This window comes from Patiria miniata, unplaced genomic scaffold (assembly GCF_015706575.1).
Source record: "Patiria miniata isolate m_02_andy unplaced genomic scaffold, ASM1570657v1 HiC_scaffold_7, whole genome shotgun sequence".
NCBI lineage: Eukaryota > Metazoa > Echinodermata > Asteroidea > Valvatida > Asterinidae > Patiria > Patiria miniata.
This window is the reverse complement of record NW_024037074.1, coordinates 29,346,922-29,491,100: the sequence shown is the minus strand read 5'-3', so window position 1 is coordinate 29,491,100 and position 144,179 is coordinate 29,346,922. Positions and strand designations below refer to the sequence as shown.

General features: G+C 40.4%; 9 protein-coding genes across 9 annotated transcripts; all 9 read left to right on the top strand.

Moving 5' to 3' along the window:
* The first annotated feature begins 19,547 nt into the window (after positions 1-19,547).
* LOC119746263 (collagen alpha-1(X) chain-like) lies at positions 19,548-24,509 on the top strand. The gene is made up of 3 exons (XM_038223101.1): positions 19,548-19,580; positions 21,524-21,586; positions 22,950-24,509. The coding sequence occupies exon 3, from the start codon at positions 22,950-22,952 to the stop codon at positions 23,766-23,768; it is 819 nt and encodes a 272-aa protein (XP_038079029.1). The 5' UTR covers positions 19,548-19,580; positions 21,524-21,586; the 3' UTR covers positions 23,769-24,509.
* Positions 24,510-37,056: 12,547 nt separating this feature from the next.
* LOC119745098 (caprin-2-like) lies at positions 37,057-37,614 on the top strand. The gene is made up of 2 exons (XM_038221321.1): positions 37,057-37,116; positions 37,294-37,614. The coding sequence occupies exons 1-2, from the start codon at positions 37,057-37,059 to the stop codon at positions 37,612-37,614; spliced, it is 381 nt and encodes a 126-aa protein (XP_038077249.1).
* A 15,453-nt stretch (positions 37,615-53,067) lies between these two features.
* Positions 53,068-53,910, top strand: LOC119744364 (collagen alpha-1(X) chain-like). The gene has a single exon (XM_038220245.1). It carries the CDS (start codon positions 53,068-53,070, stop codon positions 53,908-53,910), a length of 843 nt encoding a protein of 280 aa, XP_038076173.1.
* Positions 53,911-70,505: 16,595 nt separating this feature from the next.
* On the top strand, positions 70,506-71,400 carry LOC119744553 (complement C1q subcomponent subunit B-like). Its single transcript, XM_038220529.1, has one exon. It carries the CDS (start codon positions 70,506-70,508, stop codon positions 71,319-71,321), a length of 816 nt encoding a protein of 271 aa, XP_038076457.1. The 3' UTR covers positions 71,322-71,400.
* Positions 71,401-83,243: 11,843 nt separating this feature from the next.
* LOC119745446 (collagen alpha-1(X) chain-like) lies at positions 83,244-84,071 on the top strand. The gene has a single exon (XM_038221795.1). The coding sequence runs from the start codon at positions 83,244-83,246 to the stop codon at positions 84,069-84,071; it is 828 nt and encodes a 275-aa protein (XP_038077723.1).
* A 13,794-nt stretch (positions 84,072-97,865) lies between these two features.
* Positions 97,866-98,696, top strand: LOC119745097 (collagen alpha-1(X) chain-like). The gene has a single exon (XM_038221320.1). It carries the CDS (start codon positions 97,866-97,868, stop codon positions 98,694-98,696), a length of 831 nt encoding a protein of 276 aa, XP_038077248.1.
* A 10,432-nt stretch (positions 98,697-109,128) lies between these two features.
* LOC119745096 (caprin-2-like) lies at positions 109,129-109,682 on the top strand. Its single transcript, XM_038221318.1, has 2 exons — positions 109,129-109,188; positions 109,365-109,682. Exons 1-2 carry the CDS (start codon positions 109,129-109,131, stop codon positions 109,680-109,682), a joined length of 378 nt encoding a protein of 125 aa, XP_038077246.1.
* A 9,383-nt stretch (positions 109,683-119,065) lies between these two features.
* On the top strand, positions 119,066-121,355 carry LOC119718815 (collagen alpha-1(X) chain-like). Its single transcript, XM_038188237.1, has 2 exons — positions 119,066-119,112; positions 120,430-121,355. The coding sequence occupies exon 2, from the start codon at positions 120,430-120,432 to the stop codon at positions 121,255-121,257; it is 828 nt and encodes a 275-aa protein (XP_038044165.1). The 5' UTR covers positions 119,066-119,112; the 3' UTR covers positions 121,258-121,355.
* Positions 121,356-124,890: 3,535 nt separating this feature from the next.
* LOC119745095 lies at positions 124,891-125,835 on the top strand. The gene is made up of 2 exons (XM_038221317.1): positions 124,891-125,108; positions 125,334-125,835. The coding sequence occupies exons 1-2, from the start codon at positions 124,891-124,893 to the stop codon at positions 125,833-125,835; spliced, it is 720 nt and encodes a 239-aa protein (XP_038077245.1).
* The last annotated feature ends 18,344 nt before the right edge of the window (positions 125,836-144,179 follow it).

Below are 144,179 nucleotides of genomic sequence, written 5' to 3'. Positions count from 1 at the left end.
GAAATTCGAAAAGAGGTGGGGGATGGACAGCAGGGGACACTAGGGGCGCTGTTGCAACCTCGTCCCCAGGGTGTCGAGCAGTACGCGCCCACCACACCTGCTCTCTCACCCTGGAACACGATCAATTGCATGTGCAAGATTTTTGAACACGTATGCACATGAGCAATAGTCTGGTGCCTGCCCTTGTGTACATTTGCGTTTGTTTTTGTATGCGGTGTCATATATTGCCAACAATATTGGAAAGGAAATGAGTATTTTCGAGAAGGCGTGGATGAATGATCGCGAAAACACATGCTGCAAGTACACGATAAAAATTTATTACTATCCAATAGCGGAATCGAATCATGATCGGGAAGAAAGTTTCCTATCCAGGGCTTACTATTGGAAACGAGGTTGGAAATAAAGTAAGCACTGGGGACGAGGTTGGCGCTGTTGGGGATAAAAATGCACGCGCAATGCAAAATTACGCGCTTACGTCCATTAACACATTATGCGTGTGTGTTGTTTGTTATTTTTTGTATTTACCTAAACTTATTAGTTTGATTTTTTTTATTCTCATCACAACACTCGTGGGGGGGGGGGGGATCCTATGGGCAATCATCTCCCTTATTAAAGAAAGTGTGGGGTAAATCCTTCCTAACGCCACTCCTGATTTACGTCCATATTAGTGGGAGTAGGTTGGTTGCTAGCTCTATTGTTGGTCGGGGTATAATGTGGGCAGTGGCGTATCCAGAAGGGTCCACTCGCCCACCAACGCTGCACCACAAGAACAGGTTGAGAAATTTTACGAGACCCTTACAGAAGCAGTAATGGGAGCGCCGGCTCCCAATTTCTTGACAATACTGGGCGACTTCAACGCTAGAATGGGCCCTGAAGATGCACCGTTCACTTATCATGATGCTACCAACAGAAAAGGAGCTCTGCTAGCCGATTTCATATCGGAAAAAGATGTGGACCTTCCAAGGCAGAGGCTTGGGGATGAGGCGTCAACTAGACTACGTCCTTCTAATGCGTAGCAAGTGGAGGAACATCATTCTGAATTCTGAACCGTGCTCGTCATTCAACTCCGTCGGCTCAGACCTCAGAGTAGTCTCCATGAGGGTGCGTCTAAGTCTCAGAGTACCAAAGCCGAGCAGTAGGACTAGGTATAACAGGAAGGAGTTCTCATCCCGCCCTGATATTCAAAAACGATACACGGTGGTGATGCACAACTACTACCAAAGGATAGGGGAGCAAGAGGACCCTACTGAGAGGTGCGGAAGGTTCAACAAAGCGAACGAGATAGTGTAGTGGTACCTAAAAAGGAGAGGGTAAAGAAATCTCTCCAGTCAAAGCACCCAGACAACGCAGCTGCGAGAGAGGCTGTCATACAGGCACGCCTGTCCTGCGACAGAGGCCACCATGAAGAGAACAAAAAACTCACAGGGTGGAAAAACAGCATTTGTTCTACACCTATGATCGACTGAAACGAAGAGGTCCTCAATGAAAACACTCAAATAATAGAGGCGTAACACGGTGGAGCACGCTACGGCGAGGGCTGAAAGGTCATCAACGAAATAACTGGACGCAGGAAAGCAAATGAAGGGCAGGTAGCAGGAGCTTTCCTCTCAGGAAAGAGTGGAAACACAGTAATGATACACCCATGTCAGCAACCTACTAAGCAGCGCACCAGAGGTCGAGGATTCGGATGAGTAGGGCAGCAGGGCTGGATGACATTCCACCAGAGGTGCTCAAGAACTGTGACCTTGACGCCATAGTGTTGGAGATGTGTTGCATGGCCCTAATGGATAATCAGAAGCCATTACAGTGGTTGCTCAACAAGATCATACCAGTGCCCAAGGCTGGTAACCTCTGATACCCTGACAACTACGGAGGTATCAGTTTCTCATGCATCATTGCAAAAATGTACCGTTTGATCCTGAATCGCATCAGAGGCGTCATTGATCCACTGTTCAGAAACAACCAAAACAGCTTCCGTTTGAAGCGCAAAACCATTGCCCACATCCTAGCTCTAAGACGCATTATCGACAAAGTGAAATTAAACAACCTAGCAGCAGTATTCACATGTTTATCGATTTCAAGAAGGCATTTGATCCATACATCGGGGAATCGTTAAGAATCTTAAAGGCCTATACGGAGTTCCACCCCTGTTACTCCGTGCCATAGAGTCAATGTACGCCAACACACTGGCTAAGGTGGTTACTCCGGATAGTGAGACTGACTGGTTTGACACCACAGCAGGGGTGCTCCAAGGCGACACCCTAGCACCCTTCCTCTTTATCATTGTTCTCGACTATGCCTTGGGTAGAGCCATAAATGGGAGGGAGACCGACCTCAGATTCACTGTCACTCAGAGAATATCGAAAAGGCAACCAGCGGTCACAGAAACGGATCTCGACTTTGCTGCTGACATCGCGTTGATGTCTGACCTCGTCGAGCAGGTGCAAGTACCTCCTACCCCTTGTAGAAGCAGAGTGCTTGAAGGTAAGGCTCAGGCTCAACACAAAGAAAACTGAGTGTTCAATCTACAACACGCCCGAACACATCCCACTGAAGACGCTGAAGGGTAGAGAGCTGAATGAGGCCCCTGACTTTAAGTACCTTGGCGCGTGGATCAACTCTAGTGACCAGGACATCAATATCAGGAATGTCATGGAGGGTACTGGCTGACACGAAGAAAGTGGGGAGTTCCACCATTAGCCGCAACGTAGAAATCTATTTCTTCTTGGCAACCATCGATCAGTGCTACTATATGGATGTGAAACATGGACTCTAACTCCTACGATGGAGTCGGAGACAAAATCGCAGCCCGTCGGATGCAGTTAGCAGGCCACTGTTACCGGCACTCGGAGCTGGAGGCACACAAAGTCATTCTCTGGCGAGGAAGACCGAAAATATCTTACACCGGGGTGTCGCAAAAGGACACCGGTGTAGAATCGACAGAAGAACTGTCCACCCTCATGCGGGACCGAATTAAGCGAAAAAGCTATACTCGAGCCCGCCTGTGGGCGAACGAGTTTTGACTTTTGGACATTTTTTGACAGAAATGTTATTGATGAATGGGAATAAATATGTGCTAGGTCGGTATTAAACACTATGTTTAAGACTGGTTGGAGTCTGGAATGCTGATAATTGCCCTCTGCTTCGTCTTGGGTAATTATCAGCATTCCAGACTCCAATCAGTCTTAAACATAGTGTTTAACACCTCGCAAGCACTCATTTATTCCCTTGTTATTCTTTATTTTCGTCATTGACTATTAACATTTGATTATCTGCACCTCTCATATTCACATTTAGTATTGCCAATACATCACCGTATTTATTGATAGTTTCTCTTATCTGACAACGATCAACATATTGTTTTGTTTATGTTTGCAATTTTGTATCAAATGTTCGTTTTGAAGTATTAACAATCAACGCACGCGTGTATGCTAGAACATTATATTCAAGAACAATGCCCTCAATAGCTACGTAGCGTCCATTTCCACTCGAAATCCTCTCCATCCCCAGATCTTCACCAGTTCCAAGTTGACGGTTCCCCAAATAATAACAAGGAATTAACTCTGCTGGTCAAAATAATGGCCTAACACTGCAGCCGTTTCACAAGGTCAACCAGACTCTCACCAGTATATAACCGAAAAGCGAAACAGCAAGGCGTTTTGATCGGAGACTATAATATAATGCACACGCTGAGAAAGTGACTTGCTGGGTTTTCCAAGTCCCGGCTTCATTCCATGTAGACAGCTGCAGCTCCATTGCAAAACCGCATGCCCGAGGCCGAAAACGGAACGAAGCCGCAGTTTGGGAAACACCTTACTACAGTAGGCCTTAGGCGTTTTGTAAGTTTAAGCTTTGTCTCCGGCTTCGGAACATGGCCATTAATGTTAAGCCCCCTTAACACATCAGTGGCTTTTTTTCACGGGGTTTGGAAGGAGGGGGAGGGGCTTGCGGTCGTTCAACGACCGCATCCCACACTAATATCGGCGCTACGCCATTGCTTAAGAGATTATTAAATGTCGAGATGATTAAACAAACAGAATGACACCTTCTGGTGTGATTAATTTGTCCGGATATCACCAAGGCTAAAGTTCAGGATGACTCGTTATGCGGAAGTCATTAAATAATAAACACAGGAAATCTGGTCATGCAAAACATGCCTATCTTGTTTATATGGGGGGATATTTATCTTAATGCATTTTACGTTCTATTGTTGAACTGTGTCATTAGTTTAACTAACTAATTGTGCTTTGTAGGTCCATCATAGCACATCATATATTCCTGCATTTCTGGGAAGGTTCATTCGGACTGGGGTTTACACAATTCTAAAAACGCACGTCCAACAATACAAGGCTGCCGAAATATGATACAAGGCTGACAGCAAAGTTCATAGAAGTTCACTTAACTTTCTTCCAACTTGCTTGTAATGCATCTTAGTCTTTAAAATCCCCAAGATTAAATAGCAATGCCTAACCCATGGCCACAACTGTAGACACGGGGTACATGGGCCCCCCCCCCCCCTTCCCCTTGCCCCTTTCACCCCCCTTGCCCCTTTTCACCCCTTGCCCTTCCCCCTTCTCCCCCTTCCCACCTCACTGCTACCCCCTCCCCCTTCCCGCCTCACTGCCTCCCCCCTGCCAGTGGAGGACCTTAGCCCCTCTCCTCTTCCCTTGTTCTCTAATTTGAGATCCTGACTGGAACAAAATGCACTCTTGTATAATAGTACGTTTCATTTAAGTTAAGTGCATCCATATTATGCACCCAGGTGCTCTCGGAATTAAGTTAAATCCTACTTTTGCCGCCGTCTTGACTACGATTTAATTCCTCATACATGCCTACATAAATCGACACAATTCAATGGACTGAATTGCCAACTGCACATTTAATGAATTCTCGGCCAGTGTACGTCAATTTTCAATCCACCAATCAAAGTAAAGCACCCAACAAGTCGTTGATCACCAGTGAGTGGTTTCTGATTGACAGGCTCTATGTGTCAATCACAAATCGTGTGTTTTAGATGTACGTGTCACCGACATCCATATCCACCAATAAGATGCGGCTATTTCAGTGTCGGTGACACAAGTTTTGATTCTGACTGTATAGCCGCAACCAAATTGACATCACTTCCTTCTTATTAACATGAAGCGAGTCGATGATGTCTGAGTGACAGCGAGCAGGGGCCAATCATAAACCGGGCCAGTCACTGCTCGGGAAATCTAAGGCAATATTTAAGCCACGAGCGGCCTCTTCACTCCTCACAAGACCGCAGCACCTCTTCACCCTCAGACGACAACCCGAGCGAACTGCTATATTGCAAGAACGAGATTTGCTTGGTGAGTGTTTGAAACAATTAATTGTTGTTTTTTTTTCAGAAACAAAAAAGTTGCCTTTTTTGCGCATAGTGTCATTTCAGTCAGTGTCGGATTCTTTTTAAGATTATTGCTGAGCGCGGTAGCCGTCTTGAAATTTCCCCTTTCTCTAACTGTACTTGCTTAAGGACTGAAAAACACGATTTTTCTGAACAAAACTTCAATTGAAACTGATATTGCGTGACTACCGATACACGAATGTCAACAGCCAAGCAAGCGCGCTAATATTCGATACGCGCCATTTTGTGTACATGATTTTTAAGTTACCTTCAAACATTGTTCACAACAGTGTGGCTAGTCGGAAACAAACGCTCTATGGTTTCACTATTAGAAGGCGCAAATATGAACGGACGGGATGATGATGCAAACAGTTTTATTCTAGTTCAAATTGGTTTAAATAACTGGATTTATTTCTGATCATGTTTAGAGTTGATATTTGTAAACATTATTCGGCCCTGCTGCATGCTCTGCTCTCAGCCTTAAAAGTTCGAAACACAAGATCTGGGATGAATTTAGTGATGTTTACATGTAAAGGGTTCCACTCAACATGCCACTACATGTATTAAGATTCTGTTGAATATTTTTTGAAACACCGATAGTGGTATTCACGAGTCGGCCATATTGTATTGAGAGTGAGGTAAAATCTTGATATCTGGAACTTTTGTAGAGAAATGAAAGCAAGTTGATTATTAATGAAGTCCATTCTGCTTCAGTGAATAATTACAAACTTGTTATTTAACGTTCCCTAATGTGTAAAGCCAGATTAAAACTGACAGTAAAGTAAGGCTGCATTATGCCTGCATAAAAAGTCTGGCGCCATCCCATTCAACAGTTAACAATTAATATAATACATTCAGGGATCTCGACAAAAATGGCCAACTCGTGAATAAGGCCCATTTGGCTTCATGCATGTATATGAACACTAAATTATTGTGCAGTAAATCTGACATATTTTCTGGGACATACTTTGTTGAGAAACAGATGGTGGCTGATGCTAATAGCCAATTCAGTGTTCTAATTTCCCAACCGGTTAAATAGTTCTTTTTGTAACGACTGTTAACTTGAATGCCACCTGTAATATTTTCGCCAGTACTTATTGGTATGAGATCAATTTCCGTTATTAATGCAGAAAATGTAAGCTCATGGTGATTCTCACAACCACAAATTCAAGCCCATTTTGAGCCAATGAATTAAAGAAACATAGGATCATCTACTTTTGGTGCATTTTATTTGTTAGAAGCAACATAATATCTTAATATCTTTAGTAAGGTCCTCAACATCTATTTAACCTGTTGAAGTTTCAGCTCAGTAGTTACGTACATTTTGAGGAACCTGTTGAAGATTCAGCTCAGATAGAAGATGTGTACATTTGAGGAAAATGTATGTGCAATGTTTTGATTCTAATTCCGTCTCCAACACCGTACAACAGCGTGACGTGAACGCGGGGTCACTTTTTAAACCAAATCTATACAAGGGTTTTCTATGGTGGCTTTAAAGGGACATCGCACATATATATTGACGCCAATATTGACGCCAATATTCACGACATGGCCCCCATGTCGCAAATATTGACGCCAATATTGACGCCAATATTCACGACATGGACCCAATTCGCAAATATTGACGCCAATATTGACGCCAATATTCACGACATGGTCTCCAAGTCGCAAATATTGACGCCAATATTCACGCCAATGTTCACGACATGTAGCCAAGTCGCAAATATTGACGCCAATATTGACGCCAATATTCACGACACGGTCTCCAAGTCGCAAATATTGACGCCAATATTGACGCCAATATTCACGACATAGCCTCCATGTCGCAACTTTTGACGCCAATATTGACGCCAATATTCACGACATTGCCCAAGTCGCAAACCCACTCAGGCGTGAATATTCTTCTTCTTTTTTAGCAACCTAGGTATGCAATTCAAGCAACTTGTCTGGCGCACCCCACTCTACAGCACACACGTTTTAATATTGTGTTTGTGTTGACGCAAACTTCCTTCGCTGCAAGGACACGGACGTCCAATCAGTGTGACCGTAAGGTCAGAGCCAAATTGTGCTAAATGCACATAAAAAATCTGTCAGATTTATCAAAAATTTGCCAAATTTCCCAGAAATACTCGAAATACACTATAAACACTTAAAATCACATGTAGATTGGTAGTATTACCTTAATTAAGGTTCAACTCACATTATAAACAATCTATAGTCACATAAAGATGTTATGAAATTATCCCGTAAATTTCGGGCAAAACGTGGATCCGGCCACGACGACGTTTCCAGTGAACTTCAGCACCTAGACCCAGAGTTGTAACGAGTCACTGATTGTTGTGACTCAAGTCAAGTCGAGTCATTTTAAAGAAGTGACTCGAGTCGAGTCGAGTCATTTTAAAGAAGTGACTCAAATCGAGTCGAGTCATTAGGTCAAAAGGTCGAGTCGAGTCGAGTCGAGTCAAATATTTAGCTCGAGTCAGTCCGAATCACGATTATTTGAACACTATGTATACCAAAATTTATAAAAGGAGGCCATAACTTTAGCGAGCGTTCAAATCCAAAAGTTGTATAAGAAATCGCCCAAAACCAACGATGAAACAGCGAATTAGTAAATGTGTTTAAAAATCTGGTTCCTGGATAGTATTTTGTGCATTCTAGAACCAAATTAGGTGGGAGTCTTTGACACTCGTATATTTGAACATGACTGCTATTCGCAAAGTAAAGTGAGCATACATTTTGCACCGTCATTGCAAATACTTTTCGCAAAGTTGCGCTTTTTATTTTAGGGACTCTATCGAGTCTTATTAGCCTTCGCTTGAGTCGAGTCGAGTCTTCTGATGACGGACTCGAGTCGACTCGAGTCATTTGCTCGCAGTGACTCGAGTCAAGTCAAGTCATTTACCCTTAGGGACTCGAGTCGAGTCGAATCACCCAAAATTGTGACTCGAGTCGGACTCGAGTCGAGTCATTGATCTCGAGATCAATGACTCGACTCGAGTCTGACTTGAGTCACAATTTTTGGTTACTCGACTCGAGTCACAATATTTGGTTACTCGACTCAATTCCCTAAAGGTAAATGACTCGACTCGACTTAAGTCACTGCGAGCAAATGACTCGACTCGACTCGAGTCACTGCGAGCAAATGACTCGACTCGACTCGAGTCCCTCTTCAGAAGACTCGACTCGACTCGAGCGAAGGCTAATAAGACTCGATCGAGTCCCAAAAATAAAAAGCGCAACTTTGCGACAAGTATTTGCATAGACCAGCCAACCTGTCCCATTATGCCAGGGTTTGTTTGAAAGGATTGAAGCTTTTTTAAACATATGTACCAAATTTTTTGTTCAAATTTGCTGTTCAAATTTGCTGTTAATTTTTTGTTCAAATTTGCTGTTCTCAGTCATCAAATCAAATTGACAACCATTTTTGCAGAATTGTGCCAGAAATCTGCCCCCCAAAAAATCCATTCTGTCAAATTTTCTGTCAAACTCTCGTTTTTTACAAAAATTCTGTCAAAGTTAGCCGAAAATCGGCTAAAACGGTCACCTTGCGTCCAATGTACATGTACATCCATGGTTCGCGCTGCGCCTCACGACGAACGTTCAGCCAGAGATAGGTGGGTCTGGGTGCCAGACTGTGTAGGTAACGGACACCCCAAGAAGCTGTGAAAAAAATTCACGCCTGAGTGGGTTTGCGACTTGGGCCATGTCGTGAATATTGGCGTCAATATTGGCGTCAATATTTGCGACTTGGGTTCATGTCGTGAATATTGGCGTCAATATTGGCGTCAATATTTGCGACTTGGAGACCATGTCGTGAATATTGGCGTCAATATTGGCGTCAATATTTGCGACTTGGAGACCATGTCGTGAATATTGGCGTCAATATTGGCGTCAATATTTGTGACTTGGGTTCACGTCGTGAATATTGGCGTCAATATTGGCGTCAATATTTGCGACATGGAGACCATGTCGTGAATATTGGCGTCAATATTGGCGTCAATATTTGTGACTTGGATCCATGTCGTGAATATTGGCGTCAATATTGGCGTCAATATATTTGCGACTTGGCTCCATGTCGTGAATATTGGCGTCAATATTGGCGTCAATATTTGCGACTTGGCTCCATGTCGTGAATATTGGCGTCAATATTGGCGTCAATATTTGCGACATGGGGGCCATGTCGTGAATATTGGCGTCAATATTGGCGTCAATATATATGTGCGATGTCCCTTTAAAGCCACCATAGTTTTCCGAACGATTTAAAGGGAATATACAACATTTGCAAACATCAAAAAATAAAACTACCAATTGTTACGAAATACATTACTAGGATGTTGGTAAATGACAGTCTAAAGCATCCTGTAAAATTATGGCAGTTGGTGTGAGGTCATTTTCAAGAAAATGATATTTTTGTAAAAATTTCCTACGGTGGTCGGCCGACCACCATTTGAAAAACCTAACTTTTTTTCAAATACTGCTCCAAATTTGGTCCAAATATTTTGTTTGCTATTGGTTACAGGTTCATGAACGGGTGCAGGCCAGCTAGACTGGTTCCATTACCTTACAATTTTCCGGCATCTGTAAATTGATCCATTTTATATTTAGTGGAGTCAGGGAACCAGACTATTTGAACATTTTTGTATTTCTTGGTTTTTCCAGCATTTTTGAACACAAAACTTCAAACATGTCAGTGTAACAATATTTGATCTATTATACTATCCCCTCAAATATTCCATTTTTGAAAATTACACCAAAAGCCAATGATGTATATTCCCTTTAAGGGAATTAGAAACAGGTCATATCTTCACTTATGACATTGCAAGGTTTCTGTCATGATATAGGTACTTGTCCGGACATTGCGATACGATCTCACGTGACTTAAACTTGATCTTGCTGACATATTTCGACAAAATTCTAATTTTGTGATTAATTCGTTCGATTCCAAACTAGTAAATCCTCAAACAAAGATGATTGTTGCTCAAACGTGAGCCCAGTCAGAGCCGTTGGAGAACACAATTCGCTTGAAATAAAAAATAAAATAAAATAAAAAAATAACTCAATCCACAATCACAGAGATTGGTTGCGGTGTTTTTGTGTGAAATTAAGCTATGCCTCCCCTACCAGTCCCCAAGTCATCTCCGAGTGAATTTTGAATGACTAATTTTTTTGGTATTATTTTTAGCTAGCAATCTGCTCGACTGTCGAGGATTTCTGTCCTGATAGAATTCCAAAACGTTACTTCAAGGTAAAGTGAATATTATTTGATAATTACCTCAATCAAGCATCACAATGGAGAGATGATTTGGTGGAAGAATTTTCTTTTCATATGCATTGATACATTTTGAGTCAAAGCTATAACAGATTGTGTTTAGTGTGTCATGTTGAATCAGTTGGAGAGCCCCTCGACAGAAACCATGTTTCTTTACGGTAATCCAGCGGAGCTGGTTAAATATTATATTGTGTATGTTTTGTGTAAAATGTTTATGTGTGTTTCTGAGTATTTAATTTTGTTGTTTGTTGTAATGAAATGTATCCCGAAAAATGAAATAAATGTAAATGTAAAAATGTAGAGAACTGGCCATCATCCTAAAGTCCTTTTAAATTTAAGAAATATCGATAATCACGTAAAATAAGAAGGTGGAACCATGGGCGGATTCAGGATTTTTGGTCGGGAGGGGGGTTCCATCAGCAAATCAACGCTAAAATGTAGACAGGTTTTATTTTGTCCAGACACTTGACTCCATAAAATCAAGGGGGGGGGGGGGGGCTCGTACCTTACTTCAATTGTTGGCGCCTTCAAATCCGACGATTATTAACATTATATTACAGAACAGTGTACAACCCCCTAACAACTGGCTCAGAAGCTGGCTCTGTACGTATTTTGTGCGCAGGCGGAGTTTTTCTTATTACCAGCATATGTTTGGGTGTCAGAGCTGGGAGGCCGGTTTTTGCATTATATTTAAGGAATGTCTGTAAAAAGAAAAAAAAAGAAAAAGACAGACCTGCGGGGGGGGGGGGGGTGTTTGACCCCCCCCCCCCCTCCCGATTCCGGCGACTGGGAACACAATGTTCACCCAGTGCAGTGCTGAGAAGACCAAAATACCCCCTCGTATGGACTGACAGGGTTAATTTCCGGCCGAATTCGTCCAAGTGATATTCATAAATCATGTTCCTCATAATTCATGATCAGAATAAAAGAAGTTTTGTTAATTATAGTCTCCCCAGCGGTCCGTTTTCAGATTAGTCAGATTTAGACTTCAATTTAGACAAAGAGCGGATTTTCGTCTTAAATAATTCGGCGATGTTCGCCAAACTGTTATCTTCATTTTCGTCTCCGGGAAATGAATTCCCTTTAAATGAGAAAGTTTAAAGAGAAACTTTTCGAACTTGATCAGTGATGTTTGAGAAAATCTTCACATTTTTCACATGTTAATAATGTATGAATTTATTTTTAATTTAAGCGACGCAAAGTTTCAAAAGTCTAACCCTTATTCAATTTCTCCAGTTTTCTCTGACCTCAATTTTGTTTATCTCATCTTTCCCTATTATTTTCCATATTTTTTTTGTATTTACTTTTTATTGTTTTTTTTTTTTTTAACAGATGAACAATTGCATGGCAACCATTATTTCAATCGCCCTCCTTCTGGGTATCTCTGTCAAGCTCCGAGCTTCCGTTACTGGGCCGGTTCCCTCGGACGGTAATGGTCCTGCGTCTCAGGTGTGTCAGCAGTGCTGCCAGGGACCTGCCGCCATACCCGGCATACCAGGTCTGCCTGGGCCAGCAGGACCGATGGGGCCGTACGGTCAGCCGGGGTCAAAGGGCGATGCGGGTCAGCAAGGTCAGAAGGGTGAGCCAGGACAAACAGCAGACGGCTCCAACCAGCGGGTAGCATTCACCGCGGTGAGGACGAGCGGCTCGGATACCTCTACGAGTCGCGACACCCGTTTGCCATTCCAGGAGACCGAGACGCTTTTGCCGGGTACCAGCTTCGATCTCGAAACTGGCACATTTACCTGTACAGTGCCGGGCACCTACGTGTTTACATTTTCTGTGCTTGAATATACTTCAAGTACTACCCTTTACATACATCTAAAGAAAAACAGCGACTGGGTTGTCACTGGATATAGCGGGGATTCAACTAATCAAGAGCAGGTGTCTGGGAGCGCGGTGCTGGTTCTGCACCGTGAAGACACGGTGTATCTTACCGTACACGGTAAGGCGGGTAGTGATTCATATCACTTCACCTCATTCAGTGGCTTTCTCCTTTACCCCGAATAGTAAAACACAATAACCACGCCCAGTATATACACGATCACGCGCATCGCCGAATTTTCAATCGCTCCACCGTCTATTCGAAACAGTGGCGTAGCCAGGAATTTTAGTTGGGGGGGGGGGGGGGGGGGGGGGGGGGGGCTGGAACATTTCATGGGGGGGGGGGCGTCATGTAGATCAATGATTTTTTAGAAACTCAATTTTTTTAGAAACTCAAAATCTCAGTGGGGGGGGGGGCGACTTGGGGGCGACAAGGTTTCATGGAGGGGGGGGGTGGGCTGTCGCCCCCACGCCCCCCGTGACTACGCCACTGATCCGAAACAATATCTAATTAATGAGTAAGTGTAAAATTAAACTTCTTTCAATTTTATCAAAATAATTCAGTTGAATACTGTGTTACATGTACTTTAATAAGTGCATACACGGAACAGTTTTACGGCATTGGATTAAAGTATGGTTTGGAGTGCTTAATAGTAACACCGTATGGTATCGTTTAAGTATCATTTAAAACAAATCTTGCAGCCTACTTAAAAAAAAATCGTATCGTATGTTTTTCCTTTTTTTCGAATAAGGTTAACATTACATTCACTGTCAAGCATACATTGTTATTTGAGATATACTCCTGTATATTCAAATGCATTTTTTGGTCATGGATTCGTTTTCTTTGTGTGAAATGAATTTAAAATCTGACTAGGCAGCCGACAATTAGTTTACCAAAGTTCAAATACAAAATAAATACCATCAATATATCTGTCACTTGTAATTACCATTCACCTGAAAACAAACGTACCGGTTGCCCTTTTGTCAAGATGCGCTGAGAGATTGCGTACGTTCTCTCAGGTTTCTGAGTTTTGTTGTTTGATCATGCATGCCTCAGACATCAGCACAAACTGATTTCCCAACAAACGTCTATCTAATCATCCAAACTTCAATTACTTGAAAGACGCAGATAAGGAGTTCGAGGCTCTTCCTTGGGCGGGCGCAGTGCAAAAAACTGTAGTGTTAAATTTACACCATTGGTATCTATATATGCCCACCTGGTGTTAAATTTTACTGGTGTTGTCCTATATAGATACCGAATGGTAATTAATTAACACCACAGTTTTTGCAGTGTGGGGACACGCCCCATTATCATTTATTAAACTTCACACGTTTTGGTGTTTTTAATAAGCTTGCAGTTGAATTGCACAATATGACCCGAAACATTCTTTTCAAGTTTCATCATTTATTTTATTGTTTTCCTCCCGTGATTTGTTTAACTGCAGCTATAGTATTGAGTGTGGGAATTCATATCAAATAATTGTTTATGATTTATTGCAATGTTTGTTTTTACACTATCACAGAAAAAACCAATTGTTGTCTAACGCTTGTCAGGAAGGGCCTATAACACAGCAACATTTTATAATTGGTCCTCAGAAAAGTGTTTCTTAATTTGTTTAGTACATTTTGATTATGATAGCTCTGTTTGGCAGTTTCAATAAATTACAACACAAAGTAATTATAATAATGCGATACGTATCGAATACAACTACTCAGAAAATGTAAATAATTAATAAAACTCCAGCTTTTGATAATGTGTAAAGCTACATGCCGCGTTTTTAAAGCTCCTTCGGCTGGACTTCATTGGTACCTAAAACCACGCTCGTTTTACACTCCATGTTTTGAAGAATTCAATCGAATTCATGGAAAAGTAGAAAGACTTTTCAAACATTGCACTTGGATTGAAATCGATTGTTACAGTAATAAATGATGAGATACTAATCTGGCTCTTGCGAACACATTTTTTTTTGAAGTAATGTTTAATCGGTTTTGCTTCATCAATATAGCTTTGCTATTAAAAGTATTGCAGACAAAGTCCAGTTGTTCATTGTGTATGTTTTGAAGTTTGAACTTTTTGCTGGTCAGGATGATTCAATTTGGGGCTGGGGTTAAAAATCAGATGCAGATTGGGCTTAGGGTGGTTGGGGGTACAGTTAGGGTCGGTGGGCAGAGGCATAAATCCGCATAAGCGAGTGGGGGGGGGGGGTTTCGGTGATAACACAGCGCCTACTTGCCAGCAATCCGTGGAAATTCGAAAATAGGTGGGGGTGGACAGCATGAGACACTAGGGGCGCTGTTGAGCATAAAATGCGCTTACGTCCATTAACACATTAGGCGTGTGTATTGTTTGTTCTTTTTTGTATTTACCTAAGCTTATTTGTTTGATTATTTTTTTACTTTCATCACAACACTCGGGGGGGGGGGGTTTTGATCCAATGGCCAATCATCCCTCTTATTAAAATAAAGTGTGGGGATAAATCCTTCCTAACACTACTCCCTGATCTACGCCCATATTGGTGGGAGTAGGTGGGTTGCTAGCTCTATTGTTGGTGGGGGTATAATGTGGGCAGTGGCATATCCAGAAGGGTCCACTCGCCCAACAACGCTGCACCACAAGAACAGGTTGAGAAACTTTACGAGACCCTTACAGAAGCAGTAATGGGAGCGCCGGCTCACAATTTCTTGACGATACTGGGCGACTTCAACGCTAGAATGGGCCCTGAAGATGCACCGTTCACTTATCATGATGCTACCAACAGAAAAGGAGCATTGCTAGCCGAGTTCATATCGGGAAAGATGTGGACCTTCCAAGACAGAGGCTTGGGGATGAGGCGTCACTAGACTACGTCCTTCTAATGCGGAGCAAGTGGAGGACCAGCATTCTGAATTCTGAACCGTGCTCGTCATTCAGGTGCGTCTAAGTCTCAGAGTACCAAAGCCGAGCAGTAGGACTAGGTATAACGGAAAGGAGTTCTCATCCCGCCCTGATATTCAAAAACGCTACACGGTGGTGATGCGCAACTACTACCAGTTGATGGAGGAGCAAGAGGACCCTACTGAGAGGTGCGGAAGGTTCATCAAAGCGAACGAGATAGTGGAGTGGTACATAAGAAGAAGAGGGTAAAGAAATCTCTTTAGTCGAAGCACCCAGACATCGCAGCTATGACAGAGGCTGTCATATAGGGACGCCTGTCCTGCGACAGAGGCCACAATGAAGAAAACAAGCAAGCTCATAGGGTGGAAAAACAACATTTGTTCTACACCTATGATAGACTAAAACGAAGAGGTCCTCAATGAAAACACTCAAACAATTGAGGCGTAGCACGGTGGAGCACGCTATGGCGAGGGCTGGAAGGTCATCAACGAAATAACTGGACGCAGGAAAGCAAAGGAAGGGCAGGTAGCAGGAGCTTCCCCTCAGGAAAGAGTGGAAACACAGTTATGGTACACCCATGTCAGCAACCTACTAAGCAGCGCACCCCAGAGGTCGAGGATTCGGATGAGTAGGGCAGCAGGGCCGGATGACATTCCACCAGAGGTGCTCAAGAACTGTGACCTTGACGCCATAGTGTTGGAGATGTGTTGCATGGCCCTAATGGATAATCAGAAGCCATTACAGTGGTCGCTCAACAAGATCATACCAGTGCCCAAGACTGGTAACCTCTCATACCCTGACAACTACGGAGGTATCAGTTTCTCATGCATCATTGCAAAAAAATGTACCGTTTGATCCTGAATCGCATCAGAGGCGTCATTGATCCACTGTTCAGAAACAACCAAAACGGCTTCCATTTGAAGTGCAAAACCATTGCCCAATTCCTAGCTCTAAGACGCATTATCGAGAAAGTGAAATTTAAGGCATTTGATTCCATACATCGGGGAATAACGTTAAGAATCTTAAAGGCCTACGGAGTTCCACCCCAGTTACTCCGTACCATAGAGTCAATGTACGCCAACACACTGGCTAAAAAGGTGGCTACTCCGGAAGGTGAGACTGACTGGTTTGACTCCACAGCAGGAGTGCTCCAAGGCGACACCCTAGCACCCTTCCTCTTTATCATTGTTCTCGACTATGCCTTAGGTAGGGCCATCAATGAGAGGGAGACCGACCTCAGATTCACTGTCACTCCGATCAGATTGAAAAGGCAACTAGCGGTCACAGAAACGGATCTCGACTTTGCTGATGACATCGCGTTGATGTATGATCTAGTCGAGCAGGCGCAAGTACTCCTACACCTTGTAGAAGCAGAGTGCCGGAAGGTAGGGCTCAGGCTCAACACAAAGAAAACTGAGCGTTCCATCTACAACACGGCGCCCGAACACATCCCACTGTAGACGCTGAATGGTAGTGAGCTGATAATGAGGTCCCTGACTTTAAGTACCTTGACGCGTGGATCAACTCTAGTGACCAGGACATCAATATCAGGAATGTCATGGAGGGCACTGGCTGACACGAAAAAAGTGTGGAGTTCCACGATTAGCCGCAACGTAGAAATCTATTTCTTCTTGGCAACCATCGATCAGTGCTACTATATGGATGTAAAACATGGACTCAAACTCCTACGATGGAGTCGGAGACAAAATCGCAGCCCGTCGGATGCAGTTAGCAGGCCACTGTTACCGGCCCTCGGAGCTGGAGGCACACAAAGTCATTCTCTGGAAACCAACCCACGGATACAGGAGGCGAGGAAGACAGAAAATATCTTACACCGGGGTGTTGCAAAAGGACACCGGTGTAGAATCGACAGACGAACTGGCCATCCTCGTGCAGGACCGAATTAAGTGAAAAAGCCATACTCGAGCCAGCCTGTGGGAGAACGAGTTTTGACATTTGACATTTTTTTGACCGATAGTTATTTATTAATGGGAATAAATATGTGCTAGGTCGGTATTAAACACTATGCTTAAGACTGGTTGGAGTCTGGAAAGCTGATAATTTCACTCTGCTTCGCGTTGGGTAATTATCAGCATTCCAGACTCCAATAAGTCTTAAACATAGTGTTTAACACCTCGCAAGCACACATTTATTCCCTTATTATTCTATTTCTTCGTCATTGACTATTAACATTTTATTTTCTGCACCTCTCATATTCACATTTAGTATTGTCTATTTAATACATTACCGTATTTATTGACTGTTTCTCTTATCTGACAGCCATAAACAAATTGTTTTGTTTATGTTTGCATTCCAAGAGTTTTAGTTTCAATTTTGTGTGTATTTCATTAACTTCTTTTTAAAGTATTAACAATCAACGCACGCGTGTATGCTAAAACTTTATATTCTAGAACAATGCCCTCAATAGCTACGTAGCGTCCATTTCCACTCAACATCCTCTCCATCCGCAGATCTTCACCGGTTCCAAGTTGACGGTTCTCCAATAACAAGGAATTAACTCTGCTGGTCAAAATAATGGCCTAACTGTAGCCTTTTCACTCGGTCAACCTGACTCTCACCGGTATATGACCGAGTGGCTAAACAGCAAGGCGTTTTGATCGGAGACTATATATTACACACGCCAAGAAAGTGACTTGCACGTTTTTCCAAGTCCCGGCTTCATTCCATATATACAGCTGCAGCTCCATTGCAAAACCGCATGCCCGAAGCCAAAAACGGAACGAAGCCGCAGCTTGAGAAACGCCCTACAAGGCCTTAATTTGACCTCGGGCGTTTTGTAAGCTTAGGCTTCGTCTCTGGCTTCGGAACATGGCCATCAATGTTAAGCCCCTAAACACATCAGTGGCTTTTTTCACCGGTTTGGGAGGAGGGGGAGGGGCTTGTGGTCGTTCAACGACCACACCCTACACTTATATCGGCGCTACGCCATTGCTTAAGAGATTATTAATTGTCGAGATGATTAAACAAACAGAATGACACCTTCTGGCGTGATTAATTTGTCCGGATATCACCAAGGCAAAAGTTCAGGATGACTCGTTATGCGGAAGTCATTAAATAACAAACACAGGAAATCTGGTCATGCAAAACATGCCTACCTTATTTATATGGGGGATATTTATCTTAATTTATTTTACGTTCTATTGTTGAATTGTGTCATTAGTTTAGCTAATTAATTGTGCTTTGTAGGTCCATCATAGCACTTCATACAGTCCTGCATTTCTGGGAATGTTCATTCGGACTGGGTTTTACACAATTCTAAAAACGCACGTCCAACAATACGAGGCTGCCGAAATATGATACAAGGCAAGGTTCATAGAAAGTCACTTAACTTTCTTCCAACTTGTATGTAATGTATCTTATTCTTTAAAATCCCCAATAATAAATAGCATTGCTTTACCCATGGCCACAACTATAGACACGGGGTACATGAGCCGCCCCCCCTCCCCTTCCCCCTTTCATCCCCCTTCCCCTTCCCCCTTCCCACCTCACTACTTCCCCCTTCCTCTCACCCCCCCCCTTCCCCCTCACTGCCTCCCCCCCCCCCTCTGCCTCGTCTGCTTTAATTTGAGATCCTGACTTGAACAAAATGCACTGTTGTATAACAGCAGTACGTTTCATCTAAGTAAAGTGCATCCATAATTATAATGCACCCAGGCGCTCCCAGATTTTAGTTAAATCTACTTTGGCCGCCATCTTGATTACGATTTAATTCCTCGTGCAATCCTAAATAAATCGAAACAATTCACTGGACTGAAGTGCCAACTGCACATTTAATGAATCACGGCCAGTGTACGTCAATTTTCTATCCACCAATCAAAGTAAATCACCCAACAAGTCGGTGATCACCAGTGAGTGGTTTGTGATTGACAGGTTGTATGTGTCAATCACAAATCGTGTGTTTTTGATGTACGTGTCACCGACATCCATATCCACCAATAAGATGCGGCTATTTCAGTGTCGGTGACACAAGTTTTGATTCTGACTGTATATAGCATCAACCACATTGACATCACTTCCGTCGCATTATTGAAGCGAGTCGGTGATGTCTGAGTGACAGCGACTAGGGGCAAATCACAAACCTGTCCAGTCACTGCTCGGGAAATCTAAGGCAATATTCAATATTTAAGCCACGAGCGGCCTCTTCACTCCTCACAAGACCGCAGCTCCTCTTCATCCTTAGATGACAACCCGAGCGAACTGATTGCAAGAACGAGATTTGCTTGGTGAGTGTTTGAAACAATTATTGTTTAGGTTTTTTCAGAAATTGTTTTTTTTTTTGCCTTTCAGTTGCACATAGTGTTTCAATCAGCGTGAAATTTAGATTCTGAAGATTATTGATTATCGTTTTGAAATTTCCCCTTCTTTACCTTGCTTGAGGACTGAAACAACACGATTTTTCTGAACAAAACTTCCATTGAAAACTGATATTGCGTGACTACTGATACACGAATGTTAACAGCCAAGCAAGCGCGCTAATATTCGATCCGCGCCATTCGATCCGCGCCAATGATTTATAATTACATTCAAACATTGCTAATAACAGTGTGGCTAGTCGGAAACAAACGCTCTATGGTTTCACTATTAGAAGGCGCAAATATGAACGGATCGGATGATTATGCAAACAGTTTTATTCTAGTTCAAATTGCTTTAACTAACTGGATTCATTTCTGATCATGTTTAGAGTTGATATTTGTAGACATTATTCGGCCCTGCTGCATGCTCTGCTCTCAGCCTTAAAAGTTCGAAACACAAGATCTGGGATGAATTTAGTGATGTTTGCATGTAAAGGGTTCCACTCAACATGCCACTATTAAGATGTTGTTGAATATTGTTTTGAAACACCGATAGTAGTATGGGCCTTATTCATGAGTCGGCCATATTGTATTGAGAGTGAGGTAAAATTTTGATTTCTGGAACTTGTGTAGAGAAATGAAAGCAAGTTAATTACTAAATAATTCCAGTCTGCTTCAGTGAATAATTTCAAACTTGTAATTAAACGATCCCTAATGTGTAAAGCCAGATTAAAAAAAAACTGACAGTAAAATAAGGCTGCATTGTGCCTGCATAAAAAGTCAGGCGCCATCCCATTCAACAGTTAACAAATAATGAAATACAGTCAGGGAACTCGACAAAAATGGCCAACTCGTGAATAAGGCCCATTTGGCTTCATGCATGTATATGAACACTAAATTATTGTGCAGTAAATCTGACATATTTTCTGGGACATACTTTGTTGAGAAACAGATGGTGGCTGATGCTAATAGCCAATCCGGTGTTCTAATTTCCCACCCGGTAAAGTTCTTTTTTTATATCGACAGTTAACTTGAATGCTACCTGTAATATTTTTGCCACTACTTCCTAGGTATGAGATCAATTTCCGTTATTAGTGCAGAAAATGTAAGCTCATTGTGATTCTCACAACCACAAATTCGAGCACATTTTGAGCCACATAGGATGAGAAACATATGATCATCTACTTTTGGTGCATTTTGTTTGTTAGAAGCAACATAATTTCTAAATGTCTTTAGTAAGGTCCCCAACATCTATTTAACCTTTCGAAGATTCAGCTCAGTGGATACGTACATTTTGAGGAACCTGTTGAAGTTTCAGCTCAGTAGATACGTACATTTTGAGGAAAATGTATGCAAAATGTTTGGATTCTCGTAATGGAATTCCGTCTCCAACAACGTACAACAGCGTGACGTGAACGTGGGGTCACTTTTTAAACCAAATCTGTACAAGGGTTTTCCGAACGATTTAAGGGAATTAGAAACCGGTCATAGTTATCTTCACTTTAATATGACATTGCAAAGTTTCTGTCATGACATAGGTACTTGTCCGGACATTGCCATATGATCTCACGTGACTTAAACTTGATTTTGGTGACATATTTCGACAAAATTCTCTTTTTGTGATTAATTCGTTCGATTCCATTATAGTAAGTCCTCAAACAAAGATGATTGTTGCTCAAACGTGAGTCCAGTCAGAGCCGTTGGAGAACACAATTCGCTTGAAATAAAAAAAGAAAAGAAAAAATAACTCAATCCGCAATCACAGAGATTTGTTGCGGTGTTTTCATGTGAAATTAAGCTATGCCTCCCCTACCAGTCCCCAAATCATCTCCGAGTGAATTTTGAATGACTAAATTTTTTGGTATTATTTTTAGCTAGCAATCTGCTCGAGTGTCGAGGATCCCTGTCCTGATAGAATTCCAAAACGTTACTTCAAGGTAAGTGAATATTATTTAATAATTACCTCAATCAAGCATCTCAATAGAGAGATGATTTGGTGGAAGAATTATCTTTTCATATGCATTGATACATTTTGAGTCAAGACTATAACAGATTGTGTTTAGTGTGTCATATTTAATCAGTTGGAGAGCCCCTCGACAGAAACCATATTTCTTTAAGGTAATCCAGCGGGAGCATGGTTAAACATTATACTGTGTATGTTTTGTCTAAAATGTTTATGTGTGTTTCTGAGTATTTAATTTTGTTGTTTATTGTAACGAAATGTATCCCGAAAAATGAAATAAATGTAAATGTAAAAATGTAGAGAACTGGCCATTATCCTCAAGTCCTTTTAAATGTAAGGAATATCGATCATCACGTAAAATAGGAATGAGGAACCAGGGGCGGATTCAGGATTTTAGGCCGGGAGGGGGGTTCCATCAGCAAATCAACGCTGAAATGCAGACAGGTTTTATTTTGTTCAGACACTCGACTCCATAAAATCAAAGGGGGGGGGGGGGGGCTCGTACCTTACTTCTATTGTGTGCGCCTTCAAATCCGACGATCATTAACAGTATGTTATAGAATAGTGAACAAATACCCCCTAACAACTGGCTCAGAAGCTGGCTCTGTACGTATATATTTTGTGCACAGGCGTATTTTTTTTTATTTCCATGCAGCATATGTTTGGGTGTGAGAGCTGGGAGGCCGGTTTTCGCATTTTTTAAGGAATTTCTGTAACAAGAAAAAAGAAAAAAAAAACAGACCTGCGGGAGGGGGGGGGGGTGTTTGACTCCCCCCCCCCCCTCCCGATCCCGGCGACTGGGAACACAATGTTCACCCAGTGCAGCGCTAAGAAGACCAAAATACCTCCTCGTATGGACTGACAGGGTTAATTTTCGGCCGAATTCGTCCAAGTGATATTTATAAATCATGTTCCTCCTAATTCATGATCAGAATAAAAGAAGTTTTGTTAATTATAGTCTCCCCAGCGGTCCGTTTTCAGATTAGTCAGATTTAGACTTCAATTTAGACAAAGAGCAGATTTTCGTCTTAAATAATTCGGCGATGCTCGCCAAACTGTTACCTTCATTTTCGTCTCTGGGAAATGAATTCCCTTTAATGAGAATGTTTAAAGAGAAGCTTTGATCAGTGATGTTTGAGAAAATCTTTTCACATTTTTCACGTTAATAATGTATGAATTTATTTTTGATTTAAACGACGGCAAAGTTTCCAAGGTCTTACTTTAATATAATTTCTCCAGTTTTCTCTGACCTCAATTTTGTTTATCACATCTTTCCCTATTATTTTCCATATTTTTTTGTATTTTTGTATTTTTGTATTTTTTTAATTTTTTTACAGATGAACAATTGCATGGCAACCATTATTTCAATCGCCCTTCTTCTGGGTAACTCTGTCAAGCTCCGAGCTTCCGTTACTGGGCCGGTTCCCTCGGACGGTGATGGTCCTGCGTCTCAGGTGTGTCAGCAGTGCTGCCAGGGACCTGCTGCAATACCCGGCATACCAGGTCTGCCTGGACCAGCAGGACCGATGGGGCCGTACGGTCAGCCGGGGTCAAAGGGCGATGCGGGTCAGCAAGGTGAGATTGGCCCTATTGGACCTATGGGTGAGCGGGGAGCACCTGGGAACACTGGGTCTAAAGGTGATGATGGGATTGGCCTGCCTGGCAAGATAGGTCCCAGAGGTATACCAGGTATCGTTGGAAGAATCGGAGAAACTGGTGTCAAAGGTCAGAAGGGTGAGCCAGGACAAACACCAGACGACTCCAACCAGCGGGTAGCATTTACCGTGGTGAGGACGAGTACCTCGGATACCTCTACGAGTCACGACACCCGTTTGCCATTCCAGGAGACCGAGACGCTTTTGCCGGGTACCAGCTTCGATCTTGAGACTGGCACATTTACCTGTACAGTGCCGGGCACCTACGTGTTTACATTTTCTGTGCTTTCACACAGTATCCTGTACATGCATCTGAAGAAAAACAACGACTGGGTTGTCACTGGATTTAGCGGGGATTCAACTAATCAAGAGCAGGTGTCGGGAAGCGCGGTGCTGGTGCTGCATCGTGAAGACACGGTGTATCTTACCATACGCGGTCGGGCGGGTAGTAACTCATATCACTACATCTCATTCAGTGGCTTCCTCCTTTACCCCGAATAGACAAACATGATAACCACGCCTAGTATATGCACGATCACACACATTGCCGAATTTTCAATCGCTCCACCGTCTATCCGAAACAACATCTAATTAATGAGTAAGTGTAAAATTAAATTTCCTTCAATTTTATCTAAATAATTCAGTTGAATACTCTGTTACATGTACTTTAATAAGTGCATACGCAGAACAGTTTTACGGCATTGGATTAACACATGGTTTTGAATGCTTAATAGTAGCACCGTATGGTATCGTTTAAGTAACATTTAAAACAAATCTTACAGCCTACTTAAAAGTACTGAAATTATATTATCCTGATTGAAACGTTTGTATGTGTGTCTAATAATGTAGAAATAGAAGAGTTGTCATTAAAAAAAAATCGTATAGTATGTTTTTCCTTTTTTTTCTCGAATAAGGTAAACATTACATTCACTGTCAAGCATACATTGTTATTTGAGAGATACTCCTGTATATTCAAATGCATTTTGGTCATGGATTTTTTTCTTTATAGGAAATGAATTTAAAATCCGACTAAGCAGGCGACGATTAGTTTACCAAAGTTCAAATTCAAAATAAATACAAATCAATAAATCTGTCACTTGTAATTACCATTCACCTGAAAACAAACGTACCGTTTGCCCTTTTGACAAGATGCGCTGAGAGATTGCGAACGTTCACTCAGGTTTCTGAGTTTTGTTGTTTGATCATGCATGCCTCAGACATCAGCACAAAACTGATTTCCCAGTAACTTCTCTCTGATCATCCGAACTTCACTTACCAGATAAAGAGCTCAAGGCTCTTCCTTGGGCGGGCGTGGACACGCCCCATTATCATTTTTAAAATTCACAAGTTTTAATGTTTTTAATAAGCTTACATTTTAATTGCACAATATGACCCATAACATTCTCAAGTGTCATCATTTATTGTATTATTTTCCTCCCGTGATTTGTTTAACTGCAGCTATAGTATTGACTGTGGGAATTCGTATCAAATAATTGTTTTTGATTTATTGCAATGTTTGTTTTTAAATGTAACACTATTACAGAAAAAAAAACAATTGGTGTCTAACGCTTGTCAGGAAGGGCCTTTAACACAGCAACATGCAGTTTATAATTGGTCCTCAAAAAGTGTTTCTTAATTTGTTTAGTACATTTTGATTATTATAGCTCCGTTTGGCAGTTTCAATAAATTACAACACAAAGTAAAAATAATAATGCGATACGTATCGAATACAACTACTCAGAAAATTTAAATAATTAATAAAACTCCAGCTTTTGATAATGTGGAAAACTACATGCACGCGTTTTTAAAGCTCCTTCGGCTGGACTTCATTGGTACCAAAAACCACGCTTGTTTTACACTCCATGTTTTGAAGAATTCAATCGAATTAACGGAAAGTACAAAGACTTTTCAAACATGGCACTTGGATTAAAACGATTGTTACAGTAAAAAATGATGAGATATACTAATCTGACTCTCGCGAACACATTTTTTAGAAGTAATGTTTGATCTGTAATTGATTTATCAATAAAGCTTTACTATTAAAAGTATTGCAGACAAAGTCCAGTTGTTTATTGTGTATGTTTTTGAGGTTTGAACTTTTTGCAAGTCAGGATGATTAAATTTGGGGCTGGGGTTAAAGATCTGATGCAGAGGTTGGGTTGAGGGTGGGTGGGGGTACAGTTAGGGTCGGTGGGCAGAGGCGTAAATATGTATAAGCGAGTGGGGGGGGGGGCTAATGCTATTGCCAGCAAACCGTGGAAATTCGATAATCGGTGGAGGATGGACAGCAGGCGACACTAGGGGGCGCTGTTGAGGATAAAAATGCACGCGCAGTGCACACAATACGCGCTTACGTCCATTAACATAATGGCGTGTGTATTGTTTGTTCTTTTTTGTATTTACCTAAACGTATTTGTTTGATTATTTTTGTTATTCTCATCACAACACTCGGGGGGGGGGTTGATCCAATGGCTAATCATCCCCCTTATTAAGATAAAGTGTGGGGATAAATCCTTCCTAACACTACTCCCTGATTTACGCCCATATTGGTGGGAGTGTATGGGTTGCTAGCTCTATTGTTGGTGGGGGTATAATGTGGGCAGTGGCGTATCTAGAAGGGTCCACTCGCCCACCAACGCTGCAGCACAAGAACAGGTTGAGAAAATTTACGAGTCCCTTACAGAAGCAGTAATGGGAGTGCCGGCTCACATTTTCTTGATGATACTGGGCGACTTCAACGCTAGAATGGGCCCTGAAGATGCACCGTTCACTTATAATGATGCTACGAACAGAAAAGGAGCACTGCTAGCCGAGTTCATATCGGGAAAGATGTGGACCTCCCAAGACAGAGGCATGGGGATGAGGCGTCAACTAGACTACGTCCTTCTAATGCGGAGCAAGTGCAGGAACATCATTCTGAATTCTGAATCGTGCTCGTCATTCAAATCCGTCGGCTCAGACCTCAGAGTAGTCTCCAAGAGGGTGCGTCTAAGTCTCAGAGTACCAAAGCCGAGCAGTAGGACTAGGTATAACGGGAAGGAGTTATCATCCTGCCCTGATATTAAAAAACGCTACACGGTGGTGATGCGCAACTACTACCAGTTGATAGAGGAGCAAGAGGACACTACTGAGAGGACGAGATAGTGGAGTGGTACCTAAGAAGGAGAGGGTAAAGAAATCTCTTCTGTCTTAGCACCCAGACATATCGCAGCTGCGAGAGAGGCTGTCATATAGGCACGCCTGTCCTGCGACAGAGGCCACAATGAAGAGAACAAGCAAGCTAATAGGGTGGAAAAACAACATTTGTTCTACACCTATGATCGACTAAAACAAAGAGGTCCTCAATGCAAACACTCAAATAATAGAGGCGTAGCACGGTGGAACACGCTACGGCGAGGGCTGGAAGGTCATCAACGAAATAACTGGACAAAGGAAAGCAAAGGAAGGACAGGTAGCAGGAGCTTCCCCTCAGGAAAGAGTGGAAACACAGTTATGGTACACCCATGTCAGCAACCTACTAAGCAGCGCACCAAAGGTCGAGGATTCGGATGAGTAGGGCAGCAGGGCCGGATGACATTCCACCAGAGGTGCTCAAGAACTGTGACCTTGACGCAATAGTGTTGGAGATGTGTTGCATGGCCCTAATGGATAATCAGAAGCCATTACAGTGGTCGCTCAACAAGATCATACCAGTGCCCAAGGCTGGTTACCTCTCATACCCTGACAACTACGGAGGTATCAGTTTCTCATGCATCATTGCAAAAATGTACCGTTTGATGCTGAATCGCATCAGAGGCGTCATTGATCCACTGTTCAGAAAAAAACAAAACGGCTTCCGTTTGAAGCGCAAAACCATTGCCCAAATCATATAGCTCTAAGACGCATTATCGAGAAAGTGAAATTTAACAACCTAGCAGCAGTATTCACATTTTTATCGATTTCAAGAAGGCATTTGATTCCATACATCGGGTAATAACGTTAAGAATCTTAAAGGCCTATACGGAGTTCCACCCCTGTTACTCCGTGCCATAGAGTCAATGTACGCCAACACACTGGCTAAGGTGGTTACTCCGGATGGTGAGACTGACTGGTATGACACTACAGCAGGAGTGCTCCAAGGCGACACCCTAGCACCCTTCCTCTTTATCATTGTTCTCGACTATGCCTTGGGTAAAGCCATCAATGGGAGGGAGACCGACCTCAGATTCACTGTCACTCCGAGAACTGGCGACCAGCGATCACAGAAACGGATCTCGACTTTGCTGATGACATCGCGTTGATGTCTGATCTAGTCGAGCAGGCGCAAGCACTCCTATACACCTTGTAGAAGCAGAGTGCTTGAAGGTAGGGCTCAGGCTCAACACAAAGCAACCTGAGTGTTCCATCTACAACACGCCCGAACACATCCCACTGAAGACGCTGAAGGGTAGAGAGCTGAATGAGGTCCCTGACTTTAAGTACTTCGGCGCGTGGATCAACTCTAGTGACCAGGACATCAATATCAGGAATGTCATGGAGGGCACTGGCTGACATGAAGAAAGTGTGGAGTTCCACCATTAGCCGCAACGTAGAAATCTATTTCTTCTTGGCAACCATCGATCAGTGCTACTATATGGATGTGAAACATGGACTCTAACTCCTACGATGGAGTCGGAGACGAAATCGCAGCCCGTCGGATGCAGTAAGCAGTCTTTTTAGGTGTGCAAAAGTTAGATAAAATGGGTTTGAAGGTACTGGTAATACTCCACACAATATTCTTTATCCCACTCATTTTGACACCCCAGTCCAGAGATGCAGCTTATTAAATGAAGGGACTTGAATTCCAAGTTGTGCGACTTTTCAGATTATCTGGTGTCTAATGAAAGACATCATTTTGATACGCCAAGAAGGTGTGTTGTCTCACATCAAAGGAAGATGTGTTGGATTACGTAAACAGTAGGAACAAAATGCAAGCTAATTCATGCCAATTCGACCAAACATTGATTAGTACTTCACAATTAGATTCAATTTCAGGTGTTACGCCTATGCAGTAAATCAATGCTTCTGCTACCAAAGATGGCTGGCCAAATTTGCGGCACAGGTTGCAGTGGATAAAGGGGTTCTTATGGTAGTTTGTTACTATAAAACTTAAAATATTGCAGAGACCTTCCGACAGTTTACAGAGTACCAAGCAGAACTACGAGTAGGAGTTATGTCGATAAATACTTGGGATATGGTACAATGTCTCAACAGGAGCCATGGAAACAGCGGCAGACTAAGAAGTGCAAGGACACAAGTTTGGTTTGTTGCGTCGAGCCCTTCAACTTGAAGCTGATCCAGTGGTGAGTGCGAGGCGCAAATGCGCTGCCTCAGGCCAAAAAAAACGTCTCTGGTTTCTGGTATGGAGCTTGCCCAAAAAGTGGTGCGGCGACGTGGCTTTTTTTTTTTACCTGATTGTGTTGCTTCAAATGTCGGCTGATGACTGCAAATGGTGCCCGACTAAACTTAGTGCAAATATATGGGAGTCCAGAGAGGCCACATAAAGCTTATTTTTGACCATAACCCAATCTAAAAACATGTTAAAATTGTGCAGCAGCAGGATTCCAGTCAAACTAGTGAGTTTGGCGGTTTTGAGACATCATCTTTCATTGAAAAAAAAAACGTTTTCATTTTGCCGACGCGCATGGCTACGACGATGCGCGCGCATACCAGAAACCGGAGACTTTTGCTTGGGCCTAATATCAGCTCAGTGACCTTTACCGGATTTCAAGACTGGATTTGGCACCTTAAGTCATGCAGGAGTGCTCTCCACAAAGAAGAATATTTGAAAAAGAATGCCGTATTGTCAATGGCTATTAACAAATCGCACAGACAGATTCCTTTGGGACATCGTGGGAATGAGGCTACATATTCCAATAGAGGGAAACGTAAACACACACACAATGTCAGGAGATATGTTTAAATGAACAACCCACCAAGGGACTTCACATTATGACATTCCCGACAACCTAAGGAAACACTTGTTGTTTGGGCAGGTATCCTGGGCAATGGATCCATCATTGGCTCAATTTTCATAGTAACATGAATGCTGGCGAGAACTTGGAGCTCATCAATGTGAATGACGCAATCGTTCCAAGATTTTGACAGTCTTTACAGGCTTTGTTTGCATACGATATTTTTTAACACTATACGTACGCGTATGTACATTCATTTTACAACAGTGCCCTCAATAGTCAGGTAGCGTCCACCCCACCCAACACTTTCCCCACCCCCGGGTTTTCTCATTTTCCAAGTTAGTGGTTCCCCAAATAATAACAAGAAAGTTGCTCTGTTGGTCGAAATTAATGACCTAACTGTGGCCTTTTCACAAGGTAAACAGTAGGAACAAAATGCAAGCTAATTCATGCCAATTCGACCAAACATTGATTAGTACTTCACAATTAGATTCAATTTCAGGTGTTACGCCTATGCAGTAAATCAATGCTTCTGCTACCAAAGATGGCTGGCCAAATTTGCGGCACAGGTTGCAGTGGATAAAGGGGTTCTTATGGTAGTTTGTTACTATAAAACTTAAAATATTGCAGAGACCTTCCGACAGTTTACAGAGTACCAAGCAGAACTACGAGTAGGAGTTATGTCGATAAATACTTGGGATATGGTACAATGTCTCAACAGGAGCCATGGAAACAGCGGCAGACTAAGAAGTGCAAGGACACAAGTTTGGTTTGTTGCGTCGAGCCCTTCAACTTGAAGCTGATCCAGTGGTGAGTGCGAGGCGCAAATGCGCTGCCTCAGGCCAAAAAAAACGTCTCTGGTTTCTGGTATGGAGCTTGCCCAAAAAGTGGTGCGGCGACGTGGCTTTTTTTTTTTACCTGATTGTGTTGCTTCAAATGTCGGCTGATGACTGCAAATGGTGCCCGACTAAACTTAGTGCAAATATATGGGAGTCCAGAGAGGCCACATAAAGCTTATTTTTGACCATAACCCAATCTAAAAACATGTTAAAATTGTGCAGCAGCAGGATTCCAGTCAAACTAGTGAGTTTGGCGGTTTTGAGACATCATCTTTCATTGAAAAAAAAAACGTTTTCATTTTGCCGACGCGCATGGCTACGACGATGCGCGCGCATACCAGAAACCGGAGACTTTTGCTTGGGCCTAATATCAGCTCAGTGACCTTTACCGGATTTCAAGACTGGATTTGGCACCTTAAGTCATGCAGGAGTGCTCTCCACAAAGAAGAATATTTGAAAAAGAATGCCGTATTGTCAATGGCTATTAACAAATCGCACAGACAGATTCCTTTGGGACATCGTGGGAATGAGGCTACATATTCCAATAGAGGGAAACGTAAACACACACACAATGTCAGGAGATATGTTTAAATGAACAACCCACCAAGGGACTTCACATTATGACATTCCCGACAACCTAAGGAAACACTTGTTGTTTGGGCAGGTATCCTGGGCAATGGATCCATCATTGGCTCAATTTTCATAGTAACATGAATGCTGGCGAGAACTTGGAGCTCATCAATGTGAATGACGCAATCGTTCCAAGATTTTGACAGTCTTTACAGGCTTTGTTTGCATACGATATTTTTTAACACTATACGTACGCGTATGTACATTCATTTTACAACAGTGCCCTCAATAGTCAGGTAGCGTCCACCCCACCCAACACTTTCCCCACCCCCGGGTTTTCTCATTTTCCAAGTTAGTGGTTCCCCAAATAATAACAAGAAAGTTGCTCTGTTGGTCGAAATTAATGACCTAACTGTGGCCTTTTCACAAGGTCAACCTGACTCGCGCCGGTATTTGACCGAGTGGCGGAACAGCCAGGCGTTTTGAACGAAGACTATTGTACACGCCAAGAGAGTGACTTTTTCAAATTCCGGCTTCATTCCATATCCTTATCCAGCTTCATTGGAAAACCGCATACCCGAAGCCGGAAACAGAACGTTTGAAAAACACCGTTTTAGGTCTTGTGACTTTGAGTGTTTTGTAAACCTAGGCTTCGTTCCCGGCTTGGGAACATGGCCATTAGTTTTAGGCCCTAATTAGATCAGTAGCTTCGTCATTATCTTTTTTCCCCCAACGGGTTGGGGAGGGGGGCGTGTGGTCGTTCAACTTCCACCCGACCCCCATCGCTGCAAGGCTTTGCTTAAGAGATTGTTATAATTTGATGATGATGAATATACAGAACTGCACATTCTCGTGTGATTTATTTGTCCGGATATCACCAAACCTAATTCAGAATGAATCGTTATGCGGAAGTCATACAATAACAAACACCGGAAATCTGCTCAAACCATACATGTTTTTTGTTATTTTATCGAGAGAGGGGGTAATTATCTTGAAAAAATATTGTACATGCTATTGTTGAACTGTGTCATTATTTTAGCTCGTGAATTGGTGGTTTTAAGGTTCATCATCACCGGTCATACATTCTTACATTTTTGGGACTGATTATTCGGACATAGAGATACACAAGCTCAAAAACGCACTTCCACCGTAAGAGGGCCGCAGTGGTACGCAGACCGGATATGATGCGTACAGTTTATCGAAGTTCATTTAACTTCCTTCCAACTCGTATTTATTTTATTTCCTTAAAGTCTCAATTAAATAGCAAAGCCTTACCCAGGCGCACAACTACGGGGGGACACGGGGGATATGTTCTTCCCCTCCTCCTCCAGTGGAAGCCTGTGCCCGCCAGCCTACCAACCCATCCTCCCACCCTCCCCCCCCCAACATTTTAAAATCCTTATGTGGAAATGCACTGTTGTAATAATACGTTTCATTTGAATGTATTAAATGCACCATTTTGAAGAACAAAAACATCCCGGGTTCTCACTACCCCCCCCCCCCCCCGCGAAAATAAACCCTAGTTTTACCGCTGGCTTTCCTAAGATCTAATTTCTCATAAAATCCCGAATATATATCCTCACAATTTAACAGACTGAAGTGCCGACTGCACATTGAATCAATCACGGCCGGGGTACGTCACTTTTCTATCCACCAATCAGAGTTAGTCACCCTACTAGTCGATGATCAAAAGAGAGTGGTCTGTGATTGACAGGTTATGAGTGTCAATCACAAAACACGTGTTTTAGATGTGTCACCGACATCCATACAGTGTCCACCAATAAGATGCGGCTCATTCAGTGTCGGTGATACCTGTTTTTATAGTGACTATATAGCCTGGACCACATCAACTCATAACATCCGTCTCATTAATATGAAGCGAGTCAGTGGTGTGTGATTGACAGTGCGCCGGGGGCCAATCACAAACCGGGCCATTTTCCCAAGTCACTGCTCAGGAAATCGATGGTAATATTTAAGGCACGAGCGCCCGCTTTTCCCCTCACAGGCAACCGTAGCTCCTCTTCAGCCTCTGACGACAAGCCGAGAGAGACCTAACTGTGAGAACAACAAGAACGAGATTTGCTAGGTGAGTTTTACAAACAATTGTATTACTTTTATAGTTCTCGCTGGGATTCATTTCTACAAATCAGTTGATGCAGTTGATGTTTGTACATATTGTTTATGCGGGACTTCTGCTGTACTGACCCCCTAAAAAAAAAATTAAGCGCAAGCTCTCGCATGAATTCAGTCATGTTTACATGTAGGGTTCCACTCAGCATGCCACTGAGATTCTGTTGATTTTTTTTTTTTTTTTTTACGAACAACGATAGTGGTATTTTGATTAACATTTGGAATGTTTTGAGTGGTTGTACAAATGTTCACAAATCCTTAAGATTTTAATACACATTCAGTTGACAGACAGATGGTGGCTGACGCTAATAGTCAAACCAGTACCCTGAGTTCTCATACCAAAATATTCATTTTTTTAAAGATTGTAACTTGATTGTGGTAGTCCACCTGTAATATTACCGCCACTACTTCCTTGGTATGAGATCGACTCCCTTAACAATGTAGAAAATGTAAGCTCATTGTGATTCATACAACTACAAAAATTCAAGCAATTTTAGAGGAATATAGGATCATTTCCCTTTAGTGTTATTTTGTTAGATGCAACCAAATTCCATAGAATCTGAAGTAGGGTGCATAACAACTAACCTGTTGAAGTTTTAGCCCAGTGGGTGCACGATGAGAAAAATGTATGCACAATGTATTGGTCTGAAATTCAGTCTTGGAAAAGGATTCCGTTGCAAACACACGTATTAAAAACAATGTGCACGCGGGGACATTATTTTCAAAACCCATTCCATGTTAAGGTTTTTATACAATTTTCGGCAGGGTATTTGATTTAAGTCCTATCTTCCTTTTTGATCACTGAGTTTCTGTCATAGACCTTTATCATGCTGCCACTATTTAACTCATGTTCCCTGTTTCCACTAAAAGTACTGAATTATAATAATTGTGTGCAAAAAAAACCAGACTATTTTTCCTCCAGCCTCGCTTTGCTTACGTTTATTTAAAAGCGAAAAACTCAAGATGGCCGCAATATGATAATTGTTTTTTTTAAACGGGTAGTTACTTTCCGGGCATTTGCAAATAAACTTGCACTGCTTAAGCTTGTTGTTGTTGTTGTTGTTGTTTTTTTAAAGATACAAAAAAGAATAGAATACTATTTGTGAGAAATTATTTTTGTAAACTTTTGCGTGAGTCCATTCAGGCCGTTGTATAGTTCACTGGAAATAATCAATCCAAATCACAGTTCGCCCTAGCCTTTCGCCAAATCCATCGTGGCTTAACTTGCCGGCATCAGACAAAGCGGCGAAAAGCGCGAAGAGACTGGAGCGGGAGACCACACACGCAAGTGGCGAAGCCACGAGGGCCTTTTCCAATTTGTCAAGAATTTGTTTATGTTTTTCTTTATTATCTCGATTTGTGCTATCCCAAACGGGTAGCAAAATTCCAACCAATCATCATCCTTTTAGTGGCTACTACCCGGACGCGTCGACGCCCCCGGATGCTTGCACAAAATTTAAAAACAAACAATGCGAGTCTAGTTTTCCTCAACCTCGTCCCCAGTGCTTACTTTATTTCCAACCGTGTTTCCAATAGTAAACCCTGGATAGTAAACTTTCTTCCTGTATCCTGATTCGATATCGCAATTGGCTGGTAATGGATTTTTATCGTGTACTTGGTGTTGTTATTCACAACGTGCAGTACGTGTTTTCACGATCATTCTCCCAACCTTCTCAAAAACATTCCTTTCCTTTTCCAATTTGTTCATATTAAGAAATGTGATACTGCATGTTGTCTTGATAAGATCGTAACAATTTAATTAAACAAATCGCGTTTTCGTAACTCACGCTGTGCTCGCGCTGCGACGAATTGACTTTGTTTTTACCCCCGACACCGCATACAAAAACGAACGATAATGTAACGCACATGCAGGCACCAGACTATTCCAATGTTCAAAAATCTTGCACATGCAAATGATCCAATACCAGGGTGGGAGAGCAGGTAGTGATGGGCGCGTACTGCTCGACACCCTGGGCTGGAGGTTGAGTTTTCCTCAAAATCATATTTTTATTTTACCTATAAAAGTATTTCAAGAAATTATTTGAGTGTATGAACTTATTTTTCATCTGAACTTAGTTATTTGCTCTTACGTTTTCCTTACTCACCCTTCTTTCACAAATGGAAGCAACTAGGCAATATCCGCGTTGTGATTAGTTAACCTTTCGGCATCTTCTTATTTGCATAAAAAAAACTATGAATAATTCAACAAAATAAAGTTGGAAAAGGCCTCGTGGCTTCGCCACTCGTGTGTGCTGACTTAATCTTTGCTCCAGTCGCTTCGTGCTTTCGCAGCTCCGCCGCTCTAAGCCACGATGACCTTGGCGAAAGGCTAAGTTCGCCCCGACAGAGGGAGTTTTACTTGTGAAATTCAGCTATGCCTCCTCCTCCGGAGTTATATCCTAGCGGATTTTTAGTAAATTATTGTTCTTGCTATTTTTACAGCCAGCAATCTGCTTGAGTGTTGAGGATTCCTTTCGTGATAGGTTTGAAGAACATTACTTGAAGGTTAGTGTCTGTTACTTGGCATTTACCGCAATAAAGCATCACAATAGAGCTGTGATGAGGTGGGAGACTTCATCGTTTTGTTATGTTCATATAAAGGCCTTTTTAGTAAAAAGATAACATAAAAGTCGATCGTAAATTCTTAAAACAAAAAAACAACATTACATGACTGGTTGCTTTATGGGTCTTGAAAACTCACTTGATAAAACTTCATTGACAAAACATGGCTATTAAGGTTTGACTGCATTTCTTTCAAGTTTTCTGCTAATTTACGAATAGTTTAAAATGTATTATAGTTCCTGGTGATTCAAATTTGCGCACTGTCATTCTTTCACATGTAATAAAACATTGTTTTGGGATAAGCTCTACCCTGTATATTCCGACCCGTCAAATCAGCATCACTGTACATTCTTCCTCGTTTTTTTTTCTCTGTTGATTCAAACCCTCCCTTTTCAAACACAAACATATATTGCGATGAACATGTAAACATGTTTTCAGCAATCACTCTAAACAATATGGGATGAAAAGTTGGTCACGGAAGAACTGATGCAGGAAATCCGGACCACTCAAACATGGCTGTCTTATTGGTCAATATCTTATTGGTGTTATGAATGAGTCGGATCGCAATATACCTCTTGCACTTTTGAACTTTGTCAGTTTGCTAGTTCACAGTTAGTCTTGGTTCCAAGACCTTCGTGGAATATTTTTTTTTTCTCCGCGCAAAAATTATATTGCACTATAGGCCCGCAATACAAATCTGTTATCGATTCTGCAATGTATTCGATTCTTATTCACTGTGTTTATTCAACATATTTATTCAACGAGTATCGATTCTAGCGCGATCGATCCTGTACTTCCACTTCTGTAATGAATTGAAGTGCGCCCTCTGTTGATTGAAAATAATTGTTTTCCAAAAGTGTTCATTAGTAGTATGATTACACATGTACACAAACGCAGAGAGAACGTCTGGGTACAAAGACTTGCTCACAGTGCGCAATTCTGGCTTTATTATTAGGCTACTTTTATAAGCAATGTATAATATTGATGATTGGATGATGATGATGCACAACGTATTATTCAAGTTCAAATTGCTTTATCTATCTAGAATGTAGAAATCATGAATAGATATGATGTTTGTAGAAATTAATTGGCCCTTCTGCTCCGCTGTCCGCTTTAAACGTTTCAAGCACAAGCTCTTGGGTGCATATTTGCATGTGGGGCACAATATCTGGGATGAATTTATTTTTGTATGTGTAAGTTTTCACCCAGCATGCCCCCTAGATTCGAAACAACAATGGCTTGATATTTTGATATTCATGTTTTCTTGTTGCAGTTGGAACAGATATTCACAAATCCTACAGATTTTCTAAAACTCGATCTGTTTTGAAACAGATGGCAGTTGATGCAAATAGCAAAACTGATCAGCGCTGATTTCTGATTTTAACTTTTGGATGAGACGTTAAACAAAATAAACCACCTGCATTTAGGAAAATGAATTTCGTTCGGTGAGATCGTTAAATAAATGTTTACGTATTTTATTGTTATTTTTCTTTACAGATGAAGATCTGTGTGGCCATTTTATCAATCGTCCTACTTCTAGGTAACTCTGTCAAGCTCCGAGCTTCCGTTACTGGGCCGGTTCCCTCGGACGGTGGTGGTCCTGCGTCTCAGGTGTGTCAGCAGTGCTGCCAGGGACCTACTGCAATACCCGGCATACCAGGTCTGCCTGGGCCAGTAGGACCGATGGGGCCATACGGTCAGCCGGGGTCAAAGGGCGAGCCAGGTAATGAGGGTGAGATTGGACTGATTGGCCCAATGGGTGAGCGGGGAACACCTGGGAACCCTGGGGACGACGGAATAGGGTTGCCCGGCAAGGTAGGTCCTAGGGGTACTCCAGGTTTAGTTGGAGCAACCGGTCAGACTGGCGTCAAAGGTCAAAAGGGTGAGCCGGGGGAGACACCAGACGACTCCAATCAGCCGGTAGCATTCACCGTGACGAGGTCGAGCCTTTCTGATGTGTCTACGGACATTAACACCCGTTTGCCCTTCCAGCAGGCCGCGACGCTTCTTCCGGGTACCAGCTTTGATCTCGAGACTGGTACATTCACATGTAGTGTGTCGGGCACCTACGTGTTTATATTTTCTGTGTGCAAACCTTCTGCCGGAAGCGAACTGTTCGTCAATCTCCGGAAGAACGACGACGTGGTTGTCACTGGCTATAATACTGGTCCAAATCGCTATGGGTCGCTGTCTGGGAACGCGGTGCTGGTTCTGCAGCGAAGAGACACGGTTTATCTTACCATGCGCGGTAGAGCAGGTGGTGCTGCCAGTCACGACACCTCGTTCAGTGGCTTCCTCCTTTACCCCGAATAAATAAAATATCACCACACATGAATATATACGAGCATCGTGTTGCTGAATACTTAAAAATTGCATTCCATTTTGCGGAAACAATAACCACTGAATTAAAAGAAATAGTTGTTGAATTTCTCAAAAATAAACTGTCATTATTTGTTTTGGGTTACCCACACGCACATCTTGTATACAATAGATATATGATTGATAGACATTAAAAATAATACTTACACTTGTTGACAACGGTTTTGTATACACTGTGGAATAAAAAAAATTCTGATGAAAATATCTTGAATATTTCATTTATACTATCTTAGTACAGTTATGAAAATGCCTAATAATAATAAAGAATAATAAATGCCTAATAATCAAACGGACATTGATACTGGCGGTTAATACAGATAATTTCAATCGATTTTTCGTCTTTTTTTCCATGAAGATATTTCTTTGCAAATTTGCTTCTTAACTGTACACAACATTAACTTGGAACTTAGAACAAACCTCAAACCTGATCCCAGGCGTGTGATATTACTCTGACGTCATGATGTCGGCATTGGCTATCAATTACAAGCACGTTTGGTTCAAAATACATGTATTACTATTCCTATCATTTTATAACTCGTGAACAAAATGAACAGCACTTTGTGATCATATTTGATTCACATTTTGATTACCAAAATGCAAAGTCGGGGGAACTGGAAGGTAAAAGTCATCTGAATATAAAATGCACAGAGAAGCCTACAAAAACCCGACTATTTTGTACGTAACGGATCAATAGAGAAGGATGAATCCTGGTACGAACATGAACCTTAGTCAACTGTGTAAAAGATGTGGACCTTTTTGTGACGTCATCATGATGTCATTCACTCACTCACTCACTCGTCCGCATAGACAGCATAGGTCCGTCGCGCCGGTCTCCTGTGTCCGCGTCCTACAGCCTCATTCCACATGCAGTCAGTTGCTCCAACCAAGATGATCTTGGACGGCCGGTGGGTCGTCTCCAGCCTGGAGGTGGTCGTTGACCTATCCTGGAATTGATGGTGTTTACAAGCTTTTGTGACGTCATCACGATGTCCTTGCACATCAAATGATATGTTTAAAATTTGACAAAATAGTTTGAACTATATCGTTTGAACTGCACTGACATGCTAAATGCACCTTGTTCATTTCACTGTGGATGTACATGATGTCTTGGGAAACATTTCTAATTCCCGAACACATTCAATCGCTTGGTATTTACTTCCGGTGTTACCGGAAGTGCATTTAGAATTGAATGTCATTTTAAAACGGTAGGGTTTTACTACAAACAAATAGTGAAAATGTTTAGTGAGGAATGCCATTACACTTTTTTGTAATACTGGTCAAATGTTTATAAAAAGTCCCTAGATGTTTTTGGACAACCTGACTTTGCGAGGATTCAAATTACGACCGTAAGTTATTGTAAAAAGAATTTGAAATTATCTAGTTTCAGTTGTTTTAATGCCAATCTATTATTTTATCAGTATCCATGACTACGTTCGTAGTACGATAACGATTTGCGTTTGGGCTTCGGCTGCCAAATGTGTGACGTCATTTAACCAGAAGTCATATGTTATTAATACAAACACTTTTGAAAATAAAAGTTCTTTGTATTGTGTAATTAAACACTAACAGGTTAATGCAAACAAAGTAGAAAAGACAATCATGAACAAGTTATTAAATTAAATTATTTTTGTTCCTCTTTACCTTGATAGTATTTGGGTTGTAATCGTGCACACACAGTTTTATTTCTCGGCTGTATGTCCCCTATAAAATACGCTGTTGAAATAGCTACATCATACGCCGCCGGGGTCACCCGTTGGCGTATCCATCGGAGAATACAAATAACGGAATCCGAGACGTTCTGAGTGATATTAAAAGTCAGCTTTAAATCATTGTGCCATTTCCGGGCTTATTTATTCTTAATGTCTGAGAAAAATTTAAAACGAGAAAACGTTCACTAAAATCGCCCGTACAAATGCTAAGGTAAATTGGCGGATGAGACAATGTGTTGAACGGCCACTATTGGAGATGACGCCGCGTGGCGTTACACTTCTGCGGCGTATGCCCAGCACAGATAATGTAGATTTAATCAATCACATGTTTGTATCAATTTTAATTTTACATAGCATTTCTCAAATTATCCAAAAAGATTTCCTGGCCTGTTGACTTACATTTGGGAATTAAAATAATAATTATTCAAAATATTGTATTGCCATTTATAGCAATTTGATGAAACGTTGAGACTTTTACAGTTTACAGGTGCTTCAAAAAAAAAGAAATACACTGTTTTCTATTTAAATGATTGCATTATTGTTAACATGATAATCTGTTAGCATTTTTGTATAAGTTATACTTGACTGCAAAAAAGTACAATTGAAAAAAAATGATATGTACAAAGCCTCATTCTGATGATTACGAAACACGTTTACCACCGTTTTTTAATATTTTTGCTCGATTTTTGTATAGAAACAAAAACGTTTTATATGCTTTACGTTGAGAAAATAGACAACCTTCCTCATTTTCCGAAACAGAAAAGTGCCAAAAATAGGGGGGGGGGGGGGGTTGATATTTTCCGAAGAGTCCAAAGCCCCAAAAAGGATGGCATGTGTTTCTTGATTAAAAGACTCAATAAGCCTCTGTTCTAATGATTTCAAACCTTGTTTACATGTGCACTTTCATATGAAGCCAGTGAGGCCAACGGTCTACTGAGCACCATAGGAAAGCACACACATAAACAAAGTGTGACGTTATTAGCACAGAGGCTTATTCAAGAAACTCACTTTGAAAATATCAAGTATACAAAGTAAACATTCCAATCGAGTGAGGAGGGTTTTTGGACTGGTTTGAATATTGTTCATTTCATCCAATAAGCTGCCATCAGATGGGATAATTTTCTATTATTTTAACTTAAATGTCTTTGTTGACTTCTACTGTGATACCAAATTGTGAATGAATAATTTACCACAACCTCTCTCATGGGTGTGCATCATATTTTATTGTATAATAAAGTTAAAATTAACACATTCAACATTTTAACACGAAATATCCTCTTCGGTTTTTAGAATTTGGAAACCTTCTGTGAGTAGATGAGCGAAAAGTAGCACATATTTGGGGTCGCCTGATTGAGAATGTATTATTGAATTATGTAATGAGTGCACTATCTTATTATGAATGCGCAGGATGAGGAGTTATAATTCACATGTGACCCACAACCTGACTGAATAAATTAAAATAAGGAAATTTCTGGTCACATTTTGCTGAAATACTTTGTTCAAGTAGAAATGTTTGATTGTGAAATGAGGTTTTGTTATATTATACATAATTGGTTAATAGTTGTGAACAAGTTTTGTGTAGACAAAGTTATTGCCTGGCGGTCTTGTGAGAAATTACAATTATTGAAACTTGAACAAAGTCAGTTTATATCAGGCCCAAAGCATAAAATTACAAACAAAATCCATCTCCATCAAATGCTGGAGTTTTTCAATTGAGGATTCATGCGGTATTTCTACAATTTGAACTCCAAAGTAGTTACAAGCTTACAGTAACGACTCAAAACTATAAGAAAAGAATAATTTGATATAAAACTTCTCTATACCCTTTTACACTAGCTTTTGAACATGTGGAAACTATCTACGTCTTCGGCTGGACTTCATTTATGCTTCAAACATGTTTGATCGTTCAACTGAAAACAGTTATTGATATCGTGTGTCGTAGCAACGTATCAAATCCCAATCTTACTTTTGTGGGAAAAAAAATTCTCACAAGTTCTCAAATCTGCAATGATTGTTAAAATTATAATCACTTTGATATTAAAAGTCCTGTATGTATTAAAAGTCTGTCGTTCGCCTTGTAATGCTTTATGGTTTGATATTTCGACTTCTGGCAGGTCATGATGATTACATACATGTATATAAATTGAAGAGTTTAATTTGTATAAATGATTGTTCATGATTTATTACAATGTGGGTTGTTAAATGTGACACTATCACAGAGAGAAGATTAACATTTTCCCCATCGCTTGTCAGTAACACAGTAGTAGTTAATAATTGCTTTAAGAAAAGGATTGCTTACTTTTAAGTACAGCTGATTATATCGCTCTCTTTGACAGCTTAAATATTTGACAACACGAAGTAATCAATCTGATAAATGTCGAATATAACTACTCAGAAAATGTACTAAAACAATAAGAGAAAATATCTCGAGCTTTTGATCACTGCAAAAACGCTTTTTAAAACTCCTTCGGCTGTACTTTATTTAGGGTGCCAAACACTTTTGAAATACACTCTATGTTTGGAAGACGTCAATTGAATTCACGGGGAGTAAAAGCTCAAGACATTTTAGGGCGTTTACTTAATTTAGAATCATTTGTGACTCATAAACTCATTTCTTACAAGTGCGTATATTGAATGTGTAAACTGAATAAAATAACCATTGCCTATCATTAAAACTATTGCCGATATTGTCCATCATGTACTTAGGATCAAGCTGTAGCATGTTTTGATTTCTTGAAAGCCAGGATGATCAATATTGTGATGAGCCTAAATGTCGGGTGAAGATTTGTAGAGGATGGGTGGGTTTGAGGGTTAGTTGAATTAAGGCTGATGGGGTTGAAGATAAGGGATTGGGAATTTACGGTTGAGAAGTTCGAGGATGAGGGTTTAGGGTAAGTGGGGGTCGGGAACGGGTTGGGGACAGGTTGGTGTCGAGGGAGGGGGCATGCTCAAGCCCCACCCCAACAAACCATTTTATTTACTTTCAGTAAGCAAACAAAGAATAAGATAAAACCACCATATCAAACACGATGATGTCTACTCATTTAGCTACATTGATTCTTGAAATCCACCGATCCTTTAAAAAGTCCGCGACCCCGCGCCTTTTTTGGAATAGCCAACTTGTCGGACATTGGGCCCTATTAATTTTAATCTTCCCCTCCCCCTCACTCCCGCCCCCCCCCCCCAAAAAAAAAGGTTATAGAATAGATCCACCGGTGAAAGGCGGGGGGAGGGGTCAGGCTTAGTTTGGGTTTGATAGTACGGCAGAGAGGTAACGGGGTCCTTTGATGATACAAGTGTGGAATTTGGCACACATCCAGAGTATGTCATGAGAAAGATATGTGGTTATTTGGCCATCGTAGAATTGCCCTTTGAAAAACAAAAATGTTAAATAACAAGAAAAGGCCGCCATTTTGAAAATTTTGAAAATTGCATATTTTAGCTATATTTTTTTCAAAGGACAAATCTGCGATTGCTGTATCGTAGCCAAATATCGTTTTCATGGCAAGAGCAAGGATATAATAATCAGAATTTTGATTTTTCAAATCAACACACAAACGGGCAGTGTACAGTGACGGTTGCGATGCAAACCCTCTCTACATATGTTTGAATGGGCGTTGTTCACGAGTCGGCCATAATGAAGTAAAAGCGAGGTAAAATCGTCATTTTTGGAACTTGCGAATAGAACGGAAAGCAAGTAAATTACTAATAAATTCAAGTCTGCTTCAATGAATAATTTAAGATTTGTATTTAAACATTCCCTAATATTTTAAGCCAATTTTAAAGGAAAATGACAGTAAAATAAGGCCGCATAAATAGTCTGGCTCCATCCCATTAAACAGCTGAGAATGTATAAATTACATTCAGGGAACTCAACAAAAATGGCCAACTCGTGCATAACGCCCATTACGTAATCGTTTCCTGCTATTTAAATTGGCGAGCGCCCTCTTAGTTGTGAAACCAGTTCGCGCGCTTTCCGCTGTTTGTCATGCTTTGTTGGGTCGAAGACCAAAAATAAACATCACTCTCTTCGCTCCTGAACAGGTAACGACCTTTTTGTATGTTACCTCATTCTTTTCCATAATTATAACATATTAATTCACAGTTACGTGTAATATCCTTTGCTTTCATTGGTATGGCTCTTCGGTCATTATTGTGTAGATTTTGGAAACATATGACCGGATATTGATTGACTTGCGATCCTTTATGTATTTAAGAATTAATTTGTATTTTGAAGATTGATTTTGTTTTCGGCGAAGATCAAGTAACAAGCGGTCTTTTATTCCTCAAAAGACTGTACACAATACAAAAGAACAAATGAACAAAATACTTATCTTTAAAATAATCAAAATCATGAAAATAGTGAATACAAAATGGATGCATCAATAATTCAACAATAACCCGCGGTTAGCGCCTAAATTCGGGAAGCGTCCGTATATACTCAATTCGATTCCATTCAATTCAATAGTACATTTATTTCCATACTGAAACAATAACATAACAGAAAGCAAAATACAATATTGTGGAGGCACAATCCTATTAAGCCAGGGCTTGTTACAGAGTGCCTTAAGAAGAAAAAAAACAAAGGAATTAAATAATCAAATAGTTAATTGTTACGTCAACGACAAACATAAACAAGAGGACAAAATGATCTGACCAGAAATAAATTAAGAAAAATGACTGGAAACAAACGTAAAACTGCAAGAGAGGTGGCAACACTGGAGAACAAACCAAAGGAAAACAACCAAACTATGCTACATATTGGGAAATAAGATACTCTTTGAAAGAGTTCTTAAAAGAGCCCACGGAGGTTTTGGATTTAATTGATTGGTCAATGCTATTCCAAAGACTGGGACCGTAGAAGGGAAGTGTGTTCTTGTACCGAGATGTGCGCGTGAAAGGTATGTATAGTTTGCTGTGTAATCTAGTGTGATGGTGGTGAATGATGTTAACTGGAGTAAAGAAAGAAGAAAACGTATCAGGCAGGAGATTATTAGTAAACTGGAACATGGAAATGCCAGTTTGAAGCTTTTTAATATCAGACAGGGTGAGAGTGTGTAATTTGACAAGAAGCGGTGCAGTATGATTACGTGGTAGGGAATGAGCACAGATCCGAATGACCCTTTTTTGAATAACAATTAGTAAATGGAGTTTAGAAGAATAAGTGTGAGCCCAAACGATATTGCAGTAGTTTAAATAAGGAAGAATGAGGGTATTGTAAAGTGAGAAAGGAACGTCGCTTGGAAGAAAGTGACGCAATTTAGAAATAACGCCAGTGTTCCGTAAGATAACGTTGAAGATGTGAGAGATGTGAGAGATGTGAGACGACCAGGAGAGTTTGTCGTCGATAATAACATCTAGAAACTTTGTAAAGTGAACTTGCAATGGCCATACCCATAGAAGTCTGTGGGCAACAAGGGGATCCCAAGAATTTACAGATACATTTAAACAAAACATTTTCGGTGCGCAAGTTTTCTATTTTGTTATCTAAATATCAGAACAATTGCTTTATTAAAATCAGCTCATAACTTATTTTATTTTTTATTATAATATTTTTATTGGATATTGATGTTTGACTTTTGCACTTTAAAAAATATACTTATTTGTTTGGAATTGTATTTATATTAAAAACAGCTCAGCCTAATCGCTTATATTTATTATAATTTTAATTGTTGGTATTACTGTCTCACTTAAAAAAAAATATGGAGCAGTCAATCCATAAATGTTAAAAATACTAGCCCTCTTTTTTGTGTGCAGAACTTACCTATGGGGTTTGAAGGTATAGGTAATACTCTCCACAATGATCTTTATCCCATCTCATTTGAACAATCCAGTTCAGAGATGCAGCTTATTAAATGAAAGGAATTGAATTCCAAGTTGTGCGACTTTTCAGATTATCTGGTGTCTAATGACGGGAATTCACATACCAAGAAGGTGTGTTGTTTCACTTCAAAAAAAGGTGTGACTGGATTACATAGACACTAGAAACAAAATACAAGCTAATACATGCCAATTCAACCAAACATTGATTGGTAATTCACGATTAAATTTAAATTCAAGTGCTATGCAGTATATCAATACTTCTGCTACCAAAGATGGCTGGCCGAATTAGCGGCACAGGTTTTAGTGGATAAAGGGGTTCTTATGGTAGTTTGTTACTATTCATCCAGAGTACCAAGCAGAACTACGAGTAGAAGTTATGTTGATAAATAGTTGGGATATGGTACAAGTCTCAACAGAAACCATGGAAACAGTGGCAGACGAAGAAGTGCAAGGACACAAGTTTGGTTTGTCGAGTCGAGCCCTTTAACTTGAAGCTGCTCCAGTGGTGAGTGCGAGGCGTAACTACGCTGGCTAACATCAGCCCAGTAACCTTTACCGGATCACAAGACTGGAATTGGCACCCTTACATCATGCAGAGGAGGAGAGCTATCGACGAAAAAGAATCTTGTAATTAACCCACGGGGCCTTACTTATCGCACAGACAGATTCCTTCTGGACATCATCATTAGGAATGAAGCTGTATTCCAATGGATGGAAACGTAAACACACACACTGTGTCAGGAGATATGTTCCAAGAAACAACCCTCCAAGGGACTTCATATTATGACATTCCCCACAACCAAAGGAAACACTTGTTGTTTGGGCAGGTATCCTGGGCAATGGATCCATCATCGGCTCAATTTTCATTTATATTAACATGAATACTTGCGAGAACCTGAAGCTCATAAATGTAAATGACGCAATCGTTCCAAGATTTACGAGCTTTGCATACGTAATTTTTTTAAACAAAAGGTCTAAATCACAGAACAAAAATCTTGTTTTGGTTAAAGAAACTCTTTCATCACATGGTGCTTAATATATATATATATATATATATATATATATATATATATATATATATATATATATATATATATATATATATATATATATATATATATATATATATATATATATATATATATATATATATATACAGTTTCCTCAGAAACAAAAATGTTGTTTGTCTACTACATTTTGTTAAGACACGCTGTACTATGACTTGTAAAAGAAAATCAGCTCAATTACTTATATTCATTATTTTTCTATTATTTTCGTCATTGACTATTAACATATGATTTTCTTCACCTATCACATTCACATGAATTTTTTTTTTTCCCACATGATAATTAATTCACTGACCGGATTTCAAATAAGACAGCCATAAACGTGTTTATTGTTTTGTTTTTGTTTGCATTACATTCTTATTTCAAGCATTAACACTATATAAGTACGCGTATGTACATGCAATCTACAACAGTGCCCTCAATAGTCAGGTAGCGTCCATCCCCACCAAACACTCTCCCAACCCCCAGGTTTTCTCATTTTGCAAGTTGGCGGTTCCCCAAATAATAACAAGGAAGTTGCTCTGCTGGTCAAAATTAATAGCCTAACTGTAGCCTTTTCACAAGGTCAACCTGACTCGCGCCGGTATTTGACCGAGTGGCCAAACAGCCAGGCGTTTTTTTTTTAACGAAGACTATATAAACGCCGAGAGAGTGACTTTTTCAAATCCTGGCTTCAATCTATATCCATATCCAGCTCCATTGCAAAACCTCATACCCGAAACCGGAAACAGAACGTAGCCGGAATTTTGAAAACACCATTTTAGGTCTTGTGACTTCTAGCGTTTTGTAAGCCTAGGCTTCGTCTCCGGCATGGGAACATGGCATTAATTTTAGGCCCTAATTAGATCAGTAGCTGCGTCATTATTGTTTTCCCCACCGGGTTGGGGAGGGGGGGGGGGCGTGTGGTCGTTCAACTACCCCACCCGACCCCCATCGTCGCAATGCTTTGCATTAGAGATTGTTACAATGTAATGATGTTGAATATACAGAATTGTACATCCTAGTGTGATTTATTTGTCCAGATATCACCAAACCTAGTTCAGAATGAATCGTTATGCGGAAGTCATACAATAACAAACACCGGAAATCTCCTCAAACAATACATGATTTTTTTTGGTTTATATCGAGAGAGGGGGTATTTATCTTGAAATATTGTACATGTTATTGTTGAACTGTGTCACTATTTTAGCTCGTGAATGGGTGGTTTTAAGGTTCATCATCACCGGTTATACATTCTTACATTTTTGGGACTGATTATTCGGACTTGGAAATACACAAGCTCAAAAACACACTTCCACTGTAAGAGGGCCGCAGTGATACGCAGACCGGATATGATGCGTACAGTTTATCGAAGTTCATTTAACTTTCTTCCAACTCGTATTTATTTTATTTCCTTAAAGTCTCAATTAAATAGCAAAGCCTTACCCAGGCGCACAACTATAGGGGACACAGGGGACATGTTCTTCCCATCCTCCTCCAGCTGAAGCCTGTGCCCGCCCGCCCACCCATCCCCCCCCCCCCACATTTTAAAATCCTTATGTGGAAATGCACTGTTGTAATAATACGTTTCATTTGAAGGTATTAAATGCGCCATTTGAAGAACAAAAACATCTCGGGTTCTCATTACCCCCCCCCCCCAAGTTAAACCCTAGTTTTACCGCTGGCGTTCCTAAGATTTAATTCCTCATAAAATCCCGAATATATATCCTCACAATTTAACAGACTGAAGTGCAAACTGCTCATTGAATGAATCACGGCCGATGTACGTCACTTCTCTATCCACCAATTAAAGTTAGTCACCCAACAAGTCGGTGACCACGAGTGAGTGGTCTGAGATTGACAGGTTGTGTGTGTCAATCACAAAACACGTGTTTTGGATGTGTCACCGACATTCATACGGTATTCACCAATACGAAGCGGCTATTTCAGTGTCGGTGATACATGTTTTTATAATGACTATATAGCCTGGACCACATCAACTTATAACATCCGTCTCATTAATATGAAGCGAGTCAGTGGTGTGTGATTGACAGTGCGCAGGGACCAATCACAAACCGGGTCATTGTCCTCAGTCTCTGCTCAGGAAATCGATGGTAATATTTAAGGCACGAGCGCCCGCTTTTCCCCTCACAGGCGACCGTAGCTCCTCTTCAGCCTCTTAAGACAAGCCGAGAGAGAGACCTGACTGTGATAACAACAAGAACGAGATTTGCTAGGTGAGTTTTACAAACAATTGTATTGCTTTTATAGTTCTCGCTGGGATTCATTTCTACAAATCAGTTGATGCAGTTGATGTTTGTACATATTGCTTATGCGGGACTTCTGCTGTACTGACTCCCTAAAAAAACAATGAAGCGCAAGCTCTTGCATGAATTCAGTCATGTTTACATGTAGGGTTCCACTCAGCATGCCACTGAGATTTTGTTGATTTTTTTTTTTTTTTTAAGAACAATGATAGTGGTATTTTGATTAACATTTGGAAAGTTTTTGGTTGAGTGGTTGTACAAATGTTCACAAATCCTAAAGATTTTAATACACATTCGGTTGACAGACAGATAGTGGCAGACGCTAATAGTCAAACCAGTACCCTAATTCTCATACCAAAATATATATATGTTTTTTACGCCTGTAACTTGATGCGGTAGTCTATCTGTAATTATTACCGCCACTACTTCCAAGATGAGATCGACTCCCTTAACAATGTAGAAAATGTAAGCTCATTGTGATTCATACAACTACGAATTCAAGCAATTTTTAAAGGAATATAGGATCATTTTCCTTCAGTGCTATTTTGTTAGATACAACCAAATTCCAAAGAATCTGAAGTAGGGTGTATAAGAACTAACCTGTTGAAGTTTTAGCCCAGTGGGTGCACGATGAGAAAAATGTATGCACAATGTATTGGTCTGAAATTCAGTCTTGGAAAAGGATTTCGTTGCAAACACACGTATTAAAAACAATGTGCACGCGGGGACATTATTTTCAAAACCCATTCCATGTTAAGGTTTTTATACAATTTTCGGCAGGGTATTTGATTTAAGTCCTATCTTCCTTTTTGATCATTGAGTTTCTGTCATAGACCTTTATCATGCTGCCACCAATTAAGTCATGTTTCCTGTTTCCAATTGCAGTACTGAATGATAATAATTGTGTGCAAAAAGGAACCAGACGATTTTTCCTCCGGCCTCGCTTTGTTTACGTTGATTTAAAAGGGAAAAACTCAAGATGGCCGCAATATGATAATTGTTTTTTTTTAACCGGTAGTTACTTTTCCGGGCATTTGCAGATAAGCTTGCACTGCTTAAACTTATTTTGTTTTTTTCTAAAGATATAAAAAACAAACATGGAATCCTATTTGTGAGAAATTATTTGTTGTACATTGTTTTTGAAACCGGTAGTTACTTTTCCGGGCATTTGCAAATAAACTTGCACTGAATAAACTTCTTCTTTTTTTCTAAAAATAAAAAAAAAGAATCCTGTTTGTGAGAAACCAAAAATTGTAAACTTTTGCGTGAATCTATTCAGGCCGTTGTATTGTTCACTGTAAATAATCAATCCAAATCACAGTTCGCCCCGACAGAGAGTGTTTTACACTCTGGGCCGAAGTTTTGATACAAATTAAGTCCGAAATGGCAGCCATATTTAAATCGAAAATAGCCGCAACACGATCAACGGTTACAAATAATTCAGAATGAAAATGTATGCCTTATTTTGTGTTATTTACAATTGGGTAATGTCAGTACCATTTGTACACTTGATGTTGAACTGTGTTAGGCCTATGGCTAGTTCACACTTTATTCTGGCTTTATTATAAAGTTACTTTCAAGCATTACATTATTAACGTCTCACGGGTCAGAAAAGACTAGAAGGTGCCAATACAAGCGGACTGGATCATGATGAGGCACAGTTTTTTTGTTTTTTTTCAAGTGCAATTTGTTTTATCCAGGAGGATTCAAATCATGTACAGAGCTGATGTTTCTTCAAAATCTGCCCTTATGCTCTGCTGTTTTCAAAAGTTAAAAGCACGAGCTTATGGAGGAATTCAGTCATTTTTGCATGTAGTGTTTCACTCAGCGTGCCACTTAGATTCACATGAATCAAAATTAGGTTTTGCCCTTAGATTCACATGGCTCGAAAAAGCCATATTTGTTTGTGTCTTGATAATTTGATTTTGTTCTAGTTTTACAGTTGGAACAGATTTTCACAAATCCTACGGAACAGTTGGAACAGATTTTCACAAATCCTACGGATATTCTGAGACTCACTTTGTTGTGAAACAGATGGATACTGGTGTTAATAGTTAAAACCAGTTCGCTGATTTTAAATCCGGAATCTAACAGTTTTCCTCTAACGGCTATAACTTGACTACCGTAGTTTACCTGTAATATGTTCGCCAATACTTCCCTTGTGTAAGAACAGTTTCCCATTTGATTGCAGAATATTATGCTCAATGTGACCGCTACAAATTCAAATTCAAATACGTTTGAATCAATAACCGTTCCTTTTTTGCGTGAACGGTTCTCTCCCATTCTGCAAGTTCCTCCAAATTTACCTTTTGTTTTTCACTTTAGAATGAGGGGTCGAACACATTAGAATATTGAATCAAAAATTGTGAATTGTAATATTTGAGGACGATAACATCTCATGCACATAATTCAGACCGACGTTTTGTGCTTAAAATGCGCCAAAGCAACTCCAAATAAAAAGTTTGTTACATAATAACATTTTTTCTTTTTTATTAGACAAAACAGAAAAAAAGGGGCTGCGTTGGAGAGCCCGAACAGAGCATCTTCCATATTTTTCAAGAATTTCTTGTGGTGATAACCTCGTTGACGTCGAAATAAATAAAACGAATCACTAGTCAACAAAGGTATGAATGTTACTCATGCGCGAGTCCAGTCTTGGCAATTAGTGAACGCATTAAGTACTTTCCCCATCCCCCATCCCCCCCCCCCCGGAAAAAAATATTACATTACACCAAAGCGAATATCAGATTAATTTATCTTCTCGCTGTTTTATAAGTGAAATGCAGCTTTGCCTGCCTGCCCCGACAGCCCCCAAGTTATTCCTGAGCGAATTTTCAATGACTGTTGATATTATTTTTCAGCCTGCAAATTGCTCGAGTGGTGAGGATATCATTCGTGACAGACTTCAAAAAGATTACATCAGGGTGAGTTTCTGTTACTGAAAATGACTGCAAAAATTTAATTCCATTCAACATCAACCTAGGGTATATATTTAGGCGATTGAAGACACTGAAATGACATCATCTTCTGGGCTCAAACACCAGACAACAAAAATTCATTTGTCCAAGCGGTTTGCTGATATTTTTTCATCAATACAAAATTGTAACAATGTGATTTTAAACTGTAGCAATATGAATACTGACGACAATTGGCATCACGTCTCTTTATACCCCGAATGGCGTCGTATACAACGCCCCACTTTACTTATTAAGGCTGATAGAGCTCTGTTTTTTCCTAACATTTGATTTGATGTCTTTTAATTTAGAACAGAAAACGAAGTTTGAAAACAAAAATATTTAAAACTTACCTTTAGAGAATAGAGGGATCCCCCTGCCCTTGAACCATTATAGCAGCGTGCCTGACATGTTTTGCCAATATTTGCTCACAAAACTGTTTGAACTTAAACCGACCATGTCTTATAATAGTTTTGGAATGTTTTGGCCATCAGCATGACATTTTGGAGTCTTTTCCTATCGATATGGTTATGGATTGATATGGTATAAAAGAATATCTGTAGAATGTGCCTGGCTACCATATGGCAACCGATTTAAAACATCAGTTATCATCAAACTTGGTATTTTTAAACACAAAACTTTGAAATAAGCAATGTTTCAGTCAAAACCATGATTTCTTTGCCTAAACCAGACTACAATGCATTCAGGGAATCCAATATGGCCTCCATTGGCGCAAACGCGGCATTTAATTTTCACTTTTTTTTACAATTTCGTTAGTGTCTGGGTACTTTTTCGATAGTTCCCTCATGAACAAATTAAATGAGAAACATTGATAAAATCACAATAAAAATTCATTGGGTGTCACTTTTGGTAGAAACAAAATCACATATAGGAACAATTACAAACAATGAAGATTTTACCACAAACAAAAGTGAAATAATATAACGTCCTCTTCCGGTTAATGTCAATGCCAAAGTTGTGTTTAGTTTGATTGGTAATGGTCCATGCACTGGTTGTTCCAAATCTGAAGGTATTTTAATAAATTAAACACAATGTAGACATTTTGGCCAAATACCATTTTGACGAAAAATAGCCTAGATATTTATTACATCGCCTTTCTGTGGTTGCCTTCGTGCTACCATCTTGGTAGATTATTGGCCATAAAACATTTCTGCCAAATTTAAGGGAAAGTGGCAGTTGCATATTGAAAATAAAATGGGAAAGCTATTGTGGTTTTGTGGTACAACACTCTCAATTTAGACTTCGACGAAATCATTCATTTCAGAAAGGCAGATCCGTCACTCGAATCTGTCAAAGGACGGATTCGTCATAGAATATGTGGAGTTTTACACCACAGTCTTCAATACATTGTACATCAAATGTTGTCTACGAGCAATGATTTGCATTCAATGAGAAGTTTAAAGAAAAGCATGTCAAACTTGATCAGAATAAAGATTGAGGATATAAAATCTTCACATACTTCACATGGTAAATGTGTAAATCTGACCTCAACATTTGTCTCTAAGCTTGCCCCATTTTTTTTCCATATTTATGTATTTCCTTTTTATTTTTTTGTGTTCCTTTACAGATGAAGATTTGCGTGATAACCGCTCTTTCAATCGCACTCCTTCTGGGTAACTCTGTCAAGCTCCGAGCTTCCGTTACTGGGCCGGTTCCCTCGGACGGTGATGGTCCTGTGTCTCAGGTGTGTCAGCAGTGCTGCCAGGGACCTGCTGCCATACCCGGCATACCAGGTCTGCCTGGACCAGCAGGGCAGATGGGGCCGTACGGTCAGCCGGGGTCAAAGGGCGTTGCAGGTCAGCAAGGTCAAAAGGGTGAGATTGGCCCTATTGGCCCTATGGGTGAGCGAGGAGCACCTGGGAACATTGGGTCTAAAGGTGATGATGGGATTGGCCTGCCCGGCAAGATAGGTCCGAGAGGCCCACCGGGTCTTGTTGGAGCAGCCGGTCAGGCTGGTGTCAAAGGTCAGAAGGGTGAGCCAGGGGAGACACCAGACGAATCCAACCAGCGGGTAGCATTTACTGTGGTGAGGACGAGCAACTCGGATAAATCTACGAGTCACGATACCCGTTTGCCCTTCCAGCAGACCGAGACGCTTCTGCAGGGTACCAGCTTCAATCTCGAGACCGGCACGTTCACGTGTACTGTGCCGGGCACCTACGTGTTCATGTTTTCTGTGTGCAAAGATTATGACACTAGCATTACTGCATACATTCATCTTCGAAAAAATAACGATTGGGTTGCCTCTGGCCAAAGCTATGATACAAGTAGCCATGAGCAAATGTCTGGAAGCGCGGTGCTGGTTTTGCAGCGAGCAGACACGGTGTATCTGACTTTTCGCGGTAGTGCGTTAAGTGATTCCACCTATCACTACACCTCATTCAGTGGCTTCCTCCTTTACCCCGAATAGACAAACAGTCGGTCACTACTCCGAGTAATTGTGAAATTGAAACTATTTCGATATTATATAAATTAGTTTTACATGCATATTTTGGTACAGACTGTTATTAGCGCATTCGTAGATCAATTTTACGGTATTTGATTCACGAAGGGTCTTTGATGGTACTTCATTGTAGCGCTGCATGTCTATAGGTGTCATCAATAATATGTTTAATATACTTATTAAATAAACTAAAATAATTATATTCTGTTTGCAACGTTGGTATACACATGTAATAATTGGAAATGGAAGAGTCACAACACATCCTGTATCGTAATGGTCGCCATTTTTGTGTGAATAAGGCAAATATTACATATTTTGTAAATGAGGAGATATTTCTGTAATTCACATGCATTCTGGCCATTTCCCCCCATTCTTTGCATAAAACCAATTCAAAGTCTGACAAGGCAGCCGATGATCAGTTTACAAAAAGCGTCAACATTTGTCCTCGTAAGCATGTCTTCAGACACCGGCTCAAAACTGATTTTCCAATAAAATATGTCTCGTCCATACTTCAATTAATTGAAAAAGGTGTGTTTAATCCTATATTCTTTTTTTTTTTGAATTGCACAACATGACCCGGAACATTCTGAAATTTCGGACACCATAATTTACTTATTTCTCACCTCCCATGTTAATAAGAAATTCAAGTATTTTAATTACATTTGCTTATCACAGCTCATTTCAGTTTATTTCTTATAAAGAAATAAGTATCTATGATTTAATTACAATGTTGGTTGTTAAAGGTAACAATATCACAAGGAGACAAAAAAAACCACTTGTGTTTGTATTAAAGCCTGTTGCTACAGTACAGTTGATTATAATCGCTCTGTTTACAACACGAAGTAATGTGATACGCATCGAATATAACTGTACTCAGAAAATGCAAATAGTTATTGAAAACTCCAGCTTTTGATAATGTAAAAAACTACATGCTTCTTTTTTAAATTTCTTTCTTAAACTCTTTCGACTGGACTTTATGTATGTTTCCAAACACTTTCATAATACTGTATTTACTGTTTTTTTAATCGAATTCACAGAAAAGTAAAAGTACAAGGACATACTTGAATCATTGGTCGTTGTCATGAACGATCGAATCCCAAATTTGCCTCTCATAAACACATTTTCTGAAGATGCTCATGGTAAAAAAATAATACATTTATCGCTGTAGTTTCGATATTAAAATAGTTAATGCAGACAAAATCAAATTGTGTGTGTTTTGAGTGTCGGGATGATTCAACTTGGGACTGGGGTTAAGTTCAGGCGCAGATTCGTTTGAGGGTGGGTGGGGTTTGATGATGGGTGGGGGTTGAAGATAAATGGGTTATTAAGCGTGTGTATGGCCCGAGGTGGGTGGGGTTGAGTAGGGGCGGGATCAAGGGTTGGCGTTGGTTGTGGTGAGCTTGTCTTACATACGCAGTGTGGACTTCCGAACAAAAGACGTCCACATAATGTAGGTAGCAGCGACGAAGTGTGGACTTGCCCACGTCCACACAGTTTTTTCCCCATTTCTAGAAAACAGGTTTAGAGGCATTTTTGGGTTAGGTTTATTTGTAGCAGAATGAAGAGAAACACTAAAGGGAATCATTGAAAAAAAATTGGGTTGTAAGAGTTTTCACAGTTTGAGAAAAATGAGTTTTTCCACTGGTGTTCCTTAACTACACGAAAAGAAAGGAAAGTCCACACTAGGTATGTGAAACAAGTCTGGGTGTGTGTGTGTGTGTGTGGGGGGGGGGTATGATGATGCTTTAGGGTATAGATGTTGATACAGATGTTTGGATGTAGGGTGGGGTGATTGAGGGTGAGTTAAGGGCAGGCGTTCAACGAGATTGAGGCGGGGTGGTTGGCGATTGGTATGAGAGTGAGACGGGTAAGAGTGGATGGGTAAGAGTTGTACCGGAGTCCCCATTATTCCAACCTCATCAAAATCACTCGCATATGTGGCAGAAGTGGGGGAGTGGGTATTGTCTCTTTTGAAGTTTGTTTTGTCTTTTTTCACATTATTTTGGACACCTCGCTACAGAGGCGTTTGAATTGTGGCCCTCCATTTCCAGAAACATTCCAACGCCATTGCGACTGTCAATGCTGATGTGGATGCCTGCAGCTGTGCCCCCTCCTCTCTTCCCTCCCACTTATTTTAATTCTGCCAACGCCCGTTTTGTGAAAAGAAAGTTACAGATAAGTCGCGACATTATGTTAACTCATGTAAAAGTTCGAGCAGTTCGAGTACTACTATAGCACTAAGGCAGACTGGCGATGCATATCCATTTGTTTTGGTGTACTGTTAAATCCTGTACTTGACTTGCATCTTGAACATCGCAGCCCCGACATGGTACGGTCCAAGTCTGCATTGAGAATCATGTTATCTCCCATGCAGCCGATACCATCCGAAGAATTAGCTCCAAACCCGTTACCGCTAACGAGGACACAAGTCCAGGACTGACCGTGTTGCAGTAGGAGAAGCCAGGCACGTGTATTGACATGGGATCGGGACGAGACAGGATTTAGATCTGGGAGGAAAAATTAGACTGATGAGTCCTGGTATTTATACGAACAGGGAAGCTAGTGTAATTATGACTGAATTATGAAAGTAACAGAAAGGTCAACTAACTGTGAACAGATTATCTTTTACGACTTTTCAAAGAGTGAAAATTCATCCTTATTTTATCTATATCCCGCGGAAACTAAGGACAAGACGATATAAAGTGAAATTTATTCAATCGAATATATCAAAGCAGTAACTCGAATCCCGACTAGAGTGCCCTTTTCGTATTTCAATCTGAAGAGATGTTCATAGACATGGAAAAATTTTGGGTCTAAACCATCTGGCCCCCAGGTCTTTGTAAACAAGAGAGTTAGGCCTACCTGGAGTCATGTTATGTATCTTATTATATAATCTCTCGGTTGTGATCCTGTTAACTCGACCACAGAACCAGACTTTCAGCTCCTCTTGCCTCATCATTATCATTCTGGCCCATACCAAGGTTACCAATTTTAATGTAAAACTTTCCTGTCGATACAAAGATATAGTAATGAACCAGTGTTTTGTTTTTTAAAGTAATATAAAATTTCATCCGACTGGAACTGGGAATATCAATTACATTTAAAATGAAATGCTGTCCAATATATTTTCTACGCGAGTGATTTACTTTTCGAACCTATACAACCTGTATATCTTTCACCGTGTAATCGTCTGGTTATCTAGTCTCAGGGAGCTCAATTGATTGAACAACAGCGACAACAATCGCTTACAATAGCTTGAAAACAATTGTCTGTAGGCCTATATTAGCGGTCTCCCGATTTGTAAAAAGATCGACTCTCAGAAATATCAGCTCAGTAGGTGATCGGGCTACAGATTCAAACCCCTGTATATTCAGTTTCTTCTTTAATTTTCGTACGACATCTAGGGAGATTCCAACTGTAGTTGGATATTCGTCCCATTCATGGAATCGTCCTAAACATAGTTGGCACCATTGCTGTAGTGGGGGGGGGGGGATCATAACCAACAAATAACCTTTGTTTCTACTACCCAAACCCCATTCATATAATACAAACAAGCAGGTTTCGGTTAATAAAATGACGTATCTGAATGGATATGATATATGAATTGGAGGCAAGATGTAACCATTCTGTTGCAAGTCCCTGTCCTCTAGATGCAAGGAATATTCCCCAGTCGAGCAAGATAAGTTTCGACCAATTTCTGCGATACAACGAGCCCACAAACTGCAGTTGTATCTACCTTCAATCCGGGAGGGAGTAGCTCTCTGATGAATATCGTATACAGGGTGAGTCGAAAAGAAAGTTACCCAAATTATTTCTTTTCCAAAAAAAAACAATCAAATTTCAAACACCGATGAAGTATATCTTAAAACAGCATGTTGTTCCACTCATCTGAAAAAAAGAAGAAGAATTACTGAAATCAATCCATGCTATCAGACATTATGCACATTTTACTAAACGAATCCATTTTTAAAGCTGTTCACGGAATGACAATGTAAGCTTTTGAACTCAGTGACAATTACAGAGTACACACCAGCATTCAAATACAAATGATATTTTAATCATTTAAATCAGGACTGAAACTTTATTTTTTTTTATCATCAAATGTTGTGTTTTGAATATGAGGAACAAGTTATTATTTTTTTGTTAAATTGTTGGTATGTTTTTTTTTTCCTTTGCAAGTTCTCCTCCATTCATCGAGGTGGGAAAACGTCCATGTTTCATTGCACTTAATGGGTATTAATGACGGAAAGTGTGTGGACTTAGAGCCAATTTATTCTCTACGTCATTTGTATTGAAAAAAATGTTAGTGCACTGTGTGTGCGTGACTGTGGGAAGTTTGTTGACACATTATCAGTATATTTCCAGTTCGCGTTGTGATTTCGCAATTGTAGGTGACGGGGCAGAGCTTAGCGCTCCGTGAGCTGCTGCATGTATGCGATTGGTTGCCAAAGGGGCACGGGGCAGTGCAGTGCATGGTTTAGTGCATGTACACGTATGCGCGTACGTGAGGGCTATATACTCACGTAATTACAAGGAGTTGAGCGGCGGACAGCGAGCAGAGAGGAAAGTAGTTTACTTGTGCTCTGCGGGTGTGCAATGCTTATGCGCGAGTTGTACAAAGTTGTATTTGCTGCGTTTGGGCTACGCTAGTATGAATAGCTGATGTGTTGCAGGTACACTAGGCTGACAGAGCTGTACGTTGTTAATACTGGCGGGCATGGTTGATGCGTAGCGGGTACAACGCTGTACTGGTGTACATTGCGCTCGAGTTGTACATTAATTGCTTACGCTACTGTATTTTGCTGATGCTGGCGCGTATTGATGACATTGTGATGCATTGCTGACATTGTGGTGCATTGCTGACATTGTTGAGCATTTTGGATGCTGTTGCGCATTGCTGCTGCGTGCAGTACGCTTGGCTCATCTCTCCAATAGTTAAAGGACCCAGATAATAAAACAAGCACGCCTATTAATTTCAAGTACTGTATATTTATTGATTATTGTTGAATAAAATATGATCGTTGTTGCTTGAGATTACCGACAATTCTGCTTCCGGTGTTTTTGTTAAAAGATTTATTGTGCAATTAATTGAAAAAGGGAAATAATTAATATCATTCACACTCGGCGGTAGATTTCCACGATAACAGACCTGCACCTCTGAGTGATCTCTCGTCTTGGGAAGAGCCTTGGTTTGAGAAGATTGTCTTCACCCTAATAGGTGTCAGACTTGACAGACTTTGGTTGGCCCGTGGAGTTCCCGCCCCAGTATTCATCAGTTCGTAGAACGGTAAATGATCAGTGATGGACCGCTGAGTTTTGTGATCCTCAAATTAAAATAGACTTAACTTGGGAATTGAGTATGCAATTTACGTGAAATTGTCATAGTTATTAGTCAATAAAAATGTATGATATGCCTATGAAGTTGAAGAGCCATAGGTCTCTATGTTTTATATTTGTTTCCTAAATCTGTCCCTTTCTTTTTGACTCACCCTGGATAGCACCCGCACAGAGAATCTCCTTATGGACGCATGTGGTTCTCCCGCGTTCCGTGGTAAGCGCAAACACACACAAGTGTGTATTTACCTGCAATCTTGGATCTCATATATTTTCACTCTTTTGTTTGTACTAACTTTTTAGGAACACCTGCAATATGTTTTGTACACGATCGTCAATTGTGGATCTTCGGGAATTGTTGACCCTGTTCAACGTCCCCAATTGAATGCAGTAACAAACTCATCATACACCGGTAAGATCAACAGGATTCTTACATTGGAGCCTACCGAATGAACAAATTACTTATCATCAAAATATAAAAAATCATCAAAATAGTAAATGCAAAACGGATGCATCAATAATTAAACAATAACCCGCGGTTCGCACCTGAATTCGGGCAGCGTCCGTACTCATGGAGGTCTGTGGGCAAAAAGGGGATCCCAAGAAAGTGTGTTCTTGGCAATTTACAGATTAATGTAAACAAAACATGTTAATATTAGAAATATCTCTCTTTAAGGATTAAATGTTAACTTTACCTGCCATTTTCAGGTGGGCAAGTATTCTTTTGGTTATTAAAATATCAGAACGTTACTTAATTGAAATCAGCTCATTTATTTATTTTATTTTTGATTATAATATTTTTATTGGATATTGATATTTGACTTTTGCACTGTAAAAAAAATATTTACTTTTTAGAATTTAATTTAAACAGCTAAGTTATTTATTATTGAGTGGTCGGGCACAACCCGACCACTCTTTGGAGTTGTTACGATTAATCCTTCTTTCTTTTTTTTCTTTTTTTTCTGGACAATACGTCTCCGCGGGGTTTCTCCTAAACGGTTTATGATATGAACTTGTAACTTTCAGTATATATCGACCCTCATCCCAAGTGGTGCATATTACTGTGACGTCATGATGACGTCAGCAGGTGACAAATTACAGGCGATTTTAGAGGGAAAAGTGGTCAAATACTTTCACCTATAACTCTTAAACAAAATGATCATTTATGTTCCAACTTTGTTGTCAAATAGACCGTTAGTTCATAAACATGTTTTTTGTACAAAACATTTGTGTACGTGACTTCGCTTGACCTTAACTTCCTGGTCTACCGGAAGGTCAAAGTTACGTGATTTAAAAATGAAGACTTTAGCCTAAAATCAAAACAAAGCAAAATGTCTTCCAAACTGTTTACGCTATGATCATAAAAACTAGTGTGAACTTGAACCATGTTACGAATATGCTATAATCTTTGTAACGTCATCATGGCGTCATCATGTATCAAATTACAAGCGATTTAAGGGCAAATTTTGACAAAATAGTTTACGTTATATCTTTTGAACTAAATACAGTATCGTGTTCGTTTTTTTTGTGAGGTTGTACACTATGCCGTGACAAACATTTCTTGTTCCCGGACACAGAACCGCTTAACCTTCACTTCCGGTGTTACCGAAAGTGCAATAACATCCGAATATAACTCAAAAGCGGAAGCATTTTACTTCACACATACAAATTATGAAAGTGTTAAAAGAGGAATACCAGACAAAAAAAACACAGTGTGATGACGTCATCATCCGAACGGGCGCCCCCTAGCGGCACTTCAAATAGAGATTGCTTTCTTTCCGTCCAAAAGTTAACAAATCACCCCTTAATATTCTCTGATTAACTACAGATAACTTGGCAAGGTTTCAAATTCACGACGTCATCAAACCGGAAGTTACTTTAAGGAGAATTTGGAAAGGATCATATTTTTAAATATAATTCTATCATTTGATACCTGTCATATCTTCGTTGTCCAAAAAATATATCGATTACAATGTTCACCTTTGGATCTCTGATGCTGTGACGTTATCAAACCGGAAGTTAGGTGTTATTAATACGTCATCAAACCGGAAGATAGGTGTTATTAATACAAACAATTATATTTCCCATATTTCTTTACGTTGTTTTAACTTCACAATGAAACCTTATCCTCTCCGAACTTTATCAGTATTCACATTACCGTTTAGACTGATGACGCCATCAAACCAGAAATAACTTTTTTGCGCACATAGAATGTTTACTGAAATGTATCACACCGTTAAAGATACATTTTTGTAACACAATAGTTGATTGTACTGAAATTAAGGGATTTAATTTCGTGATCCTTTGTTCTACATAAACATATGTTCCTAACTTATCTGGACAGTGTATTATGAAAAGGCTGTCCGCCCTACCACTCTGCGCTTGTAACTCAACAAACGCGAATCTCTAGTTATATATTTTGAATTGTTGGTATTACTGTCTATTAAACTTCAAAAAAAAAAATTGGAGCAGTCAATCCATGAATATTAAAAAAATACTAGCACTCTTGTTTGGTGTGCAAAACTTACCCATGGGGTTTGAAGGTATAGGTAATACTCTAAACTATACTTCTTTATCCCATCTCATTTGGACAACCCAGTCCAGAGATGCACCTTATTAAAGGAAAGGACTTGCATTCAAAGTTGTGCGACTTTTCAGACTATCTGGTGTCTAATGAAAGGCATCATTAATACACAAGAAGTGTCATTAATACACAAGAAGTTTCACTTCAAAAAAAGATGTGACTGGATTGCATAGACACTAGAAACAAAATGCAAGCTAATCCATGCCAATTCAACCAAACATTGATTGGTAATTCACGATTAAATTTAAATTCAAGTGTTATGCAGTATATCAATTCTTCTGCTACCAAAGATGGCTGGAAATCTGCGGCCCAGGTTTCAGTGGATAAAGGGGTTCTTATGGTAGTTTCTTACTATGAAACTTTAAATATTGCAGAGACCATCCGGCAGTTTACATTGCAATTCCCTCCTTCCAGAGTACCAAGCAGATCAACGAGTAGGAGTTATGTTGATAAATACTTGGGATATGGTACAAGTCTCAATATAGAACCCATGGAAACAACGGCAGACGAAGAAGTTCAAGGACACAAGTTTGGTTTGTTGCGTCGAGCCCTTCAACTTGAAGCTGATCCAGTGGTGAGTGCGAGGCGTAAATACGCTGCCTAACATCAGCCCAGTAACCTTTACCGGATCACAAGACTGGAATTGGCACCCCTACGTCATGCAGAGGAGGAGTGCTCTCGACGAAGAAGAATCTTGTAATTAACCCACGGGGCCTAACTTATCGCACAGACAGATTCCTTCGGGACATCATGGGCATGAAGCTATATTCCAATGGATGGAAACGTAAACACACACACAGTGCCGGGAGATATGTTCCAAGAAACAACCCTCCAAGGGACTTCACATTATGACATTCCCCACAACCAAAGGAAACACTTGTTGTTTGGGCAGGTATCCTGGGCAATGGATCTATCATCGGCTCAATTTTCATTTATAGTCACATGAATGCTGGCGAGAACCTGGAGCTCATCAATTTGAATGACGCATTCGTTCCAAGATTTATACAGTCTTTACGGGCTTTGCATACGTAATTTTTAAACAAAAGGTCCAAATCATAGAACAAAAATCTTGTTTTGGTTAAAGAAACTCTATCTTCACATGTTGTTTAAAAATATATATATAGTTTCCTCAAAAACAAACATGTTGTTTGTTTACTACATTTTGTTAAGACGCGCTGCACATGTAAAAGAAAATCAGCTCAATTACTTATATTTATTATTTTTCTATTATTTTCGTCATTGACTATTAACATATGATTTGCTGCACCTATCACATTCACATTATTATTTTTTTTGGCCGATATGATTATTTATTCACTGACCGGATTTCAAATGAGACAGCCATAAACATGTTTATTGTTTTGTTTTTGTTTGCATTACATTCTTTATTTCAAGCATTAACACTATATACGTACGCGTATGTACATGCATTCTACAACAGTGCCCTCAATAGTCAGGTAGCGTCCATCCCCACCCGACACTCTCCCCACCGGGTTTACTCATTTTCCAAGTTGGCGGTTCCCCAAATAATAACAAGGAAATTGCTCTGCTGGTGAAAATTAATGGCCTAACTGTAGCCTTTTCACAAGGTCAACCAGAGTCGCGCCGGTATTTGACCGAGTGGCAAAACAGCCAGACTTTTTTTTTTAACGAAGACTATATAAACGCCGAGAGAGTGACTTTTTCAAATCCCGGATTCGTTCCATTCCATATCCAGCTCCATTGGGAAACCGCATACCCGAAGCCGGAAACAGAACGTAGCCGGATTTTGGAGAACACCCGTTTAGGTCTTGTGACTGCGAGCGTTTTGTAAACCTAGGCTTCGTCCCCGGCTTGGGAACATGGCCATTAATTTTAGGCCCTAATTAGATCAGTAGCTTGGTCATTATCTTTTTTTTTTCCCCACCGGGTTGGGGAGGGGGGCGTGTGGTCGTTCGACTACCCCACCCGACCCCCATCGTCGCAATGCTTTGCTTAAGAGATTGCTATAATTTGATGATGTTGGATATACAGAATTGCACATTCTAGTGTGATTTATTTGTCCAGATATCACCAAACCTAGTTCAGAATGAATCGTTATGCGGAAGTCATACAATAACAAACACCGGAAATCTGGTCAAACCATACATGCCTTTTTTGTTTATATCGAAAGAGGGGGTATTTATATTGAAATATTGTACATGCTACTGTTGAACTGTGTCATTATTTTAGCTAGTGAATGGGTGGTTTTAAGGTTCATCACCACCAGTCATACATTCTTACGTTTTGGGGACTGATGATTATAGGGACTTAGAGATACACAAGCTCAAAAACGCACTTCCATCGTAAGAGGGCAGCAGTGAGACGCGGACCGGATATGATGCGTACAGTTTAACGAAGTTCATTTAACTTTTTACCAACACGTATTTATTTTTTATTTTTTTCTTAAAGTCTCAATTAAATAGCAAAGCCTAACTCAGGGGCACAACTACGGGGGGACACGAGGGACATGTTCTTTCCCTCCTCCTCCAGTGGAAGCCGGTGCCCCCCCCCCCCCCCCCCCCATTTTTTAAAATCTTTATTGGAAATGCACTGGTGTAATAACAGCTTTCATTTGAATTTATTAAATGGACCATATGAAGAACAAAAACACCGCGGGTTCTGAACCCCCCCCCCGCGAAGTTAAACCCTAGTATTGCCGCTGGCTTGACTTAGATTTAATTGCACATACAATCCCGAATAACATATCCCTACAATTTAATAGACTGAAGTGCAAACTGCTCATTGAATGAATCACGGCCGATGTACGTCACTTCGCTATCCACCAATTGAAGTTAGTCACCCAACAAGTCGGTGACCACAAGTGAGTGGTCTGTGATCGACAGGTTGTTTGTGTCAATCACAAAACACGTTTTAGATGTGTCACCGACATTCATACGGTATCCACCAATTCGATGCGGCTATTTCAGTGTCGGTGATGCATGTTTTTATAGTGACTATATAGCCTGGACCACATCAACTTATAACATCCGTCTCATTAATATGAAGCGAGTCAGTGGTGTGTGATTGACAGTGCGCAGGGACCAATCACAAACCGGGCCATTTTCCTCAGTCACTGCTCAGGAAATCGATGGTAATATTTAAGGCACGAGCGCCCGCTTTTCCCCTCACAGGCGACCGTAGCTCCTCTTCAGCCTCTAAAGACAAGCCGAGAGAGACCTAACTGTGAGAACAACAAGAACAAGATTTGCTAGGTGAGTTTTACAAACAATTGTTTTACTTTTATAGTGCTCCCTGGGATTCATTTGTAGAAATCAGTGTATGCAGTTGATGTTTGTACATATTTTTTTTATATGCGGGCCTTCTGCTGAACTGACCCCCTCAAAAAATTGAAGCACAAGCTCTCGCATGAATTCAGTGATGTTAACATATAGGGTTCCACTCAGCATGCCACTGATATTCTGTTGATTATTATTATTTTTTTTTTATGAACAACGATAGTGGTATTTTGATTAACATTTGGAATGTTGAGTGGTTGTACAGATGTTCACAAATCCTAGAGATTTTAATACACATTCAGTTGACAGACAGATGGTGGCTGGTGGTAATAGTCAAACCAGTACCCTGAGTTCTCATACAAAAATATTTACTTTTTTTTAACGACTGTAACTTGATTGTGGTAGTCCACCTGTAACATTGCCGCCACTACTTCCTTGGTGTGAAAATGTAGAAAATGTGAGCTCATTGTGATTCATACAACTAGACATTCAAGCAATTTTAGAGGAATATAAGATCATTTTCTTTCAGTGCTATCTTGTTAGATGCAACCAAATTCCATAGAATCTGAAGTAGGGTATATAAGAACTAACCTGTTGAAGTTTTAGCCTAGAGGATAATAGATATGTTGAAAAAAAAATGTATGCACAATGTATTGGTCTGAAATTCAGTCTGGGACAAATTCCGATGGCCGCAACATGATAATTGTTTATTAAACCGGTACTTACTTTTCCAGGCATTTGCAAATAAACTTGCACTGCTTCAGCTTGTTGAGTGGTCGGGCACAACTCGACCACTCTTTGGAATTGTTGCGATTAATCGTTCTTTCTTTCTTTTTTCTTTTTTTCCGGACAATTCTTCTCCGCGGGTTTTCTCTTAAAACGGTATATGGTATGAACTTGTAACTTTCAATATATATCGACCCTCATCCGAAGTGGTGCATATTACTCAGGTGTCAAATTACAAGTGATTTTATCTGAAAAAGTGACCAATTACTTTCACCTATAACTCTTGAACTAAACAATCAATGATGTTTGTACTCTGTAATCAGATAGACCATTAATGGCTTAACATTTTTTGTCGTGAACTCGCTTGACCTTTACTTCCGGGTCTACCGGAAGGTCAAAGTTAGGTGAATTCAAAATGAAGACGTTAGCCTGACATCAAAACAAAGCAACATTTCTTCCAAACGGTTCACGGCATGATCACAAAACCTTGTGTGAACTTGTACCATTTTACAAAGATGTTATAAATTGTGTTACGTCATCATGACGTCATCAGGTATCAAATTACAAGCGATTTAAGGGCAAATTTTGACAAAATAGTTTGCGTTATATCTTTTGAACTAAATAGAGTATCGTGTTCGTTTTTTTTTCGTGAGGTTGTAGACTATGCCGTAAGAAACATTTCTTGTTCCCGGACACAAAACCGCTTGACCTTTACTTCCGGTGTTACCGAAAGTGCAGTAAAAACTTAATATAACTCAAAAGCGGAAACATTTTACCACAGACATACATATTATGCAAGTGTTTAGTGAGAAATGCAAGTCATAAAAAAACAGTGTGATGAAGTCATTCATCCGAAAGGGCGCCACTAGCGGCACATAAAATAGTGTTTATTTTCTTTAATCTGAAGACCATCGGTTACCAAATCGCCCCTTGATATTCTTTGATTAACCACAGATAACTTGGCAAGGTTTGAAATTCATGACGTCTTCAGACCGGAAGTTACGTCTATGAGAATTTGAAAACGATCATATTATAAATTGAATGCTATCATTTGATCCATGTCGTATATCTTCGTAGCCCAAATAGTGATATCCATAAAAAAGTGAACCTTTTGCTTCCAAATACTAGTGACGTCATCAAACCGGAAGTTAGGTGTTATAAAAACATACAATTATATTTTTCATATTTCCGTACGTTAATTATCTTTACAATAAACATTTATCTACTCCGAACTAAATCAGTTTTTACTTCCCGTTTTTTTTAATAATGACGTCTTCAAACCAGAAATAACTCGTATGTGTGCAAAAAATGTTTACGGAAATTTATCACACCGTTAACGATGTAATTTTTTTAGCAAAATGATTCATTGTGATGAAAAGGATTTTATTTCGTGATCCTTTGTTATTGCATAAACATATTCATAAATTAACTCGGCAGTTTTTTATGAAAAAAATTGCCTGCCCGACCACTCTGCGTTTGTAACAACAAACGCGAACCTCTAGTTGTTGTTGTTTTTTTTAAGATAAAAAAAAGAATAGAATCCTATTTGTGAGAAATTATTTTTGTAGACTTTTGCGTGAGTCCATTCAGGCCGTTGTATAGTTCGCTGGAAATAATCAATCCAAATCACAGTTCGCCCTAGCCTTTCGCCAAATCCATCGTGGCTTAACTTGCCGGCATCAGACAAAGCGGCGAAAAGCGCGAAGAGACTGGAGCGGGAGACCACACACGCAAGTGGCGAAGCCACGAGGGCCTTTTCCAACTTGGCAAGAATGTGTTTATGTTTTTCTTTATTATCTCGATTTGTGCTACCCCAAACGGGTAGCAAAATTCCAACCAATCATCATCCTTTTAGTGGCTACTACCAGGACGCGTCGACGCCCCCGGATGCTTGCACAAAATTTAAAAACAAACAATGCGAGTCTAGTTTTCCTCAACCTCGTCCCCAGTGCTTACTTTATTTCCAACCGTGTTTCCAATAGTAAACCCTGGATAGTAAACTTTCTTCCTGTATCCGGATTCGATATCGCAATTGGCTAGTAATGGACTTTTATCGTGTACTTGGTGTTGTTATTCACAACGTGCAGTACGTGTTTCACGATCATTCGTCCACGCCTTCTCAAAAACATTCCTTTCCTTTTCCAATTTGTTCATATTAATATGAAATGTGATACTGCATGTTGTCTTGATAAGATCGTAACAATTTAATTAAATAAATCGCTTTTTCTTTACTCACGCTGTGCACGCGCTGCGACGAATTGACTCTGTTTTTACCCCAGACACCGCATACAAAAACGAACGATAATGTAACGCACATGCAGGCACCAGACTATTTCTCATTTGCATACATGTTCAAAAATCTTGCACATGCAAATGATCCAATACCAGGGTGAGAGAGCAGGTAGTGTTGGGAGCGTACTGCTCGACACCCTGGGGTCGAGGTTGAGTTTTCCTCGAAATCATATTTTTATTTTACCTATAAAAGTATTTCAAGAAATATTTGAGTTTATGAACTTATTTTTCATCTGAACTTAATTAGTTGCTCTTACGTTTTCCTTACTCACCCTTCTTTTACAAATGGAAGCAACTAGGCAATATCCGCGTTGTGATTAGTTAACCTTTCGGCATCTTCTTATTTGCATAAAAACTATGAATAATTCAACAAAATCAAATTGGAAAAGGCCTCGTGGCTTCGCCACTCGTGTGTGCTGACTTAATCTTTGCTCCAGTCACTTCGTGCTTTCGCAGCTCCGCCGCTCTAAGCCACGATGACCTTGGCGTAAGGCTAAGTTCGCCCCGACAGAGAGAGTTTTACTTGTGAAATTCAGCTATGCCTCCTCCTCCTCCGGAGTTATATCCGAGCGGATTTTTAGTAAATTATTGTTGTTGCTATTTTTTTCAGCCGGCAATCTGCTTGAGTGTTGAGGATTCCTTTCGTGATAGGTTTGAAGAACATTACTTGAATGTTAGTGTCTGTTACTTGGCATTTACCGCAATAAAGCGTCACAATAGAGCTGTGATGAGGTGGGAGACTTCATCGTTTTGTTTATGTTCATCTATAGGCCTTTTTGATTGAATGATAACATAAAACGTCGTTCGTAAATTCTTTAAAAGAAACTCACTTGATATCTTGTTTCAATAATAGCGCAATACAGATTCACAGTCACGGTACTTTTCATTGACAAAACATGGCTATTAAGGTTTGACTGCATTTCTTTAACATTTTCTGCTAATTTACGAATAGTTTAAAATTTATTATGGTTCCTGGTGATTCAAATTTGCGCACTGTCATTCTTTGCAATGTAATAAAACATTGTTTTGGGATAAGCTTGACCCTGTATATTCCAACCCGTCAAAGCAAGCATCACTGTATATTCTACCTCGTTTCTTTTTCTCTGTTGATTCAAACCCTTCCTTTTCAAACACAAACAGATGTTGTGATGTACATGTAAACATGTTTTCAGCAATCACTCTAAACAATTTAGGATGCAAAGTTGGTCATGGAAGAACGAGTGCAGGAAATCCGGACCTGTCTTGTTGGTGTTACCAATGAGTCGGATTGCAATACCTTTTGCACTTTTGAACTGTGTCAGTTTGCTAGTTCACAGTTAGTCTTGGTACCAAGACCTTCGTTGAATATTTTTTCTCCGCGCGAAAGTAATATTGCACTTTAGACCCGCGATACAAATCTGTTATCGATTCTGCAAAGTATTCGATTCTTATTCACTGTGTTTATTCAACGAGTATCGATTATAGCGCAATCGTTCTCTTACTTCCACTTATGTAATGCATTGAAGTGCGCCCTCTGTTGATTGAAAACAATTGTTTTGCAAAAGTGTTCATTAGTAGTATGATTACACACGTACACAAACACAGGTAGTAACGTCTTGGAACAAAGACTAGTTCACAGTGCGCAATTCCGGTTTTATTATTAGGCTACTTTTATAAGCAATGTATGATAAGAGAGTCACCCGTTAGTAAATAGAATAAACTGGACCTTGATGATTGGATGATGATGCACAACGTATTAATGTAGCTCAAATTGCTTTATCTATCTGGAATGTAGAAATCCTGAATAGATATGATGTTTGCAGAAATTATATGGCCCTTCTGCTCCGCTGTCTGCTTTAAACTTTTCAAGCACAAGCTCTTGGGTGAATATTTGCATGTAGGGCTCAATATCTGGGTTTTCACCCAGCATGCCCCCTAGATTCGAAACAACCATGGCTTGATATTTTGAAAATCATGTTTTCTTTTACAGCTGGAACATATATTTACAAATCCTACAGATTTTCTAAGACTCGATCTGTTATGAAACAGATGGCAGTTGATGCTAATAGCAAAAATGATCAGCGCTGATTTCTGAATTTAACTTTTGGATGAGACATTAAACAAAATAAACCACCTGCATTTAGCAAAATAAATTTCGTTCAGTGAGATCGTTAAATAGAAGCTTTTCAAATTAGATTAGTTTTGACTAAGCATACACGGTTATTCATTTCTTTTTCAAACGACGGCAACTTTTCATAAGTCTTACTTAGGCCTAGATGTGATTCCCCAGTTTGTCTGCATGACTTCAATATTTTTTCTCTCATAGATCATTTTCCCGGCATTTAATTTGTTCTCATGTTTACGTATTTTATTGTTATTTTTCTTTACAGATGAAGATCTGTGTGGCAATTTTATCAATCGCCCTACTACTAGGTAACTCTATCAAGCTTCGAGCTTCCGTTACTGGGCCGGTTCCCTCGGACGGTGATGGTCCTGCCTCTCAGGTGTGTCAGATGTGCTGCCAGGGACCTGCTGCTATACCCGGCATACCAGGTCTGCCTGGACCTGTAGGGCCGATGGGGCCATACGGTCAGCCGGGGTCAAAGGGCGAGCCAGGTCATGAGGGTGAGATTGGACCAATTGGCCCTATGGGTGAGCGGGGAACACATGGGAACCCTGGGGACGACGGGATAGGGTTGCCCGGCAAGGTAGGTCCGAGGGGTACACCAGGGTTAGTTGGAGCAACCGGTCATACTGGCGTCAAAGGTCAAAAGGGTGAGCCAGGGGAGACACCAGACGACTCCAACCAGCAGGTGGCATTCACCGTGAGGAGGTATAGTGCTCCAGATGTGTCTACGAGCATTGACACCCGTTTGCCCTTCCAGCAGACCGCAACGCTATTGCCGGGTACCAGCTTCGATCTCGAGACTGGCACATTCACGTGTAGTGTGTCGGGCACCTACGTGTTCATGTTTTCTATGAACAAATATCCTTCCAGCAGCACTCTGTACGTCCAGCTCCGGAAGAACGACGACGTGGTTGTCTCTGGCCATAGCACTGCTTTAAGTCACTATGAGTCGCTGTCTGGGAGCGCGGTGCTGGTTCTGCAGCAAGGAGACACGGTGTATCTTACCATGCGTGGCAGGGTAGGTGGTGGTTCCTCTCACGACACCTCATTCAGTGGTTTCCTCATTTACCCCGAATAAATAAAATATCACCACACATAAATACATAAGGGCATCGTGTTGCTGAATACTTAAAAATTGCATTCCATTTTGCGGAAACAATAACACCTGAATTAAAAGAAATAGTAGTTGAATGTCTCAAAATTATACTGTAATTATTTGTTTTGCCTTACCCACACGCACATCTTTTAAACAATGGCTATATTATTGATAGACATTGAAAATAATACTTACACTTTTTGACAACGTTTTTGTTTACACTGTGGAATAAAAAAATTCTGATGAAAATATCTTGAATATTTCATTTATACCATCTTAGTACAATTATGAACAGGCCTAATAATAATAACAACTGTCAAACGGAGACTTATACTTGCGGTTACAGATAATTTCAATCAATGTTTTCGTCCTTTTGCCCATGAAAATATTTTTTTTTGCAAATTTGCTTCTTAACTGTACACAACATTAACGTGAAACTAAGAACAAACCTCAAACCTGATCCCAGGCGTGTGATATTACTCTAACTTCATGATGTCGTCATTGGCTATCAAATTACAAGCGATTTTTGTTCAAAATGCATGTATTACTATTTTTAATCATTTTATAACTCATGAACAAAATGAACAATCACGTTCACACTTTGTGATCATATTTGATAAACATTTTGATTACAAAATGCAAAGTCACATGACCTCTAATTCCGGGGAAACAGGAAGGTCAAAGTCATCTGAATATAAAATGCACATAGAAGCCTAAACAAACTGACTAACTTCTACGAGCATGAACCCTGGTACGAACATGAACCTTAGTCAACTGTAAAAGATGTGGAAGTCTTGGTGACGTCATCATGATGTCATTCACTCACTCACTCGTCTGCATAGACAGCATAGGTCCGTCGCGCCGATCGACTGTGCCCGCGTCCTACAGCCTCATTCCACATTCAGTCATAGGCCGTCCGAGTTGATCCAACCAAGATGATCTTGGACGGCCACGGTGTCTCTTCCAGCCGGGAGTGGCCATTAAAATTGGACAAAATAGTTTTGACCTATGTCATTATTTGTTTGAACTGATATGCTGAATAGTGTACCTTGTTCATTTTTTTTGCTGTGGATGTACATGATGCCTTGGGAAACATGTCTCATTCCCGAACACATTCAATCGCTTGGTATTTACTTCCGGTGTTACCGGAAGTGCATTGAGAATTAAATGTAATTTGAAAACGGAAGCGTTTTACTAAAATCAAATGATGGAAATGTATAGTGAGGGAGGCTAAACACACAAAAAACGCCACGATGACGTCATCCTCACAAAGGACGCCCTCTAGAGGCACGTAAAAGACTTTTTTATCACTGGTCTTAAGTTTATAAAAAGTCCCTAGATGTTTTTTGGACAACAGCAACTGACATTGCGAGGTTTCAAAATCCGACCAGAAGTTGTTGTAGAAAGAATTTGAAATTATCTAGTTTCAATTTTGTTCAATGCCAATCAATTATTTGATCAGTATCCATGACTATGTTCCTAGCTCGATAACGATTTGCGTTACAAATTTGGGCTTCGGCTGCCAAATGCTGTGACGTAATTTAACCAGAAGTTATATGTTATTAATACAAACACTTCTTCATTCATTGTCATGTTTTGTATTTTTAGAGGTTCTCCTCACGTCATGAATCAATAGGTATCGTCCCTGAAACAAATCAATATTCAGCTTGCACTTGTTAACTGTGGACATAATCAAACCGGAAGTAATGAGTGCGTATAAATACATATAATTTCGTCACCATTTTTACGAAGAGCCACACATGTCAAAAATAAAAAAATTTCGATTTCGAGGTTTTCCCTACTTCGCTTTAAAACATCGTACTGTAAACCATTTTGACATGCTTCTTTAAGTAAAACATCATTAAATTCTTAATTACATTCATGATGCACTGGACAGGCATCTAAATTAGTGCATTCTGTGTTATCTCGTAGAAACACGGACGTAGGTGCCCCTTGAACGCATACAAAACAAAAATCAGATGGACGGAAAGGCGTAAAAGCAGGTCAAATGAGATTTTCGTTTTGACGAAGAGCCACACATCTTTTTTACATTATCAGTTGCGCGTGTAATACGCGCACTTCTTGCCTGTGGAAAATCACGTTGAACAGAAAGGGCCTAAATGTAGGAAACGTGGATATTCGTTTTTACAAAGGGACAGGCATCTTTACTAATTGGTGTTGGCTAATTAACTATTATATTAAATCTGTTTAATGGGTTTACATAAACGTTTACCGTTCAAGAAACATGTGCATGTTTTCATACAGCATAAAGGTGTTACATTCAAAGTAGTAGTTGTTGTGGAAGTTATAAAATTGAGGAACTTCTTTTACGATTATTTCAAAAACGCTTTTTTTTTCAAAATCCACATGTGTGGCTCTTCGTGACATTGATGACGATTTGACAGGCCAAAATGTGCATTTTCTTATACAAATGGTTCTTTTGAAGAAAAGCTAAATTTTGTTACTCTTGTTTTGTTTCTATATAAATCTGTTCACAACTAAACTGGGCAATATCCAATGACATGCTTGTCTACCAGTTACTCTGCGTTTATAACTCAACACAAGTGTTGATTTAAATAAACAGACAACAGACGAGTTAAAGAACATCAAATAAATGTTATCGTTACAATGTAATTTTTGAACATTTATTTGTCAAAATACAACCACACTGATTACACTTAATAATGTCATGAAGCACAATGCGACAAATACGCATTACAACAGTGCGGACGGTGCTGGAGCGGTTGGATTGCTTATTCTTTTGGTTTTAAAGTTTTGTTGTAGGATCACGGCCTCTGGATCCACCCGTGCTAACAATGCCAGCATATTGTCATCAGAAGCTTGTCTTCAGACAAATAAACATTGATTTTCCAAAAATATTTCCAAAAACACTTGAAAAGGTGTGTTTCTGGAATAAAACATAGTTGACACGCCTTCAAATCATTTATAAAACTTCAAATTGTTCTTTTTAAACGAGGTTGCATTTGAATTGCACCAAAATGAACTCAGAATAGTTCTTATTCTAATAATTCTTAATTCTTATGTCCTAAAAGTCAAACCTCAAAGGAACAAGAACAACATTTGACTTCAGCAGAGTTTTGAGTTAAACAACTATGTATATTAATACACTACTGAAGGGAATAGATTCTTTGCTTGACTTAACAGTTGTTTTGAGTAATCAGAGTTTGACTGATCGTGATTTCACTGTACACTTTATGTTTTGCCTCAAAAAATTTAATTGGAATTCAGACGTTTTAGTATGTGGTTTTTGAATTAAAGTTAGGCCAAATTGACTTCGAGAGTTTAATTCTTATCAAATACCCGTTTATGATTTTATGCCAATATTTGTTGGAAAAATATGACACTATCACGTAAAAAATGTAGCGCTTGTCAGTTACAATACACAAACTGGTTGTAAGAAAAGTGTTTACAACACGAAGTAATCATAATGTCATATGTATCGAATATAACTACTTAGAAAAAGTAACTTAATATTATTCAAAACTCTAGCTTTTGATGATTTAATAAACTACCTGCCGTATTTTAAACTCCGATCCTACTGTTACACTTTATTTCAAGTGTTTCAAACACTTTTGCAAACAAAACCTTTTGTTTGGAAAAAGTCAATCGATTTCACAGGGAAGTAAACGCACAAAACCATTTTGATATATACTCTTGGTTGGAATCATATTTTGACGTTTATGGCACACAACCTGTCTGACTCTCGTCAGCAATTTCTTCCAAATTCTGATGTTAAAACTGTAATTAACTGTAATCATAATTGCTTTGATATTAAATGAATTTGGGTTGGTGATGGGTGGGATTTGAGGGTCGGTTGAGGGTCGAGGGTGGATGGGGGTTTAAGATGAAGGAAGATGTTGGAGATTAATGGTTGTTCAGTTTTGGGACAGCAGTTTCGGGGAAGTGGGGGTAGGGTAAGGGCTAAGGGTAGGTGGTTGTTGAAGAAGGGAGAGGGGGCGAGCTCACGTCCCCTATAAAAACAAACGGTTTTGGTTGTCTATAATCAGTTTTAGTTTCCCTCCACTGAGATTCCCTCCAGAGGATCCCCCTCAAACGAATTATATTTCCCAAACTGTAAGAGTAGCCATTAAAAAAAAAGAATCCATCCGCAACATGGCTAAATAGCGCCACTTTTGGACCCAATTGCATCCACAATGCTCAGAATTGGAAGCCCCAAGTGCAGACCAGAGGTACAATGTCATAATCTTCAATCCACTAATTCCATGGCTCTCAAATATAGAATAATTTGAATGTGTAACTTTTATTCATGAGCTCAGGGGATGGATCTTTGGCCTATTTACTGGGATACCCTATGGAGGTTATTTGCTAAATATTTCCAGGAAAACACTCACAATTTGCGACGGGGTAGCACAGCAGTTTAGCAATCGTGATTAGTGCACAACGCTGCAGATGAAAGAGGTGACAAAATGGATCCATGAGCTACTAAATAATGGGGTCTAAATGTCTAAGGATGATCGGGGCAGTGAGAGGATTGAGCCACTCCTCTTCCATGAAATGTCCCATAATTATGATCAACGTCTCAAATAGCCTCTCCTAATTCAAACATCTACTGCCCGGCTTCACTTGCCGATCTCCGTTTAGAAATGAGGGCTTGAGGTCTGAAGGTGGGTTTCTTGCGCCTTAAAACCAGTTTGCTCCGGGCAGGTGGAGACAGCAACTCCGATTTCAAACACTTATCGAGCAGCCATCGATCAGTGCTACTGTATGGATGCGAAACATGGACTCTAACTCCTACGAGTCGGAGACAAAATCGCAGCCGGTCGGGTGCAGTTAGCAGGCCACTGTTACCAGCACTCGCAGCTGGAGACACACAAAGTCATTCTCTGGAAACCAACCCACGGATACAGTAGGCGAGGAAGACCGAAAATATCTTACACCGGGATGTTGCAAAAGGACACCGGTGTAGAATCGACAGACGAACTGGCCACCCTCGTGCGGGACAGAATTAAGTGAAAAAGCCACAGGCCTACTCGAGCCCGCCTATGGAAAAACGAGTTTTGACTTTTGAACCGAAAAGTTTTCATTTTTTTGACCGAAAGGTTATTGATGAATGGGAATACATATATGCTAGGTCGGTATTAAACACCATGTTTAAGACTGGTTGGAGTCTGATACGCTGGAATGCTGATAATTGCCCTCTGCTTCGCCTTGGGTAAATATCAGCATTTCAGACTCCAATCAGTCTTAAACATAGTGTTTAACATCTCTCAAGCACACATTTATTTCCTCATTATTCTATATTTTCGTTATTGACTATTAACATTTAATTCTCTGCGCCTCTCATATTCACATTTAGTATTGCCTATTTAATACATTACCGTATTTATTGACTGTTTCTCTTATCTGACAGCCATAAACAAATTGTTTTGTTTCTGTTTGCATTACAAGAGTTTTAGTTTCAATTTGTTTGTGTATTTCATCAACATTTTTTTTTAAGTATTAACAATCAACGCACGCGTGTATGCTACAACATGTACATATATTCTAGAGCAATGCCCTCAATAGCTACGTACCGTCCATTTCAACTCAACATCTTCTGCATCCCCAGATCTTCACCAGTTCCAAGTTGACGGTTCCCCAAATGATAACAAGGAATTAACTCTGCTGGTCAAAATAATGGCCTAACTGTAGCCTTTTTACAAGGTCGACCTGACTCTCACTGGTATATGACCGAGTGGCTATGGTATAAACAGCAAGGCGTTTTGATCGGAGGCTTTACACACGCCAAGAAAGTGACTTGGGAGTTTTTCCAAGTCCCGGCTTCATTCCATATATATAGCTGCAGCTCCATTGCAAAACCGCATGCCCGAAGCCAAAAACGGAACGAAGCCGCAGCTTGAGAAACACCTTACTAGGCCTTAATTCGACTTCGGGCGTTTTGTAAGCTTAGGCTTCGTCTCTGGCTTCGGAACATGGCCATCAATGTTAAGCCCCCTAACACATCAGTGGCTTTTTTCACCGGATTTGGGAGGAGGGGGAGGGGCTTGTGGTCGTCCAACGACCGCACCCCACACTTATATCGGCGCTACGCCATTGCTTAAGAGATTATTCATTGTCGAGATGATTAAACAAACAGAATGACACCTTCTGGTGTGATTAATTTGTCCGGATATCACCAAGGCTAAAGTTCAGGATGACTCGTTATGCGAAAGTCATCAAATAACAAACACAGGAAATCTGGTCATGCAAAACATGCCTATCTTGTTTATATGGGGGGATATTTATCTTAATTCATTTTGCGTTCTATTGTTGAACTGTGTCATTAGTTTAGCTAACTAATTGTGCTTTGTAAGTCCATCATAGCACATCATATATTCCTGCATTTCTGGGAAGGTTCATTCCGACTGGGGTTTACACAATTCTAAAAACGCACGTCCAACAATACAATGCTGCCAAAATATGATACAAGGCTGACAGCAAAGTTCATAGAAGTTCACTTAACTTTCTTCCAGCTTGTATGTAATGTATCTTAGTCTTTAAAATCCCCAATAATAAATAACAATGCCTTACCCATGGCCACAACTATAGACACGGGGTACATGAGCCCCCCTTCCCCTTCCCTCTCCCCCTTTCATCCCCCTTCCCCCTTCTCCCCCTTCCCACCTCACTGCTTCCACCTCCCCCTTCTTTTCCCCTTCCCCCCTCACTGCCTCCCCCCCCCCCCGCCAGTGGAAGACCTTAGCCCCTCTCCTCTTCCCTTGTGCTTCAATTTGAGATCCTGACTTGAACAAAATGCACTGTTGTATAACAGTACGTTTCATCTGAGTTAAGTGCATCCATATAATACACCCAGGCGCTCCCAGATTTAAGTTAAATCCTACTTTGGCCGCCATCTTGATTACGATTTAATTCCTCATGCAATCCTAAATAAATCGAAACAATTCAATGGACTGAAGTGCCAACTGCACATTTAATGAATCACAGCCAGTGTAGGTCAATTTTCTATCCACCAATCAGAGTAAGTCACCCAACAAGTCGGTGATCACCAGTGGGTCGTTTGTGATTGACAGGTTGTATGTGTCAATCACAAATCGTGTGTTTTTGATGTACGTGTCACCGTTATCCATATCCACCAATAAAATACGGCTATTTCAGTGCGGCGACACACTGGTTTTGATTATGACTGTACAACATCTACCACATTGACATCACTTCCTTCTTATTAATATGAAGCGAGTCGGTGATGTCTGAGTGACGGCGAGCAGGGACCAATCACAAACCGGGCCAGTCACTGCTAGGGCAATCTAAGGCAATATTTAAGCCACGAGCAATATCTTCACTCCTCACAACGACGCAGCTCTTCTTCATCCTCACGTACAAGACAACACTAGAGAACTGATTACAAGAACGACATTTGCTTGGTGAGTGTTTGAAAGAATTAATTGTTATTTTTTGTTTTCTTTTCTTTTTTTCAGAAACAAAAAAAGTTGCCTTTTTTGCACATAGTGATGTTTCAATTAGCGTGGGACTATTTTTATGATTATTGCTGAGCGCGGTGGTCGTCTTGAAATTTCCCCTTTCTGAACAAAACTTCAATTATTGAAACTGATATTGCGTGACTACTGATACACGAATGTTAACAGCCAAACAAGCGGGCCTATATTCGATCCGCACCATTTTGTGTACATGATTTTTAAGTTACCTTCAAACATTGTTAACAACAGTGTGGCTAGTCGGAAACAAACGCTCTATGGTTTCACTATTAGAAGGCGCAAATATGAACGGACCGGATGATCATGTAAACAGTTTTATTCTACTTCATTTCTGATCATGTGTAGAGTTGATATAAATGTGTAAACATTATGCGGCCCTTCTGCATTCTCTGCTCTCAGCCTTAAAAATTCGAAACACAAGATCTGGGATGAATTTAGTGATGTTTGCATGTAAAAGGCTCCACTCAACATGCCACTATTAAGATTCTGTTGAGTTTTTGAAACACCGATAGTGGTATGGGCCTTATTCACGAGTCGGCCACATTGGAATGAAAGTCATGTGAAATCTTGATTTCTGGAACTTGTTTATAGAAATAAAATGAAATTAATTACTAATTAAGTCGATCATGCTTCAGTGAATAATTTCAAACTTGTAATTTAATGTTCCTTAATGTGTTAAGCCAGATTAAAAAAAAAAAACTGACAGTAAAGTAAGGCTGCATTATGCCTGCATAAACAGTCTGGCGCCATCCCATTCAACAGTTAACAAGTAATGAAATACATTTAGGGAACTCGAAAAAAATGGCTAAATGCATGTAAAAGAAGACTAAATTATTGTGCAGTAAATATGAATTTTTTTCAAGGACATACTTTGTTGAGAAACAAATGGTGGCTGATGCTAATAGCCAATCCGGTGTTCTAATTTCCCACCCTGTTGAATAGTTATTTTTGTAACGAACTGTTAACTTGAATGCCACCTGTAATATTGTCACCTGTAATATTTTATTAAACCTGTGGAAGTTTCAGCTCAGTAGATACGTACATTTTGAGAAACCTGTTGAAGTTTCAGCTCAGAAAGAAGTTGTGTACATTTTGAGGAAAATGTATGCGCAAAATATTGATTCTCGTAATGGAATTCCGTCCGTTAACGTTCGTACAAGAGTGTTCCCGCCGGCATACCATAAAAAAAAAATCTATGCTAAGGTTATCCGAACGATTTCAAAAAGAATTTGAAACCAGTCTTATCTTCACTTTCGACATTGCAAAGTTTCTGTAGGTACTTGTCCAAGCATTGCAAATGATTTCACGTGATTTTATTTTTGCTGAATGCTGACATAATTTTGTTTAAAGAAAATCTGATTTAGTGATGAAATTCCAAACTAGTAATTATTAAAACAAAGATATGATTGAGTCCAGTCAGAGCCTTTGGAAAACACATTTCGCTTGAAATATATAAAAAGAAATCAATCCTTAAGGCAAAAAAAAAAATATTCGGTCTCTGGTTAGACCAAAATTCCGGAATTGACGCGGCGACGCGGCTTTTTTTTTTTTCAAGCTTGGATTGTACAGACAAGGTGGGGTACTATTTTGCTTTTTTTGGTGTCCTCATGTATACATTGGTGTCCTCCAAAATTTGCCATGGTGCTCTCGATCATTTGCCTGGTGCAGTTTCCCATTCCGTGGTGCTCTTTGGTAAAAAACAATTGAGGAAGTGCAGAAATAGAGGGCGCTGTTGGAGCTACGGAGGAACATTTTGGAAGAAAAAAGATTAACGCGCATAATTAAAATCCATGCGCGCGCTGACCAGAGACCGATTTTTTTTATTTTTTTTGGCCTAATGTTAGAGATATTTTTTGCGGTGTTTACGTGAAAAACTCAGCTATGCCTCCCCTACCAGCCCCCAAGTTATCTCCGATCGGATTTTAATGACTCATTTTTTTTTGGTTTTATTTGCAGCCAGCAATCTGCTCGACTGTCGAGGATTCCTGTCATGATAGAATTCCAGAACGTTTACTTCAAGGTGAGTGAATGTTATTTAATAATTATTTGTGATCCTGAGCCAAGTGTTGACAAGATGGAGAATATCAAGTGCACCTCGTATGAAGTTTGTAAATTACTCAAAGGCATTGATGTCAGTAAAAGTCAAGGTCCTTACAACATCTCCCTGACAACATCTCCCACAGAATTCTTAAGGAGGGAGCAGAGTTCCTTGCACCTTCGCTCGCTAAATTTGAAACGGGCATTGTACCCGATGAATGGCGAAGGGCTTATGTGGTTCCCGTGTTCAAAAAAGGAAAACGGGGTGATCCCAGTAATTACAGGCCTATCTCGCTTACGTCTGTCGTGAGTAAAACCCTTGAAAGAATTGTTTGTAACAGGCTTATCAAGCAACTTTACAATAACAACACTCTTGATGACTTACAATGTACTTAAGAAAGGCAATTTGTAAGGTACCAGACTATAAATCTTAAAAACTATTTGCGCCACACAGGAGATCAGCTGTTCATAGTTTGTGGACATAGTTGGCGGTTTAAGTCATTAAAAGCAATAGATTTTGCAGTTCAATTATTACTCAAACATGCTACCGTTAAGTTAAGTTACCTTTTACTGGCCATTTCATGCATCATGATTGTGATGAAAAGTTGGTCCATTGATTTTTTGTTTCACTTTCCCTGAGCATATAGGACTGCCTTCCTAATTTGAAACTTGTAAGTTGTATACTGATGGACCTTTTCTTTGTTTGTCTGGAGCTATAGTATCAATAATAACGTGAACAACGCCTTTTTATTTTGATATCACCACTCGGTACAGGGTAATTAAGTTGCAACGTCATGATTGTTAAGTTTACAATTTGTGACCTCCACTTTGCCAAATTTTGAAATTTGTCTTGCAGTAAACTTGTTTTGTATTTAATTTGTTTTGCAATTAATATGAGCTGAGGTAGGTAAACATTGGTATACATTATATTTAGTGCTTCATCAGCCCAAGTCAACATGGTCAAAGCTACATGTAGTAACTGTTGATTTTATCTAGTGAAGATAGCAAGGTTCCTTCCGAGAATACTCTGGTGTAACAAATTTACAATACCAGAAGTAATGTGCAGTGGAATTCTGCACAGGATGAACTCTAGGATAAGTTGTTATGACATACATCAAAAACACTTAAGATGTGAAACAAAAGAATATACTTATCATTAAACTTTATTTCCTCTATTTTTCTAACTTATTTCTAGGCTAGACTAGTGTGGGAGAAAATAGTCTTGAGCCACAAATAGTTACATACACTTTGTGCACAATAAGTCGGGGTACCATACCATATTTTAAAAATGACACTTTGAGGGCCATGTACGGGGGGGGGGATGGTCTCAAATAACGTTTAAAGTATTTTTCCATTGATTCCCATGGGTCACTACATATTTTGAGGGGGGCAGCTAAAACAGTATGGGCCACTACCAACCCCTAGTATTAGGTCTTTAACTACCTAAAACAGCTGATAGTTTGTATGGATCGGTTGTGCTTTGGCAAGAAAACTGCGAATTTTCGGAAGCCCTTTTTTTTCGTTCGCTAGCCTTACGTTGCTGTCAGTTTTGTGGACGAGAAAATAGAGCAGCTACTACTGTCTCGTTAGTTACACGGCAAAATCCGTTTGTCAAGTTTACGGTCTACAATGGCCCATTTGAATGAGTGTTAGACCCCATTTACACGTAGGGCTGCAACATTTAGGCCTCCCTTGTGCGACAATAAAACTGGCCAGGTCGCCGTTGAAGGTTCAAAGGAGGCCGAATGGTTGCCTAGGTCGCTCAAAGGTTGTACACGGGATGTTCAGACATCGCCATGGACGCCATGGTCGCCGTAAATTTGTGATCATGTTCAACACAGTCGCACAAAGGTCGCCGAGGAGGTTGGTTGCTCAAAGGTGGCTCAAATGAGGCAGAAGGGAGGCACGAGCATTGCCGTGATTGCAGAATGGATGCACAATGGTCGGCCAATGGTCGCCACGTAATAGATCCGTTCTGTTGCAAATTTTACCGTCAATCTGGACGATGCTTCTGCCATTCTAGTGCCTCAAGGGTCGCCTAGGAGGCAGAAGCATGGCTGAATGATCGACCAGTGATCGCCGTTAGTTGCCGATGGTCACCGATAATGACACAGAGGAGGCACAGAGGAGGCTTAATGGTTGCCCAAACATTGCTCGGGGTCGCCGATTTTGCCTATAATTGCGTTGGTTGCCGTAGGTTGCACAGGACAAGCACAAGGGAGGCAAGCAAGTTTTCACGAAAAAGAGTCAAATGACTCACTTTGGGATTTCTGTTAAGTTTCAAAAGTCTAACTCTGATCCCCAGTTTTACTGACCCAAATATGTTTTATCTCATCTTCCCGTACTGTTTTCCATAGTTTTTTGTATTTCAAATGTATTGTTCTCTTTACAGATGAAGATCTGTGTGGCCACCATTCTGTCAATCGCCCTCCTTCTGGGTAACTCTGTCAAGCTCCAAGCTTCCGTTACAGGGCCGGTTCCCTCGGACGGTGATGGTCCTGCGTCGCAGGCGTGTCAGCAGTGCTGTCAGGGACCTGCCGCAATACCCGGCATACCAGGTCTGCCTGGCCCAGCAGGACCGATGGGGCCGTACGGTCAGCAGGGGTCAAAGGGCGATGCAGGTCAAAAAGGTGAGATTGGCCCGATTGGACCTATGGGTGAGCGGGGAGCACCTGGGAACCCTGGGTCTAAAGGTGATGATCTAATTGGCCTACCTGGCAAGATAGGTCCTAGAGGTCTAACGGGTTTAGTTGGAACAACCGGGGAAACTGGTGTCAAAGGTCAAAAGGGTGAGCCAGGGGAGACACCAGACAACTCCAACCAGCGGGTGGCATTCACAGTAAGGAGGACGGGCCCTTCGGATACCTTTACGAATTACGACTCCAATTTGCCCTTCGATGAGACCAAGACGCTTCTACCGGGTACCAGCTTTGGCCTAGAGACCGGTACATTTACCTGTAGAGTGCCGGGCACCTATGTGTTTACGTTTTCTGTGCTCCAATACACTTCAAGCACTACCCTTACCGTTTGCCTACAGAAAAACAACGACGTGGTTGTCACTGGCTATAGCGGTGATTCAGGTAGTCAAGAGCAGGTGTCGGGGAGCGCAGTGCTGGTTCTACAGATAGGGGACACGGTGTATCTAAGCATGGTCGGTAAGGCGGGTAGTAGTTCCCGTGGATACACCTCATTTAGTGGCTTCCTCCTTTACGCCGAATAATACAAATTATATTTCCCTTAATAAGTATACGTTATCAAACGCTTTGGCGATGAATCACTTACGCCATCACTCATTCGTTTTCCCGAAACAAATAAAGCGTTAAGGAGTAAAAAAAAAAAAAAAAACATATTTCGATATTTTTATTACATTAGTCATCGTGTGTCGTATTCTTCGTCATTTTGATGTGAATAAGGCAAACACGACATTAACTGTAAATGTTAATTTTGTTAAAAAGGTTGTGGAATGCTCGAAGACATTTCCGTCATTTTCGGGTATGTGTAGCCTAAGGTGTGATGAAATAAAAACGACTATTGTGTCTGTCATGAAATGAGTACAGAAGGTACTTTTGAGAGCTGTTTTTCAGGTCCTGTTTCGACCCGAACGTGCAATTTGTGTAAAAGTTGTCGTTGGAGGCAGCAAACAAAACAAAGTAAATCGTGACGTAATAAACAGGACTTGTTAATACTACGCTGCATCGGGAGTACAGTTGGTAAACATTACCTGCATGAGTATATAATCATTTCGGTTCAAATGAAGATGCGCCGAGAGTGAACAGATTGTAGCGGATCGGTGCGGATCGGTGCGGATTGCATACGTTATCGTATATGCATAGGCGTCGCGGGGGGGGGGCAAGGGGGCTTTACGCCCCCTCTCCCCCCCCCCCCGGAAAACTGGAAAACAAGGAAGAAAAAAAAGAGGCACGAAGCCATATTGCTGTTAATTTGATTGGGGAGGAGGTTAAGGGCAAATGCTCCCCGGCTCACGCTCGGAAAAATGATAAGTTGAGAATATAGTGAAAAAGTTGAGACATTTTGGGGAAAAATTTGCTTTGCCCACCCTGGCGACGCCCATGCTTATATGTTCCGGCTTCTAAGTTTTGTTATCGGATCATGCCCTCTGGATCCACCCATGCTCACAATGCCGGCGTTTGTCCTCGGAAGCATGTCCTTATTGCCTTGCATTTGCGAAGGCCGATTTCTAAAGGTTACGTTATACCATATTTTGAATGAAACAAACATGCACACAGACATATGTTCCATTTGCGGGCGAAATCTTTGAAAATTAATTTCTTCCGTTTGGAGGACCGTATCTTCATGCAACTATCAGGGTTTGTTTCCCTTATAATGATCCAACTGTGTGCTAAAATTCGTTTTGATATGTTTAGTACTTTTCGTTGAAATTGGAAATATAGGCCTGGCTACCTCCATTTTTAAAAATTGTAACACTGGTGTTTGCAATATCTGTCAATCTTTAACAAGGTTCCTATCCATTGCAGTGTGCAGTAGAAATTTGCAGAATAGCCTCCTTCGCGAGTTATTAATTCATAAATATCACTGTTTTTTCCGGCTTTCATTGGTCGATACCGAAACACACGCGAAGTAACGCCGAGTGACGCTAATGTCAAATGAATATGCTTATATGCGGGTTGTCATTGTTTCTTCAAAATCAGCCAACCTGGAAACCACGCACTTGAGTTAATTTGGTCGTCAACAAAATCCTCGTCGAAATCTACCTTGAAGATAGTTCAAGGTGTAACCCAAACGTTTGCAACAACAGATTAAGCTGAAATTCGGAGTATATTTAGATGATATACGTGTTCAACTGCTCTTGAAATAACTACTTGAGGCGATTTCCTAGAAATTGAGGTAAATACATAGTTTCGGCGATGTTTGTTCACTGACATGAAGTTAACAAATTTTTCTTCTGTTCAAATTTAACAAGTGAGCATATTTTCTGAGAAAGACAACGTTTAAAAGACCATGTTTTTCCATGCATGAATTTCACTACTCTGTTATAGCGTCCAAGTACGTAATCGGATTAACTTTGTTTAACGACGGCGACTCTTAGGCCTTTGCATCCACACGGCTGCTTAGACGACGACACAAAATTGATTCCCGGAAAAGGTATCTCAATCAAACGTCTATTAATTGAAAATGTATGCTTCCGGATAAAATGGCTCGAGGCGTTTTGTTACGGGCGGATTATCCTCGAAAGGAACTTGCATTGAATTGCACCACATGACTCAGAACAGTCTTACATGTTCATAATTCTTATTTTCCCCCTTCCATGTTAATGACAATTTAATTATTCTATTTTTTGTTTCAATTGCAGTTAATTGACTTATTCAGTTTGAGTCTTATCAAATAATTATTTTGATTTAAATACAATATGTTGGTTGTTAAATGGGATTCTACGACATAAAAAAACCGTTTGTTTCTAATGGCAGTTAGTTGCACTACTGTAACGGTTATAATTGGTTCAAAGAAGAGTGTTGTTAGGTATCTAGTACATTTGATGACATCACTCCGTTTAACAGCTGTAGTAATTGTCAACACCAATTATGTGTTAACAATCAAAGATAATTACTCATAAAAAGGATAATAAATGAAATTCGAACTTTTGATAATGTGGAAAAGTACATGCTGCTTTTTGAAACTCCTTTGGCTGGACTTAATGTATGGTTCAAAACACTTTCACAGTAGGGCCTTCACTATTTCTGAAAGAAGTTAATCAAATTCACAGGAAAGTAAAGTAAAAGGGCCATGATGCTTGACTAATCTGTCGTTGTCATGAACGATACAATCCCAAATTCACCTATTATGAACACATTTCTTAAAAGTAGGCCTTCTTATGTTAAATTTTTAATAGATTTATTATTAGATATTATGATTATTGCAGACAAAGTCAAAGTTGGTGTGTTTTGATATTTGTTTTATTCTTACAGGTCAGTAGTATGATTCAATTTGGGGATGGTGTTAAAGGTCAGGTGCGATCTGGATTGAGGGTTGGTGGGTTTGACCTTTTTTTTGGGGGGGGGTGAAGATGGATGGGTTATTTAGGGTGGATGGGGCCGAGGTGGGTCGGGTGAAGTAAGGGGCGGGATAAAGGGTTGGTGTTGGTTGCAGGCGGGTAGGGTGGATGATGGTTTTAGAGTACAACGTAAATATATGGGAAGAGAGGTTAGGATTTAGGGCGGGTGAGATTGAGGGTGAGTTGAGGCCAGGAAGTTCATAGAGATTGAGGCGGGGTGGATGGATACGAGAGTGAGACTGGATGGGTGAGAGTTGTACTGGATTCCCGTTATTCGATCCTCAGCTTATAGACCTGTCTGACCCCTATATCTCTCGGAGGCAGCGGTCTTGCTTCAATGGGGGCGGGGAAGGGTTCAGACACCCTTTTCTTGTCCTCAATCCTGCTCATTATTGTCGTCAAGGCGTCAATAATAAGAATAGCTGAACAATCACACTCATGGGTGGCGAAAGTGGGGTGGGAGAGGGTTCCTTTCCCCCATGTTTTGAAGTTTGTTTGACTTGTCCTCACCCGCGTTTGGATACCCTGCTAAAGAGACGCTTGTACTGTATGTGCCCCTCCAGTTCCAGAAACTTTCCGCTGCCATTGCAATTGCTGCGTAATCACTGCTGATACGAGTGCCAGCTGTGTTCCTCCTCTCCAACTTATTTTAAATCTGACAACGCACATTTTGTGAAGAACACGTCCAGGACATAAGTCCGCAGGGTCTCAATACAGATTCAAGCCCGAGTTATTATGTGAAATTATGTTAAACTCAGTTTTAGTACATATCACGCAGCCAGACTGGCGAGGCACATTTCCATTTGTTTTTGTTTACTGTTAAATCATGGACTTTGACGTGACTAGGATCCTGAAGATCTCGCTCGGCATGTCATAGTCCCAGTGGCCCTTGAGTATCATGTTAGCTCCAATGCGGCCGATCTCATCTGAGGACTTAGCTCCAAACCCTTTACCACCAACGAGGACATCAATTTCAGGACTGACCACGTCGCAGTAGAGAAGCCTCGTCGATGTATTGACAGAGACACAAGTCAATACAAGGGATTGGGACGAGACAGGATTCAGATCTCTTTGATTTTGTACACGAATTTCAATCGTGGTCTATCGGTCAATCGTGGACGTATTGTTTCTACCCGTATAACCCTTTTGTCCTAGGTCCACGATTGCCTGTGTTTACATACTCACCAGCACACCTTTTGCGCTGTACAGTATAGTAGTGATGTTGACACTGAATCAAATAAACTGAAAAGTGAAACATTTTATGAAGCTGAATTTCAAACTGCAACCTTAACCTGCAAAATTTACTGAGGTTGAAGGCGGATGCGTTCATAATTGAGTGATGAGTTTTAAGAAGATGATAAGAGAGTCACAGTTACTGCGAGGCTTAATGGAGAGAAATTGAGCTAGAGTTTCTTTTCATCTTTGCTTGTTGAAAGGTATTTTACGGGCAAGGGCGATGCCAGATGTGGGAGAGGTGTTATGTGACACCCCGTGTGTCACCCTTGTCTGCCAAATGGTCGAAAACAGGCTTACTGTCGGCAAACGGTTAACAGTAACAGCCGCGCCTTGCATCGGACGGTGTCAAGTCCTAACTCCTTTGAACGACGCCCCCTGTTGTTTGCTAAATAAAAAGGTTAACTTGTACTGTTCGTTCGTCCCCACCGCCCTCTCCCAGTAGGGCGGTGGAATCGAGCGAACGTGAACTGCACCTGGGGTGCGTTTTGGCAGTCATAACCAAGAATTGGTTCAGTAGTTTCTTGTCAGTGAATTTCTTCAGCAATTTTAATTGGGTTAGAATTACGCATGATCATGTAGTACTCAAATCCCCAAAACAATTAACCAAAGAGAAACCACCGAACCAATTATTGGTTATGACCGCCAAAACGCACCCCTGTTTTCAGACAGCGTCTTACTTTGCCCCTTTTTGAATAGCGCCACCTGCAATTAATGTTATTTGTTCTGCTTAAAGTGTGTTCAACCTGAAAATACATTCCGAATGAATGTAATCGTACATGACAACAATATTCTTTATAATTTATCACATTCAGGAGTATATTTTCATGGGAATTTATCCAACAAATAAAGAAAATGAGATCGAAACAATTTTATTGTTTTAAACGTACAAAATAAATTCCTAATTAAAGCAACGTTCATGGCAAAAAAGTCACACTCCTTGTGCAGTAACCCAAGAAATTTCAAAGAAGTTCCTTCATTTCACTTTTTTTTCAAGGGCATTTAACCCAAAACACTTTTTTGCAACAACATCTTTCTGTCTTTTTATTTCTCCCGCATAGAGACAAATGTACCGAGCGGTTCAATGCTATATATTTTTTTTTTCAATAGAGGGCGCGCCACATGCAAAGTGGTCACCACTACCTACCCAGCGTCAACACGGATGCCTCACTAGTATTGGGCAACAAGAAGACTCTCATGGTTCGGGCAATATCTCAAGAAATGCTGAATGTATTGGCTCGATATTTCATTGAGTAATTATTAATAATGTGTCACGATCGCCAGTTTAATTTCACTAGAACTCTTCAAACAACAAAAATAATATGTCCGAAACAACTTAGTGTTTTAACCGTGAAAAAAAAAAACACAATCCTAACAAGTCAAGGTTCATGTTTATAAACCACTCATTATTTAGAGCAACAACTTGAAAAATACCATGTGTATTATACTGAAACTTCGTCAAGTAATTTTAATGTGTCACATTCGGACATTTATTTTGATGAGAATTAACAAAACGTTTCAAATAATATGAGCGAAACAACTTAGTGTGTTAAACCTGCAAAATACATTCCGAATGAATGTCATCGTACATGACAAAATGATTCGGATGATAATTCACGATTTACTGAGTGAATTTAATTGAATTTCCGTCCAATAATACTTCACAATGTATCACATACAGGAGTATATTTTCACGGAAATTTGTTGAACACGAAAGAAAATGAGATCGAAACATTTAGTGTTTTAAACGTGAAAAATCAAATCCGAATGAAAGCAACGTTCACGGCAAAAAAGGTACACTCCTTTTGGGCAATAGCCCTAGTTATTCCAAAGAAGCTCCTTTGTTTCACTATTTTAAAGGGCATTTTACCCCAACACTTCTTCCAACTACCCTTTTTTTTTCTCTCTCTCTCGCGCGGAGACAAATGTACCAAGCGGTTTAATACTATACAATTTGTTTCAATAGAGGGCGCGCCACATGCACAGTGGTCACTACTGCCTACACAGCGTCAACACGGATGCCTCACTAGTATACAACAAACCACTCGTTGTTTAGAGCAATAACTTGTGAAATACCAAATTTATTTTACTGAAACTTCGTCCAGTAATTTTTAATGATGTGTCACTTTCGGCAAATTTAATTTCATGTGAATTTACAAAACAATACAAATAATGTCAACGAAACAACTTAGTGTGTTAAACCTGAAAAGTACATTCCGAATGAATGTCATCGAACATGACAACATACTCTATGGTTCGGGTGATAAGTCACTATTTACTGAGTGAATTTAGTTGAAATTCCCTCTAATAATTCTTCCTGATGTATCACATATAGGAGTCTATTTTCATGAGAATTCGTCCTACCAGAAAGAAAATGAGATCGAAACAAATTAATGTTTGGAACGTTAACAACAAAATTTGAATGAAAGCAACGTTCATATATAGCAAACAAATCAAATTCCTATTTGTGTAACAACCGAAGATTTTTGTTCGTATTACACCAAGAAGAACACTCTCCATTTGCAGTGGGGTAGAACACCAGTTTAGCACTGACGATCTATGATAGGTTTTCTGCACTTTATCGAGAGTTATCGTTGCAAAATTCTGGAGCTATCCAAAACCAAAATACCAGTAGAAGAAAAAGTAAACCACAAGTCGAGAGATGATTCGTACACAAAACCGCAGTTGCTAAGGCAACGAACCGTCAGCAGAAGTGACGTCACCACAACATCGTCTAGTGCAGCGTTGTTTCTATTACAAGAAGTTCAGTTTAGGATCTTCTACAAGAATGGTTAAGAACATCAATCTTCCAAATTGTATAGCGGTGGGAGATACCGAGGCTCGAGAAAGGGCCGAGATTTGGGAAATGGCTCACCATCAAAGTCATGCGCCCTCTATGTTCGATTGGGTTGTTTGATTTAGAGCGGGCATGTCTCGCGAGAGCACTTTACACTTGTTGATAATAAGAATACAATTCCTGAAACTTAACAACGTGATATATTTGTGTAATCGTTTAAGAGTTCACAACAAAGATACCGGAAGTACAATAGAAGACTGTATTGAAATGTAACAGTAAGGCCATTGAATTGTGTAGAGATGACGGTTCGAAAAATCCAAATTGTTCACCCCGGACGGGGGGGGGGGGGGGGCGAGGTACATAATTGACACTAGGTGGCGCTGCTCTTCAAAAAAAAATCGTAGTATTTCATTTTCGCATGTTATAATGGTCGCATGCGCGCTAACATATTGGCTTAGGTCATCTGTTTTATTTAACTTTTTTTCACAAAAATGAATACTTTGTCTTTGTCTTTGTGTTGACAGGAGAACATTTGATTGTTCAAGTTCAACAAAATGTGGGACATAATATCATGGCTAATCCCCTCAGTCAGAAAAGTCGGGGAAGGGGGAGGGGGTATCTCCCACATTATCTACGGGATTTAACCCTATTTTAATAGGGATGTTAACCATAAAGGGGCCGGGTTATTTTGAACATCTCTCAGCCGCCCCCCCCCCCAGGTTAAAGGCCATCGAGTGACGAAAAATGTTGAAACTCAGTACATGCATAGAGGCTATCGCGACCTCCTGAACTGTTTCCTATTAGAGGCTATCGCGGAAAATGTTGGGGGGGGGGCGGCGGATTCCGGTCCTTTTAGGGTTGAGAGATCTAGGTAATGATCGCGATTAATAATTATTTTTCCCAATGATCAGCCCTTTTTTTATCCATGCTTTGTACAGTATTTTTTTCACTACACTAAAACGGCATTCATAACAAAACATCAGATCAGAGAGAAATAGCGCCAACTTGAGCCACTCACTGGCGATGGGGGGGGGTGTGTTTTTATTCTGGAGAAATTAAATGGGAATCACCTCCTGAACTGTTTCCTTTTCAATCTTACCAAGGATTTCCAACCTAGGTTTCCCTCCCCTCAAGCACCCCTAAAACTAGTTCCAATCTCTGGCCCTGAACTAGAATGTAAATTGATCCCCCAGGCAAATTTAGGACAGATTTTCAGGAATATATTTGACAAATATTCCCTTAGGTGGACAGCCCCAATTATACTAGTATGGTGTTAAACCAACGCTTAATTAATTGACTCCTTGCATAGAAGACGGTGAAAGTACCAAGTGTCTACTCGTAGACCTGACCTCATTCCAATCGCAGTACCGTTGATTGGTCACGTTGCGCCCTCTGGCGTCGTGCCATCGGTTATTTCTCTACTGCTTGACGAGAATCAAATTAGGCTGATGGATATATACGATTCAAATTAAAATGCAACTATCATGTTTTTATTCTTAACAGATTAGCTGGTAAATCATTGTCGTAAGAAAATCAGGGAATAAAACATTCTGGTTGGATTGATCAAACTAATTCCGGATGAATTGTTATGCGGAAGTTGGTCATGACCCAAAGAGACCTATTCAGGAAATGCGGACCTTTTAAACTTCCTTTATTCAATTAAGATATTTAGCACTGCACTGTGTCATTGTGGTAGTTCAAAACAGTTGCGCCATCCTGGGTACGTCAAGTTACATTCAACTGCTCTTAATTTCGATTGTACGGAGGGCGGGTATCTTGGAAAACAATATTTCTATGTGTTAGCACATTAAAAGTCAGCCGCGCATCCGGGCTGGTCAAACCCATAGAAATCCATAGAAATTGATAATGAATAATGTTAACCCCCCCCCCCTGCTCCTGCTCTACCCCAAAATAATTATACTGGTATTAATTTACGCCTGTGCAGAAAATACGGACAGAGACTGCTGGGTTACGGGGCTATTTGTACACTATCCTGTAATATAGTGTTAATAATCGTTGGATTTGAACAGCGCCCCCCCCCCCCCATTGAAAGTATTGTCCGAGCAACCCTCCCTCCCCCATCCCACACCTACTGATTTTACGGAGTCAAGTGTCCGAAAAAAAACCTGTCTACATTACAGCATTGATTTGCTGATGACCCCTCCCCCCGCAAAAATTCCTGGATCTACCCCATGCAAATTCTTGTTACAGTACCAATTAAGCTAAGGAAGATTAGAAACTTTGCATGGTGGTGGTATGAACTAGTGAAGGTTTGCGGTGACACCATGTGGAAATCTCTTTTGGGGAGATGTTTGTTTCTGAAAGAACCGGTTGGTTGTAGAACTCCATGTTCCCATCAGCATGATCTGATCGTCTTCATCTCCTGAAGACGATCATGGCATACTAATCGAAACCTTCACTAGACCTTCCCTACATTTTGAAGCTAGATTCATTTTTTGGGGCGTTTTTTTTCCCTCTCTTCAATTCAGACATAGCATGACCTCACTGCAAAATGAACAAACCGAATTTATCAGATGTATAGACCAATTTTGGCACGCTATCAATTATGTCATGGAGGCCCCCTCCAATGGCGAAAGCATTACACTAGCTAATGTTCAGCTTTTCTGTCACTGGCAGTTGCTTCATAACGTTTTTTTTTTTACCTTGAAGGGGCCTCGTGACTCGCGAGTGTAAAGATATCACGTACCTGGATAGCACAAAGCACAAACAAACATCTAGTCACGGCCGGTGTACGTCATGTTTCAATCCACCAATCAGAGGTTGTCACCCAACAAGTCGGTGATCACAAGTGAGTGGTCGGTGATTGACAGGTTGTACGTGTTAATCGGAAATCACGTGTTTTGGATGTGTCACCGACATCCATACATTATCCACAAATAAGATGTGGCCATTTCAGTGTCGGTGGTACACGTTTTGATTGGGAGTATAATAGCCTCAGCGGCAATAACATTATCTTCCGTCTCATTGATATAAAACAAGTCAGTGATTTGAGATTGACAGCGCGCAGGGGCCAATCACAAACCGGGCCAAGTCAGTTAGTCACTGATCAGGAAATCGATGGTAATATTTAAGACAGCATTTGCTGCTTCACTGCTCACAACGACCGAAACTCGTCTTCAACTTCAGACGAAAAACCCGAGAGAGAACTGATTGCTATAGAACGACAAGAACGGCATTTACTCGGTGAGTCTTTAAAAAAAAACACATTTTTTTCCCTGCACCAAAAAATTACTTGTTGCCTTTTTTTCGCATAGCGTTTGAATCAGCGTCGGATTTAGAACAACGAGCGTGATATAAGGCTTGATAATTTTCATTTTGTCGAATGCAGTAAGGCATGTGTCCGTTCTAACGCGGAATCACTTGTTAAGAAAATTGCAATGAAAGTACTATGAATCCAATGTTCTCCCACGCATATTATATCGTTTTAATTTTGAATTCGTTGTACGAATGACTCATACCTTTTGGCGCAACTTGTGTTTCCTCTGAAAAGTTTCAACATTCATAAACACAAAGAAATGTTTCTGCATATGCCCTGCTGGTGAAAAGATTTTGGTGGTACGGCCGGCGTTCGCGCATACGCCCTTCTGCCAGGCACACAACGCCCTTTGTAAGCTGGCAAATTGTAGTTGCTTGAGGACTGAAAAACAAGATTTTTAGGAATTAACTTTCAATTAAAATTAATCTTGCGTGATTATGATGCTGATAAACGTTTGCGTATAGCCAAATCAGCACGCTAATTTTCCGATCCGCGCCATTGTTGTTCCATCATTTCCTAGTTACATTGTCGATAAGTGTGTACAAGTATTTCATTCACAGTGTGGACCTCTAGACAAAAGAGGTCCACATAAACCAGGTAGCAGCGACGAGGTATGGACTTGCCCACGTCCGCACAACGTTTCCTTTTCTATGGAAAACAGGTTTAGAGGCATTTTTGGAAGTTAGGTTGATCCGTCGCTAAATGAAGATAAATACTCTAAGGAATCATAGAAAAATGGGTCGAAAGAGATTTCACAGGATTTTCTTAACTACACGAAAACAAAGCAATGTCCACACTAGGTATGTAACGTAAACATGCGTGTGGTCAGTATAAATAAACATTATATAGTTTCACTGTTAATAGGCGCGAATATATTCGGACCGGATGATGATGCACACAGCGTTATTCAAGTTCAAATTGCTTTATCTAGCTAGGTTCATTTTATAGAAGTTTAAAGTTTAAAGCACAAATGTATGCCGAATGAAGTGAATTCCGTTGTTTAAACACTTGTTTTGTATAAAGATTTCTCACAAAAACAAAATCCGTTTGAGTGAGTAATTCGTTTCATTTAAATTGAAATGAATCTTTTCCCCGTCCCCCCCCCCCCTCACTAAAAAAATGAAAGTTGCTCGCACGTGAGTCCATTCGTTGGAGAACGAAATCTACCTGAAATAATCAATTCAAATCATATTTTGCCATACAGAGTGTGATGTACTTGTGAAATGCAGTGGTTATCACCCATGGTTATTACCCAGCGGATTTTTAACACCTCATGTTTGTTGGTATTTTATTTTTTTTCCAGTAATCTGCTTGAGTGTTGAGGATTCCTTTCGTGACAGAAATCAAGAACGTTACCTCAAGGTGAGTGTCTGTTATTAAACTGTAATTATTGGTCTGTATTTAGAAAATGTCACTTTTCCTGACAGTATGACTATCGTTGCTAAGCATACTACATATTCAAACGTTGGTATTTTTGGTCATGTTGCTTGAATCAACATGTGCTTTAGATTCTGAATATCATTACAGTGACTGAATTTTTTTTCAATCAACAAATCTTCCCTGTTTTGTGTGTGTTTGAGAGGTATGCTGCTTGATGACTGTGATACAGATACACAATTGGTAACAGCCAAACCAACGGGCTAATTACAAATTTTGTTTGCTTTTGTCAGATAAAAAAATAAAATAACTCAATAACTACGTGCCTTAAATTAATGGTCCAACAGGCATTATGCTGACATGGTATAGTTGAACTACAACTCTTAGTCTGGACAGTTGGTGCTGATCCAGAATTTTTAGGCAATACAAAATTTAGAGCATATCTCTATTTTTCTCAGCGTTCCTGTCTGCCTATATAGAATATTTTGACAACTACTTCCATTGTACACTCTTAAAACAAAGTTGTCCCAATATTTACTTATATTTGTATGGTCTAATAATATAACTTCACTTGATTTGTTGTTGCTATGAGTAGCACAATCTCAAATCACATTAAGTGATTATGTGATTTGAGATTGTGCTACTCATAGCAACAACAAATCAAGTGAAGTTATATAAACGTACACATTCAGGTTTGACCGTTTCTAGTCAAATCTGACCGCAGGTTTTGAAGAGTTTCGTACATCAATCAAGTTCCTTCTATATGTTGGTTCAAGTTTAAACACTTCCAATGTTCTAGATGAATTTGAAATAAAGTCATTAGCTAGGTTTTAAAGAAACATCTTTTTAAAGCTTGACACTTAATAACCTGACCCATAAAATCAGTGTTACAATCCAATCCCCGTATGTCTTTCCTGGTTTTTGACTTGTTGATTCTAACCTTTCCTGTTCAGACAGTAACATAATGTTGGGATGCATTTACATGTTTCTTTCAATTACTCAGAGTAATTCAGCATCAAACGTTATTAGGAAGTTGGTCACTGAAGGACATATACAGTGTGTATCCAAAAAAGGCAAACAAAATACAACGGAATGCCAGGCGTAGAATGTGTAACCAACATAAATAATATAGGTATGGTTTAAAGGATGCACCTTTCCACTTATGATAACGTTCAAATCTGATAATTTAGTGTATGGGTACTTTTCAAAGAGATGTCAAATTGACGTTGGGACCAACTTATCAATTCAAGGCATTGGGACAAATGTAGCAATTGAAAAATTGATCCTCATTTTGTTTTCCAATTTTTATTCCTAAATGCATTAACCTTTATAGCAAATTGTGTTCACTTTTCGCATGATTTTTTTTCCTTCAAATTTTAGATTTCTACTTTAAATTCGATCTTTACCTTAACATCGAACAAAATATTCAAACAAAATTATTGAATAATATCGAATAATTTGCGACCGAGAGTAATTTCACGAGGATCAATTGATGCCTAAAAAGCTCCAAAACAACCCCAAAATAAAGCTGTTTATTACGGGGACGTCAAGATAAACAAAAGATTGAAAATGTGTCAGAAGTAAACATTTGAATTTGTTGAAGAGGACAGGTGAAGCAATTTCGAGATTTCTCAAAATGTGTTATATTTATTGACGAGTTAGCGTCAATAAATATAACACATTTCCAGAGAGTCACTGCAGACAAATGCATATGATATCAAGAATTTAAATGGAGGGCACCCAGGGGCAGGGTCATCGTTTGGGTTGCCCCCCCCCCCCACCAACCCCCCTCCCCACCGGCCCCCGGGTTGTCCCCCCCCCCCCTCCCACATCAGTTACGGTGCTGTCGGCATGACATTTGGCGACTTTTCCTAAGTTTTAATCCTGCAAATTTTGAGGAAATGAGGATGGGAACACTATGTTGATCCCCCGTTCTGAGGAAATTCTAAAATGCCCCGGTGCTGACAGGGTTAATTTTCGGCCGAATTCGTCAAAGTGGTATTCTAAAATCATGTTTCTGCGTTCACAATATCATGATCTTGTGAAAGAATGTTCCAATTTTCCGCAGCGGTTCGTTTCCAAATTAAGGCACTGTACTTCGTCTTCAGACCGGCAAAGTTTGGTGGTAACACTTTTCAATTTAGTCATTCCTGATTTTGTTTTACTTTAAAGGATGGCAAAGTCTTATATTCTTACTCTGATATGACTTACCCACTTTCTCTAACCTCAATTTTTTTTCTCATCTTTCCCAATTTGTTTCCATATTAATTTATTTCGCTTTTGTTGTTTTTCTTTAAAGATGAAGATCTGCGTTCTCTCAATCGCCCTTCTTCTAGGTAACTCTGTCAGTCTCCGAGCTTCGGTTACTGGGCCGGTTCCCTCGGACGGTGATGGTCCTGCGTCTCAGGTGTGTCAGCAGTGCTGCCAGGGACCTGCTGCAATACCCGGCATACCAGGTCTGCCTGGACCGGTGGGACAGATGGGGCCGTACGGTCAGCCGGGGTCAAAGGGCGTTGCAGGTCAGCAAGGTCTTAAGGGTGAGATTGGCCCTATTGGCCCTATGGGTGAGCGGGGAGCACCTGGGAACACTAGGTCTAATGGTGACGAAGGTATTGGTCTGCCCGGCAAGATAGGTCCGAGGGGCCTACCCGGTCTTGTTGGAGCAGCCGGTCAGGCTGGTGTCAAAGGTCAGAAGGGTGAGCCAGGGGAGACACCAGACAACTCCAACCAGCGGGTAGCATTCACCGTGAAGAGGACGCGCCCCTCGGATACCTCTACGAGTCACGACACCCGTCTGGCCTTCCAGGAGACCGAAACGCTTCTGCCGGGTACCAGCTTCGATCTAGGGACTGGCACTTTCACTTGTACTGTGTCGGGCACCTACGTGTTTATGTTTTCTGTGCTCAAAGATGCTTCCACCAGCCATTTGTATGTTGATCTCAAGAAGAACGGTGTAATAGTTGTCTCTGGCCTTAGCTTCAGTTCAGCTCAGTATGAGCAAGTGTCGGCGAGCGCGGTGCTAGTTCTGCAGCGTGAAGACACGGTGTATCTCACCATGTTTGGTAAGGTGCATAGTACATCCAACCGTGTCTATGCCTCATTCAGTGGCTTCCTCCTTTACCCCCAATAAACAAATGTTGTGTATTTTTATTTTCTCGCTTTCCCTTTTTGCCGAAGCTGTAACCAAGTATTAAAAGAAATAATTGCCAATGTCACAGATCTATCTGTTATTATTATTATTTTTTTTTTGCATTACGCATGCGCAGATTTGAAAACAACAATAGATTTACATTTCTTTGCGTGAATATTTGTATTTATCTTTATGTGTGATTATTTAGATATATTAACCAGTATGCTTTAAAGTTTTTTCACCATATTGTGTTATCCACTAGAATGTTAAATATTTTTTTCAAGGCCATTCCATTTCATTATTTTTTTCAAAAATAAAACATTTTTTTGCCATAATGCAGTGCAACCAGAATGTTAAGAAGTAATAGCAGATTGTTTATATGGTAACCCGACCTACCTACCTGGGTCTGTTTTATGCCAAACTGCCGACCTCAAAATTGATTGCCTCATTTGACAAAACAAATGAAATACAGTATAAATATTCTGAAAAAAAAATGCGACTGTTTTTTTGGTATGTTATTAATTATTATTATGTAATTTATCAATAAAACAGATTAATTAAACATATACCTGTATAGGTTTCCTAGAGCATACAAAGTAAGTATACCAGACATTATATGCCATATATGCCCAGCATAGATGATGTATATTTAATTAATCCAAAGTGTGTGTCAAATTTTAGTTCATGTCACAAAAAAGGCTCCAAGTGAATGAAAATTATATGCTCATTGATTTATTCTGGGGTTAGAAATAATAATTGTTTGAAATAGTGTCATGAAATAGCAATTCGTTGAAACGGTAAAACTTGCATGTACAATTTTACAGTTGACAGGTGACTGTAGAATGCACTGTTTCTTATTAAATAATTGAATTATTTTTGTCATATTATATTATGTAAGAATTATGTAACTAATGAAAAAAACTGTCAAAAAAATGTACAAAACCTCATCCAAATGATTACAAAACAAAAAAAACACTTACCACAATTTGTGATGTATGGAGCTTCATGTATGGAGCAAAAACGTATTTTTTTTAAACGAGTAAAAAGCCCACTCAATTCGTGGAATGTGTTTCTCGATTAAAAGACCCAAACTTATTTGAATAATTATTACGTTATTCCATTCAAGAAACTCACTCCGAAAATATCAGTGAAAGTGTATGCCTGTGATTTAACAAAATCAATAAGAACGAAGCAATAAATCCATTCAAGTGAGGAAGGTTCTTTACGGATATGGGATATTTGTTTTAGTATTCCACCTGGAATGACTTCATTGATTTTTATTTTGATACCATATTTTGAATTGATGATTTACCATAACGTCTCCAAGTGTGAACCATGTTTTTTTTTAGCATTGTGACTTCTTATATGACTATCGTTTCCTGTCCCATTATTATATCAATTAAATAAACTAGCTAAGCCAAAACTAGCACATATATGAGGTCGCCTTTGAATTATAAAAATGTCATTGAGTGGACTAGCTTATTATGAATGCGCAGGATGAGATGTTATAATTAACATAAAATGTAACCCTGGGCCTGACTGAGATAATGAAAACAATTATATAATTCCGGTCAGGTTTTGCTGAGATATTTGTTCGAAACTGTGGAATTGAAAAAAATGGCAGTGTGTTAGATTGTACATTTTGTTAATAGTGTTCAACCAGCCACGTGTTGGAAAAACAAACAAAAAATCGCTTCGGCGGTCTTGTGAGAAACTACAACTATTGAAACTTGATGACAGTAAACTTATGTTGGGACCAAGGCAGGATATTACAAACAAAATCCTGCTCCTTAAAATGCTTGAGTTCTCAGATAAGGTTTCGTGTGTTGTCCTCCTTTGACCCCGAAGTAGTTACAAGCTTACAGTGACGACTTAAAACCTTATAACCATTTACATTAGCTTTTGATAATGTGGAAACTACCTACGCCTTCTGCTGGGCTTCACTTATGCTTCAAACATGTTTGATCGTTAAACTGAAAACAGTTATTGATATCGTGTGTCATAGCAACGAACGAGCAAAACCCAATCTTACTTTTGTGTAAAACATTCTCACAACTTCTTAAATCTGCAATGATTATTAAAATTATAATCACTTTGATATTAAAAGTCATGTATGTATTAAAAGTCTGTCGTTCGCCTTGTAATGCTTTATGGTTTGATATTCTAACTTCTGGCAGGTCATGATGATTACATTTGGGGTGGGAGTTAACGGTCGGATGCAGATTTGGTTAGGGGGTTAGTGGGAGTGATAGCGGATGTGGATTGAGGATAAATGGGAATGCAGTTAGGGTAAGGGTTGTCAATAGAGTTTTTAGAGGGTAAATACGGTTTAGCTTGGATCTGGTTTAGGTTGGGTAGGACTATTGGTTGGGCCTAAAAAGGATCAAGTGGTAGCACAAGCATGGGCGTCGCGAGGGGGGAGGGGGACAATGGGGCGCTTGCCCCCACCCCTCCCCCCCCCCCTCCTGGAAAACGAGAGAAAAAAAGGAAAAAGAGGTGCGAAGCAATATTGCTGTTAATTTGTTTGGGGGAGGGGGGTATGGCAAATGTCCCCTGCTCACGCTCGGAAAAATAATAAATTGAGAATATAAGGAAAAAGTTAAGGAATTTAAGGGGACAATTTGCTTTTTGTGGGACAGTGTCATGTTTGTGGATGCTCATGTGGCAAAGTGTACATTGGCGGGACTGGCAGAGACCTCACTACCAGGCTTAAAGAACACATAGCTCACGGCCGCAGAGGGGAACTTGACAAATCGGCAATTGTCAAACACTCTGCTGATCTGGATCATGTTGTTGATTGGGAACAAGCGGAAATCATAGCCCCAGAGAAACACTGGTACACCCGTCGTATCAGAGAAGCTATTGAGATCCACAAACATGACACTGTCCCACAAGATATCGGCTACTTCATAAGCCACATATGGCATTCAGTTATTCCAAGTTGCAACACCCGTGGCTCACAGCCAACTGACACACCTGAGCGAGCAGGACGCTCAGCGGGCATCCCTCAACACAATGCCCAAGGCTCACAGCCAACTGACACAGTCGAGCGAGCAGGACGCTCAGCGGGCATCCCTCAACACAATGCCCATGGCTCACAACCAACTGACACACCCGAGCGAGCAGGGCATGCCCAGCAAGCACTCCTAATCCTAACAAACCCTACTTAAGGAGTAGCATCTCCAACTTTCTTCAGTCTCCTGACGATGACTAGAGCAGGCTAGTCGAAACGTTGAGACCAAAGACAAGTTCTTTTAGAACTTACAGCAGGACTGTTCTAAACAGAACAAAAAACTACTTAGCAAGTTGATAATAAGCAGGACAAGTTCTTCTCAGAACTAATATCTTCTAAGCAGTAGTTATTACCACATGGTGTTACCGCAAAACCCGAAACGATACCGATACCCCACCATGCAAAGCCTCAAATCTAATAATACAATTCCTGAAACTCAACAACGTGATATATATGATGTAATCTTTTAAGAGTTCATAACAATGATACCGGAAGTACAATATAAGACTGTATTCAAATGAACAGTAAGGCCTTTAAATTGTGGGGATTTGACCGTTGAAAAATCCACATTTTTCACCCGGACGGGGAGGGGGGAGGGAGGTACATTATTGACACTAGGTGGCGCAGCTTGTTAAAAAAAACACCTAATATTTCATTCACGCATATTATAATGGTCGTATGCGCGCTAACTTTGGCTTAGGTCATCTGTTTTATTTAACTTTATTTCACAATAACTTATAGGTCTCTGTGTTGACAGGAGAGCATTTTGTTTTTCAAGTTCAACAAAATGTGGGACATAATATCATGGATAATCCCCTCAGTCAGAAAAGTCGGGGAAGGGGGAGAGGAATATCTCCCACTTTATCTACGGGATTTACGCCTTTTTTTAATCGGCCTGTTAAGAGATCTAGGTAATAATCATCAGTAATAATTATTTTTCTGAAGAAATTACATGTGAATCACGATCTCCTCAACTGTTTCCTTTTCAATCTTACCAAGGATTTCCGACCTATGTTTCCCTCCCCTCAAGCACCCCCTCAGTTCCAATCTCTGGCCCTGAACTAGTATGTAGATTGATCCCCCCCCCGGCAAATTTAGGACAGATTTTTAGGAATATATTTGACAAAAATTCCCTAAGTGGGCAGCCCCAATGATACTAGTATGGTGTTAAACCTACGCTTAATTAATTGACTCCTTGCATAGAAGACGGTAAAACGAACAAGTGTCTACTCCTAAACCTGACCTCATTCAAATAGCTTTACCGTTGATCGGTTACGTTGCGCCCTCTGGCGTCGTGCCATCGGTCATTTCTCTACTGCTTGACGAGAATCAAATTGGGCTGATTGATATATACGATTCAAATTTAAATGCAACTATCATGTTTTTATTCTTAACAGATTAGCTGGTAAATCATTGTCGTAAGACAATCACGGAATAGAACAGTCTGATGGGATTTATCAAACTAATTCCGGATGAACTGTATGCGGTAGTTGGTCATAACCTAAGGAGACCTATTCAGGAAATGCGGACCTTTTAAACTTCCTTTACAATTCAGATATTTAGCACTGCACTGTGTCATTGTGGTAGTTCAGTACATCTGCGCCATCCCGTGTACTTCGAGTTACACAGGATGTTATATCAACTATCTGCCGCCGATCGGGGGGGGGGGGGGGTTCAAACCCATAGAAATCCATAGAAATTGATAAAGAATAATGTTACCCCCCCCCCCCCACCCTGCTCTGACACCCCAAAACAATTATACTGGTATTAACTTACGCCTGTGCAGAAAATACGGACAAAGCCTGCTGGAGTACGGGGGTATTTGTATACGCTATCCTGTAATATAGTGTTTATAATCGTTGGATTTGAACAGCGCTCCCATTAAAAGTATGGTACGAGCACCCCCCCCCCCCTATTAATTTTACGGAGCCAAGTGTCCGGACAAAAAGAACCCGTCTACAGTTCAGCATTGATTTGCTGATGAAACAACAACCCCTCCCCCCGCAAACAATTCTGGATCCGCCCCTGAAAGTTCTTTCTACATTACCAATTAAGCTAAAGATGATTTGAAACTTTGCATGGTGGTGGTAGAAAATAGTAAAGGTTGTAAAAATATCTTTTGGGAATATGTTACGTTCTGAAAAGAACCGGTTGGTTGAAAAAGTCGACGTTCCGATCATATGCTTTGATCGTCTTCATCTCCTGAAGACGATCATGGCATACTGATCGGAACCTTCACTAGACCTTCACTAGATTGTCAAGCTAGATTCCTTTTTTTTTTAGCGAAAAGAACAAATCGAATTGTTAAGATGTTTAGACCAATCCGGGCAATCTATCAATTTATCGGGAAGGCCCCCTCCAATGGCGAAAGCATTGTGTTAGCTAATGTTCAGCTTTTCCGTCACTGGCAGTTGCTTTGTACAATAGCGTGCATAATTTTCCATTGAAGGGGCCTCGCGACTCGCGAGTGTACAGAGATCACGTACCTGGATAGCACAAAGCGCTAACAGCATCCGAATAAGTCACGGCCGGTGTACGTCATGTTTCGATCCACCAATCAGAGGTTGTCACCCAACAAGTCGGTGATCACAAGCGAGTGGTCTGTGATTGACAGGTTGTGTGTGTCAATTGCAAATCACGTGTTTTGGATGTGTCACCGACATCAATACACTATCCACCACCGGTTATTTCAGTGTCGGTGGTACACGTTTTGATACGGAGTATGTAGCCTCAACGGCAATAATATCATATTCCGTCTCATTAATATGACTGAGCAAGTCAGTGATTTGAGATTGACAGCGTGCAGGGGCCAATCACAAAGCGGGCCAAGTCATTTAGTCACTGATCAGGAAATCGACGGTAGGATATAACGGCTGGAGCGGTCATTTTCTGTACTCACAATAACTCTTCACCTTCAGCCGACAACCCGAGAGAGACTTGATTGCCAGAACGACAAGAACGGGATTTGCTCGGTGAGTGTTCGAAACAACCATTTTTTCCCGCAACAATTTTGTTTTGCGTTTTTGCGAATTGTACATAGGCCTACAAGCAGTTTTTGAATCACCGTTGGAATAAGATTCTGCAAATTGACGCTGGCGCATTTACTTTCCGAACAACGAGTTGGGTGTTGGGCTTGATATACCCCCTTTGTTGGATGCTCGGCAGAAGGGCATATAAATATGCGCCCTTAAAATCCTTTCTCCCCCGAAAAAAAAAGACGTGAAAGTTAATTGCTCGTGCTTGAGTCCATTCAGGGCCGTTGGAAAACGCATTCTGCTTGCAATAATGAATCAAAATCACGTTTCGCACGACAGAGTGTGCTTTACCTGTGAAATTCAGCTATACCTCCCCAAGCAGCCTCCAAGTTATCTCTGAGCGGATGTTGAACTCCCTTTCGTGTTGGTATATTGTTTTTCAGTAATCTGCTTGAGTGTTGAGGATTCCTTTCGCGATATAATTCAAGAACGTCTCTTAAAGGTAAGTGTATGTTATTTGAAATCAAGCAAGCATCAGAATAGACCAGTGATTTGTCGGGAGACTGTATTCTTTTTCTTTGCATTGATAATGGATTTGTTTTCGTTAAAATTATAACAGAAAAGGTCGCTCGATGATATTTAGTGAAGTGAGAGATCCCTATACACCCACCGTATAGAGATGTGCCTGACATTTTGGCAAATCCTCTTTTTCAACTTTGCCTGTCTTGATATATTGTTTTTAATCAACATGTGACTAACATTCCGAAGATCATTGCTAACCCAATAATTTTCAAACAACGAGCGCAGTAGTAGGCTTGAAATTTCTTCGTTTTCTGTATTTCTTTTATGGAGATTTTTTTGTGAACACAATTTCTATTGAAACCGATCTTGCGTAACTGTGATACCGATACACGATTGGTAACGGTCAAACCAGCGGGCTAATTTCCGATCGAGAAATTATGCTTTTTAGATTAACAAACATTAAATTACTCGATAATTTAGTGTTTGAAATTATTCAGGTCTAGCGAGCATTATGCTGTGCGTGAGATCGGTACAGCTCTTAGTCTGGACTGTTGGTGCTGATCCAGGACACGGTTTTGTGAGGCTGTAATTTTCAGGCAATGTAAAGCTAAATATAGAGGTCCCCTCTGCCTACAATATTTTTGTCACTTCCTCAATGTTAAACTCAAAAAATTTGGTTAACACAATCTAAAACCACTTTTAAGATGTCAATCAACATGGACATTCAGGTTGGACCGTTTGCAAGTCAAATCTGACCGTAGGTTTCCAAGAGTTCATCAGTGTAATCAACCTATCCCTGTAGTTCCTTTCTCGTGTTTGCCCTGTTGAGTCAAACCTTTACTTCTCAGACACACACAAAACATCTGCCGCGATGTATTACATGTTTCCGACAATCACTCTAAATATTTTATGACGAAAAGTTATGCGAAAGTTGGTCGTGGGAGAGCGGATACAGAAAATTCGGACATCTCCAATATGCCTGCCTTATTTTGTGTTCTTTGGGTCACTTTGGGCGATGTCAGTACCAGTTGCAGTTTGTTGTTAAATTGTGTCATTTCGCTATTTCACGGAAGTGTAACATTCTGAAGCTGATATGATGCGCAAAGTTTCATTCAAGCTCACATTGCTTTACCCAGATTAATTCGCTCATTTCACCATAAGACGACAGTCCCGAGAAACCCGATTGCAAAAACCAGATTACAAGGTGACTATTTAGAATAAAAAGTGGGTGCTTTTTCCTCGACAATTTGGACTCATAATTTGTGAAATCGGGTAGAGTGTTAAAAGGTGTAAGCCTACACGTAAGTTGGCCCTTCTGCTCTGCTGTCCGTCTTAAAAGTTTGAAGCAGAGGCTCTCCATGAATTCGGTCATGTTTGTATTTAGGGTTCCACTCAGTGTGCCCCTTCGAAACAGCCATACTTGTATTGTGCTTGATATTCTGAACTCTGCTAGTTTTACAGTTGGAACAGATTTTCACGAATCACACACATTTTGTGAGACTTGCTCTGGTTTAAATCATACAGTGATGCTAATAGCCAAACCGGTGAGCTGATTTATCTACAGAAATACTACGTAACGACTGTAACTTGACTATGATAGTCAACCTGTAATATTTCCGTCACTACTTCTATGGAACTAGATCAGATTCCCTTGAAATTGAAGAATACTTATGCCCATTTTGAGAATTCAAATTCCAACACCTCTGAATCAATTTACGTTGTTTTTTTTTGGAAGGAAAGTTTCTCTACCATTTTAAAAGTTTTTCAAAACGTGCATGTTCTTCACTTTAGGTGAGACGTCGAACAAAGTAACCCATCCACATTCAGTTATTTAATAATACAAGCTTACACATTAATTACTTGTTTCCGACAATAATTCAGGCAGAATTTGTTTTTCTTCACAAAATTTGTTTTCCTTCATCAAGGCCGGGCCTTCATTTAACGCAATAACAGTTGTTTCTCAAACAAATATTCGATCCGAGTCACATTCCACCCAGCAGAGAATTAAACGTGTTTATATTCTTGGTGTTTTACAAATACAATTCAGCTAGGCCTAATGCCTCTGTCAACAACGCCAAGTTGTCTCTGAGCCATGGGGACATGTCCCCCCCCCCCCCGACTTTTTGAAGGGTGGGGGACACACTATCAAATGCCCCCCCCCCCCCCCCCCCCCGATTTTGGAACTCGTGTCTCATTTACAGGGCCCTATTATGTACTGCAATGCATCTTTTGCTTTGAAAATATTGGTTAAAGTGGTCAGAAATTGCATCACATCGCACCACAGAGAATTTAGAATCCAGCATTTTGTTGCTAAGACAATGTTAGTTAAATTCAGATTACACCACGGAGCATCTAGAATCTTTTTTTTTTTATTCGGGCCCTTAAGCGGGCTCCAAACCACACGCCTGTAGCTGATTCAAATCTCGAAAACGATGTTCAAATAATTATCTTTTGCTTAGAAAGTATTTGATAAAAGTATGGAGTCAGCCATTAGTACAGTTTATTTTGAATATGATGGCTTGAAATAAACTTTGATCATTATTGCTTATCAAAAAACCCTTCTGTCAACATTAGCTGCAATATTGGCCGAGATATTGGCTAAAAATCAAATTTCCGATAAATCGACACTTTAGAATTTACATATTTACCTGCCAAGGACACACATAGTTACTTCGTGAATGGTCTTCTAATGATACCTGACCCTCAAAACATGGGTTTAGACAACTTACTTGTGTAGTTATGTGCAATATTGGCCGAGATATTGGCTAAAAATCAAATATCTGATAAACCGACACTTTATAATTTACATATTTTCATGCCAAAGACACACATTGTTACATCTTGAATGATCCTCTAATGATACTTGACCCTCAAAACATGGGTTTTGACACCTGACTTTCCGGTATTTGCGGCACTAATTTGCATATTCCTATGCCACAGACACATCTGGTCACTTCAAGAATAGTTTTATTGTGGTCTCTGACCTTGAAAACATGGGTTTATACACCTAGTTCGTTCAGTTATCTGCAATATTGGCTGAGATATAATTAAAAAAAGATTTTTCAGTAATGGCGGCACTAATTTGCATAAAACAATACGTGGGACATTTATTGAATTTTTTAACATGGTAAATCGTTTTCTACGCATTTTTCTGACCTAGAAACGTTGATTAGAAATTGATTTCCGAGGGTGCACGATAGCCCCCTTTTCCGAATGATCTACTAGTGTGCTTGTGCACATTTACATTGGCATGTGTACAAATGCACTGTTCACATAGGGATTACCTCGATCACCCCTGTGACCAAAATGGAACTGTCACATGGAATTGAGGGGGTAAGTCTCTGGTTTTAATGGCTGTTTGGGGCCTGAGAGATATCAGGGGTTAATCAGGGGTGAATGGTCCGACTGTGAGGGTCGGGTGGCTCAAATTACATGGTGTCATGGAGTTCCCAACAGGCGCCTGATGTTGTACATTAAACAACTACCCCGCGTAGGGATTTGTATAATCATTCATTTTTTTTTTAAACAACGACACCTTTTAATAAGTCTTACTTAGATGTGATTCCCAGTTCGTCTGCATGACTTCAATATTTTTTTCTCTAATTTTCCCCTCATTTCATTTTTTTCTCATATACACGTGTTTTATTGTTATTGTTCTTTACAGATGAATATCTGTATGGCAGTATTATCAATCACACTCCTTCTGGGTAACTCTGTCAAGCTCCGAGCTTCCGTTACTGGGCCGGTTCCCTCGGATGGCGATGGTCCTGCATCTCAGGTGTGTCAGCAGTGCTGCCAGGGACCTGCTGCAATACCTGGCATACCAGGTCTGCCTGGGCCAGTAGGACCGATGGGGCCGTACGGTCAGCCGGGGTCAAAGGGCGATGCAAGTCAGCAAGGTGAAATTGGCCCAATTGGACCTATGGGTGAGCGGGGAGCACCTGGGGACCCTGGGGCCGACGGGATAGGCTTGCCCGGCAAGGTAGGTCCGAGGGGTACACCAGGGTTAGTTGGAGCAACCGGTCAGACTGGCGTCAAAGGTCAAAAGGGTGAGCCGGGGAGACACCAGCCGACTCCAATCAGCGGGTTGCATTCACGGTGACGAGGTCGAGTGTTTCAGTTGTGTCTACGGACATTAACACCCGTTTGCCCTTCCAGCACACCGCGACACTACTGCCGGGTACCAGCTTCGAACTTGAGACTGGCACATTCACCTGCAGTGTGTCGGGCACCTTCGTGTTCATGTTTTCTATGAACAAATCTTCTTCCAGCAGCTCACTGTACGTCCAGCTCCGGAAGAACGACGACGTGGTTGTCTCTGGCTATAGCAGGGCAAGTCACTATGAGCAGGTGTCTGGGAGCGCGGTGCTGTTTCTACAGCAAGGAGACACGGTGTATCTTACCATGAGTGGTAATGTGGGTGGGGCTGCCAATCATGCCACCTCGTTTAGTGGCTTCCTCCTTTACCCCGAATAAATAAAATATCACAACACATAAATATACAGGCCTACGAGCATCGTGTTGCTGAATACTTAAACATCGCATTTCATTTTGCGGAAACGATAACCACTGAATTAAAAGAAATACTTGTTGAATGTCTCAAAAATAAACCGCGATTATTTTGTTTTGCGTTACCCACACGCACATCTTGTATACAATAGATATATTATTGATAGACATTAAAAATAATACTTACACTTGTTGACAACGGTTTTGAATACACTGTGGATTAAAAAAATCTGACGAAAATATCTTGAATATTTCATTTATACTATCTTAGTACAATTATGAACATGCCTAATAATAATAACGACTGTCAAACGGCCATTGATACTGGCGGTTAATACAGATATTTTCAATCGATTTTCTCGTCCTTTTGTCCATGAAGATATTTCTTTGCAATTTAGCTTCTTAACTGTACACAACATTAACGTGAAACTTAGAACAAACCTCAAACCTGATCCCAGGCGTGTGATATTACTCTGACGTCATGATGTCGTCATTGGCTATCAAATTACAAGCGATTTTTGTTCAAAATACATGTATTACTATTTTCAATCATTTTATAACTCACGAACAAAATAAACAATCACGTTCACACTTTGTGATCATATTTGATAAACATTTTGATTACCCAATGCAAAGTCGCATGACCTCTAATTCCGGGGAGACAGGAAGGTCAAAGTCATCTGAATATAAAATGCACATAGAAGCCTACAAAACTGACTAATTTCTACGAGGATGAATGCTGGTACGAACATGAACCGTAGTCAACTGTAAAAGAAGTGGAAGTTTTTGTGACGTCATCATGATGTCATTCACTCACTCACTCGTCCGCATAGACAGCATAGGTCCGTCGCGACGATCTCCTGTGCCCGCGTCCTACAGCCTCATTCCACATGCAGTCAATCTGGCTAGGCCGTCCGAGTTGTTCCAACCAAGATGATCTTGGACGGCCACGGGGTCTCTTCCAGCCGGGAGTGGCCGTTACAATTGGACAAAATAGTTTTGAACTATGTCGTTATTTGTTTGAACTGATATGCTGAATAGTGTACCTTGTTCATTTTTTTGCCTGTGGGTGTAGATGATGCCCTGGGAAACATTTTTCATTCCCGAACACATTCAATCGCTTGGTATTTACTTCCGGTGTTACCGGAAGTGCATTGAGAATTAAATGTAATTTAAATGTAAAACGGAAGCATTTTACTAAAATCAAATGATGGAAATGATTAGTGAGGGATGCTTAACCCCCCCAAAAAAACCGCCATGATGACGTCATCCTCAGAAAGGACGCCCTCTAGAGGCACGTACAAGACATTTTTTTTTTTATCACTGTCAAAAGTTTATAAAAACGTCCCTAGATGTTTTTTGGATAACAGCAACTAACATTGCGAGGTTTCAAAATCCGACCGGAAGTTATTGTAGAAAGAATTTGAAATTATCTAGTTTCAATTTGTTTTTAATGCCAATCAATTATTTGATCAGTATCCATGACTATGTTTGTAGCACAATAACGATTTACGGTACAAATTTGGGCTTCGGCTGCCAAATGCTGTGACGTCATTTAACCAGAAGTTATATGTTATTAATACATACACTTCTTCTTTCCTTGTCGTGTTTTGTATTTTTAGAAGTTCTCTTCACGTCATGAATCATAGGTATCTTCCCTGAACCAAATCAATATTCAGCTTGCACTTTTTTACTGATGACGTCATCAAACTGGAAGTAATGTGTGCGCATAAATACAGGCAATTTCGTCACCGTTTTTACGAAGAGCCTAACATATCAAAAATGACAATTTTTTTTTGATTTCGAGGGTTTTTTTTCCACTACTTTGCTTAAAAATATTGTACCGTAAACCATTTTGACATGCTTCTGTAAGTAAAATATCATTAAATTCTTGATTACATTAATGATGCAAAGGACAGGCATCTCAATTAGTGCATTTTGTGTTATCACGTAGAGACACGGACGTGTCTTGAACGCGTACAAAACGTATCAGTTGGACGGAAAGGCATAGAAGCAGGTTAAGTGAGATTTTCGTTTTGACGAAGAGCCTCACATCTTTATTACATTATCAGTTGCGCGTGTAATACGCGCTCCTCTTGCCTGTGGAAAATCACGTTGAACAGAAAGGGCCTAAATGTAGGAAACGTGGATATTTGTTTTATGAAGGGACACGCATCTTTACTAATTGGTGTTGGATAATTAACTGTGTTGAATCTAATTAATGGGTTTACATAAACGTTTACCGTTCAAAGAATCATGTGAATGTTCAAATGAATCACGGTGAAATGTGTTACAAAGCAGCAGTTGTTGTGGCAGTTTTAAAATTCTCAAAAACGCTTTTTCTTCAAAATCCACATGTGTGGCTCTTCGTGACATCGATGACAATTTGACAGGCCAAAATGTGCATTTTCTTAAAAACAAATTATACAAACGGTTCTTTTGCAGAAAAGCTAAACTTCGTGACTCTTGTTCTGTTTCTATATAAATCTGTTCACAACTAAACTGGGCAATATCCTATGACATGCTTGTCTACCAATTACTCCGCGTGTATATGTAGTTTTGATATAAATAAAATCAAAATCACCCCTGGGATTGATCAAGACAAAAGACGAGTTAAAGAACATCAAATAAATGTAATCGTTACAATGTAATTTTTGAACATTTATTTGTCAAAATACAACCACACTGATTACACTTAATAATGTCACGAAGCACAATGCGACAAATACGCATATAACAGTGGGGACGATGCGGGAGCGGTGGGATTGCTTATTCTTTTGGTTAAAAAGTTATAGGATCACGGCCTCTGGATCCACCCGTGCTAACAATGCCAGCATATTGTCATCAGAAGCTTATCTTCAGACACATAAACATTGATTTTCCAAAAATATTTCCAAAAACACTTGAAAAGGTGTGTTTCCTGGAAAAAAAAGCATAGTTGACACGCCCCCAAATCATTTATTAATCTTCAAAATGTTCTTTTTAAAACTAGGTTGTATTTGAATTGCACCAAAATGGACTCAGAAAAATTCTGAAATGTCCTAAAAGTCAAACCTCAAAGGAACAGAAACACAATTTTACTTGTATATTATTGTAACAACTATGTATATTATTGTTATACTACTGAAGGGAATGGATTCTTTGCATGACTTAACAGTTGTTTTACGTAATCAGAGTTTGACTTATCGAGATTTCACTGTACACTTTATGTTTTGCCTCAAAAAAATTTAATTGGAATTCAGAAGTTTTAGTATGTGGTTTTTGAATTAAAGTTAGGCCAAATTGACTTCGAGAGTTTAATTCTTATCAAATACCCGTTTATGATTTTATGCCAAAATTTGTTGGAAAAATATGACACTTTCACGTAAAAAATGTAGCGCTTGTCAGTTACAATACACAAACTGGTTGTAAGAAAAGTGTTTACAACACGAAGTAATCATAATGTCATATGTATCGAATATAACTACTTAGAAAAAGTAAATAATAATGTTATTCAAAACTCTAGCTTTTGATAATTTAATAAACTACATGCCGCATTTTAAACTCCGATCCTACTGTTACACTTTATTTCAAGTGTTTCAAACACTTTTGCAAACAAAACCTTTTGTTTGGAAGAAGTCAATCGATTTCACAGGCAAGTAAAAGCACAAAATTGTTTTGATTTATACTCCAATAGGAATCATATTTTGTCGTTCATGGCACACAACCTGTCTGACTCTCGTCAGCAATTTCTTCCAAATTCTAATGTTAAAACTGTAATTAACTGTAATCATAATTGCTTTGATATATAATTTATTTTTTTTATTTATTTCGTTTGAATTTGGGTTGGTGATGGGTGGGATTTGAGGGTCGGGTGAGGGACGAGGGTGGATGAAATTTAAGATGAAGGGAGATGTTGCAGATTGATGGTTGTTCAGTTTTGGGACAGCAGTTTCGGGAAAGTGGGGGTAGGGTAAGGGCTAAGGGTAGGTTGGTGTTGAAGGAGGGAGAGGGGGCGAGCTCACGTCCCCTATAAAAACAAACGGTTTTGGTTGTCTATAATCAGTTTTAGTTTCCCTCCACTGAGTTTCCCTCCAGAGGATGCCCCCCCCCCCTCAAACGAATTATATTTCTCAAACTGGAAAAGTAGAAATTAAAAAAAAAAATCCATACGCAACATGGCTAAATAGCGCCACTTTTGGACCCAATTGCATCCAAAATGCTCAGAATTGGAAGCCCGAAGTCCAGAACAGAGGCGCAATGTCATAATCTTTAATCCACTAATTCCATGGCTCTCAAATATAGAATAATTTGAATGTGTAACTTTTATTCATGAGCTCAGGGGATGGATCTTTGGCCTTATTTACTGGGGTACCCTAAGGAGGTTATTTGCTAAATATTTCCAGGAGAACACTCACAATTTGAGACAGGGTAGCACAGCAGTTTAGCAATCGTGATTACTGCACAACGCTGCAGATAAAAGAGGTGAGAAAATGGATCTCTGTGCTACTAAATAATGGGGTCTAAATGTCTTAGGATGATCGGGGCGGTAAGGAGGATTGAGTCACTCCTCTTCCATGAAATGTCCCATAATTATGATCAACGTCTCAAATAGCCTCTCCTAATTCAAGCTTCTACTGCCCGGATTCACTTGCCGATCTCCGTTTAAAAATGAGGGCTTGAGGTCTGAAGGCGGGTTTCTTGCGCCTTAAAACCAGTTTGCTCCGGGCAGGTGGAGACAGCAACTCCGATTTCAAACACTTATCGAACAGCCATCGGTCAGTGCTACTGTGTGGATGCGAAACATGGACTCTAACTCCTACGAGTCTGAGACCAAATCGCAGCCGGTCGGGATCGGATGCAGTTAGCAGGCCACTGTTACCAGCACTCGCAGCTGGAGGCACACAAAGTCATTCTCTGGAAACCAACTCACGGATACAGGAGGCGAGGAAGACCGAAAATATCTTACACCGGGGTGTTGCAAAAGGACACCGGTGTAGAATCGACAGACGAACTGGCCACCCTCGTGCGGGACCGAATTAAGTGAAAAGGCCATACTCGAGCCCGCCTGTGGGCGAACGAGTTTTGACTTTTGGACCAAAAAGTTTTCATTTGTTTGACCGGCGAAAGGTTATTTATGAATGGGAGTAAATATGTGCTAGGTCGGTATTAAACACTATGTTTAAGACTGGTTGGAGTCTGGAATGCTGATAATTACCCACTGCTTCGCCTCGGGTAAATATCAGCATCTAGACCCCAATCAGTCTTAAACAAAGTGTTTAACACCTCTCAAGCACACATTTATTTCCTTATTATTCTATATTTTCGTCATTGACTATTAACATTTAATTATCTGCACCTCTCATATTCACATTTAATATTGCCTATTTAATACATTACCGTATTTATTGACTGTTTCTCTTATCTGACAGCCATAAACATATTGTTTTGTTTTAGGTTTGCATTACAAGAGTTTTAGTTTCAATTTGTTTGTGTATTTCATCAACATTTTTTTTTAAGTATTAACAATCAACGCACGCGTGTATGCTAGAACATGTACATATATACTAGAGCAATGCCCTCAATAGCTACGTAACGTCCATTTCCACTTAACATCTTCTGCATCCCCAGATCTTCACCAGTTCCAAGTTGACGGTTCCCCAAATGATAATAAGGAATTAACTCTGCTGGTCAAAATAATGGCCTAACTGTAGCCTTTTTACAAGGTCAACCTGACTCTCACCGGTATATGACCGAGTGGCGAAACAGCAAGGCGTTTTGATCGGAGACTATAAATCTTCCCAGGGATTCCTCACAACAACTATACCAAGGACCAAATCATACGGCTCAAAGGCATTCTCACACGTCTCTCCCAAGTTGTGGAATGCCCTTCCATCCCCACTTCGAACAGCTCCAACCATAGACAACTTCAAATCTAACCTCAAATCCCATCTGTTTCAATTGGCCTACTCTCATTCACTGTAATTTTTGCTTACCTATGTTTGCTTTGTTAAGCGCATTGAGATTTCCCTCGGTTATGTTTTGCGCTATATAAGACTGTCTTATTATTATTATTATTATTATTATATCGGCGCTACGCCATTGCTTAAGAGATTATTAAATGTCGAGATGATTAAACAAACAGAATGACACCTTCTGGTGTGATTAATTTGTCCGGATATCACGAAGGCTAAAGTTCAGGATGACTAGTTATGCGGAAGTCATTGAATAACAAACACAGGAAATCTGGTCATGCAAAACATGCCTATTTTGTTTATATGGAGGGATATTTATCTTAATTTATTTTACGTTCTATTGTTGAACTGTGTCATTAGTTTAGCTAATTAATTGTGCTTTGTAGGCCCATCATAGCACTTCACACATTCCTGCCTTTCTGGGAATGTTCATTTGGACTGGGTTTTACACACTTCTAAAAACGCACGTCCAACAATACAAGGCTGCTAAAATATTATACAAAGCTGACAGCAAAGTTCATAGAAGTTCACTTAACTTTCTTCCAACTTGTATGTAATGTATCTTAGTCTTTAAAATCCCCAATAATAAATAGCAATGCCTTACCCATGGCCACAACTATAGACACGGGGTACATGAGCCCCCCTTCCCCTTCTCCCCCCCCCCTACCCACCTCACTGCTTTCCCCTCCCCCTTCTTTCCCCTTCTTTCCCCTTCCCCCCCTCACTGCCCCCCCCCCCCCGCCAGTGGAAGACCTTAGCCCCTCTCCTCTTCCCTTGTGCTCTAATTTGAGATCCTGACTTGAACAAAATGCACTGTTGTCTGATAGTACGTTTCATTTGAGTTAAGTGCATCCATTTAATGCACCCACAGGTGCTCCCAGATTTAAGTTAAATCTACTTTGGCCGCCATCTTGACTACGATATAATTCCACATGCAATCCTAAATAAATCGAAACAATTAATTCAATGGACTGAAGTACCAACTGCACATTTAATGAATCACGGCCAGTGAGTGTAGGTCAATTTTCTATCCACCAATCAGAGTAAATCACCAAACAAGTCGGTGATCACCAGTGAGTGACAGGTTGTATGTATCAATCACAAATCGTGTGTTTTAGATGTACGTGTCACCGACATCCATATCCGCCAATAAGATGCGGCTATTTCAGTGTCGGTGACACAAGTTTTGATTCTGACTGTATAGCATCCACCACATTGACATCACTTCCTTCTTATTAACATGAAGCGAGTCGATGATGTCTGAGTGACAGCGAGCAGGGGCCAATCATAAACCGGGCCAGTCACTGCTCGGGAAATCTAAGGCACTATTTAAGCCACGAGCGGCCTCTTCACTCCCCACAAGACGGGCAGCACCTCTTCACCCTCAGACGACAACCCGAGCGAACTGCTACATTGCAATAACGAGATTTGCTTGGTGAGTGTTTGAAACAATTAATTGTTGTTTTTTCCTTTTCTTTTTCAGAAACAAAAAAGTTGCCTTTTTTGCACATAGTGTTATTTAAGTCAGCGTGGGATTCTTTTTAAGATTATTGCTGAGCGCGGTAGCCGTCTTGAAATTTCCCCATTCTCTAACTGTACTTGCTGGAGGACTGAAAAACACGATTTTTCTGAACAAAACTTCGATTGAAACTGATATTGCGTGACTACTGCTACACGGATGTTCACAGCCAAGCAAGTGCGCTAATATTCGAACCGCGCCATTTTCTGTCAATGATTTATAATTACATTCAAACATTGCTAATAACAGTGTGGCTAGTCGGAAACAAACGCTCTATGGTTTCACTATTAGAAGGCGCAAATATGAACAGACCGGATGATCATGCAAACAGTTTTATTCTACTTCAAATTGCGTTATACCTAACTGGATTTATTTCTAATCATGTACAGAGTTGATATTTGTAGACATTATTCGGCCCTGCTGCATGTTCTGCTCTCAGCCTTAAACATTCGAAACACAAGATCTGGGATGAATTTAGTGATGTTTGCATGTAAAGGGTTCAACTCAACAAGCCACTATCAAGACTCTGTTGAATATTTTTTGAAACACCGATAGTGGTATTCACGAGGCGGCCATATTGTATTGAGAGTGAGGTAAAATCTTGATTTCTGGAACTTGTGTAGAGAAATGGAAGCAAGTTAATTACTAATGAAGTCCATTCTGCTTCAGTGAATAATTTCAAACTTGTAATTTAACGTTCCCTAATGTGTAAAGCCAGATAAAAAACAACTGACAGTAAAGTAAGGCTGCATTATGCCTGCATAAAAAGTCAGGCGCCATCCCATTCAACAGTTAACAATTAATAAGATACATTCAGGGAACTCGACAAAAATGGCCAAGTCGTGAATAAGGCCCATTTGGCTTCATGCATGTATGTGAACACTAAATTATTATGCAGTAAATCTGCCATTTCTGGGACATACTTTGTTGAGAAACAGATGGTGGCTGATGCTAGTAACCAGTCCGGTGTTCTAATTTCCCGACTGTTAAATAGTTCTTTTTGTAACGACTGTTAACTTGAATGCCACTTGTAATATTTTCGCCACTACTTCCTTGGTATGAGATCAATTTCCGTTATTAATGCAGAAAATGTAAGCTCACTGTGATTCTCACGACCACCAATTCAAGCACATTTTGAGCCAATGGATTAAAGAAACATAGGATCATCTACTGTTGGTGCATTTTGTTTGTTAGAAGCAACATAATTTCTTAATATCTTTAGTAAGGTCCTCAACATCTATTTAATCTGTTGAAGTTTCAGCTCAGTAAATACGTACATTTTGAGGAACCTGTTGAAGATTCAGCTCAGATAGAAGATGGGTACATTTTGAGGAAAATGTATGTGCAATGTTTTGATTCTCGTAATGGAATTCCGTCTCCAACAACGTACAACAGCGTGATGTGAACGTGGGGTCACTTTTTAATTAAACCAAATCTATACAAGGGTTTTCTGAACGACTTAAGGGAATTAGAAACCGGTCATATCTTCACTTATGACATTGCAAAGTTTCTGTCATGATATAGGTACTTGTCCAGACATTGCCATATGATCTCACGTGACTTTAACTTGATTTTGCTGACATACTTCAACAAAACTCTCATTTTGTGATTAATTTGTTTGATTCCAAACTAGTAAATCCTCAAACAAAGATGATTGTTGCTCAAACGTGAGTCCAGTCAGGGCCGTTGGAGAACACAATTCGCTTGAAATAAAAAAAAATTAAAAAAAAGAACTCAATCCGCAATCACAGAGATTTGTTGCGGTGTTTTCGTGTGAAATTAAGCTATGCTTTCCCTACCAGTCCCCAAGTCATCTCCGAGTGAATTTTGAATGACTAATTTTTGTGGGTATTATTTTCAGCTAGCTAACTGCTCGAGTGTCGAGGATTCCTGTCCTGATAGAATTCCAAAACGTTACTTCAAGGTAAGTGAATATTATTTAATAATTACCTCAATCAAGCATCTCAATAGAGATGATTTGGTGGAGAATTATCTTTTCATATGCATTGATACATTTTGAGTCAAAACTATAACAGATTGTGTTTAGTGTGTCATATTTAATCAGTTGAAAAGCCCCTCGACAGAAACCATGTTTCTTTACGGTAATCCAGCGGGAGCTGGTTAAATATTGTACTTTGTGTGTTTTGTCTAAAATGTTTATGTGTGTTTCTGAGTATTTAATTTTGTTGTTTATTGTAACGAAATGTATCCCGAAAAATGAAATAAATGTAAATATTAAAATATAGAGAACTGGCCATCATCCTAAAGTCCTTTTAAATTTAAAAAATATCGATCATCACGTAAAATAAGTAGGAGGAACCATGGGCGGATTCAGGATTTTTGGCCGGGAGGGGAGTTCCATCAGCAAATCAATGCTGAAATGTAGACAGGTTTTATTTTGTCCAGACACTTGACTCCATAAAATCAAGGGGGGGGGGCTCGTACCTTACTTCATTTGTTGGCGCCTTCAAATCCGACGATTTACAGAATAGTGAACAAATACTCCCTAACAACTGGCTCAGAAGCTGGCTCTGTACGTATTTTGAGCACAGGCGGAGTTTTTCTTATTACCATGCAGCATATGTTTGGGTGTCATAGCTGGGAGGCCGGTTTTCGCATTATTTTTAAGGAATTTCTGTAAAAAGAAAAACAAAAAAGACACACCTGCGGGGGAGGGGGGAGTTTGACCCCCCCCCCCCCCGATTCCGGCGACTGGGAACACAATGTTCACCCAGTGCGGTGCTGAGAAGACCAAAATACCTCCTCGTATGGACTGACAGGGTTAATTTCCGGCCAAATTCGTCCAAGTGATATTCATAAATCATGTTCCTCATATATCATGATCAGAATAAAAGAAGTTTTGTTCATTATAGTTTCCCCAGCGGTCCGTTTTCAGATTAGTCAGATTTAGACTTCAATTTAGACAAAGAGCGGATTTTCTTCTTAAATAATTCAGCGATGCTCTCCAAACTGTTTCATTTTCGTCTCCGGGAAATGAATTCCCTTTAATGAGAATGTTTAAAGAGTAGCTTTTCCAACTTGATCAGTGATGTTTGAGAAAATATTCACATTTTTCACATGTTAATAACGTCTGAATTTATTTTTAATTTAAAAGACGCAAAGTTTCAAAAGTCTAACTCTAATATAATTTCTCCAGTTTTCTCTGACCTCAATTTTGTTTACCTCACCTTTCCCTAGTATTTTCCATATTTTTTTGTATTTCCCTTTTTTTTTTAAACAGATGAACAATTGCATGGCAACCATTATTTCAATCGCCCTCCTTCTGGGTAACTCTGTCAAGCTCCGAGCTTCCGTTACTGGGCCGGTTCCCTCGGACGGTGATGGTCCTGCGTGTCAGGTGTGTCAGCAGTGCTGCCAGGGACCTGCTGCAATACCCGGCATACCAGGTCTGCCTGGGCCAGTAGGACCGATGGGGCCGTACGGTCAGCCGGGGTCAAAGGGCGTTGCAGGACAGCAAGGTGAGATTGGGCCGATTGGACCTATGGGTGAGCGGGGAGCACCTGGGAACACTGGGTCTAAAGGTGATGATGGGATTGGCTTGCCTGGCAAGATAGGTCCCAGAGGTGTACCAGGTATCGTTGGAAGAATCGGAGAAACTGGTGTCAAAGGTCAGAAGGGTGAGCCAGGGGAGAGACCAGACGACTCCAACCAGCGGGTTGCGTTCACCGTGGTGAGGGTGAGCAGCTCGGTTACCTCTACGAGTCGCGACACCCGCTTGCCATTCCAGGAGACCGAAACGCTTCTGCCGGGTACCAGCTTCGATCTCGAGACTGGCACGTTTACCTGTAGAGTGCCGGGCACCTACGTGTTTACATTTTCTGTGCTTCAATATACTTCAAGCACTATCCTTTACATACATCTGAAGAAAAACAACGACTGGGTTGTCACTGGATATAGCGGGGATTCAGCTAGTCAAGAGCAGGTGTCTGGGAGCGCGGTGCTGGTGCTGCATCGTGAAGACACGGTGTATCTTACCATACACGGCCAGGCGGGTAGTGGTTCATATCACCACACCTCATTCAGTGGCTTCCTCCTTTACCCCGAATAGTCAAACACAATAACCACGCCCAGTATATACACGATCACGCGCTTTGCCGAATTTCCAATCGCTCCACCGTCTATCCGAAACAACATCTAATTAATAAGTAAGTGTAAAATTAAAATTCTTTCAATTTTATCAAAATAATTCAGTTGAATACTGCTTTACATGTACTTTAATAAGTGCATACGCAGAACGGTTTTACGGCATTGGGTTAACAAATGGTTTTGAGTACTTAATAGTAGCACCGTATGGTATTGTTTAAGTATCATATTATAAAATCTTGCAGCCTACTTAAAAGTACTGAAATTATATTATCCTGATTGAAACGTTTGTATATATAATATATATCTAATAAATAGATTTAGAAGATGTGTCATTAAAAAAATCGTATCGCATATTTTTCCTTTTTGTTCGAATAAGGTAAGCATTACATTCACTGTCAAGCATACATTGTTATTTGAGAGATACTCCTGTATATTCAAATGCATTTTGGTCATGGATGGATGCATTTTGGTCATTTTTTCTTTATATGTATTGAATTTAAACTCTGACTAGGCAGCCGACGATTAGTTTACCAAAGTTCAAATTCAAAATGAATACGAATCAATAAATCTGTCACTTGTAATCGCCATTCACTTGAAAACAAACGTATCGGTTGCCCTTTTGTCAAGATGCGCTGAGAGATTGCGTACGTTCTCTCAGGTTTCTGAGTTTTGTTGTTTGATCATGACACCGGATTAAAACGGATTTCCCAATAAACGTCTATCTAATCATCCAAACTTCAATACTTGAAAGTCGCAGATAAGGAGCTCGAGGCTCTTCCTTGGGTGGGCGGGGGGACACGCCCCATTATCATTTTTGAAATTCACAAGTTTTGATGTTTTTAATAAGCTTGCATTTTAATTGCACAATATGACCCTAACATTCTCAAGTTTCATAATTTATTTTATTGTTTTCCTCCCGTGATTTGTTTAATTGCAGCTATAGTATTGACTGTGGGAATTCGTATCAAATAATTGTTTATGATTTATTGCAATGTTTGTTTTTAAATGTAACACTATCACAGACAAACAACCAATTGTTGTCTAACGCTTGTCAGGAAGGGCCTATAACACAGCAACAGTTTATAATTGGTCCTCAAAAAAGTGTTTCTTAATTTGTTTAGTACATTTTGATTATTATAGCTCTGTTTGGCAGTTTCAAATAAATTACATCACAAAGTAATTATAATAATGCGATACGTATCGAATACAACTACTCAGAAAATGTAAATAATTAATAAAACTCCAGTTTTTGATAATGTTGAAAACTACCTGCCGCGTTTTTAAAGCTCCTTCAGCTGGACTTCATTGGTACCAAAAACCACGCTTGTTTTACACTCCATGTTTTGAAGAATTCAATCGAATTTACGGAAAAGTAAAAAGACTTTTCAAGCATTGCACTTGGATTGAAATCGATTGTTACAGTATTAAATGATTAGATACTATTCTGACTATCGCGAACACATTTTTTAGAAGTAATGTTTAATCTGTAATTGATTTATCAATATAGCTTTGTTATTAAAAGTATTGCAGACAAAGTCCAGTTGTTTATTGTGTATGTTTTTGAGGTTTGAACTTTTTGCAAGTCAGGATGATTCAATTTGGGGCTGGGGTTAAAGATCTGATGCAGAGATTGGGTTGAGGGTGGGTGGGGGTACAGTTAGGGTCGGTGGCACTAGAGGCATAAATCCGTATAAGCGAGGGGGGTGGGTGATAACACACCGCCTGCTTGCCAGCAAACCGTGGAATTCGAAAATCGGTGGGGGATGGACAGCAGGGGACACTAGGGGCGCTGTTGAAACCTCGTCCCCAGGGTGTCGAGCAGTACGCGCCCACCAGACCTGCTTTTTCACCCTGGTACAAGGGCGGATCCAGAACACAATTTTTTGGGGGGCCAACAAAAACGTTGGTCCCCCAAAAAAGTGGGTCCACAAAATTACGGCGTGGGGTTCGGCGCCCTCTTATTAATTAAAAATTGGTTTCGATTTTTTGTTGGGGGAGGGGGCATGGCCCCCTTTGCCCCCCCCCCCGGATCCGCCCTTGCCCTGGGATTGGATCATTTGCATGTGTAAGATTTTTGAACACGTATGCAAATGAGCAATAGTCTGGTATTTTTGTATGCGGTGTCATATATTGTCAACAATATTGGAAAGGAAATTAGTATTTTCGAGAAGGCGTGGACGAATGATCGCGAAAACACATGCTGCAAGTACACAATACAAATCCATTACTATCCAATAGCGGTATCAAACCATGATCGGGAAGAAAGTTTCCTATCCATGGCTTATTATTGGAAACGAGGTTGGAAATAAAGTAAGCACTGGGGACGAGGTTGGCGCTGTTCAGGATAAAAATGCACGCGCAATGCAAACTTACGCGCTTACGTCCATTAACACATTGAGCGTGTGTATTGTTTGTTCTTTTTTGTAATTATCTAAACATATTTGTTTGAATATTTTTTGTTATTCTCATCACAACACTCGGGGGGGGGGGTGATCCAATGGCCAAGCATCCCACTTATTAAAATAAAGAGTGGGGATAAATCCTTCCTATCACTACTCCATGATTTACGCCCATTATATTTGGGAGTGTATGGGTTGCTAGCTCTATTGTTGGTGGGGTATAATGTGGGCAGTGGCGTATCCAGAAGGGTCCACTCGCCAACCAACGCTGCACCACAAAACAGGTTGAGAAAATTTACGAGGCCCTTACAGAAGCAGTAATGGGAGTGCCGGCTCACAATTTCTTGACAATACTGGGCGACTTCAACGCTAGAATGGGCCCTGAAGATGCACCGTTCACTTATCATGATGCTACCAACAGAAAAGGAGCATTGCTAGCCGAGTTCATATCGGGAAAGATGTGGACCTTCCAAGACAGAGGCTTGGGGATGAGGCGTCAACTAGACAACGTCATTCTAATGCGTAGCAAGTGGAGGAACATCATTCTGAATTCTGAATCGTGCTCGTCATTCAACTCCGTCGACTCAGACCTCAGAATAGTCTCCATGAGGGTGCGTCTAAGTCTCAGAGTACCAAAGCCGAGCGGTAGGACTAGGTACAACGGGAAGGAGTTCTCATCCCGCCCTGATATTCAAAAACGCTACACGGTGGTGATGCGCAACTACTACCAGTTGATAGAGGAGCAAGAGGACCCTACTGAGAGGTGCGGAAGGTTCATCAAAGCGAACGAGATAGTGGAGTGGTACCTAAGAAGGAGAGGGTAAAGAAGTCTCTTCAGTCGAAGCACCCAGACATCGCAGCTGCGAGAGAGGCTGTCATATAGGCACGCCTGTCCTGCGACAGAGGCCACAATGAAGAGAACAAGCAAGCTCATAGTGTGGAAAAACAACATTTGTTCTACACCTATGATCGACTAAAATGAAGAGGTCCTCAATGAAAACACTCAAATAATTGAGGCGTAGCACGGTGGATTACGCTACGGCGAGGGCTGGAAGGTCATCAACGAAATAACTGGACGCTGGAAAGCAAAGGAAGGGTAGGTAGCAGGAGCTTCCCCTTAGAAAGAGTGGAAACACAGTTATGGTAAGCCCATGTCAGCAACCTACTAAGCAGCGCACCAGAGGTCGAAGATTCGGATGAGTAGGGCAGCAGGGCCGGATGACATTCCACCAGAGGTGCTCAAGAACTATGACCTTGACGCCATAGTGTTGGAGATGTGTTGCATGGCCCTAATGGATAATCAGAAGCCGTTACAGTGGTCGCTCTACAAGATCATACCAGTGCCCAAGGCTGGTAACCTCTCATACCCTGACAACTACGGAGGTATCAGTTTCTCATGCATCATTGCAAAAATGTAGGCCTACCGTTTGATCCTGAATCGCATCAGAGGCGTCATTGATCCACTGTTCAGAAACAACCAAAACGGCTTCCGTTTAAACAACCTAACAAATTAAACAACCTAGCAGCAGTATTCACATTTATCGATTTCAAGAAGGCATTTGATTCCATACATCGGGGAATAACGTTAAGAATCTTAAAGGCCTATACAGAGTTCCACCCCTGTTACTCCGTGCCATAGAGTCATGTACGCCAACACACTGGCTAAGGCGGTTACTCCGGATGGTGAGACTGACTTATTTTACACCACAGCAGGAGTGCTCAAAGGCAACACCCTAGAACCCTTCATCTTTAACAATGTTCTCGACCATGCCTTGGGTAGAGCCATCAATGGGAGGGAGACCGACCTCAGATTCACTGTCACTCCGAGAAGATCGAAAAGGCAACCAGCGGTCACAGAAACGGATCTCGACTTTGCTGATGACATCGCGTTGATGTCTGATCAAGTCGAGCAGGCGCAAGTACTCCTATACCTTGTAGAAGCAGAGTGCTTGAAGGTAGGGCTCAGGCTTAACACAAAGAAAACTGAGTGTTCCATCTACAACACGCCCGAACACATCCCACTGAAGACGCTGAAGGGTAGAGAGCTGAATGAGGTCCCTGACTTTAAGTACCTGGGCGCGTGGATCAACTCTAGTGACCAGGACATCAATATCAGGAATGTCATGGAGGGCACTGGCTGACATGAAGAAAGTGTGGAGTTCCACCATTAGCCGCAACGTAGAAATCTATTTCTTCTTGGCAACCATCGATCAGTGCTACTACATGTATATGGATGTGAAACATGGACTCTAACTCCTACGATGGAGTCGGAGACAAAATCGCAGCCCGTCGGATGCAGTTAGCAGGCCACTGTTACCGGCACTCAGAGCTGGAGGCACACACAGTCATTCTCTGGAAACCAACCCAAGGATACAGGAGGCGAGGAAGACCGAAACTATCTTACACCGGGGTGTTGCGAAAGAACATCGGTGTAGAATCGACAGACGAACTGGCCACCCTCGTGCGGGACCGAATTAAGTGAAAAGTCTATACTCGAGCCCGCCTGTGGGCGAACGAGTTTTGACTTTTGGACGTTTTTTGACCGAAAAGTTATTGATGAATGGGAATAAATATGTGCTAGGTCGGTATTAAACACTATGTTTAAGACTGGTTGGAGTCTGGAATGCTGATACTTGCCCTCTGCTTCGCTTTGGGTAATTATCAGCATTCCAGACTCAAATCAGTGTTAAACCTAGTGTTTAACACCTCGCAAGCACAATTTTGTTTCCCCTTATTATTCTATATTTTCATTATTGACTATTAACATTTAATTCTCTGCACCTCTCATTTTTACATTTAGTATTGCCTATTTAATACATTACCGTATTTATTGACTGTTTCTCTTATCTGACAGCCATACACATATTGTTTTGTTTATTTTCGCATTACAAGAGTTTTAGTTTCAATTGTGTGTGTATTTCATCAACTTTTGTTTTTCAACTTTTAACAATCAACGCACGCGTGTATGCTAGAACATTATATTCAAGAACAATGCCCTCAATAGCTACGTAGCGTCCATTTCCACTCGACATCCTCTCCATCCCCAGATCTTCCCCAGTTCCAAGTTGACGGTTCCCCAAATGATAACAAGGAATTAATTCTGTTGGTCAAAATAATGGCCTAACTGTAGTCTTTTCACAAGGTCAACCTGACTCTCACCGGTATATGACCGAGAGGCGAAACAGCAAGGCGTTTTGATCGGAGCCTATAATACACACGCCAAAAGAGTGACTTGCGAGGTTTTCCAAGCCCCGGCTTCATTCCATATATACAGCTTCAGCTCCATTGTAAAACCGCATGCCCGAAGCCGAAAACGGAACGAAGCCGCAGTTTGGAAAACACCTTACTACAGTAGGCCTTAATTTAACTTCGGGCGTTTTGTAAGTTTAGGCTTCGTCTCTAGCTTTGGAACATGGCCATCAATGTTAAGCCCCTAAACACATCAGTGGGTTTTTTTTCACCGGATTTGGGAGGAGGGGGAGGGGCTTGTGGTCGTCCAACGACCGCACCCCACACTTATATCGGCGCTACGCCATTGCTTAAGAGATTATTAAAATGTCGAGATGCTTAAACAAACAGAATGACACCTTCTGGTGTGATTAATTTTCCGGATATCACCAAGGCTAAAGTTCAGGATGACTCGTAATATGCGGAAGTCATTAAATAACAAGCACAGGAAATCTGGTCATGCAAAACATGCCTATCTTGTTTATATGGAGGGATATTTATCTTAATTCATTTTACGTTCTATTGTTGAATTGTGTCATTAGTTTATCTAACTAATTGTGCTTTGTAAGTCCATCATAGCACATCATATATTCCTGCATTTCTGGGAAGGTTCATTCGGACTGGGGTTTACACAAATCTAAAAACGCACGTCCAACAATACAAGGCTGCTAAAATATTATACAAGGCTGACAGCAAAGTTCATCGGAGTTCACTTAACTTTCTTCCAACTTGTATGTAATGTATCTTAGTCTTTAAAATCCCCCAAAAATAAATAGCAATGCCTTACCCATGGCCACAACTATAGACACGGGGTACATAAGCCCCCCCCCTTCCCCTTCCCCTTCCCCCTTTTATCCCCCTTCCCCCTTCCCCCTTCTCCCCCTCCCACCTCACTGCTTCCCCCTCTCCCTTCTTCCCCTTCCCCCTCACTGCCTCCCCCCCCCACCCCCCAGTGGAAGACCTTAGCCCCCCTCCTCTTCCCTTGTGCTCTAATTTGAGATCCTGACTTGAACAAAATACACTGCTGTATAACAGCAGTACGTTTCATCTGAGTTAAGTGTATCTATATAATGCACCCAGGCGCTCCCAGATTTAAGTTTAATCTACTTTGGCCGCCATCTTGACTACGATTTAATTCCTCATGCAATCCTAAATAAATCGAAACATTTAAATGGACTGAAGTGCCAACTGCACATTTAATGAATCACGGCCAGTGTACGTCATTTTTCAATCCACCAATCAAAGTAAATCACCCAACAAGTCGGTGATCACCAGTGAGTGGTTTGTGATTGACAGGTTGTATGTGTCAATCACAAATCGTGTGTTTTAGATGTACGTGTCACCGACATCCATATCCACCAATAAGATGCGGCTATTTCAGTGTCGGTGACACAAGTTTTGATTCTGACTGTATAACATCAACCACATTGACATCACTTCCTTCGTATTAACATGAAGCGAGTCGGTGATGTCTGAGTGACAGCGAGCAGGGGCCAATCACAAACCGGTCCAGTCACTGCTCTGGAAATCTAAGGCAATATTTAAGCCACGAGCGGCCTCTTCACTCCTCACAAGACCGCAGCACCTCTTCACCCTCAGACGACAACCCGAGCGAACTGATTGCAAGAACGAGATTTGCTTGGTGAGTGTTTGAAACAATTAATTGGTTTTTTTTCTTTTCTTTTTCAGCAACAAAACAGTTGCCTTTTTTGCACATAGTGTGGTTTCAGTAAGCGTGGGATTATCCTTAAGATTATTGCTGAGCGCGGTAGTCGTCATGAAATTGCCACTTTCTCCAACTGATTTTTCTGAACAAAACTTGAAGTGAAACTGATATTGCGTGACTACTGATACACGATTGTTAACAGCCAAACAAGCGGGCTAATATTCGATACGCGCCATTTTGTGTACATGATTTTTAAGTTACCTTCAAACATTGTTAACAACAGTGTGGCTAGTCGGAAACAAACGCTCTATGGTTTCACTATTAGAAGGCGCAAATATGAACGGACCGGATGATCATGCAAACAGATTCATTCTAGTTAAAATTGCTTTAAATAACTGGATTCATTTCTGATCATGTATAGAGTTGATATTTGTAAACATTATTCGGCCCTTCTGCATTCTCTACTCTCAGCCTTAAAAGTTCGAAACACAAGATCTGGGATGAATTTAGTGATGTTTGAATGTAAAGGGTTCCACTCAACATGCCACTATTAAGATTCTGTTGAATATTTTTTTGAAACACCGATAGTGGTATGGGCCTTATGCACGAGTCGGTCATATTGTATTGAGAGTGAGATAAAATCTTGATTTCTGGAACTTGTGTAGAGAAATGACAGCAAGTTAATTACTAATTAAGTCCATTCTGCTTCAGTGAATAATTTCAAACTTGTAATTAAACGTTCCCTAATGTGTAAAGCCAGATTAAAAAAAAACTGACAGTAAAATAAGGCTGCATTATGCATGCATAAAAAGTCTGGCGCCATCCCATTCAACAGTTAACAATTAATGAAATACATTCAGGGAACTCGACAAAAATGGCCAAGTCGTGAATAAGGCCCATTTGGCTTCATGCATGTATGAAGTATTGTGCAGTAAATCTGACATATTTTCTGGGACATACTTTGTTGAGAAACAGATGGTGGCTGATGCTAATAGCCAATCCGGTGTTCTAATTTCCCACCCGGTTAAATAGTTATTTTTGTAACGACTGTTAACTTGAATGCCACCTGTACTATTTTCGCCACTACGTCCTTGGTATGAGATCAATTTCCGTTATTAGTGCAGAAAATGTAAGCTCACTGTGATTCTCACAACCACAAATTCAAGCACATTTTGAGCCACATAGGATGAGAAACATACGTTCATTTACTTTTGGTGCATTTTGTTTGTTTGAAGCAACATAATTTCTTAATATCTTTAGTAAGGTCCTCAACATCTATTTAACCAGTTGAAGTTTCAGCTCGGTAGATACGTACATTTTGAGGAACCTGTTGAAGATTCAGTTCAGATAGAAGATGGGTACATTTTGAAAAAAAATGTATGTGCAATGTTTTGATTCTCGTAATGGAATTCCGTCTCCAACAACGTGCAACAGCGTGACGTGAACGTGGGGTCACTTTTTAATTAAACCAAATCTATACAAGGGTTTTCCGAACGACTTAAGGGAATTAGAAACCGGTCATATCTTCACTTATGACATTGCAAAGTTTCTGTCATGATATAGGTACTTGTCCGGACATTGCGATATGATCTCACGTGACTTAAACTTGATTTTGGTGACACATTTCGACAAAATTCTCATTTTGTGATTTATTCGTTCGATTCCAAACTAGTAAATCCTCAAACAAAGATCATTGTTGCTCAAACGTGAGTCCAGTCAGAGCCGTTGGCAGGCGTGGTTCTAGAACCAATATTTTTTTTTTTTTTGGGGGGAGGGCTAGGCGTTGGAGAACACAATTCGCTTGAAATAAAAAAGAAAGAAAAAAAACGAACTCAATCCGCAATCACAGAGATTTGTTGCGGTGTTTTCGTGTGAAATGAAGCTATGCCTCCCCTACCAGTCCCCAAGTCATCTCCGAGTGAATTTTGAATGACTTATATTTTTTTGGTATTATTTTCAGCTAGCAATCTGCTCGAGTGTCGAGGATTCCTGTCCTGATAGAATTCCAAAACGTTACTTTAAGGTAAGTGAATATTATTTATTAATTACCTCAATCAAGCATCTCAATAGAGAGATGATTTGGTGGAAGAATTATCTTTTCAAATGCATTGATACATTTTGAGTCAAGACTATAACAGATTGTGTTTAGTGTGTCATATTTAATCAGTTTGAGAGCCCCTCGACAGAAACCATGTTTCTTTAAGGTAATCCAGCGGGAGCATGGTTAAACATTATACTGTGTATGTTTTGTCTAAAATGTTTATGTGTGTTTCTGAGTATTTAATTTTGTTGTATATTGTAACGAAATGTATCCCGAAAAAATGAAATAAATGTAAATATTAAAATATAGAGAACTGGCCATCATCCTAAAGTCCTTTTAAATTTAAGGAATATCGATCATCACGTAAATTAAGTAGGAGGAACCATGGGCGTATTCAGGATTGTTGGCCGGGAGGGGGGTTCCATCAGCAAATCAACGCTGAAATGTAGACAGGTTTTATTTTGTCCAGACACTTGACTCCATAAAATCAAGGGGAGGAGGGGGGGGGCTCGTACCTTACTTCTATTGTGTGCGCCTTCAAATCCGACGATCATTAACAGTATATTACAGAATAGTGAACAAACACCCCCTAACAACTGATACAGAAGCTGGCTCTGTACGTATTCTGTGCACAGGCGGAGTTTTTTATATTTGCATGCAGCATATGTTTGGGTGTGAGAGCTGGGAGGCCGGTTTTCGCATTATTTTTAAGGAATTTCTGTAAAAAGAAAAAAGAAAAAACAGACCTGCGGGGGGGGGGGTGTTTGACCACCCCCCCCCCCCCCCGCCCCTCCCGATCCCGGCGGCTGGGAACACAATGTTCACCCAGTGCGGTGCTGAGAAGACCAAAATACCTCCTCGTATGGACTGACAGGGTTAATTTCCGGCCGAATTCGTCCAAGTGATATTCATAGATCATGTTCCTCATAATTTATGATCAGAATAAAAGAAGTTTTGTTCATTATAGTCTCCCCAGCGGTCCGTTTTCAGATTAGTCAGATTTAGACTTCAATTTAGACAAAAAGCGAATTTTCGTCTTAAATAATTCGGCGATGTTCGCCAAACTGTTACCTTCATTTTCGTCTCCGGGAAATGAATTCCCTTTAATGAGAAAGTTTGAAGAGAAGCGTTTCGAACTAGATCAGTGATGTTTGAGAAAATCTTCACATATTTCACATGTTAATAATGTATGAATTTATTTATAACTTAACCGACGCAAAATTTCAAAAGTCTCACCCTTATTCAATTTCTCCAGTTTTCTCTGACCTCAATTTTGTTTATCTCATCTTTCCCTATTATTTTCCATATTTTTTGTATTTACTTTTCATTGGTTTTTGTTTTTTGTTTTTTTTGGGTTTTTTTTTAACAGATGAACAATTGCATGGCAACCATCATTTCAATCGCCCTCCTTCTGGGTAACTCTGTCAAGCTCCGAGCTTCCGATTATACTGGGCCGGTTCCCTCGGACGGTGATGGTCCTGCGTCTCAGGTGTGTCAGCAGTGCTGCCAGGGACCTGCTGCAATACCCGGCATACCAGGTCTGCCTGGACCAGGAGGACCGATGGGGCCGTACGGTCAGCCGGGGTCAAAGGGCGATGCGGGTCAGCAAGGTCAGAAAGGTGAGCCAGGACAAACAGCAGACGACTCCAACCAGCGGGTGGCATTCACCGTGGTGAGGACGAGCGGCTCGGAAACCTCTACGAGTCACGAAACCTGTTTGCCATTCCAGGAGACCGAGACGCTTTTGCCGGGTACCAGCTTCGATCTCGAGACTGGCACATTTACCTGTACAGTGCCGGGCACCTACGTGTTTACATTTTCTGTGCTTGAAAAGACTTCAAGTACTACCCTTTACATACATCTAAAGAAAAACAGCGACTTGGTTGTCACTGGATATAGCGGGGATTCAACTAATCAAGAGCAGGTGTCTGGGAGCGCGGTGCTGGTTCTGCATCGTGGAGACACGGTGTATCTTACCGTACACGGTCAGGCGGGAAGTGATTCATATCACTTCACCTCATTCAGTGGCTTTCTCCTTTACCCCGAATAGTCAAACACAATAACCACGCCCAGTATATACACGATCACGCGCATCGCCGAATTTGCAATCGCTCCACCGTCTATCCGAAACAGTGTCGTAGCCAGGAATTTTTAGTTCGGGGGGGGGGGGGGGCGCTGGGGGGGAGGAGGGGGCTGGAACATTTCATGGGGGGGGGTTCATGTAGATCAATGATAACTTTTTTAGAAACTCAAAATCTCAGTGGGGGGGGGGGGGCGACTGGGGGCGACAAGGTTTCATGGGGGGGGGGCTGTCGCCCCCCCCCCCCGGCTACGCCACTGATCCGAAACAATATCTAATTAATGAGTAAGTGTAAAATTTAAATTCTTTCAATTTTATCAAAAATTCAGTTAAATACTGTGTTACATGTACTTTAGTAAGTGCATACACGGAACAGTTTTACGGCATTGGATTAAAGTATGGTTTGGAGTGCTTAATAGTAGCACCGTATGGTATCGTCCAAGTATCATTTAAAACAAATCTTGCAGCCTACTTAAAAGTACTGAAATTATATTATCCTGATTGAAACGTTTGTATGTGTATCTAATAATGTAGAAATAGAAGATTTGTCATAAAAGAAAATCGTATCGCATATTTTTCCTTTTTGTTCGAATTAGGTAAACATTACATTCACTGTCAAGCATACATTGTTATTTGAAAAATACTCCTGTTTATTCAAATGCATTTTGGTCATGGATTTTTTTTCTTGATATGAAATGAATTTAAAATCTGACTAGGCAGCCGACGATTAGTTTACCAAAGTTCAAATTCAAAATAAATACCATCAATAAATCTGTAATTTGTAATCGCCATTCACTTGAAAACAAACGTACCGGTTGCCCTTTTGTCACTGGATGCGCTGAGAGATTGCGTACGTTCTCTCAGGTTTCTGAGTTTTGTTGTTTGATCATGCATGCCTCAGACATCAGCACAAAAATGATTTCCCAATAAACGTCTATCTAATCATCCAAACTTCAATTACTTGAAAGTCGCAGATAAGGAGCTCGAGGCTCTTCCTGGGGGGGGGGGCGTGGGGTCACGCCCCATTATCATTTATTAAACTTCACAAGTTTTGGTGTTTATAATAAGCTTGCATTTGAATTGCACAAAATGACCCATAACATTCTTTTCAAGTTTCATCATTTATTTTATTGTTTTCATCCCGTGATTTGTTTATATTAATTGCAGCTATAGTATTGACTGTGGTAATTCGTATCAAATAATTGTTTTTGATTTATTGCAATGTTTGTTTTTTAAATGTAACACTATCACAGAAAAATAACAATTGTTGTCTAACGCTCATCAGGAAGGGCCTATAACACAGCAACAGTTTATAATTGGTCCTCAAAAAAGTGTTTCTTAATTTGTTTAATACATTTTGATTATTATAGCTCTGTTTGGCAGTTTCAATAAATTACATCACAAAGTAATTATAATAATGCGATACGTATCGAATACAACTACTCAGAAAATGTAAATAATTAATAAAACTCCAGCTTTTGATAATGTGGAAAACTACATGCCGCGTTTTTAAAGCTCCTTCAGCTGGACTTCATTGGTACCAAAAACCACGCTTGTTTTACACTCCATGTTTTGAAGAATTCAATCGAATTTACGGAAAAGTACAAAGACTTTTCAAGCATTGCACTTGGATTGAAATCGATTGTTACAGTAATGAATGATGAGATACTAATCTGACTCTCGCGAACACATTTTTTTTGAAGTAATGTTTAATCGGTTTTGCTTCATCAATATAGCTTTGCTATTAAAAGTATTGCAGACAAAGTCCAGTTGTTTATTGTGCATGTTTTTGAGGTTTGAGGGCTGGGGTTAAAGATCTGATGCAGAGTTTGGGCTGAGGGTGTGTGGGGGTAGAGTTAGGGTCGGTTGGCAGAGGCTTAAATCCGCATAAGCGAGTGCGTGTGAGCTTGTCTTACATACGCAGTGTGGACTTCCGAACAAAAGACGTCCACATAATGTAGGTAGCAGCGACGAAGTGTGGACTTGCCCACGTCCACACAGTGTTTCCCCATTTCTGGAAAACAGGTTTAGAGGCATTTTTGGGTTAGGTTTATCTGTAGCAGAATGAAGAGAAACACTCAAGGGAATCATTGAAAAAAAATTGGGTTGTAAGAGTTTTCACAGTTTGAGAAAAATGAGTTTTTCCACTGGTGTTCCTTAACTACACAAAAAGAAAGGAAAGTCCACACTAGGTATGTGAAACAAGTCAGTGTGTGTGTGTGTGGGGGGGGGGGGGGGTTCGGTGATAACACACCGCCTACTTGCCAGCAAACCGTGAAAATTCGAAAACAGGTGGGGGATGGACAGCAGGAGACACTAGGGGCGCTGTTGAGCATAAAAATATGCTTACGTCCATTAACACACTAGGCGTGTGTGTTGTTTGTTCTTTTTGGTATTTACCTAAACTGATTTGTTTGACTTTTTTATCACAACACTGGGGGGGGATCCAATGGCCAATCATCCCCCTTATTAAAATAAAGCGTGGGGATACATCCTTCCTAACACTACTCCCTGATTTACGCCCATATTGGTCGGAGTGTATGGGTTGCTAGCTCTATTGTTGGTGGGGGTATAATGTGGGCAGTGGCGTATCCAGAACGGTCCACTCGCCCACTAACGCTGCACCACAAGAACAGGTGGAGAAATTTTACGAGACCCTTACAGAAGCAGTAATGGGAGTGCTGGCTCACAATTTCTTGACGATACTGGGCGACTTCAAAGCTAGAATTGGCCCTGAAGATGCACCGTTCACTTATCATGATGTTACTAACAGAAAAGGAGCACTGCTAGCTGAGTTAATATCGGGAAAGACGTGGAGCTTCCAAGACAGAGGCTTGGGGATGAGGCGTCAACTAGACCACGTCATTTTAATGCGGAGCAAGTGGAGGAACATCATTCTGAATTCTGAATTGTGCTCGTCATTCAACTCCGTCGGCTCAGACCTCAGAGTAGTCTCCATGAGGGTGCGCCTAAGTCTCAGAGTACCAAAGCCAAGCTGTAGGACTAGGCATAACGGGAAGGAGTTCTCATCCCGCCCTGATATTCAAAAACGCTACACGGTGGTGATGCGCAACTACTACCAGTTGATAGAGGAGGAAGAGGACCCTACTGAGAGGTGCAGAAGGTTCATCAAAGCGAACGAGATAGTGGAGTGGTACCTAAGAAGAAGAGGGTAAAGAAATCTCTTCAGTCGAAGCACCCAGACAACGAAGCTGCGATAGAGGCTGTCATACGTACATGCACGCCTGTCCTGCGAGAGGCCACAATGAAGAGAACAAGCAAGCACATAGGGTGGAAAAACAGTACCGTAATTTTCGGAATATAAGCCGCGGCTTATACGTTGATTTTGCCCATGAAAATGTTTACTGCGGCTTATACACAGGGCGGCTTATACGCCGAGCCTTGAAGAATAAAAATGAAATTCACATGTGTATTTAATGTACTGGTATAAGAAGAGTATATGTTGCTGAAATGAATTATAAATTAAGAAAGTCATTAACAAACCGAAACCACGTCTCACGTAAAGGTACCGAGCGGTAAAAAAGTACGGTGATGAAAGCTGTCTTCGACACTTGCCACCAGCCGTACGTGATACTGGTACAGTGCAGCAGCGATATGCAGGCATGCTTTCCCAACAGCGGACCACACCATTTGTGGTAACAAAGGGGTGTTCTTTCTTGGGAACAATAATTACCAATATTTTCGCTGTTTAAAAAAAAAGAAAAAAGACCACTACAATTTTTATGGCGTTCGAAACATTTTTTTATTACATAATCAGTTGTTCAACGTCACAATATATTTTGTTTTCTTGAAATGTATTCAAGAAACGATGTAAAACTCAAAAGAGGGACTAAATCACCCCTTACAAAATTAATGGAATCGTCTATTAAAATGTCCACTTCGTTTTGACTATTTCCAAAGAAAGTTACGATCGAAACTTGAATTTTTCTCGCAACTAATCGCAACAATTTGATAAGTTTGGAGGTAAAAACGGACCTGTTTATTCTTAGGACAAAACAAATCAGCATCTGTTGCCACAAAGCAAGATTTGTAGCGCTCCAGTCAGACAACACACGGTGGGTTTCATACTCTCTCACGTGCTGTGGGAAAATGTTGTCATTCACCGGCGTGCGTGGCGCAGGCTGCCGGGCTATGACGGGGCAGCCGGCAGCAGTTCCCGGTGTTTATTTCTCATCAATTCCCATATTTGTTTGTAAAAGTATCAATTGTAAATGATTTGATATAACTTTTGTGGTCCTTTTAATAGCTTCTGTAGTGTGAATGGAACTGGTTCAGAGCATTTTGACTAAAAGTTGGAGGCCTTACAAAATTGAAACCGCAGCGGTCGGTGCGGCTTATACGCCGGTGCGGCTTATACGCCGACTTCAAATCTTAATTTGCAGATTTTTGCGTGCTGCGGCTTATACGCCGCGCGGCTTATATTCCGAAAATTACGGTATTTGTTCTACACCTATGATAGACTAAAACGAAGAGGTCCTCAATGCAAACACTCAAATAATTGAGGCGTAGCACGGTGGAGCACTCTACGGCGAGGGCTGGAAGGTCATCAACGAAATAACTGGACGCAGGAAAGCAAAGGAAGGGCAGGTAGCAGGAGCTTCAGGAAAGAGTGGAAACACAGTTATGGTACACCCATGTAAGCAACCTACTAAGCAGCGCACCAGAGGTCGAGGATTCGGATGAGTAGGGCAGCAGGGCCGGATGACATTCCACCAGAGGTGCTCAAGAACTGTGACCTTGACGCCATAGTCCTGGAGATGTGTTGCATGGTCCTAATGGATAATCAGAAGCCATCACAGTGGTCGCTCAACAAGATCATACCAGTGCCCAAGGCTGGTAACCTCTCATACCCTGACAACTACAAAGGTATCAGTTTCTCATGCATCATTGCAAAAATGTACCGTTTGATCCTGAATCGCATCAGAGGCGTCATTGATCCTTTGTAGAGAAACAACCAAAACGGCCTCCGTTTGAAGCGCAAAACCATTGCCCAAATCGTAGCTCTAAGACGCATTATCGAGAAAGTGAAATTAAACAACCTAGCAGCAGTATTCACATTTATCGATTTCAAGAAGGCATTTGATTCCATACATCGGGGAATAACGTTAAGAATCTTAAAGGCCTACGGAGTTCCACCCCTGTTACTCCGTGCCATAGAGTCAATGTACGCCAACACACTGGCTAAGGTGGTTACTCCGGATGGTGAGACTGACTAGTATGACACCACAGCAGGAGTGCTCCAAGGCGACACCCTAGCACCCTTCCTCTTTATCATTGTTTTCGACCATGCCTTGGGTAGAGCCATCAATGGGAGAGAGACCGGCCTCAGATTCACTGTCACTCCGAGAAGATCGAAAAGGCAACCAGCGGTCACAGAAACGGTTCTCGACTTTGCTGATGACATCGCGTTGATGTCTGATCTAGTCGAGCAGGCGCAAGTACTCCTACACCTTGTAGAAGCAGAGTGCTTGAAGGTATGGCTCAGGCTTAACACAAAGAAAACTGAGTGTTCCATCTACAACACGCCCGAACACATCCCACTGAAGACGCTGAAGGGTAGAGAGCTGAATGAGGTCCCTGACTTTAAGTACCTGGGCGCGTGGATCAACTCTAGTGACCAGGACATCAATATCAGGAATGTCATGGAGGGCACTGGCTGACATGAAGAAAGTGTGAAGTTCCACCATTAGCCGCAACGTAGAAATCTATTTCTTCTTGGCAACCATCGATCAGTGCTACTACATGTATATGGATGTGAAACATGGACTCTAACTCCTACGATGGAGTCGGAGACAAAATCGCAGCCCGTCGGATGCAGTTAGCAGGCCACTGTTACCGGCACTCAGAGCTGGAGGCACACACAGTCATTCTCTGGAAACCAACCCAAGGATACAGGAGGCGAGGAAGACCGAAACTATCTTACACCGGGGTGTTGCGAAAGGACATCGGTGTAGAATCGACAGACGAACTGGCCACCCTCGTGCGGGACCGAATTAAGTGAAAAGTCTATACTCGAGCCCGCCTGTGGGCGAACGAGTTTTGACTTTTGGACGTTTTTTGACCGAAAAGTTATTGATGAATGGGAATAAATATGTGCTAGGTCGGTATTAAACACTATGTTTAAGACTGGTTGGAGTCTGGAATGCTGATACTTGCCCTCTGCTTCGCTTTGGGTAATTATCAGCATTCCAGACTCAAATCAGTGTTAAACCTAGTGTTTAACACCTCGCAAGCACAATTTTGTTTCCCCTTATTATTCTATATTTTCATTATTGACTATTAACATTTAATTCTCTGCACCTCTCATTTTTACATTTAGTATTGCCTATTTAATACATTACCGTATTTATTGACTGTTTCTCTTATCTGACAGCCATACACATATTGTTTTGTTTATTTTCGCATTACAAGAGTTTTAGTTTCAATTTTGTGTGTATTTCATCAACTTTTTTTTTTCAACTTTTAACAATCAACGCACGCGTGTATGCTAGAACATTATATTCTAGAACAAAGCCCTCAATATATACGTAGCGCCCATTTCCACTCAACATCCTCTCCATCCCCAGATCTTCACCAGTTCCAAGTTGACGGTTCCCCAAATGATAACAAGGAATTAATTCTGTTGGTCAAAATAATGGCCTAACTGTAGTCTTTTCACAAGGTCAACCTGACTCTCACCGGTATATGACCGAGAGGGGAAACAGCAAGGCGTTTTGATCGGAGCCTATAATACACACGCCAAAAGAGTGACTTGCGAGGTTTTCCAAGCCCCGGCTTCATTCCATATATACAGCTTCAGCTCCATTGTAAAACCGCATGCCCGAAGCCGAAAACGGAACGAAGCCGCAGTTTGAGAAACACCTTACTAGGCCTTAATTTGACTTCGGGCGTTTTGTAAGCTTAGGCTTCGTCTCTGGCTTCGGAACATGGCCATCAATGTTAAGCCCTAAACACATCAGTGGCTTTTTTTCACGGGGTTTGGGAGGAGGGGGGGGGGGGGGCTTGTGGTCGTCCAACGACCGCAACCCACACTAATATCGGCGCTACGCCAATGCTTAAGAGATGATTAAATGTCCAGATGATTAAACAAAGAGAATGACACCTTCTGGTGTGATTAATATGTCCGGATATCACCAAGGCTAAAGTTTAGGATGACTCGTTATGCGGAAGTCATTAAATAATAAACACAGGAAATCTGGTCATGCAATACATGCCTATCTTGTTTATATGGGGGGATATTCATCTTAATTCATTTTACGTTCTATTGTTGTATTGTGTCATTTGTTTAGCCAACTAATTGTGCTTTGTAAGTCCATCATAGCACATCATATATTCCTGCATTTCTGGGAAGGTTCATTCAGACTGGGTTTTACACAATTCTAAAAACGCACGTCCAACCATACAAGGCTGCTAAAATATTATACAAGGCTGACAGCAAAGTTCAACGAAGTTCACTTAACTTTCTTCCAACTTGTATGTAATGTATCTTAGTCTTTAAAATCCCCAAAAATAAATAACAATGCCTTACCCATGGCCACAACTATAGACACGGGGTACATGAGCCCCCCTTCCCTTTCCCTCTCCCCCTTTCATCCCCTTCCCCCTTCTCCCACTTCCAGCCTCACTGCTTCCCCCTCGCCCCTTCTTTCCCCTTCCCCCTCACTGCCCTCCCCCCCCCCCCCCGCCAGTGGAAGACCTTAGCCCCTCTCCTCTTCCCTTGTGCTCCAATTTGAGATACTGACTTGAACAAAATGCACTGTTGCATAACAGTACGTTTCATCTGAGTTAAGTGCATCCATATAATGCACCCAGGCGCTCCAAGATTTATGTTAAATCTACTTTGGCCGCCGTTTTGACTACGATTTAATTCTTCATACAATCCTAAATAAATCGAAACAATTCAATGGACTGAAGTGCCAACTGCACATTTAATGAATCACGGCCAGTGTACGTCAATGTTCAATCCACCAATCAAAGTAAATCACCCAACAAGTCGGTGATCACCAGTGAGTGGTTTGTGATTCACAGGTTGTATGTGTCAATCACAAATCGTGTGTTTTAGATGTACGTGTCACCGACATCCATATCCACCAATAAGATGCGGCTATTTCAGTGTCGGTGACACAAGTTTTGATTCTGACTGTATAGCCGCAACCACATTGACATCACTTCCTTCTTATTAACATGAAGCGAGTCGATGATGTCTGAGTGACAGCGACCAGGGACCAATCATAAACCTGGCCAGTTACTGCTCGGGAAATCTAAGCCAATATTTAAGCCACGAGCGGCCTCTTCACTCCTCACAAGACCGCAGCTCCTCTTCACCCTCAGACGACAACCCGAGCGAACTGATTGCAAGAACGAGATTTGCTTGGTGAGTGTTTGAAACAATTAATTGTTGTTTTTTTCTTTTCTTTTTCAGAAACAAACAAGTTGCCTTTTTTGCACATAGTGTCATTTCAGTCAGTGTGGGATTCTTTTTAAGATTATTGCTGAGCGCGGTAGCCATCTTGAAATTTCCCCTTTCTCTAACTGTACTTGCTGGAGGACTGACAAAAAAAAAAATTTTCTGAACAAAACTTCAATTGAAACTGATATTGCGTGACTACTGATACACGAATGTTAACAGCCAAGCAAGCGCGCTAATATTCAATCCGCGCCATTTTCTGTCAATGATTTATAATTACATTCAAACATTGCTAATAACAGTGTGGCTAGTCGGAAACCAACGCTCCATTGTTGTCACACAGTCACTTTTGATGACTTCATCGGACAAATAGAATTTAGGAAATATGCCATACACTCCCATGAAATGAATGAAAACCAACTAGACACTTCTCAATATTCTATATACAATATACAAGCAAATTTATTTACACAAAATCCCCAAATTTCACAAAATTATAAATTCACAAGTCCAAAACAATTTCTATGACTTGACTTATTCAAATCAGGTACAGATTTTCAATAAATTCTCAATTTGCAAACTTCTTCAAATTTGGTATTTCTCAACGCTTCAATAAATTAATACTCTCAAAAACAAATCACTTCCAAATTCAACTACGAAAATTTCAACAATCAATCAATTCGCACTAATTCTCAATCTGCAAACTTCAGGTCTCAAACCACTGATCAATAACCAATCTCCAAAAACAAAATTGTCTCGAAATGTGATCAATAACCTTAAATTTCAAATTTCACTCGAGTTTCAAGATCTATACTTCTCAAACTTACGAAACTCACTTAAACTTCCAGAAAATTTTCTGTCTTCAAAAGCACTTCCAAAATACAGTCTCCAGACTTCTACTGACTTCAAGATTTTCCAAATTCACCTTCAATAATAATCTCAAAATCCAATAAACTTCAACTCCAATATCTATGTGAATTAAATTTCTGTTTTCAACTTCCAGATTTCACATCAAATTTCAAGCCAAAATTTTGAATCGGTTTTCAATTCAGGAAAACCTTTTTCACATCAAAATTTTAATTTAACCTTTTTACAATCCACTGAAATCTTCAATGCCAACCGGCCTTAATCAATATTAATTTTAACCTCAATCTGCTATCGTCAACCTCGAAACTAAATCTTCTGAAAACCTTCAACTTCAGTTATATATGCCATAAACCTTCTCCTGTTTTTAGCAAGTTTTACTTTTCTACAAGTATTTACAATATCTCCGGACCTCTAGATCAGGAAATCTTAATATTTACAAAATTGTTCCCGACACTTGATATGTTATCAGCCCTAAACGTTCCGGGGACATCACAGTTTATAAGGGTAGGTGATGAAGTTGGCGATGCTAAGCTTGGTGATCCCAGTCTATATGTACAGTGCCACACCCCGATTCCCGTCCAACAGATCCGATACAGGTGGTACGTCACTTCTAACCGGTGCGGTAGGAGAAGTACAGGTAGCTCTCGGCACAACAGAGATGGTGTAAAAGTAGCTAAACTTCATACCCCGGAATTACGTGCCATCTAAAGAATTAATATTATACCAAAATGCAATTCACTAAATTGAAACCTTAAATTTTTAGTCCTAAAGGAAAACAGAATTATTTTATCTTCATGTTCTTGCAAAGTACCTTAATTTTACACTGTCTTAATGAACGATTTTGATATTTAATACAATCATATAAAAGATAAATCAACTTGAAAATGGTGACGAATAATAAAACCAAAATTTGTGTAAACTTACGGTTAGGAGTTTCTTCACTCAAATAAATCAGAGAATCTGCTTGTCACACAAGGCTGTTTAAATATTCAGCACTTTTTAGGCAATGACACACTGGATACGTTTGGCAAAGCAAAACTCATGAGTCCTGCAAAATACTGACTCTTCTGCTATCGGTCTCTGGTCTCAACTGACTAGGCCGCACCCCAAGAAAAACTGACAAAAATTCCAAGCTCCACTAACCATGGCACTCAACAAAAGGCACATTCCAGCAACACTCATACAATCAACCATACACCACATATTTGTCCTTATAAGGTACATTCACTCAACTGAGGAAAAAAAATGTGAGAGCAAGACCTGATTAAATATTCATTAGGCCTAAACTATTAGCCAATCAAGGTATTGGGGAAATAAATAGACACAGACTGGTTCTTAAAGGAACTTTATTCAGTTAAAGGAACAACATGTACAAACTTACTGGTAAAATGAGAAAATTACACATCAAAATAAGAAAATTACAGATCAAATGTGACAATGGTTTCACTATTAGAAGGCGTAAATATGAACGGACCGGATGATCATGCAAACAGTTTCATTCTAGTTCAAATTGCTTTAACTAACTGGATTCATTTCTGATCATGTTTAGAGTTGATATTTGTAGACATTATTCGGCCCTGCAGCATGCTCTGCTCTCAGCCTTAAAAAATCGAAAAAGAAGATCTGGGATGAATTTAGTGATGTTTGCATGTGAAGGGTTCAACTCAACATGCCACTATTAAGATTCTGTTGAATATTTTTTTAAACACCGATAGTGGTATTCACGAGTCGGCCATATTGGATATAGAGTGAGATGAAATCTTGATTTCTGGAACTTGTGTAGAGAAATGAAAGCAAGTTAATTACTAATTACGTCCATTCTGCTTCAGTGAATAATTTCTAACTTGTAATTTGACGTTCCTTAATGTGTACAGCCAGATAAAAAAAAACTGACAGTAAAGTAAGGCTGCATTATGACTGCATTAAAAAGTCTGGCGCCATCCCATTCAACAGTAAACAATTACTGAAATACATTCAGGGAACTCGACATAAATGGCCAAGTCGTGAATAAGGCCCATTTGGCTTCATGCATGTATATGAACACTAAATTATTGTGCAGTAAATCTGACATATTTTCTGGGACATACTTTGTTGAGAAACAGATGGTTGACGATGCTAATAGCCCATCCGGTGTTCTAATTTCCCACCCGGTAAAATAGTTATTTTTGTAACGAC

Coding starts and splice junctions, on each gene's coding strand:
- LOC119746263 (XM_038223101.1), top strand. CDS start 22,950: ATGAACAATTGCATGGCAACCATTATTTCAATCGCCCTTCTTCTGGGT.
- LOC119745098 (XM_038221321.1), top strand. CDS start 37,057: ATGGGTGAGCGGGGAACACCTGGGAACCCTGGGGACGACGGAATAGGG. Junction 37,117..37,293: donor GAATAGGGTTGCCCGGCAAG/GTAGGTCCTAGG, acceptor TTGCCCTTCCAG/CAGGCCGCGACGCTTCTTCC.
- LOC119744364 (XM_038220245.1), top strand. CDS start 53,068: ATGAAGATTTGCGTGATAACCGCTCTTTCAATCGCACTCCTTCTGGGT.
- LOC119744553 (XM_038220529.1), top strand. CDS start 70,506: ATGAAGATCTGTGTGGCAATTTTATCAATCGCCCTACTACTAGGTAAC.
- LOC119745446 (XM_038221795.1), top strand. CDS start 83,244: ATGAAGATCTGTGTGGCCACCATTCTGTCAATCGCCCTCCTTCTGGGT.
- LOC119745097 (XM_038221320.1), top strand. CDS start 97,866: ATGAAGATCTGCGTTCTCTCAATCGCCCTTCTTCTAGGTAACTCTGTC.
- LOC119745096 (XM_038221318.1), top strand. CDS start 109,129: ATGGGTGAGCGGGGAGCACCTGGGGACCCTGGGGCCGACGGGATAGGC. Junction 109,189..109,364: donor GGATAGGCTTGCCCGGCAAG/GTAGGTCCGAGG, acceptor TTGCCCTTCCAG/CACACCGCGACACTACTGCC.
- LOC119718815 (XM_038188237.1), top strand. CDS start 120,430: ATGAACAATTGCATGGCAACCATTATTTCAATCGCCCTCCTTCTGGGT.
- LOC119745095 (XM_038221317.1), top strand. CDS start 124,891: ATGAGTAGGGCAGCAGGGCCGGATGACATTCCACCAGAGGTGCTCAAG. Junction 125,109..125,333: donor TCATGCATCATTGCAAAAAT/GTAGGCCTACCG, acceptor TCCGTGCCATAG/AGTCATGTACGCCAACACAC.